The sequence below is a fragment of the Hydra vulgaris genome, chromosome 03 (assembly GCF_038396675.1).
Source record: "Hydra vulgaris chromosome 03, alternate assembly HydraT2T_AEP".
Classification (NCBI taxonomy): Eukaryota; Metazoa; Cnidaria; class Hydrozoa; order Anthoathecata; family Hydridae; genus Hydra; species Hydra vulgaris.
The window spans coordinates 5,049,971-5,176,889 of NC_088922.1; the positions used below are offsets into that span (position 1 = coordinate 5,049,971).

The 126,919-nt window shown below is 27.2% G+C and overlaps 1 protein-coding gene and 2 long non-coding RNA genes across 3 annotated transcripts; 2 read left to right on the forward strand and 1 right to left on the reverse strand.

The window, feature by feature from the left end:
* The first annotated feature begins 12,829 nt into the window (after window positions 1-12,829).
* On the forward strand, window positions 12,830-14,859 carry LOC136077634 (uncharacterized). Its single transcript, XR_010637139.1, has 3 exons — window positions 12,830-13,676; window positions 13,757-13,982; window positions 14,714-14,859. It is a non-coding gene; the product is annotated as an uncharacterized LOC136077634 (long non-coding RNA).
* A 21,167-nt stretch (window positions 14,860-36,026) lies between these two features.
* Window positions 36,027-38,975, forward strand: LOC136077635 (uncharacterized). Its single transcript, XR_010637140.1, has 3 exons — window positions 36,027-36,981; window positions 37,900-38,027; window positions 38,270-38,975. It is a non-coding gene; the product is annotated as an uncharacterized LOC136077635 (long non-coding RNA).
* A 20,579-nt stretch (window positions 38,976-59,554) lies between these two features.
* LOC100204641 (tyrosine--tRNA ligase, cytoplasmic) lies at window positions 59,555-115,994 on the reverse strand. The gene is made up of 20 exons (XM_065792115.1): window positions 115,481-115,994; window positions 100,115-100,261; window positions 94,224-94,325; window positions 88,811-88,884; window positions 88,153-88,198; window positions 87,731-87,814; window positions 82,076-82,156; window positions 81,665-81,716; window positions 81,357-81,397; window positions 81,014-81,070; window positions 76,842-76,935; window positions 76,673-76,758; window positions 73,297-73,347; window positions 72,888-72,972; window positions 65,210-65,289; window positions 64,954-65,110; window positions 64,126-64,168; window positions 63,950-64,050; window positions 59,894-59,943; window positions 59,555-59,760 (listed from the first exon to the last, which is right to left on the reverse strand). The coding sequence occupies exons 1-20, from the start codon at window positions 115,691-115,693 to the stop codon at window positions 59,653-59,655; spliced, it is 1,752 nt and encodes a 583-aa protein (XP_065648187.1). The 5' UTR covers window positions 115,694-115,994; the 3' UTR covers window positions 59,555-59,652.
* Window positions 115,995-126,919: the final 10,925 nt, after the last annotated feature.

The following is a 126,919-nucleotide window of genomic DNA, read 5'->3' on the forward strand; positions in this document are numbered from 1 at the left end:
CCGTGTGTAGCTAAGACCTAAGGTGTACAACGATATAAAAATTTTCACCACATCAATTCACAATTTTTTTGTAATTTAATTTTTTTCAGATCATGTGCGCTCTTTTTCAAAAACAGACTTTTTTTAAAAATGCAAGAAACACAATCAAAATCAAAAAAGTCCTCGTTTATTGGATTTTATTTTACAAAGATTATGTGCTACTGATGTATCTGATGTATCTGAGGTAACAAGAGATAAAGAGATGTTAAAAGTTTCATGTACGGCATTAAAATTCTTAACAAAACGGTCTGCAGCACATATGATGACGGGTCGTTTTTTAAACTAAAAAAAGAAGTACTTAGAAGGAGCAGATGTAAAATTTGAAATTAGTATATATCAGCGATATCTTTTTTTATCATCTAGAGAAAATCAAGAACGGCCTAAAAAACTTTTACAAACTCGTCCTTTATAACCAAAGTACGGAAGGGTAGAATTTAAAAAGCGAACTTAAATTTGAAGTCATACTTCAAATTTCAAGATCTAAAATTAGACTTAATCGTATGAAAAAAGCGAACTTAAACTCAAGCTATACTTTGAAATCGGCGGTTTAATAATAAAATATATATATATATATTTAATATATATATATATATATATATATATATATATATATATATATATATATATATATATATATATATATATATATATATATATATATATATATATATAATATATATATATATATATATATATATATTTTCTTTTTTTCTTTCTCTGTTTTAATATAATATAAAATTTTTCAACTTCGTAATATAAAATTTCAATAAATAAAATAAGTAAAACAGATAGGGGCTCAAAGAAAATGAGGATGACAGTACGTTATCGCAATCTTTTCATAGAGCCCCTATAACAAGATTTCAAAAAAATATCGTAATATGTTACAGTATGCGTAATAAAATTTCAATAAAATATCGTAATAAAACGCGTAATTCGCTAATAAAATTGATAAGCAACCAACAAAAGTGGAAATAAAACAAAAACAGATTTATGAGAAATTATTCAAAGTATCATTAAACTTTTAAAGTTTTAAACTTGTTATTAAAGCTTATGGGAGAGATATTGTGATTATAACGATACATGAAAATTAAATGCTGGTAGATATTTATTTCGAACACATTCATCATTTTCATATCTTTCAAGGGCTTAGCTTGTTCACGCCTATTTTTTGGGTAAATGATTCTGCAGGCACGTTTTTGTAGACTATAAATTTTTTTAATCTTTGCCGCTTGAGTACTTGCCCATGAAATGTTTGCATAGCCGATGAAGCTATGAATTAGCCCAAAGTAGATTAATTTAAGACTATTTTTATTGACGTAGGAGCGAACTCGATACATCAAACCTATTATTTTGGTGATTTTTGACTGGATATATATTATACGTGGAAGCCAGGATAATTTTTCATCAACAATGATTCCTAAGAATCTTATATTGGATTGCTTATTTACTAGTTTATCATTTAGAGATAGGTTAGGCAACTTGAGAGGAAGATTTTCTTCTTGTGTTTTTTTGTGAAATAGTATATACTTTGTTTTCTCAGCGTTAAGTGAGAGTTTGTTTGCCTTAAACCAGTTGTTTACTTTACACAGTTCAATATTCATGTCTGCATATAATTTCTTGATATCATTGTTGGTGAGAAATAAGTTTGTGTCATCTGCAAACATGACCGAATTCATTTTTAAAGATGCATGACAAAAGTCATTTATATATATTAGAAAAAGAAGTGGACCAAGAATTGATCCTTGCAGGACTCCACATAAGACATTTAATACAGATTGGACTTTATTTACATATTGTTTTCTATTTGTAAGATAGCTTTTAATCCAATAAAAAGTTTTATTTATTATTCCGTAATGCCTTAATTTATCTAAGAGAATGCAATGGTCCACTGTATCGAATGCTTTTGATAAATCAAGAAACACTCCTAAAGTAAATTTATTATTTAAAACCATTAGTTATTTGATTTACTATTTCAATGATTGCATGCTCTGTAGAGAGATTTTTTTGAAAGCCAAACTGATTTGGGTAAAAAAAATTGTTTTTAATGAAGTAATCATAGATTCTATTATAAACTACACATTCGAAGGGTTTTGAAAATACAGAAAGTATTGATATAGGCCTGTAGTTTGTAATGTCAGAATGATCATTACATTTGCATAATGGAATTACTTTTGCCAATTTAAGTACATCCGGAAATATCCCAGAATTTAAAGAGGGCTTAAGTATATGAATCAGGGGTCTATTAAGACTGTGTTTGTTTGCAATAACTATATCACTAGGTATCTCATCAAATCCTGGAGCCTTTTTTTTTTTTAAGGAGGCAAAGGCTGCCTCTAATTCTTCATAGCCTAATTCATAATCAAGCATGGTAACGTTATTCGTGGTTTTAAGATAAGTTTTAAATGATACAGATGTTGGTGCAATTTTATTTACAAGATTTGGACCAATATTTGTAAAATATTTATTGAATTCTTCTGAAATTAGTTTTTGACAAAATATATCGTTATTTTCAATCACACTTCGTTTAGGAAGAGAAGGTGAAATTAGTTTTTCTCTTCCCATTATGAGATTAATGATGGACCATGTTTTTTTGCTATCAATTTGCATTTGTTAATTTGATTACTGTAATATTATATATATATATATATATATATATATATATATATATATATATATATATATATATATATATATATATATATATATATATATATATATATATATATATATATATATATATATGTATATATATATATATGTATATACAATTTCAGTACATTTAACCAGTACATAAATGTGTGTGTGTCGGCGATAATATTGCAAAATAGCGGCGTATCTTTAGTTATTTTCATTTTAAAAAAAATCTACTTTTAATAGGAGTTAAAATTCATTCATTTTTATCAAATTGTTAACTTATTATCAAAGATAAAATAAACACTTTGAACATTTTTAAAAGCGTTTTATATATTTCAACTTTTATTTAGTATTTACATATTATTTATAAGTTATTTACTTTTAAATAAAAATATATACAAAAATATTTTTAAGTTTTAAAAAACGTATTTAAAAAACATTTCAGTAAAGATCTATCTACATATCGTCGTTATACAAGGGAAATGCATTAAGTCGAAAAACATAATTTTGAGATAATGAACAAATAAGTTTTTGCGTAATAGTTAAAATAATAAGTTTTTGTGTATTAGTTGAAATAAAAAATCTCAATAAATCATAAATAATTGATTTATTAAATTTGTGTGGTATACCGTAAAAACCTCTAATTCCGGATGGTTTAGGACTTAAATTGTCATAACTAGCTCAATATAAAGAATTTTGAAATAATTTTTTTGAATAAATAAACTTCATAACAAGACAAATCAAACGATATAAAAAATATTATTTTTGCAATATAAATCTTTTATTTTATTTTTAAAAAATATTGTTTTTACCCGGAATTAGGTGTTTACGTCCCTAATTCCAGATGCGTATAAAAATACAGAAAAACACATACACAAATAATACTAACATTAAAATAATTATTTTAATCCATTAAAAAAATGAAATTGTTTAATAAAAAAAGAATATATATTATTTTATACACATTCGTTACAAATAAATTCCATGGTTGGACGATAATCAAAGACACATTCAATGCATGACCAGTTTGAACACTGCTCACACTCAAGCCATTGGTTATCTAAGATATTTGTCCAATTAATTTCGCAAGAATAACATAGAAGATCATCAGATACTAAAATGTTATTTGAAGCTTGAGGAAAATAAGAGTCTTCTAATTGATTCTTTGTCTTTATACCTTTTTTACCTGGTATTTTAGACGACTGACGTTGTCTCAACTTTTTTTTTTTCTTCTCTTTTCTGTGCATTTTTCGCTTTTTGAGTGGCAGTGGAAATCTTTTTTTGTTCTCTAGTAAATTTCTTTGCAGCTTGTTCATCTAATTTTTGTTTTTTTGATGCTTTTTCAGCTTCATCGTGAGCTATGGCATCCGCCGAAGTCATATTATAATTAGCTGGTCGCTTTATTCTCTCACTTTTTTCAACTCTTTTATTTAGAGTTGGTGTCAATTGATCTCGAAGTATATCTAACACTGATTTGTTTATATCTTTGCCTACTTGTTGAACAGAATTATTTAAAGTAGCAAAGCTTTTAAGCAAAAATTCACGATTTGACATTCTTGACGATGTGTTAGGTGTATTGGTAGCATTTCCCATAACTAATGGACTAGATACTGTTGAAGAATCAAATAAATTTTCAATATTGTTGTTTTCGACAGCTTGAAACACAGCACCAATGGAATTTTTTTTAGAAGAAATTTGCGAACGATCGAGTGGAAATATACCAGTATTTTTAAAACCACTCCGTGCATTTTCAGGTTTAAACCCACCATTTTGGATGAGATCCTTAAACATGGCCGGAAAATGTCGATTAGTCAGGCTTTGAAAGTAATTTTTAGTCAAACAACATTCGACAATTCTCTTCCAAGCGCCTTTTACTGTTTTAAAAACGCCAACATCTAGTGGCTGTAAAAAATGGCTGGTATGAGCCGGCAAACGCCAAAGTAAAATAGAATTTTCTAAAGCTTTTTTTTCAACTCTAAGCTCATATGTGAAGCACGGCCATCAAGTATTAGAACTTTAAATCCTGAAAGTTTGTTTGCGTGAGGCAAAAAAACTGTTTTAAACCACGACAAAAAATGTTCGGATTCCATCCAGCCTGAACTACTATTGTTGTAATAAACATTCTGGACACCGCCTTTGCACCAGTCTTTCATAACATGTTTGTTTTTATAAATTATTTGATGAGGTAAATAATTACCGAATGCGTCACAATAAGTCAAGATTGTCGTCATTTGCTTTTCATTCGATGGTGCTAGCTTTTTAGGGTTTTTTGTTCCTTTTGTACAAATAATTTTGACTTTGCCTTGATCAAATTGCAAACCAGACTCATCACAGTTAAATATTTGAAACGGCTTATCGCCTAAATTATGTTCATTATATGCTACTGCTAATTGCTCAAACCAATTGTCAATTATAGCTGGTTGTGTGGCCACAGCTCTAATAGTTTGCATACCGCTTACTTTTCTTGGGCAAATTTCTTGACGATACTTATTCATGAAACCGGAGTAAAATTCATGAAACCGGAGTACCATTTTCTAGTCGGTTTGCCGTCTTTGAATAGACTACGTTGGTTTGATTCTTTTAAATAGTTTTCAACAACAATAAACACGTCTTTTCTATTCAAGCCGAAGCCTATCTCACTCATAAATTTTAATAAATCAACAATAATAGCTTTAGTGATGTTGCTCATCTTTCTTGGCGCTCCTCGATTATTAGATGATCCTTTTGTTTTGTCAAAAAGTGTAGATTTTGCCACATTATAACACTTAGCAGCTTGTACGTATGACATTTTTTTTTCAGTAATAGCTTGAATAGCTAGCTGGATTCGACTCTCTTGCTCTTCTTTTTGTTTAAAATTATCCATATTCTTTAATACAGTAATACAATTAACACAAATGCGTTAACTTTATGGATGCTAAAAAAAATAGCTGTATCTGGATTAGTGTCAATTATTTTTTTCCTGGTGGCTGATTTATTTTTTATTACTTTCATGAACATAATATATTATATTATGTGCATGAAAGTGATAAAAAATAAAATAGCTAATTATAATTAACTCTATCCGGGACTCAAAAGTGTATTTTCTTATTGCTGCTGGCTAATTTGTTTATTATTTTTTTTAGGTACATAAAATAATAATTACCTCTATCCGGAATTAGGCGTCTTTTTCTTTTGGCTGGTTACAAATTTGTTTTTCATTTTTTTCAATTATTTCAAAAGGTAATTTAATTTTTTTTTTGGCTAAAATAATCAGCATAAAATTCTGCACAAAACAGTGTTTTTACTTTTTTAATTTTTTTGTTGCAAGTCAAAGTTATTTTTTTCCTTTTTTTTGTTTTTTTAGTTATGAGAGATTTCAAATTGAAATCTTTCATGATTGCATTAGTTAATATAATTTTTTTTTTTATATTTTTCGATTTATCTGGTAAAGACGTTTATTAATTAAAAAAAATTATTCATAAATTCATTATATTAAGGGAGTTATGAAACCTTTTATTAAAACCATCCGGAATTAGGTTACATCCGGAATTATGGGTTTTTACGGTATAGAAAACTTGTGTTCAACTATTTTAACATCAAAAACAAACAAAAAAAAACAAAAAATTAGGTTAAGCTACCGGGAAGTGTGTTTTAAAACTGCATATTTATGGTCAATTTTTCGTAACTAATTTTTACCCTAACCACAGAAAAGTTAGCAATTTACGAGCTTTGCTATTTAATCATGGCAGAGTCAATATCCTCAAGAACTAGAAAAAGGAGTGGATCAAAGCTTTCGGAATATATAGGTTCTGGAAAAGATATTTTTGTATCGGAGTTACCAACACTAAGAGATCTTCTTAGATATGGTCTGTTTTTGCAAGAAAGAAACAATAGAAACAAAAGAAATTATCCGATAAAATCTTTAATGAACGATGTTTACTCAAAGTTAATTAGTAAATGGATCCACGCCAATGCTTTATTTGTATATCCTGTAATACATATTGAACATTATATTACTGCAACATTGGTGAATGATTGGAATGCAGCCAACTTGGTTGCTAGGGGAAAAGCAAGCGTAAAGGATAAAGATAGATTTGCAGTCTCTTTCTATAGAGTTTAATACTCAATGCAGGTCTAGCATTATTGATTGCATTTTTTTTTGATGGCAGAATTGATAATATAAATGTTCAATTAGTAGTCGAAGGTTCGTCTAAATATTATCCTGTTACAATCAAAAAGGATCATTATACAGTATGTCAAGAGCCCGGAGGAAGATATCTTTTCCATTTCACACCTGAAAAGGCACAAAAACATGTGAAACACGCTGAAGTATTTCCTCAAAATATATATGAATTTTTGAAAAATAATGGTACCAATAAAAGCTTAAAAGCGATTGGTGGTGATTCTACTAGTGTTAACACAGGATGGTCAGGCGGAGCAATACATTGGCTGGAAGTGAAATTAGGAAGAATGCTAAACTGACTGGTTTGCGCACTCCATACAAATGAACTTCCTTTGCCTAATCTAAAAACTACTCTTGATAGAGAGACTCTGAGCAGCAACAAATGGAGAGGCAGTATTGGAAAATTATTAAATGACGCAACTGCTCTGGAAATTAATCCATCCTTTGAAAAAATTGATGTCGGATATCCGCTTATTACTCTAAAGGACGAAGTAATAAAAAATTTATCCTCCGATCAGTTTTATGGATATAAAATAGTCTCTGCTATTAGAAGTGTAGGAATACCCGCAGACTTGGCTTTACTTAAAATTGAGCCACTTAATCATTCCAGATGGTTGACAGCTGCCAACAGACTTTGTAGAGTTTGAGTCTCAAAACATGAGTTAGAAGGCAAGAATTTAAAAAACTTAAAATTAATAATTGAGTTCATTGTTGGAGTTTACATGCCTATGTGGTTTAAAATTAAAGTCGAACACTGGTTTACTGAAGGACCGAGACATATTCTTTACCAGCTTAACCTTCTGAAACATCAATCAAGTGGAGTACTATAAATTTTTATGCCAACCGTTCGATATTCAGCGTGGTATGCTTTCTCTGAGTCCATCATACAGACCATGCTCTACTCGGAGAATGTAGAGGAAAGAAAGACCGCTATAGAGTTAATTGTAAAAATCAAAGGTCCTGGTAATGAAAAACTTCAAACTGGTGATAAAAATGTAAGAGCTAGAATAACTCCAGAAATAAAACCAGATGCAACAACGTTTATACAGCTAATCGACTGGAATATCTCATATGAGCCTATTCTTACTTGTGATATGACAACAGAAGAAGTAAAACAGATAATATTTCAGCCTATGAATGTTCCGAATTGGCCTTGTCACGGGCAGTCAATTAAAAGACGAGTTTAACAGGTAACATAAGCAGCAATCAAAGTTTATTCTCATGAAAAAAGAAATGGTTTTATAAGAGGACAGGACTTATCAAGACAATTGATGTCTAATAATTGATCAAAGAAAGATTTGATTTTAATGACAAAAATAAAAGAAATGTAACTTTTATTTTGTTAAAAAAATTATAATTTAAAATTAAAAAGTCTTTTTTTATTAAATTAATAACTAAATGATAGATAAATGATTATAAACGGAAACTATTATAAGCGTTTAAATAGTAATAATAAAAAAAATAATTAAAAAAAAAAATTTAAGCCGACAAAAATATACAACCACAAGTAAATATCTACTATTCTTGAAAGAAATTTTCCGGAAATTGAGGTGAATCCCTAATCACGATTCCCAATAGCTTAATCATATTTGATGTTTAAATCTAAGCTTTTTTAGTTAAATTATATATAAATAAAAGTTTTTGGAATACAGAGTTTTCAATCCGGAAGAAAAAAATAGTATGACACACACTATACAACAGCATTGTAAAGTTTCGCGCATGCGCATAGAGTTTATTGCGTTTTATGTATTTTTTGGACCGATAAAAAACTTTATTGCATCCTTTTGTATGAAGCTATGGCTGGCCGTGGAGGAATTGATCTAGTAAGTGCTTTAACGTGTTTACTTCTGAAAATCATGGATGACCTTGACATAAATAGGTTCATACTTTGGTTCATGTATACCACAAAACCGTAATAGTTTCATGTCATCAGCTTTGCGTAAATTTATTATTTGATACTAACAAATAAATGTAATTAAGCAGAAGTTCTACGAGCATGGTCACTCCAGCATTCAAAAATACGATAACAGTCATTGTCAAATTGAAAAGTCTCTCTCTCCTGCAGAAATATTTCACTTGGACTAGTTTCCATTAAAAATGTAAACCGTAAAAAACCATTTTCTGTTTACCAAATACATTTAGTTGCTGTAAAGAATTTTTCTTTTGTTGCTGGATTGCCAAGTTATAAGTTAGTGCCTTATACAAGAGTTAAAAATCTTGTTTATCGAAATGGACTACCATACCATGTTTTTTTATAACCTCGTTTCCAGATAATTATTTACAAGCTCGTATAAATAAGTCTGTCAAGCGAGCAGCATCAAACATGATTCCAAAACCATTAGACAACTATGCCAATGCCTACGTTTTACAAAGCATTAATAAAGTGAACATTTACAAAGCATTAGTAAAGTCAGCATTTTTATATATGACTTTCTCTGTTATTTACTTTTGAATTGATATATAACACATATAACTATTATTATTTTAAAACCTTCATAAAATGCTTTGTTTAGCTTATTATTTATAGTAATTTTTAATAAAAATTTAAACTATTTTACTGGATACACAGGTATAAGAAAAAAAAGTCAAGTTCATCTTGCATGGTGTTTGTAATCAGATTAGTTTAATCGTTGAGTTAATATCTGTAATACTTAAATAATTGAAAGAAAACTTTAAAATGCTATTTCTTAAATAAATTTTTTTTAGCATATCTCTTTCCTATACCCTATATATATTACTCTTTCTTAACATTTAGCAAAATTTTCTAAATCAGACGTCTTATGCTTTTCATAGCCAGCGCGAACAGGTATCAAATAAAATTGTAAGAACAGTGATGTAGTTTGAGGGTCTGAGGTACCCCCAAAATAAATAACCCTTATTAGGGCTCAAAAAAACTTTTATTTTTAGGCAAAAACAAAAAATCTTCTTTTATTTTAAAAAGAGTTCCCATAGATTTGCTGGGCCCCCACCAACCCTAAATTAGGAGCGTGGTGGTACCTAACAACTGCACTGCGTAAGAAGAATGGCTAGAACAAAATTTTATCAATTTTTAACGTCGTTGTTAAAAAACGTAACTAATATTTTATATACAAGATGTAACAAAGTAACATTTTTGTATTTTACAAAATGCCAAAGTTATTTTGTTTTATTTCCAAAATAAGGGCTTAAGAGTAATTTTTATAAGTTTTTTTTTATCTAAAACAGAACAACGGAACAATCTTACATTTAAAGATAAACTTTAACTTCTAAATAATTCAATTTAGCAGCAAACAAACTTTAACTTTGACATTCTCTCAGTTTGCAAAAACATGGACTTATAACAAGATAATTTTAACGACGCGACTTGTTAGATTAAAAAACATGGACTTATAACAAGATAATTTTAACGACTTGTTAGATTAAAAAAATGCATATTCTTTTAATATTCTAATTGTGTGTAATAATTAGAACAATTATCTTCACCAACCATTGTAATGCTAATCCTTTAAAAGGATTACATATATAATCACACGATTCACTGATTATTTATCATTATTAATATACTTAGATTTACTAACTTATCATTATCAATATTTATTAAAACTGCAGACATATTTACTTTTTGATCTTAATTTCATCAGTATCCAAATGACAGTCATTGTGCAACTATTGCAAGTCATCAGACATATTCTAAAAATATGCTACAAAATAATATAAAAACTAAAAATATCATAATTACTATAAATATCATTTAAGAATATTGTTTTGGTCTACTAACTTGGAACTTTGAAAAATCATCAAATTTTTTAGACTAGAGGATTTGTTATTTAATAATTTTCTCATTTGAATAATCTAAATATTAATACGCTAATGAATATTAATACGTCTAATGTTCGTGTTGTTAATGTCGGTTCTGTATTCTGTAAAATACACCATTTCTTAGTTTTTAAGTAGTTTCTAGACTTTTGAATGCGCGGTTATATATTCCATGCGGTCTTTCGAGTAAGGTCAGCTAGCAAATTAGAGCTGATATATTATTATTTTCGAAAAGAATTGATGTTGTTCATTGTTTAAAATAAAAATTTAAATAACCGTTTGTTTGTTGTTGGTTGTTTTTATTTTTCTAATTTTTATAGCCTGTTTTTATTTTTTAGAAGAAGTTAGAAATAAAATGTCTGGTAAAATAGTTTTTTTAGTACTATCTAAACATGAATACTGTAATTTATCTAATCTTCTAAATATGAATACTGTAATTTAATAGTGTTAGTGTTGTTTCACTTTCTTTTTTAATAAAGAACTTTCTAGGCTTTTCTAAAAGCGTTTCTTTACTCCACGCGGTCTTTCAACCAAGGTCTTCCAGCCGATTAGAGCTGATAAATTTTTAATTTCAAGAGGAACTGATGTTGTTCATTGTTTAAAAACTAAAATTTGTTTGTTGTTCGTTGTTTTTATTTTTCTGTTTTTTTTTAGAAGAAGTTAAAACTAAAATGACTGGTAAAAAATTTTTAGTACAATGTTTCTTTTTTAGTAAAGTGTTTTAGTTTTGTCTTCAGTCTTTTTAGATCAATTTAAGCAAGTATTTTTCATTTTTTAGAGCAGTTAAAAGGAGCTGAAGGCCATTTTAGTAAGTATATAGTGTATAGTAGTTTACTTATAGTTTATATTAGTAACATAGTTATATTAGTTTATTTATAGTTTATATTAGTTTATATAGTATATAGTAGTTTATTTATAGTTTATATTAGTTCAACTTTATTTATCGTTTATATTAGTAAGTTTATTTATAGATTATAGATTAGGATTAATGAGAATACAAATTTTTTTTCAGACAGGCTAGCTGACAGCGACTTAAGTAAGTTTTATCATTTAGATTTTATTTGAGTACAAATGTAGCATTAGCAATTTTATTGTATATAATTTTATCTCAATTTTTTTTTTTAGACAGACAGGTAGAACTCAGTAAGGACTTAGATTTTGTAGATTTAAAAACTTCTTTTGAATATTCTTTTAAAGCATTGAATATGTTTTAAATATTTTAATAAATTTTGTCATTTAGGTGTGGTAGCATCATCAGTTGGTGCAAATAGTAATGTCTTTTATTTTATTTTACAGCAAATAGTAATGTCTTTTAATTTATTTTAAAAAGAATTAATAAATATTGTTTATTTAAACATAATCATCAGGATAAAATAGATAAGATAGATAAAATAGCTTTTTTATTTAATATTTTTTTATTTAGTTATAACTTCAGTTGCACCTTACTTGAATTACATATGTTACTTAGCTTTTCAAGCAATAAATATTGTTTATTTCAACATTATCGTCAAGATTATATAAAAAAAACTTTTTATTTGATAATTTATTTTAATTGCTTCTGGATCAACTTTAAATAATGGTAACTCATTAATTCATATTTTATTATAGATAAATGTAGATAAAAAAATGTAAGTTGGAAATTTTTGTAGATTTAAAAGCAGTAAGCTTTTTTCTAAAGGTTCTTACTATTTTTGGATTAAATCCAATATCACTACATTTGTTCTATGTTTATATAATGTACTTTAATAATTTTTGTCATTTGAAAAAAAATATATCTATGTTAAATTACACCAGGTTGTCGAAAATAGTTATAGTTTAATGATAATGTTGTAGACTGTTAGAGCAGATTAGAGATCTTTGATCTATTTAATCTATTTAATAACCTACTACCAAAGGGAAAATTTACTATCAGTTGTTTGTTTGTTTTTCTGTTTAGTTGACAACAATGAAGAGAGAGGTAGTATGTTTAAAAGGATTTTTTTTTTTTTATAAAGTAACTAAAATGTTTTTTAAAATATTGTTGTTGACTTAAAAGTAAAACAGTAGGTTTTTATAATTTTATACAATAAGCCCAAGAACTTAGGTAATACTTAAAATTATATTGTCAATAATAGAGAAAAAATTTAAAATTCTCACTAAGACAGCTTCTTATTATTTTACATCAAGTTAGTTTAATTAAAATTTATTTTCTTTAGTTGATCAAGAAAGAGCTAATAAAGGTATTAGTTATATTAGTTTAGTGAATTTATTTTTAAAAAGTTAAGTAGATATTTTAACGTCTATACATTTAAGTGGTTTTATTGTTTAGACACAGAATTGAAGAGTGAAATAAGTCAGTGTTTTTGCTATTAGATAATTGTTAATAGGAATTTGTTTATTTTTACTGTAACTGGAATTTTAAAACTTCAAGTACTTAAGCTTTATTTTCTTTTTTCTTTTAGAAGAGTTGGAAAAAAAACTAAGTATAAATTATGTGATTAGTATAGTTAAATAAAGCATTTATATCTGTACACTCAGTGGTCCAAGTCAGTTGTCACATTTTAGAAATTGTCCAGGAGAGAGTAAATAGTAAAATAATTAGTCTTTATTGGCATTTTTTTTCTTGATGGTTAAATTTATGTTTTATTTAATTTGTCTCATTTAATTTGTCTTGAGGCACATGAAATATAATTTTGACAAAAATAAAAAGTTAAATAAAAAAGTGAAAAATCATTTCTGAACTACAGACGTTTTTCCTTTGAACATTGTGGGGACACTAGACCCTCTATATTGATCAAACTTTGTTTCACATTGTTGCAGGAAAACATCTTTAGTCTTTATACCTATGCAGATACTGAAAAACTAAAAAGGTCTCATACATAACTCATTTTCACAAAAAACTGGATAACCGACCTTTGTCTTCTGAGGTACAGATATTAAAATTTAAAGTTTATTTTAGTTTTTTGGTTTAGTTTATAGTTAATTTTAGTTTAGTTTTTATTAGTTTTAGCTTCAGTTATCTTTTTTCTTACTTTAGACAACTTCATGGAAGAAATGAGGGGAATAGGTAAAAAAAATTATAGTTATATATTTATTTATATGTAAATATAATTCTATCAATTATTCTGAGGTATATTTTGTCTTTAGTGTCTGGTAGAAGCATAACTGGTAGGGCTGTGTTTTAAATTTTATATATTTTTTACGGAGAAATATGTGCAATAGGTGAAAGAATTATTTAATATAAATATGACATTTTTAAACTGTTTGCATTTTACTCATATTTTTATTAAAATTAAATTTCTCACAAGTTTAACTCTTTTTAATTTACTTTTTTTTAATTTATTTTTAGCATCCTCTTCATCCTGTGAAAATGGTGAGGTTATGCTTTATATTTTGATTAAAAAAAATTGTAAATATTTTTAAATTTTGTTATATCCTTCTATTTGTACTTTTAGAGTCGTTAACATTTGAGGAATACCAAAGATATCGCCTTCAACACCCAGGGCCTCTCTCGGAGAGGTCCTTCAATAAGTGGCAAAGTAATGGCGGTATGGATGAGCCATCCTTCAAATGGAGGGCTCATCCATACCGGGGTGTTGGGAGACACCGAAGAAAAAACAGCCACCAAAAGGTCGTAAATGTTTTCTATCAGTGAAGATATTTATAACTTTTTTGTTGCCGTTTTTTCTTCAGTGACTTATTTTTATTTTTTTTAATTTTGTAATTTTTTTTTTTTAATTTGTAATTTCTTTTTATTATATATTGTTGTATATTTGGTTTGCTTTTGTCTTTTTTAATTGAAATTTTATTTGTTTTTCACCAATTAAACTTAAATATAGTTAAATTGATTCACTACCCAATCATCATAATATGATGCTACATTCTATTTGTTAAAAATAATTAATTGGTAGTTTAATTTATTGAAAACACTGCTTTTAAAATTTACTATAAGCCAAGACTATTTAGCTATATAAATGCAATTCATTTACATCTAATTGATTTTTTATCTTTAATGTTTTTAGTTTGGCTGTTTGAAGCATTTGTTTTTTTGCTTTTTAATTAAAATATTAAATCTATTGTTATGTCTTTTAAATTTAACTAAAGTTTACTAAAAGCCAACGTGAAATAACGTCGTAAAACAACACCGACAAGTTGCATCATGACAGCAGTTTAAGTATGACAACAGGCTACCGAAAAGCAGGAAATTGTATTCCAGTTGTTTTTTTTTGTTTTGTTTTTCTTTTATGTCTACTTATCTGTTACAATTTTTATTTTAAGTTTGTCATACGACGTATTAATGCAATATAAAAAATCAAAGTTTACATATTTTTTACAATTTGTTATACACATGTTTAATTGTAAATCAACTTTCTTTTGTTTGAAGCGTATTTGTACTCAATTGCTTAGTTATTTATAATAAATTTATTTAGTCGTGTGCATTTATCGCTTTAAAGACAATTTCCTTTTTTAAAGAAACATGTATCAAGGAGATACCAAAAATTAATAACTCATAAATAATTTACGTTCACTTTATATTAATCTTATTAATTAAAGTTCATGTTATAAAAAATATAACAAGAATTTACCTTTAATCTTTCGTCAATTTAAGGCATGATGAAGTGTTATTATTTTGTGTCAGTAACTAAAAACGTACTGTGTTGAACTTAGTAATGTCTAGGAAAATGGTTCTGCCATACACTGATATGACCTATGTCGGTTGTAAATTACTCAAATAACGTTAAATAATTGAAAAATTAAATTATTTTAATTTTGCAGATGGCTTAATTTTTTAAGTTGAAGGTTTTTTTCTTACATGGTATTAGTTAAGGTTTCGCAACTTTAACCGACCGTAACCCGTATTACGGGTTGCTTTCTGCTAGTATATATTATTAAACTTAATGATTATTTTACAGGGTTTATGCGAAATATAAAACATTTTTTAAAAAAATATAAAACATTTCTTAAGAAAATATAAAACATTTTTTAAGAAAATATAAAACGTTTTTTAAGAAAATATTAAACAATTTTTAAGAAAATATAAAACAGTTTTTAAGAAAATATAAAGCATTTTTTAAGAAAATGTTAAACGTTTTTTAAGAATTTATAAAACATTTTTTTAGAGAATACAAAACAAATTGTAAGAAAATTAAAAACAAATTTATAAAATTATAAAACATTAAAAATATATATAAAAAATAATTTTTAAGAAAATATAAAACATTTTAGTTATTTAAGAGTGCATACGGAAACGGCCTTATAGAAGTATAATTAGCTTTAAGACAACTAAAGTATTCATCGATCGGGTTCAATTGCGGTGAATAAGGTGGGAAAAAGTAAACTGAAACATTGGATTGGCCGAGCAAATCGATTACATCTCTTTGACGATGAAATGCACAATTATCCAATACTAGCACAGAATGAGGATTCCTTTGGAAATACGGTCTTAAATTTTTGGTTATAAAATCACAAATAATATTGCCATTATAGGCACCATCCACTATCTTAAAGCTTAGAATACCATTCACTGTTATTAGCGGCCATTAGACTTACATTCTTTCCACGATTTGCTGGCACTGTAACAAAACATTTTGTATTCTTTACAGAATAGCCATATTGCTTAGAAGTATGTAAGTTAAAGCCTGTTTTATCTAGAAATACTAAGTTATTGTCAGGAATCGAATTAATAGTCCTGCAAAAACTTTGTCTTAAATCAACGTTTTGCGGCGAGTTCCTTTCTTTTAGTACTAATGTAAGTCGTTTTCTAGTGAACTCCATCGACTTCAAATTCTTAGATATTGTTGGAATAGATGCATTAATGTTCCTTTCGATGAGAATGTTTTTCAATGATGCTAAAGTATGAGATGGATCATGCTCAATTAACAATCGAATTTCAGATTTAAGTGTCTCGTCATAAGAGCTGCGCCTTCCTTTTTTTACTGATGTGATTTCATCATCGCTAAGTCCTTTACTGATTTTATCAGAAATAGAACGTGTTGCAGAAACTGTTATTTCAACTTCTTCCGCTATTTCTTTTAACTTCATTTCTTTTAGAATTGACTTTCTTATGGTTTTTACAATATCCTTTGTAATAAGTGTTCTTTTTTTCCTTTCTCTCTAATTTTCCATTTATCAATTAAAACAACAAAATAAAGCTTGAATAATATATTTTAATTATAAACATAGTAATGCATGATTACATATGTATCGCATTTAAAAAGTTTTCTCTGGTTAAAAAAAAGCATTTGTTTAATATGGATATAGTAATTTTTCTATTTTTCATTGTACTAAATGTAAACTTAAAACTATAACGAACATTACTCGCCATATTAAATCTTTTAAATTTGGAATAAAAGTATTATATCTTGTAAACATAAAACTTTTATTCCATACTTATAAGTCTGATTCCAAACTTTAAGGTATGATAAAAAGTTTGATAATAGACTCGAAAAATTATACTTTCAAGGCACTTACAATGAACAACTAATTTACTACCACCGTCCTTTTTTTTTATTTTTTATAGTTCTTTTCTTTGTCATGAATAAACCTCATAAACTCCAAAGTGTTATGGGAGTAATTGTGTAATTAAATGTGTAATTATTTTCTTAAAAAATGTTTTATATTTTCTTAAAAACTGTTTTATATTTTCTTAAAAAAAGTTTTATATTTTTTTTAAAAAAGCTTTATATTTTGCATTAACCCTGTAGGTAACTTTTTACTGATTCCTAATGATTACAACAAAGAACTTTTAATGATTACAACAAGGATTTTAGTGTTGCAAAGACGGAATTGAAGTAAAAGGATATAGGATAGAGGGTATAGGAGCTAGAGTAAATTTTATTGTTTGTACAGTTTGTCAGCAATGGGTTCATAAGAGATGTATTTGTATAAAATTTTTATTGTTGGCGTAGAAAATATACTTTTAGTCAACAAATATAAATGAATAAAAAATGTGGAAAAAAATGAAATAGTGAAGACAAGATAGTGTGTGATGATAAGTCTATTATGATGATAAATCTATTATTTATATATATTGGAAATACAATTAAATAGTGTAGCAATCAGCTGGTGCAGCAGAAGAAACCTCATGGGGAAAAAAAGGTTAACCTAGGCCAAGTTCATAGAATTATCTCCAATATATAATATATAATATATAATATATGATATATGATATATATATAAATTATGTTAGTGTATTTTACAAATAGAGTGCTCCATGTTAATCAGTGCAAATTAGTAAAAACTCTTATCTAGTTTTTATTCTTATCTAGTTTTAATTCTATTTATTATTTTAATAAATATTTCTTATGTTTAAAAAGTCTCTGCTGACAAGAGCGTAACAAGCGAAATACCCAAAACAATTCAACTCAATTCATTTATTACATTGAATTACAAATAACCAAAAAAAAATTGAAATATGAGTATTTGTACTGAAGGAGTTTAAGTTTCAGAGTTAGCAAAAAATTAAAAGCAGCCCGGCCATTTTAAATCTGAAATTTTATCCAGTAATTTACTGCTCTCTTTCATGAACATTAGCTGCTACATTTTGCTAACACTTAAATTTCTTCTCCTTACAGTGCAAATGTTCCCTGCACTTGAAAACACTCTTTCAGAAGAAGCAGATGAGGCTGGGATAAACGAGAAACTGCCTAGCAAGCCTCGCAAGCATAGGGTATTCGCCTGCATTAATCCTCCAAAAGTCCAAAATGTCCACTGTTTTTTCGACTTGTAAATTATCAAGGTATTTGTCTACCTCCTTTATAACGTTTTCTTTTGCCGCTGGCCCTCCTCCTTTGTGCGTATATGTTGCTCCATACCTTCGTGTGTTGTGATAGTCCATAAAAATGCTTCAAACAACTTCAAAATTCTAATGATGGTTTTGACTTGGCTAATCTCAGAATTGTCTGGCATCAATTTTTTCAATTCTAAGTCAGATGTGTTACCATTAGGCCCAACTATTTGCTCCATGGCTGGAAGAAGCGCAATTATTGATTCCAGCTGGGGTAAGTCTGAATTCCAGCGCGTTGCACAGTTCTGTACCGACTTAGTTGTTGTCATTCTAAGTACCTTTGCTTAGTTGACAAGATCAATTGTTCTCTTTCCTAAGTTGTGAAAATAGTTTACCAAACCCGTCATCTTTTTGTTACTTTGTGGTTGCTGTGGTTTAGATGGTCTAATTAGTGATTGCGATTCAGAATCGTCAAAATTAAACTCAAAAGAGTCATTAGCCCTCATTCTATCTGCATCTTTTTTTTCCAATTATGTCAACAGATTTGCATATTTTCCTTTGAGGTATTTGCGCAAAATACTTGTACATCCATGCGTTGCTGTAAATTCTTAATGATACTCTTTGCAGGTGGCTTTGTCGTCATTGGCCTTAGTGAAAAATTACCATATTTTTGATGGTTTGGTAACCTGAAAAGAAAGGAGAAAAGTTTATAAAAAGAAAATAAAAAAGTAACTATTACCTGAATTTTTTAAATTTATTTCGGGTAGTTCCGATGATCGCGTATTAAAATCAGGTGGCGTATTAAACATGCTACTAAATTTAACTACCCGACTAGTAAAAAAAGAAAAGACCTTAACATAAAAAAAAATAAAGATATGAATAAAATAAGAAGTTAAAAGGAGGCCTTAAAACTTTTACGGACTTTTCTTTTTTTTATAAAATATGCATAAATAAAAATATAAACACTCACACACACACACACACACACACACACACACACACACACACACGCACACACACACACACACACACACACACACATATATATATATATATATATATATATATATATATATATATATATATATATATATATATATATATATATATATATATATATATAACTTCATAGGAAGGATTTAAAATAGTCATAATTAAATTAATAAAAAGAAGACCTTAAAATAGTCATAAAAAAATATATAAACTATTTGACATATTTTACAGAAATGTTATGAAAAAAAGTACGAGATTACTAATTATATTACCCAACTAGCGAGTAGTTCCGAAATACGGGTAGTTCCGATGACCGGGTAACAAAAGCGGATAGCCCATTAAATAAAATGGTAAATAATTAAAAAAAAAGAAATTTTTACTTTTATATTTAAGAGGTGATAGCACAATGTAAAAAAAAAAAACTGTTTAGAATTCAGTATAATTCCACCTATTACATATAAGTATCAATTTTTAGCTAATTAAAAATTATTACTTTCATGGAGTAGGTGGAATTAATACTTAGATGGAGTATTAGTTCCCCCCACTCCATGTAAGTATTAATTTTTAATTAGTTAAAAATTATTACTTACATGGAGTGGAAGGAACAAATAAATAGAAACAAAAGTGATATTAAAAGAATTCAAATGAAGTTAAATTTAAAAAAACGCAATAAAAAAACAATAACAACAACAACAAAAAATAAGAATGAAAATACTCGATTGCGCGAAAATTTCAGTTTGAGGATCGGGTAATTTTATTACCCAAATTATCGAGTTATTTCATTACCCGATATATCCGATTATCGGGTAATTTTATTACCCGATTTTCGAGTACTTCAACGGGTAATATTCGTATAGTTTAAATCGGGTAATACCCGACCCGAAGGCTTGGATATCAGGTAGCTAAAGTTATTAAAATTACCTGTTTATGGTTTGGTACCCGCGGGTATTCGGGTTGGGTTTTCGCTCCGCACTTATTTGCTTTAAACGGCACAACTCAACAATTTAATACATCAATAAACAGTCCTTTAATACTTTTTTTTTTCCAGTCATATTGGAAATACTTGTTGAAAAAAAAAGACATATTGGAAATACTTGATAAAAAATAAATCAAACGTAATCCCTTTGCGGACTTAATTAACTGGAACAAGACTTTATTTTTGTTGAATGATTGTATTTGCGTTAAAAATTAAATGAACACGTCAATCTCAAACATTACCTTGTTCTATAAAATCTGCACTATATATCATTAAACTCTATTCCAGCCGAACATTCAAGAATAAAAGCAATTTTTTATGAGGTACATAAATTGCTCGTGTCTCAAGTTTTGTGATTTCATTGAATCAAAAGTCATAACAATTTTTTCTTTTATCATTTTAATTCTAGCAACCGATGGAATCCTTTAAAGTTATCAGTTTTGATTGCAACTAAAAATAAATGACGATTCTAAGCCTTCACTATTGTTGAAATTGATCACAAGTGTTATAGAATCTTGCAGCTGAAGTTCTGTATACTATCTTTTGTTAAAAATGACCAAAGACAACCATTCATCTTCATCAATACTTTCATATTCTTTAAAGTATAAGTTAACTTCAATGGCGTGGTTTTTTAAACCAAACTTTTTTATACTTTTTTAGTTTTTTGCTATTAGGTGTTGATGTCAATATTTTAGAGTTTTCATCTGATTCTGTTGAACATATTATTAATGAAGATATGTTATTTTGCAACAGTAAATCAGCTGCTGCTTTAAATTTTATACAATGTCTCTTGGCCAAGGTTGTTTTCTTACGCTTTTTCCCTCATTTTGATGTTTTCGCAACAAACTTAGATTATATACCTTACTTTTTTCAACTTTCACATTCAATAATATTGCAACACTCTTAATATGGTAGTAACAAGTTTTAACGTAAACTTTGTGACCTTATTGAATTGCTTTGCACTTAGGTAAAAAGAGTTTTACGTCTTCTATTAAGTTTAAATAACATTTTTTTCCAATTTTTTATTGGCACATATTTGTAATTGCTTTCTTTCTGTCAATTATTATCGGTGCATTTTTTCCTAACTTTTCAAGATTTAATAAACAATTTACAAACATCTGCCAAAACATTGTGTGTATTATTTATAATTTTCCTTCGTGGAATAAAAAAACGAAGGAATTATTGGACTTTTTTCATAGTCAATACTTCTCATTACTACATTTGTAATATAAAAATTGCCCAATTTGAACGTTGCAGATTTACTTGTAATATAAATAAAATTAACTTTACTTTAGAGATTATTCTTTATTAACAATTAAAAAAAAAAACAATTAAAAAAATCTTACTTCTTCCTTCAATCTTCTTTCTCCAGTTTTATGTAGCTTTTTGTTTTCTTTCAAGTCAGCTAACCCGATTTGATGTGGACCGGTAGTCCCTATTTTAGCTCTTTGCCCAAGTATAGAAACTCTTTCTTTGGAATCTTTTTCTTCCTTTCGCACGTGCAATTAATGCGGGCTTCATCGTTACATTCTGACGAGCAGTTTTTTTCTTGACAAGTAATAATTTGGCAATTACAATTCAGTATATCAAACAACTTGTCAAGGTTTGCCACAAATCTATCTTTATCCTTTACGCTTGCTTTTCCCCTAGCAACCAAGTTGGCTGCATTCCAATCATTCACCAATGTTGCAGTAATATAATGTTCAATAGGTATTACAGGATGTAAAAATAAAGCATTGGCGTGGATCCATTTACTAATTAACTTTGAATAAGTTTTCTAGTTCTTGAGGATATTGACTCTGCCATGAATAAATAGCAAAGCTCGTAATTTGCTAACTTTTTGCGTAAATACTTTTTTAATAATACTTTTTAACATATAACATATTAATTATTAGTTTGACAATTTATATATCGGAAACTTTATATAGTTTTGATATTACATAGAATTCAAATTAAGTAGGTGTAAATAATTACTTGCGTTTAAAAATGCGCGGACGCAAAACAGTATCTATGGTTAGGGTCAAAGCTAATTACGAAAATTTGACCATAAATATGCATTTTCAAAACACACTTCCCGGTAGCTTAACCTAATTTTTTTGTTGTTTTTATGTTTTAATTGTTACAATAGTTGAACACAAGTTTTCTATATACCGGGTTTTTGTAAAAACGTTTTTTTAAAAAAATCATAAAGTATGACACACCCTATTGTGAAGCATGAATGGTAATGATTAGAATGGTTCCGGGTAATTCCTGGCTTTTCTGAGGGAAGACTCTAAAGTTAAATGAAATCATCAAGTTATCCTAACCAGCCCCACTCTCCCCTATGCTATCATAGAAGCAGTGGTTGCCTATGATGGCATACTTGCGCTTTTTTTTTAAATAGGAATAGTTTATAAAAAAAAACAAAATTTATTATCCTGAAGACCAATGATAAAAGTTTTTGATATGTATCCATATCAAAACTTTTATCATTGTTTTTCAAATTTTGATTGGATTGGTAGATTTCTTATCCACATTATAAAAAGCAAAATGACAATTGTATTTTTCTTTCAAGTATTTCAAAAAAATATACTCAACTTATTAAATTGATAAGATGAGGTAAATAAAGCCAAAAAACACAATCCATTTGTAAATCAATATAACTCTTAACATTTAATGAACAAAAAGATAAGCCAAAATACGTTGAACATCTTTTAGCTTTACGTAGGACGTCTACTAGCTTTATTTATTTTTTAAAATATCAAATATGAAAAAATTATTGTAAGAAATACGCACTTAAGAAACAGACCTTACTTAAAGTATCATCATTTAATCTACTCCTCAAAGGACTGCATATATAACCAGCAGCTGAGAAAGCTCGCTCGGGCTCTTCGCTTGTTGGTGGTATGGTCATCAAGTAACTATGCGCTATATCTAAAAACTTGCCTCTTACTCCGTTACTTTCATAGACATACATTTCCTGCTTCAATAATTTATCAATCTAAATTTGGTATCAACTTTATATTTTCTGTCAAGCTTTTCTTAATTTTCTGTATTTGATTTTCTAACTCTTTTTTCAGCGATTGAATTGTTGGAGTAAGTATTTGGGAATTGTTAACAGAATCTACAGCTTCATTTTCTTCGAGTTCATTTTCTTCTTCTTCATTTATTTCAATTGTATAAACTTTTATCAACATTTTTTTACTTCTTGACGCATAACGGTTCTTTTTATCATTGAAAACGTATTTTCATTTTTTTTAAGTTCTCGTTCATATTTTTTAGGATTTTATAAGTAAACTAGTAGTCCATTTAAATTCTTATTACGACGTTGCGTAAACCTCTCACGAAGTGCCGCGGCTAAATCTATGCTCAAAATTGATGATTGCTTTTGTAATTTACCTAACATAAATTAAAAAGTTGTATCCGCAGTGACAAGCTTCGAGTCTTTTCCTGAATAATATTTCGAGACCAGGTTTTAGTGGTGCCAGACAAGTAATTAAGTCATTGATTTGGGACTTCTTGGGTGAAACGAATTTTTGACCCAACATCAATTAAGGCTTTTTCAATACACACTTTTAGTCTATGAAATCTTTCTAACATATCGAACATACTGTTCAACCTAGTTTTACAATCAAGAATCAACTTAAGCTTTTTCCCGTGTTCTTGTAGGATATACTTCTGTAAATATGTATCATTTTTGACAGGAGAGTTTTTAAATATTTTCTCAACCTTTCTCACTTTTATCATGAGATCTTTGTAATTGCTAACCAATTCATCAGATGGTCGGTCCAAAATTAATGCCAAACCATATTCTTTATTTACAACTTCATCATCATCGGTGTTACCATATTCATCTTCTTCTTCACAATTTTCATATGTAGTAAACAATTCTTTGACTTCTCTTTTGTTTTCCATGTATTCCATTACCATAACATAGTTGTTGATAGCAAGACATCATTTTACCAACTTTCACACTTGCTCCATTAGTGTTCATGGCTTTTTGGAGGTCAATATCAAAGCTATTTAGCCTTCCTGAAACTAACTTGACGCAAAATTCTGCATTACACGATCCATGGATTCGAATCAATCCAAGATTAAAGTTTTTCGCCTCCATATGTACATTTAAGTTTAAGTATCTCTGACCATTTTCTGATGTCCATTCGTCAAGCGTTATTGAAAACTTTTGATTTTGCTTTTTTAGTGATATGAATTTTTGCATTAAATCGGCTTTTACAGAATCTGAGAATTTAATTACTATCGAATTTATAGTATTAGGTGAAGTAGGGAGCTGGAAACCACTCTTTGAAAACAAATAACACAAATCTGAAGATGTGCAAAAACTATTAAATGTAAAGCCATCTTTAGCAACCATGTGCGATACCACTTTTTCCATGGAAATTTCTTTTACGAAAAACGTGTCAATTGTTCTGACCTTTTTCAATCCAATTACTTCTTCGTCTTCGCAGTCGTTGTATATTTTTGGCTCTAGTTCAACTGATTCATGCTGTTTTGAAGCTGAAGCTCCGTCTTGTTGTAAAACGTTTGATTTTAAATCGGTGCCATGTTTAGTTTTTAAATGGATTAATAACCTTTTAGTTGATCTTTGACAAACTTTTAAAATACAAAAATAACATGCACTTCGCATTTTCTTCTTTATCACTTTTTTTAAAATAATTCCATACAATTTTAATTTGCTGTTGGTGCTTTTGTTTTAAAATCTTGATGTAAATAATTTTTAAAGTCTGCAAATGCAAAGCATTTTAGTGAAGCTGCACCGAGCAGTGAACGCCTTGTCGTTAGTGTCAAGTGTGATGTGTAGACAGTATCAGTGATGGAGCAGAATTATTCGTTTTATATGTAGTTATCATGTGGTATGTATTATTAGGGTGATCAACATAAAACTATCGAGATAAGTGTATCATGAACGTCTAGTATAGTATGGATTTGTGCCTTATGGTACAGTATGAACACAAGAAGACCTCCAGCTTTCGCCCGAGACCGGCATCCCAAAAGAAGTTCTCTGGGTCTACACCAGGGTATCTTGTCAAGGTATCCCATTGTGTTATCTCAAAAGGACTATTCTTAGAGTATCCTGTCAGGACGATTGCCACAGACTTCTGAATTGACACTGGGACCTGAGGACACTTAGTGGGGCTCAGTACAACTTGCATACAATTGTAAGTCACTTTTTTGAAATGAGTGTCGATAAGTGCAATGCTTTGTCGCAATATAACGAGGGTCAGTAAGAGTTGTGAACTGTTTTGAGTCTTATAGATGTGTATATAATGTAGACAGTCAATGCTGTGTACTTGTGTGTCTCTACTGTAATAAAATGTCTTGATGGTATGAGTTGTTAGTATAAAATTGGTTGAAAGTCATTAAAACTGGTGTAACGTAAGCTAGACGTGAATACTCTAAGTCCAACAACATGTATTTTAAAATAACAGACTATTGCAACTAGATAATCTGGAAAATTTAAACAGAATTACACCAATATAGTAACACGAACTTGTATATATATTTTACAACTAATAATCTGTATATATATATTTTACAACTAATAATCTAAGATTATATGGAATTTTGTATAAGTTATAAGAGTAACTGTGAAAATTTCATGTGACTGTAACGTTAACAGGAGTATCTGAAGTGGAGAAGAATTATTCGTTTTATAAAACAGGTAGCAGTTAGCCTCTTGTCAATTAAACAAACTGTATTTATACAGTACGTATACTGACTGTAGTTATACTGTATGATTTTTTTATATTTATAGCTAAGAAAAATATTTTAATAGCTGTAGATATATACATATTAGAAGTAAAAATAAAAATGTTGACAAACTTAGACAGTTTCTGATAAATTGGTATTACTTATTTAATAAATGATCGTTTCTCAGACAGTTTATAAAACATTTCAAGCAATCCTGACTCAGTATCGTCGTATCTGCATATAGTATATAAGTTTCTCAGTATACACTTCATTGTGCATTGTATGACTAGTAAATTTTTAAATGGATTTGTTTCGCAAATACATTAAACACTTTTAATTTGATATCTTTTTTGTTTAAAAGAATTGACTTTTTTTGTTTAAAAGCAATAATTTCAAAATCCCGCAAATCCCGCGGATCCCGCAGTAGTTTTTGCGGGATCTCGCATGCGCTAAATTAATGCAGGATCCCGCGGGATTGTGGGATTTCGCTATACGGGTTTGCAATCCTTAGATTGAACAATTCAATATATCATGCAACCGTAATAAAAGTTTCATATGTTTTTAATATAAATAAAATAGAGCAACATAGTGCAAAACAATTCAAAAATTTTAAAATCTCATTTTTTTCAAATGTTGGAGATAGAACAAGATAATTTTAACGTCGCAAAGTGTTGACCAAAACTTACTAAATTTTATAGTATAATAAAATATTAACATAAAGTAATCTGTAAAATTTAACACTAACAGTTTAACTTGAAATTTTTTACAGTTCATATTGAAACGAAATACTAGTTCAATCAAGAGGTGCTCAAAGAAGTAGTTTTAACAACAATTTAAAAGCTTTTAATTTGCGAGACAACCACGAATACATATGATACATGGTTAAAAATTATTTCATATGTTTTCTAATAAAAATGTTATTTTAATGGTTGATTTATTTAAAATAATCAAATGAAATTAAATAATTTATCTTTTATATGTTAAACAATTTAAAAGTAGTTTTGCAATATTAACGTTTGTTCTCTTGGTAAACCATAGCCAAAGTCCGGCGGGTTTCTATATGGAATAATTAAAGTTTTAAAGTAGGGAATTTTGTTGAGCCAATACATAACACCCAGCAGGCTAACCCATATGAGCTCTAGATAGAAACCACGGTTAAAAGTAAGCAAGATCTTAGAAAAAAATCCCAAAAGGGTCCAATTTAACGACCCAAACAGTACTTATATCAAAATTGGCTTGCAATGTTTTAGTAAAACTTTATGAAGTCATATAATGGTGACTAAGCTCATTTTTTTTAGAAAATTTGTTTTATATAAGTAAAGTGCTTCTGTAGCTATGAGAAAGTTTGATCAAAGTATCAATTCAGTTTTGATTATTTTGTGTTTCCATGTCATATGGTAAGATATAAAAGTAGAACCTTGGAATATGGGTAGTACATAACAGCTACATAATTTGCTTGTTATTATTCTATAATAACACAAAGCTTTGAACTAAATAGTTAAATTTTACTTACTCTGTAAAGATTCTATTATATTTTACGAATTTGTAAGGATTAAAGAACAAAAAAATTGAATAAAAAAAATAAATAAATAAAATAAAAATAAAAAACTTCTATATAATGCTATAAAAATAGTTTGTGCAACATATAAGTCTGGCGGAAATAAAAGATGCAGGATGTCTTCGTTAAGCTGCCGAGCTAAGTATTAGCTGAATAAACAAATGAACAGCTAAAATGGACAAAACGCTACTAACTGTTTGAGTTACTTAGGTTGATTAGTGAAGCAGGAGTCACCATTAAATGGTTTATGAATCTAGCGTTAACGCTGAGTTGCGCTAGAAAGTGTACTGAACTTCGTAAAGTGTAACTTTACTGCTGGTTGTGAAACTAAATGCTGTTCATATATATATATATATATATATATATATATATATATATATATATATATATATATATATATATATATATAAATATATATATATAAATATATATATATATATATATATATATATATATTAAAACATATATATATATTTTTTTTTTTTTTAATTTTTTACGTGCCTCAAAAAGACCTAACGGTCTTGTCACAGAGCACCACAGAAGAGCATTTAACTTGAAAATTCACGCAACCAATGGCGCGAAATATAATGAGAAAGTTCTATGAGATTTAATATTTATATAGACATCTTTGTTAGAAAAAAATTATTTCTAATATATGATCTAAAGGTGGAAGAATATTCAAATATATTTTGAGATATTCAAAAAACTTTTTTTCCCCCAAATTCTTTGCAGTAATAAAAATATTAATAAAAAAAAAATGCTCAAGTATATTCAAGTAAACCTTTTTGTTATTATTATTATTATTGTTATTATTATTGTTGTTATTATTTTTATTATTATTGTTATTATTATTGTATTAATATTATTGTTATTGTTGTCATTATAATTTTTTATTATTACTGTATTGTTATTACTGTATACATTGTTATAACTGTATACATACTTATATTGTTATTACTGTATACATTGTTATAACTGTATACATACTTATATTGTTATTACTGTATACATTGTTATAACTGTATACATACTTATATTGTTATTACTGTATACATACTTATATTGTTATTACTGTATACATTGTTATAACTGTATACATACTTATATTGTTATTACTGTATACATACTTATATTGTTATTACTGTATACATTGTTATAACTGTATACATACTTATATTGTTATTACTGTATACATTGTTATAACTGTATACATACTTATATTGTTATTACTGTATACATTGTTATAACTGTATACATACTTATATTGTTATTACTGTATACATTGTTATAACTGTATACATACTTATATTGTTATTACTGTATACATTGTTATAACTGTATACATACTTATATTGTTATTACTGTATACATTGTTATTACTGTATACATACTTATATTGTTATTACTGTATACATTGTTATAACTGTATACATACTTATATTGTTATTACTGTATACATTGTTATAACTGTATACATACTTATATTGTTATTACTGTATACATTGTTATAACTGTATACATACTTATATTGTTATTACTGTATACATTGTTATAACTGTATACATACTTATATTGTTATTACTGTATACATTGTTATAACTGTATACATACTTATATTGTTATTACTGTATACATTGTTATAACTGTATACATACTTATATTGTTATTACTGTATACATTGTTATAACTGTATACATACTTATATTGTTATTACTGTATACATTGTTATAACTGTATACATACTTATATTGTTATTACTGTATACATTGTTATAACTGTATACATACTTATATTGTTATTACTGTATACATTGTTATAACTGTATACATACTTATATTGTTATTACTGTATACATTGTTATAACTGTATACATACTTATATTGTTATTACTGTATACATTGTTATAACTGAATACATACTTATATTGTTATTACTGTATACATACTTATTATAAATAAGACTAGAATTTATGTTAATTTTTTTATACTTTCATTATCAAAATATTTCACTTTTAATTTAATAATTGTTAAACAAACAAAAAATATGGATTACGGCTCACAACAGGAACACATTAAAGCTTTTGATAAGTATCCAATCACTAGGTAGCAATTATTAACACTAAAAATTCACAGTTGTTATTATCTATGCTTAAAGTAATCTTATTTTTTAAATAAGATTAAAAAAACTGATTTTTATTTATCTTAGATATGTTACTTGAGAATAAGAACATAATCGAAAACAAAGCTGTTATAATAGTCAACATAAAAAATAATAATCCATTTTTTATTTTTTTTTATAATTACAATAATTCATTTTTTCCATTTTTTAGAGGTAGAATTATCTTGTTTTATCTCCACGGTTTCGAGTTTTGAGATAAAACTTTTCAAAAAACAAAAACTTTGGGAGACGGCATATTAAGAGATTTTTATTACTGATGTTTTCTCCGCAAGTTTTTTTTATTATAACTTTAAAAAGTGGAGATAAAGCAAAATATTTCTAACCTTGTAATTTATCGCCCTCCTCAAACAAACAAATAAAAAAGATTGTTTTTAACAACCCTATTACCAAAGTTGTATGCAAGGTTTTCTGACCCAAACAAAGCTTTTATATCACTCAACATTTTTCACGAAACTATTTTTCAAAACTAAAATTTCTCAAGCAAAGTTATATGTTGCATAGCACAATATATACCAATAAAGATATGTTATAAAATGGTCTTAAAGTTTATTGATCTACAAATACTCTTATAACAGTTTATATTTAAAATATGTTTAAAAAATCCTAATAATAAAATTTTTTGTCTAAATTTTTTTAGTTTTCACTTTATATTTAAAAACTCTTTTATGTTTTATATATTTTCTACATAACTTATTATAAGTAAATATTACAAATACTTGATATTATCTATGCGATATAATAGCGAACATCAATATAAGATGCTATCACTGATCTCTATAATATGTCATATCTCTATTATAGAGATCAGTGGATGCTATACAAATGCTAAATAGTTTGTATTCAAGCATTTATACTTAATATACACACGCATTTAAGTTAAAGGTATATTTAAACATAACGTATAACTTTTAATGACTGCACTTATCAAGTTGAAATATTGCTTAAAGAAAGTTAATTAAAAATCAACTGTCGTATAGCTCTAGTTTGTAGTTTAAATACTTAATATGTTTTAAAATATTATAGCATACAGTGGATGCAGCACTTTTTGATATTTGAAATAACTTCTTGAAACTTAAAACATTATATGTTTATACTTAAGTTAAATAGAGATGCGGTGCTTAAAATTGTGATGATTGGAGCCTGGGAAAAAAAATCATAAATTTCTAATTAAAGCTGCCCCGAACGTGAGAGCATCAGTTTGAAGCATTTTTTTTTTTACTATTCTTTATTAATTTTACGTTCATCAATAAATTTTAAACTTCATACAATTTAATATTAGTAATAATATTTTAGCGTTCAAAAACTATTACTGAATAAAGTTTAAACCATCCCTCAATTTGTGGAGTCACAAATTTTAGAGTTTAAAATATTCTTGCTATCCTTATTCATGTAACTTGCAATCTTTTAAGTTGTGTGTCAATCGTTATCTTACTCTACAAACTTCATTTTTTCTCTTCCAGTAGCTTTCAACTCTAATAGTGGTTGCTTGCAGCCTTGTTGGAAGCAAAGATATTGAAAAAAAAAATTTGGACACCAAGATTGTTGAATAAAATTTACCGTAACTTTTTGCAATAGATCCTTATTCGATATAAGAATAAAAATATAAATGTTTGGAGTTTGTTCTCTGCCTGGAAGTTCTCAAAATCAAAAAAATATGTATGGGCCTCTGGCATTTTATTTAATACTCATTTTGAGTTAATTAAAAAAATGGTATTTAAAAATATAAAGTGGCATTTTAAATATTGTTTTCAAAAAAGATAAATATATCTTTTCAACTTACTGTATTTCATTGTCACCTTAACTGTCACAAAGTATAATTCCGTTGTTGTAAACGGCGTCGTTTACAACTATAGATAAATGACTGTAATTGATAAAAGTTGTTTCAATTAGCTTGTAATTATATTAATAACAATATTTTAAGTTTGAGTATGACAGCGTTTGAAAACATTAAATAATGGAACCAAGTTGTAAATATTTCATTCAAAGTCAAAAAAATAATTTACCTCGTTAAATTAGTAATTAAATGAACTTTTTATTAACTAATTTATTTAAATAAGTAATTTACCACGATAAAAACTAACATTAAAGAAAACTCTTACCTTAAGCAAACATGATAAAAGTTTTATATATGATAAAATCTTTATTTATTCTTTTTTGATTTTATTCTTTATTTTATTTTACTTGCTAATATAATTTGCATCTTATGTAACAGGTAATATTTTTTCTCTGTTTCAAGAAAATTGAATCAAAAACGTGCTCTACTATATTTACAGAAGTTGGGTGTAATTTCGTAACATTGACTTTAAAAGTTATTGTCAAAAGCATGTTTATACGCCTAGATAACCTTTTCTATTCAATAATTTTTTGTATTATATGAACACATTAACTTATTGGAACTGTGATTTGAGTTCTGGCTAAGAACCGAGAGGATCGTGGTTTGATGCCAACCCAATAAACAACAATGGTAAGGAAGGAGACATGAACTTCCTAATTTAATGCTCCTCCGCGGTGCTCTGAGATAAGACATATTGGTCTTTTTGGAGCACCTTAATAGCTAAACAAAATAATAATAAAAACTCCATATTTTTAACTAAAAAAACTTCTTTTTCCATACACAAATATTTACATTTCATTTTTCATACGAATTTAATTAGAAAAATTTAAAAGTATGAGAAAAAAAATTATCGGGGCAAGACTCTAAAAGTATAAATTTAATTTGATGCATAATGGTTTCATACATTTAATGCTTTACAAGTTATATCAAAAATAAAATAAAAAATTATTTAACAATTTTAAAACAATAACATCTTTAAAGCTCAAAATATAAAACATAAAAGAGACCATTTTCAAAGATATCATTTTTAGTTTGGTAGATTTCCAACTCTTAAGCAAAGATCAAACCCACGAAAAATTTTAACGCATTCCAGTTCAAATTGACAGTTTTTAAAGTCGCACCTTTTTTCAATGGGGTCTTGTAACCTACAAGTTCTAAATACATTTTGTTGAATATTACAGTTTGCGTCACATACTTGCCACAAAAGGTGAAAGAATATTCCACACAAAAAGTATTTCACTAAATAGAAACAAAAAATAGTTCAAATATTAGTTCAAATATTATACATACATACATACATGCATATATATATATATATATATATATATATATATATATATATATATATATATATATATATATATATATTTTTTTTTTTTTTTTGTTTTTAAACATCTTCGCTTCCAACAAGGCTGCAAGCAGCCACTTATTAAAGTTGGAAGTTACTGTAAGAGAAAAGATGAAGATTGTAGAGCAAGATAACGATTGACGGACGATTTAAAAGATTGCAAATTATATGAATCAGGAAAGCAAGATGAAGGAAGCGAATTCCAAAGAGTTGATGTTCGAGGAAAAAAACTAGACGAATAAGCGTTTTTGGAGCACTTAGGAACAGTCACAGAAAAAGGATGACACTTAATTGAATGACGAGTAACACGAGAATGAATTTTAGTAGATGGCACAAGAGACGCTAGCTCTTTAGAGCAGTGCCCATTATAGTATTTGTAGAAAAGAGAAAGAGAAGCAACATTACGACGATGTGATAATGGTTGAAGGTTGGCTGCAAGAGCAGGTCCAACTATGTTTACAATGCGTTTTTGCACCTTGTCTAAAAGAGAAAGGGCATCATTAGAAGATCCGCCCCAGATATGGCAACAGTATTCCATACAAGGCCGGATTTGAGATTTATAGAGGTAGAGAATAGAATCCAGAGTAAGAAAGTGGCGAGCTCGATAAAGAGATGCAACCTTAGCAGATGCTAATTTTGCAACCGATTTGATATATGGTTTCCAAGAAAGATTGGAAGTAAGAGTTAATCCTAGAAGACGAAGAGTAGGTGACTCATCGAGTACATCACCATTCATAAATATAGGAAGATCTAAATTATTGCGATAACGATTGGCTGAAAAAAATTGAGTTTTATCTGAATTAAAGTTCACCAGCCACTGTGAGCCCCATGCTGTAGCATAAGTGAGATATATATATATATATATTATATATATATATGCAACTATGTATTGTGCCATCTTAAATAAAAAATTTAAGTAATTTAATGAACAAAAAATAACTAATAATAGCAAATAACAATAAATAATAAATAAATAATAGTAAAAAAATTAACAACATAAAAAAGTTAAAAAAAGAGCAGTTTATGAAAATAATTAGGATAATTTTGAATTGTGCTAATTAAAAAAAAGTTAATTGTCAAGAATTTCAAAATTTATGTCATTAAAAAAAATTAATTTGTGCGAGTTGTTATTTCCAAAAATATGTAGTTATTATTGTAAAAAATATGTAGAAATCGTTACTTCAAAAAATATGTAGGATATGTTATTTTAAAAAATATGCAGGAGTCGTTATTTAAAAAAATATGTTATTAAAAAAATATGTAGAAGATGTTCTTTCAGAAAATATGTAGGAATTGTTTTTCAAAGAACATGGAGGAGTTGTTTATAAAAAAGATTTGCTAATACTTACAATGCATGACTTTTACCAAATTTATGGTTTTAAAAGTATCGAATAAACTTTTATAATCAAATTTATGTGGTAATCACTATATTATATTTATTTAGAATAAAAAACTTTTATATAGGTCAATCAGTTTAAAAAGGTTTTTCTAAAGAATGTGAATTTAATTATGCGGATATTACGTTTGATATGATATAATGGTTGAAAACTTCCTTTTTCCTTTTTAAAGCAATTTTCATATTGTATTTTGTTTTTATTCTTTAAATTTTTAGTGTTTTTGCTAACTATTACAATCTTTAGATCATTTTAAATGTTTTTAATGATTTATTTATCTATAAAGTAAAACCTATAAACAATATATGTAAACGAGGAATTAATTATTAAATTGTTAAAAAACATGCAAAAAATTACAACTTTTTTCATGTTTAACGGTATTTTTAGTTAGTATGTTTAATGGTTTTATTTTTACGTTTTGAGAGATTTTGAAAATTATATCTAAAAAAATGCACGTGCACTATAATTTAAACCTTTTTGGGGTTATTTTTTCTAGGTTATCTAATTTTGTGTGATCTAATTTCGAGAATTTATAAGTTTCATAGTATAATTTCTCAACGTTCAAAAATTATGACAATATACAATTTGCAACCCCCTCAAATTGAGGGACGGGGGGAGTTAAACTCTATATGGTCATATTTTTTGAACGCTAAAATATTTTATTATGAAATTTTAAATTTATCGATGAATATAAGTCTAGTTGAAAATAGTTTAAAAAATATTTCATCAACTTGTTGCTCTCACGTTTGGGGCAGGAGGGAGGCTAAAATTTTGGGGCTTACTTGTTCACAGGCTCCATTCATCGATATTTTATGCAATGCATCCTTATTTGACATAAGTATAAACATATAAATGTTTGGAGTTTGCTCCATGTCTGAAAGCTAGATATCTTGAAAACTAAAAAATGCTGGCGCCACCCCTGTATATTGCTGTGGTTATTAGGATTTTTGTGTTTAACACAATGGAATTTCAAATGCAAGTAGTAACATAAACATATCCTATAAGTTGCTGCAAGCATGGTATTGCAGTTATATAAAAAAAAACAGCCAAAATTTTTATTAAATTGGAAAGGTTTCCTTACTTAAACAGCAATAAAAGCATAAATTTCAAAAGTAGTACTTTATTTAGTGATTTTCAGTTAACAAAATAAAAGAATGTCTTAATATTTGCAGCTTTCGTACTAATTTTATTTGAAAGCTTTGATTTCAGTTGCTAGGGTAACTATAATCTGATAATAAGTTTTGAATGAATAGTTTAAACTGACACTGTCGAGATAAAATAATTTTTAATTTTTGTTAATTTTACTCTGAATTTTTTTAAAAGAAGCAAGTTGTTCCAATTAAGGTATCAAAGTATTACAGATTAGGAATATGCCTTGATCTGAATAAAATGATGCCTTTATAAAACCAAAATTATTTTCAATGACAGTGCAATTTATTAAGTCAAAACATGGTTAAAGGTTTAAAGGGTTGCCTGTTTGTATTATTCAGTTCATAAATGTTTTTATAGTTGAGCCATTTTTGGTAAAAGATTTATTCCTTTGGTGTTCCAATTTCGGCAACATATATACATGGTTCATAACATAGAAATTATATAATTTAGGCCCTTAATAAAGTCTGCAAAAGATAAAAATCTTTAATCAATGAGTCATTTAAAGGTAAGGATTAATGCAATCATACAAGTGTGGCAACAAAAAACATCATAAACAGTTTTATTGATGTAGGCTACTTACATCAATGAAACTGTTTATTATGTTTTTGTTGCCAAGTTGTTGTTGTCAAGTCATTATGATGATTAGACAACAGCAGAAGATTATTATACAGCGTTACAATATAAAAATGATCTTAGTAAATGAAAATTGTCAGTATTACAAGTTAATGTTAATAAAACATTGTTATCAAGCTATCAAGAATCTCAGTTTGTATTATTCAAACAGTATTTTGAAGAGTATATAAAACTATGTAGATATTTTGACATTTGAAAAGGTGTTGAGAAATTATATAGTGGTATTATATTTGTATCAAATCATTTATTCTTTTAGTCTGGCAGACAATTGCCTAATAAATGAGTAAATCTTAAAAAGCCAAAAGTAAGAGAAGACAGACAACTAATCAATCTTATCTTATGTAATTTAAAACAGGATTAGCTGGATTAGCCACCTGCTATCTGATATTCACCACCCTTTACAGATAACTTTGGTAATGGATAAAGTTAAAGAACTGTCTGTATTAAAAATGAAATCGTTTTTACAACCATCTTAGCCAATATCGAAAGATAAACTTACTATATCTGATGTGACATTAACATTGCCCATGTGAATAGTTTCTATTCATATCTTCATTTATATTGTTTGCGTTGGCTCTACCTGTAGAAAGCAAATTTAGATTTTCTCATGCTCAAAGTTCATTACTGTATAAATACTTCATTAAAGGTGACCAGACCAGTAAGAAAACGAGTCCATATCAGATTGAGAAGTTACTTTGTAATAATTTGATAACTAATATGTTACTGCGCAACAGATTAAGTTTCTGTTTTGGGACAAAAGTTCAAAGAAGGATTTTTGAAAGAACCAGTCAAAACATAAATGTAAAACAATGAAATCAATTAGCCTATAAACAACGAAGAACAGACACAACTTTGTTGAAATTGTGTTGCAAAACGGAAAAGCGTAACGCAAGTAAATTTTATCAAGTATATATATATATATATATATATATATATATATATATATATATATATATATATATATATATATATATATATATATATATATATATATATATATATATACATATATATATATATATATAACGTTAAAAGTTAACTTAGTCAGTAGCGTTTATTTAAAAGTAACGGAGTTGTAATTAAATTTAATTTGAAACCACGTTAAAATCATTAAAAGTCTAAATATCTTTGAGTTAAACAAAATTGTTATAAAAAAAAGTCGTCAATAAAATTTAAATATGTTGCTTATAAAAAATGTTTACTTATTTTAAAAACATTCATAACACAACAATATTGTCTTATTATTATTATTATTATTATTATTGTTATTATTGTTATTATTGTTATTATTGTTATTATTATTACTATTATTGTTATTATTACAAGAAAATCCGGACCCGTAAAGCGGGTCATGATAGGTCTGATTCACACCTCTCATTTATTTTTTATTCGTTTTCAATAGGTTGCAGAAAATAGTAGAAAGTAATGATCTTAGCTTCATAGAGGTCTAATTTAACGTTTCCTTTTGCGCTGCTCAAGTATTTTATACATGTAGCATAAAATTGATATATATAAAAGTTGAACTAAACCTTTTGGTTCTGTTAAGATCAAAAACTTTGTTTCCATGTGCGTGTGTGTTTTTTTTTAACTATAAGCTTTGAGAGTTTGTTCTATTTGATTACTTATCATTATTTTATTTTAAAATGCGACAGCAATTAAAAAAAAAACATAACCAAATTACAGGTAAAATAAAAAAGTGTATAAAACTAGTAGTTTATACAATTAGTCTGAAGTTTGATATAAATTTTTTTCAAGAATATCTTTTTCTATCAAGTTTTTAATTATGGTTCTTTGTTCTTTTATACCCCAGAATTCTCGTATGTAAAATGCGAACAGCGTAACGTTTCTTAACAAGGCCTGCAGCTATAAATAACGGTGACAATGAAATTGTTACAGTAACAAGATGATGAAAATGAATTTGGATTGGCAATACAAGAGGTGAATGTTATAATATAATAACCCAGCTTGCATGCGTCGTCCGGGGGACGTCTGGACGTCCTGGAGATGTCTTACGGACACCCTACAGACAACGCATGCCCACTGGGAATATAATAATGTAATATATTATAACATTATTTAAAATATAATACTGACATAGTTAACTGAAATAAATAGAAAACGCTCTGATTTAGGACTTTGATGCGTGAATTGTTTTATTATCAGTGCATTTTCTTATTCAGGTGCAATTTATTATCGATGAGCTAAATGGAAAACTGCGTTAACATAATGACTGGGAAAGTATTGTGCATTTATAAGTGAAACACTGTTTTATTCAAATTCAATTTATTAATTTGTTTTACTAATCAAAATGCTGAGAGAAGCGTTAGTGTTTTGTGCATGGTATACGTGGCAGCATATGACAAAAATTGTTTCAAATGGCCAGATAGAGAAAAGATTCTTATTAAATAAGAAGATGAAATTTTTTATGTTAAACTGTGCCACCTATTCCAATAACCCCAAGACCATATTTTATTGGACTCGGATGCGACTTTGTTAACGTTAACCTTATTTTGAATAGAATGTTTTAACGTTAACGTTATTTTGAATAAAACATTTTTTTCTTTTTTTTTTAATTTTGTTATTTAGGTGCTCCAAGATGACCTAACGGTCTTGTCACAGAGCGTTAGGTCATCTTGTAAATGCAAAGTGCATTTAAATAGGAAGTTCACGCCTCTTTTCTTACTGTGACGTGAAAGTATGTCCGGAGTTCGTTTCGAACCTCGAACTCCTGCCTCTAAAGCAAGCGCTCTAACCACTGCGTCACGGCCGCCTAAACCGCTTTTCATAGCAAATAATTATAATAATTTTATGTGTAAGTCATTTGACCAATTATGCACTAGTTTTAATAAAATGTTGTAAAGTATTCATAGTAATATCATATGTAAAAACAGAGTTATAAAACTATATTTAGTATACAATATATGAATGATTATATATTGTAATTGTAAATATTATGAAAACAAAAATCAGATTTATTTTGTTTTGATTGACTTTTCAAGAAAGTTAATTGAGATCGCACTTAATTTTTTCTGTATATGGCAATTTTTTTTGTGTGGCAATATACACTTTTATAAACATATTTCAAGTTAATGTCTTTTTCAAATCTTTTTGATTCAATGTTTAGATTAGTCTAAAATTGAAACACTTTATATTTAAAAAATTATATAGGAAAAAATTATTTATTATGAAATTTAAATATACGGCTGGGGCCAGTAGAAGACAAATTTAGTCTTATCGCGCGATAAGACTGAATTTGTCTTCTTCTTGCCCCAAAGAAGCTCGGCGATCGCCAAGCCCCTTTAAAATCTGAATATAAATAAAAAATTACGTTACGTCGCACAGTGGAGCAGAATAGCTTTAAAACTGGACAAAATTAATTTTTTTTTTTTTGCTATGGATTATTAAGTTAAATAATTATTTTAAGGACACTTGTTAGACATAGGAAAAGTTACTCCAAAGTTTTTTAAACAATTATTTACAATTGTCAGATGTTTTTAATGTATTTTCGAGTAATTTCGAGTAAAGTTTTTTAAAAAACCATTAAGTGGTAATATAAAAAAGAAAAAAATCAAAAGTTTGCTTGAAATAATAATTTTAAAACGTATTCTAATCAATTCACTAAAATAAATTAGTAATTCGAATTTAATGTAAAAAGTCACTCAAAAAAAGTTACTCAAAAACTCGCTTATATTTGCTCAAAAAATCTTACAAAAAAAAAAAGAACCTCATTAGTTCAAGCGTTCATGACCGGGTTTCGTTATCTGGTTTCCACAGATGTAATTGACACACTTTTAATAATTTACACAAAAGGCCTCGATAAGTGCAAAAAAAAATGTTTTTCAATTTGTAAACATCACCAATTAAAAAAAATGAAACTGTATCTAAGTGAGGACATAAACAAAAAGCGTATATATATATAAAAAAAAAAAAAAAATTTTTTTTAATGCACATTTTTTTAAGACCTATTTATGTATATTTTAAGCACTTTATAATTATTTATTTATTACCAAAAAATAGCTGCAAACCTAAGATTAAAAAATCCCTGGAAAAAATTCGGAACTTTAAGCAAACTTCAGCTTAAACACTATAAAAACAAAGAAGTACTAATAACTTGCGCAAAAGAGTTATTTTTTAAACAAAAGAATTGAGCTAGATTATGAATTTTAGGTCAGTCCTACCCTGAAAAAAAACACGTGAATAAGATGGACCAGAGACTCTTTTATACATTACCGCCAAAAAATGTTTCATAACGTCTTTTTTCATTTTCGCCAAATGTCCAGTTTAGAAGCATTTAAAAATTGTCAAATTTTGAAGTGCTTCAAAATGTTTTTATTGTCAAATGTCCAGTTTTGAAGTAAAAGATGTGATTTAACGACGCCCACTGTGCGTCGTTAAATTACACTTTTTCGTTACATCATGATGTAATATATGCGAAAAATAGATATATAAATACAAATTTAAAAAGACTTTTTTAGTATTATTATTACTTTAAACTTTTTTTCATTAAGATTTCAAGTTTTAAATAAATAAAAAAAGAAGATAAAACATAAACAACAAAAAAAGGAATGTTTGGAACCAGTATTATGAACAATATTTATATACTATAATGTATACTTCATATAAAATAAATTTTTTAGAAACTTTATACAAAACATAAAATTATAGTATAAAAAATGAATGTAATAAATAAGAAATATATAAATACTGACTTATTTACACATCTAAACACACATTTTATAAAACATATTATTGTTACAATAGTTTATATTTGAGATGTATAAAGTTTCAGATCACGATCAAGAAATAATATGATCAAGAATGTAGTTAAAAAAACAACAACATGCGATTACTTTTATTTAAAGATTTCAGAAGAAGTCTAGCTCGTTGTCAATTATCAAAAGTTTTTGTTTATGCTTACTTTTATATTGATCAAGGGAAGAAATAGTTTTTAATTCATTGTTCATTAGCGTGTTTCATAATTTAGGTTCTCTGACTGTGATTGAGAACTTAGTAGCAGAATAATTTATTTTCGGTTGAATGTAATTGTTATTCGAAAACCGAGTTGGGTATAAATGATTTACTTTTTTTGAAAAATGAGTTAAATAAGATGGGTGTCATTTTATTATCAACTTTAAACATAAATATAAGAATATGATCTAGATTAAGTTAAAATAAGTTGAGTATTTTAATTTTATTAAAAAGAAATTTAGAGTGTGAGAAGCGATCCACATTTCTAATAATTCTTACAACGTGTTTTTGTTTAATTACCAACTTATTATTTTTAGATACATTAGTGCTGCACTAAATTAGGCTAACGCTGCGTAATTTAGATAGCAATGAATAAAAAAAAAGTAAACGAATTTCAAAGAGGTTTGGTTTAAGAACTGTTTGGCTTTGTATAAGAGGTCGACACGATTTGATATTTTATTTTTGACTATACGTATGTGCTCTTCCATATTTTCATCTAAAACTACACCTAGAAACGACAAAGAATGCTCTTTCTTGACATAAGAATTTTTTAAAAAAAGGTTAGGAAGTTTTGAGGGAATATCTTCTTTTTCATGAAGACGATCAAAGAAAATATATTCGATGTAAATCATTCGCTACCTTTTTTTTACTGTTGCAAACAAAAACTTAACATCTTTATTAGAATAAAATACGTTAATATTGTTGACAAACAAAATTGAATTTAAGATATTTGAGAATTTACTCTAGTTGTTCATATAAATGAGATAAAAAAGCGGTCCAAGAATTTATCCTTGGGAGACGCCACATGTAATTGCCATTAAATACGTTTTTTTACCATCATATAAAGTGCAATTTGGTAATTCTAACGCCAGGTCAGGTTATCCGTCTACTGGCATCACGTAACCCAGTTCAATCTGCTTCGCGTGTTGCTGTCTTGTAGGATCGCCTTTTTAGACAAAGGCCAATTCAACTTAAATACTCCTTGTCTAGAAACTCTTGGTTGAGTCAAGGCTAGAGATGGTGTTTCAATAAAAATACTCATCTTGGGCAGACATTAAATGCACCCGGCTAATGTCTTGTAGAGGGCCTCCTGGTAAAGGTTAAGGGGTAAACAGATTCTATCTGTTGACGAGCTTCGCACCCATTCATCACCTATTAGGCATGCATATATGCATTTATAATACATTGTTTCCAGTTTAGGATGTTGAATACTGAATCTTCTTGACATAGGTTTGGCCTGTGTCTCCGTTTTTATAAATAGGCAACTCATTGTATTATCTCCTATTGAGGGTACACCTCTAAAATTTAGTTTTATGGTTCTGAGGCCTACTGGTAGTCAGGTTTCAAGAAATTTGTGGTAGCTCTCAGAGAGGCTAATTCCATCAACAGCTGTAAAGTATTAGAGTACTTAGAGTGCCATGTTGTGCATGGATGATGTTCCGATTTGTACTTTTGGTGTGTATTGTCGAAGCCACATTTGGAGCCCTTTGTTATGGCTTAGGGTTTAATAATAGTAATGAGGCAAATACTTGGACTATTAAATAGTGCACTGAGTACTATATGCGTTTTGAGTCAGGTTTTTTAACTAATTTAAAAATAATTTAAGTACCAAAAACTATGAAATCCAAAAAACAATCGTCATTACCAAGTTCTCTAAATCTATAATTCACTAATATTCGTGGTCTTGGAAATAACTTTTCTTCTGTTCAGTCTTATCTCTTGCTTATAGTCTAAAGTTCACCAGACCTACTTGCTCTTTGTGAGACTAAATTGGGTTCAGCTGTCTTATCTTTGTGATCTAAGTGTTGATGGTTATCTTCCTTTAATTTCTAAAAACTCCAATAGCCACATGCTTGGCCTGGGCATTTACTTTCAAAAGAATTCAACCATTTTTTAGAGAAAGGTTTTAATCTACTTACTATTCTTTTATGAGCTTTCGTTTATCTCCTTTCTCTTTTTCTATATTGCTCTCCTTCATCTTAAGAATGTACTCTTTTCCATGTTATTTCAGATCAAATTGACCAAGCCCTTTCTCTTTATCCTTCAGCCAATATCATTGTTGTTGGTAACTTTAATGCTCATCACACTGAATGGCTTGGCTCATGTGTCAGTTAATCTGCAATCCTACAACTTTCGCTTTCCAGACAATCCGAATCATTTACCTACTTTACTTGACTTATGTTTTGTTTCTGATCCTAATCAGTGCTCAATTTCTCCTCATTCACCCTAAGGTGCTTCTAATCACTGTTTGATCTCTTTAAAACTGCTATCTCATTATTCTTCTTTATAAGAATCTTACTATAGATCCGCAAGCCGCCGCCATTAGCCGCTAGCCGTCGCCAAGCACTGCTCTATTTTTAGCCAGCTGTGAAAAATGCCTTCGCGAGCCATGAAAATAAGTCGCCATAGCCAGCCGTTAAAATCATAGTTATTTAATTGATTTAAATCTTTAAATTAGTTTATGTCCAATTTTTTTTTAATTTTATCAATATAAAACGTAATATAGTTTTTGATTTAACCATGGAATTCCATGAGTCTCGTGTTAATATTACCTTAATTTTCGCGCTATAAAAAAAAGTCTCTTGCAGTCCAAAAATAAAAAATAGTAGTCAATGTTTATCATAAAAAAAAAGAAAAGTTGTCATCTGCGCAATTTAAATTTTAAAATGAAAAGAAACAATCATTCTAAAGGTCTGAATTATCATTATTGTTTTTGTATTATATATATATATATATATATATATATATATATATATATATATATATATATATATATATATATATATATATATATATATATATATATATATATATATATATATATATATATATATATATACAGTTCGTGAACGAGTAAATAAATTTGTTTCCATTGAAAAAAAACTGGAACAATTTGCTTGCTCAAGGATCTGAGATGGATTCCTGTGTCCAACAGCAAATCTAGGGCTGCTACATCCAAAGCATGGGACTTCATGGTTCAACTAAACTTGAAAGATTCAAGAAACCAAATTAATCAAAATTATTTATTTAGTAATCAGTTGTACTGCAGATACTGTTTCGAAGAGCAATCACGTGTTGATGAAGGTCGATTATCAAAGGTATATGTTACTTCAACAATGACATCTTCTGGTAACCATCTAAACTATGCTGTTTTTAAACATGGAAAGACTTTTGAGCAACCAGTTAGTTCTAAAATTACTAATTGGGTCCGCACTGTACAAAATAATAAACCAGCACTGTACAAAATAATAAACCAGCACAAAGTCAATTTGAATTCAACAGAGATCTTTGTCTGTAAATATGTTTAGATCTTAAGCCATTTAGTTTAGTTGAAAGATCTGGGTTTAAAAGTTTTTGTTCAAAAAATACAGCGTTTCAGCCTCCATCATCTGACTGTATAGTGTTGTGTTGTGCATGATTGGAGATTTAAAATTTTCACAATGGCTGTTCAGCCAGTGGAGTCGCACACTTCTGAGCAACTTTATCGACTTGCTAAAACTGTTTTAAAAGAATTTTTACCTTAAGATAAGCATTTTTTATTATTTAACACAACTGATGGTGCAGCTAATATGAAAAAATTATCAAAGCTATTAGGCCATGAATGTATAACATGCACCGCACATGGAATTCATCTGCTTTTAACCTCGGATAGCTTATACTGTATTATACTTCTATATATGTCATTATTATACTATAAATATATATATATATATATATATATATATATATATATATATATATATATATATATATATATATATATATATATATATATATATATATATATATATATATATATATATATATATACATCTGCATAGCAATAATAAATTAAATTAGTAAAAACACTTATCTAATTTTTGATTACTTCAACACTGTGTTTCACCATCAGTAGGTTCATCAGGATTCTTCCTGATGAACCTACTGATGGTGAAACACAGTGTTGAAGTAATCAAAAATTAGATTAGTGTTTTTACTAATTTATATATATATATATATATATATATATATATATATATATATAATAGCCAGATAAGCAGCCAAAAAAATCAGGCGGCTAGCCAGCCACAAAAATGTAGGCTAGCCTCTCATGCCATCAGCTAGCCGGTCAGAATTTTTTTTAGCCAGCCATGAAAGTAAAATACCGTGGCTAGGAGGTCTATCTTACTATCATAGTACCTCTTACAACTACCTTGCTGCTGACTGGGACTCTTTTCATGATTTTCTTCGTGATGGCCCATGGGGAGAAAACTTTCGTCTTTCTGCTGACAAATGTGCTTCTTGTATAACATTTTGGATTTAGGCTGGCAAGTAATCTTTTCTTCGCTCTCAATGATTCCGAATCAAGTCTCACTCTTCTCCATTGATATCCTCTCACTGTGCTGCGGCAATTTCCAATCGTAACTATTACTTTCTTATTTATCAGCAAAACGATTTTCCAGAAAACAGATGTCTGTTTACGATTACTAAATTAAGGCTCTCGTGACTTCTAGAAAATCCTTAACAGTATCAATAATAAGGGCAAATCTGTTATTCTACCACTCTTGTATAGCTCATTTTTTGTCACCTCACCTAAATACAAAGCTAAATTGTTTGCAGAGAACTTCTCATCAATATCATCTCTTGATTCCACTAGTTGTGCTCTGCCTGATGTAGCCGAAAAACAGTTTGATCTATTGCTTGATGTTCTTATCACTCCAGTCTCTGTATCTAAAGTGATTTCCTACTTAGACGTTTCCACAGTTTGTGGTCCGTACAAAATACCTGCTATAATCTTGCAAAAGTGTTCTCCGGAGCTGTCATTTATACTTTTAAAACTATTCAACATGTGCTTATTAAAGCCTTGTTTTCCATCCTGCTAGAAAGCAGCATCTATAATCCCTATTTTCAACAATTCTTGAGTGCGATCTGATTTGTCTAACTACCGTGCAATTAGTCTTCTTACAATCATAAGCGCAATATGAGTCTTTAATTAGCAAACACTTCTCGTTCTACTGTTGATTTGTTAACCGTAATAACCAATAGGTTTTATCGTTTATTGAATAGATGTGAAGAGGTCAAGATAATTGATCTTAACATTTCTAAAGCTTTTTATAAGGTTTAGCATGTTGGTCTTCTCCATAAGTTTTCTTCTTATAGTGTATCAATATCAAGTAACATCTTTAAGATTATGTAATCCATTTTGACAAATCGTAGTATAAAGGTTGTCCTCAATGGACAGCACTCTTCTTCATATCCTCCAACTTCAGGCGTTCCTTTGCTCTTTTTAGTTTACATTAGAGTCAGAAATTCTTACATCTAAGGTGGAATTGTTCGCTGATGATACTACCATGTATTCTTGTCTTAAAAAAAAACCAACACTCTATAATTGTTTGGAGGGTATTTGAGCTTTAAAAGGATCTCACTTCTGCTACAGCATGAGACTTTCAGCGGTTGGTGAACTTTACCTCAGATAAAACTCAATTTTTTTCAGCTAATTGTTATCGCAATAACCTAGATCTTTTTATATTTTCGTATGGGTTTATGTATAATGCTATTTCTGATTTTGACAAGGTGCAAAAACGCATTGTAAACAAAGTCAGACCTGCTTTTTCAGCCAACTTTCAACCATTGTCACATCGTTGTAACGTTGTTTCGCCTTCTCTTTTCTATAAATACTATAATGGGCGCTGCTCTAAAGAGCGTCTCTTGTGCCATCTACAAAAGTTCATTCTCGTTACTTCTAATTCAATCAAGTCTCATCATTTTACTGTGACAGTTCCTAAGTGCTCTGAAAATTCTTATTCGTCTTTTCCTAAAACATCAGTTCTTTTGAATTCGCTCCCTTTATCTTGTTTTCCTGATTCATATAATTTACAACCTTTTAAGTCGTCTGCTAATCGTTATCTATAAACCTATATCTATAAATTGCTCTATAAACCAAGAAAAAAAAATTTTAAACCAAGCTAAGTTAGAATTCGATATTAAAATGATATTAAAATGATATTAAAATCTACGGTATCAAACGCTTTTCTTAGATCAAAAAAGACATCGAAATTAAATTTTTTTCTTATCAAAAGCCTCAAATATTTTATATACCAAATTAATGGTTGCGTGATTGGTTAAATGACTAGATTTAAACCCAAATTGTTTATTGTAAAAAATGCTATTAACATTTAAGAAAGAATACAGTCTGTTATATATAAGACGCTCCAAAATCTTGAAATAACAGTTAAGAACTGAGGTTGGTCTGTAGATGGACATACCAGAAGGATCACCTGATTTAAAAATTGGTGTAACCTTTGCACTCTTTACGTTTTCAGGAAATGCTCCATGTTTCAGAGATAAATTAGAAATGTGTAAAAGTGGATTGTTATATATTTTATTGATTTCATTATGTCATAATGTAATGTTATGATGTCTTAACATTTCTGCTGATATTATCTAAACTTTTGTTAGGTTTTAACAAAGATACTGAATTTAATAGTTCTTCCTCAGTAAAATCATGATTAGGCATAAGTATGATTAGAAGCTAATAGTATGATTAGAAGCTAACTTGAGATGGTTTAATTTCATCGGTTAAATTTTTACCAACATTACCAAAAAATTTATTAAGTGTTACTGCTGCCGTAGATTTATTAACAATTGATTTATTATTTAATTTGAAAGTTTTTGGAAGAGCCAAATTCTGTCCAAATTTTTCTTGTCAAATTTTTTTTGTCTCTTCCATAATCTTGTAAACTTTTTATTATTTGCTCTATGTAGTAATTAGTTTTTGAGCGTTCCAAAAATGAAATAAACATTTATAACTTTTATAGTTTGTTTCATTTTTTAGTGACTTTTTTATTTATTTGTAATATAATCGCTGTTTTCTTTTTAAAGATTTAATGATTCCCTTTGTTATTCAAGGGCGTAAAATGGTTTTATTATTTTCAAAACCTTTGGAAATGCTTTATTATAATGTTTAAGAAATTTAGCTAAAAAGATAATTTTGCTAAGAATATAAGTTTTATTCGTTTATTTGAAATTTTGAATTGCTTTTAATATTTTTATCATGACACCATGTTTTGCTAAAGCAAATAGTATGAAAACTAATTTTGATTTTATATAAAAACTGCTCTATTGATTCAAAATTATTTAGAATACTTCTAATATTAATATGGAGAATAGAAAATGAGTTATCATTCATTCCTTCAGTGAATTCACTTTTTGAGTTTGAGTTATAATATAATGGGTTAATATTATCAATTAGTTCTTCATTACATTAAAAATTAATATCAGAATCCGACTTTTTGGTTTAAAAGTATTTCAAATGTTCTAAACTCAAAATCTGATCTGTAGTTTCCTCAACCATTTTAAATCAGAGTAAATAAAATTACATTGAAAATTCAAATGGTACTTGATTTCTTAAATTTCTTTATAATTAATGTCGTATATAACAATACAATACTTGCCATTGTTCCCGTGCTATTTCATTCTTGAAATAATCAAGTAATTTGATCTTAAAAGTTTTTGGCTTGTTCGTATTAAGCTTACCTGCCCTATGTGTTTCTTCTACTTAAATAAAAAGAGCACATAGGACAGGTATATAGGAAAGGGACATAGGACAGGTAAGCTTAATTTTAAACTTAATTAAGATGTAACAATGTTAATAAAAATTATTAAAAAATCTAAAAAATCTTCATTAAAAGAAGTGAAAATTTTAACTCCTTTTACATTTAAATAATTTTCTAATAAGTTTATTTTCTTTAAATTCCGAATCCTCCAAACTTTCCGACTCGTTTTTAGTAGTTGCATTCGTTTTAAACGAATCCTTTAGAACCTAAATAATTTTTATAAGGTCTATTAGGATTTTTTGACTAGGAAGACACCGAAAATCTTTTGATTTTTGTTTTTTCATTTTTCTGGTAAAACTTATGGCTAGCAGTTATAAACAAGTTATGGTAAAACTTATGGCTAGGAGTTATAAACAATTTATGGTAAAACTTATGAATAGCAGTTATAAACAAGTTTTTTTTTTTTTTTTTTTTTTTATAGTTTATTTCGTCATTTTCATAATAAGTTATTTACAAAATATTTTTAGTTAAGATATGGAGCAGACAGAAGACAAAAGTCTTATCATCTAGCCCCGTTGTATCGTTTACACTATCATAAAACTATCATAAATTTTTACAATATCAATAAAATAATATAAATACTTTTAAATAAACATTTTACATTTTTTTATACATAAAAAAAAATATTTATACATTCATAAAAATAAAAAAAAAAGAAACAAATACAAATTTAGATAAATAAGCAAAAAAAAAATATATGTTTTACTTTTAATCAAACGAAAGAAAAGTTAAGAATTGAAAAAGAAGATATAAAAATAAATTAGAATTTGAGATATGTTATAATCAAGTAACTGTTTTTTAAAAATAACTTTGAAAGTTTGAAGCGAAATTAAAGTTTTACTTTCAATTGGAAGGAATGAGTTCCACAAATGTGGCCCTCGGTATGCTATTGAGAAATTTGACTGTTTTAATAAGGTTTTTGGTACCTGATAGTTATGCAATGAATGCTTTGTTTGATATTTATAATTTATAATAACAAAAAGGTCGTCAAAAATATTTGGCAGCATACGATATTTAAATCTAAACATGAATAAAAGAATACTGTAGATATTTAATTGATAAACATTAAGCATTCCAAGCTTTTTAAGCAGTGGATTGGCACTGGTGTAATTATTAGCATTTAATATTAGGCGGCTTGCTTGTTTTTGTTTATTTAAGATACGCTTTAATGTTGATGGATAAATGCTGGCCCACGCAATATTACAATAACTGATATAGCTATGGATAAACGAAAAGTAGATAAGTTTAAAGCAGTTTTTATCCAATTTTTTTTATCAAAGAGTATTGGAATTATGTACAAGACATATTGTCTTGTACATAGTTCCAATACTCTTTGAAATTTTATTTTCTATTAAATTAATGTGGTCTTTCCAACTTATTTGTTCGTCAAGTAAAACGCCTAAAAATTTAATGCAGAATGTCCGTTGTAAATTAGTTTTTTCTATTGAAATATTTGGGAGTTTTAGGGGCAAAGTTTCAGATTTGGAGGATTTAGAAAAAAGAATATATTTGCTTTTAGTTTTATTTAGAGAGAGTTTGTTGGCTTTCAACCATTCATTGAGGTTGTCAAGCTCACGATTCATAGTGATAAAGATTGACTCTATGTTTGAGTGGGAATAAAAAACCTGAGTGTCGTCAGCAAAAAGATTGAAATTTAATAAAAATTCATCAAATTCATCAAATCCTTCTATCGAAACTCAAAAGTTATGGTATAGAAAATACTAACTTGTCCTGGTTCGAGAGTTATTTGACTAATAGGAAGCAGTATATAGTTTATGATGAAGGAAAAACTAATTATGAGACAATTACATGTGGTGTTCCTCAAGGATCAATTTTAGGGCCACTTCTATTTCTTGTTTATATAAACGATTTAAATAAATTTTCTAATATTTTAAATACAATTTTATTTGCAGATGATACCAGCTTGTTTTATTCCAATAAAGATATCAATATATTATTCCAAACATTAAACAAAGAACTAGACAAACACTCAATGGTTTAAATCAAACAAGCTATCTCTAAATATTACTAAAACAAAATACACTTTATTCCATCGCCTACATAAAAAATTAGATATTCCCTTAGAACTTCCGGACCTTTTTATTGACAATCAATTAATAAAGAGAGAGCAATCAATAAAGTTTTTAGGCGTGTTTCTAGACAAAAATGTAACTTGGAGGGAACATATAGGTGTAGTTGAAGGTAAAATATCAAAAAATTTAGGTATAATGTACAAAGCAAAGCAGTTATTACGTCGATCTTGTTTAAAAAACATTTACTTTTCTTTTATTCATTGCCACTTAAGTTATGCGAACATTGCTTGGTGTAGCACTAACGCGACGAAAATAAAAAAATTGCTTAGCAAACAAAAACAGGCTCAAAGGATAATTTCAAACGTAGATCGCTTCTCACACACACAAACACTATTTAATGAACTCAATATCCTAAATGTATATAAACTAAACCTTTATCAAGTTCTTATTTTCATGTTCAAACTTGATAAAAATATATTACCAATCTTATTTTATTCAATTTTTGAAAAAATAAATCACATATACCCTACTAGATTTTCAAAATACAACTACATTCAATCCAAAACTTATTATTCCGCTACTAAATTCTCTATTGTAAACCGAGGACCAAAGTTGTGAAACATAATATTAAATAATGAAATGAAAACTAATTATTCTCTAAACCAATTCAAAACAAAACTTAAGCAATTACTTTTGTTAACTGAAAATGAATTAAATTTTTTCTAATAAAACTTCTTTATATTAGAAATCAATAATTAATAGTTAATTAATTAATTAATTTAGATTATTAATACATAATTAATCAATAATTGTTCATATATTTTTATCATTTTAAATGATAGTCTTCTTTTTGAGAAATTTATTTTTTATTTTTGCGTTATTTATTAGTCTTTTACTTTTATTTTATACTGTTTATTTGCTTTTACTTAATTGGCAATGAAAAGTATTATAAATATAATTAAATAAGTTAAACTATAAAATGCTCTACCAATAAAATGTTTTTATATAAAATCATATCTTCTTATTTTTTCAAACCAATTCTTAAATGTTATTTTTGTCATTTAATATTTTAATAAATTTTGTTTCTTTTATTTTACAAAGCAATTGTTATATCTTATTTTTTGAAAAACTATAAATTTTAAACGATATGCGATATATTTAAATTTTCTTTTATAATATATATCAGAGATATATACATTGAAACTATATTTTATTGTCAAACTATATTTTGTCTAGTAATGACGCATTTTTTGGGGCTTAATGATAAGACTAAATTTGTCTTCTTTTAGCCCCGGTCATGTAATTATTTTTTTATAAGTTACGACTGTGTATTTTTTTTTATCGGCAAAGTGTAAATTAAAAAAAAAAAATTAAAAAAAAAAAAAAAAAAAAACCACCCATAAAATCTTTAATACACTAGAAGATAAGTAAATATCGTTTATATAGATAATAAATAATAAAGCCCCTAGAATAGATCCCTGTGGAACTCCGCAAAAAAATTTTTCTAGTTTCGTACAGGTTTTGTCATAAGATACACATTGTTTGCGATTATTGCGATAGGAAAAAAACCATTTATAATTATTATTTTTGACACCATAATTTCTGAGTTTGTAAAGAAGAATAGTATGGTCCACAGTATCGAAGACCTTTGAGAGGTCAATAAAAACCCCAAGAGTATATTGGTTGTTTTCAAATCCGTTTAAAATTTCTTTAACTAATTTAATTACTGCATGTTCTGTCGAGTGCCCTTTTCTAAATCCGTACTGAGTATTATTAGGCAATTTATGTTTTATAAAATAATTGTATAGCCTATTATGCATTATTCTCTATAGAATTTTAGAAACACATGGAAGTATTGAGATAGGTCTATAATTAGATAATTTAGAAATATCACCGTCTTTAAAAATTGGAATTTTCTTTAAAAGTTATGGTAAGTTATGGCTAGCAGTTATAAACGAGTTGGGAAAACTTGTTAAAATAAAAAATATTCCAGCCATAACTTCTCAAAGTATAATATTAAGCAAAATAAACGTATTTACTAAAATTCCTCCAATTTTCAAAGTAACACCAAGGCCGAGCGATAAATATTTAGAGCAAAATACTTTGCATTTCTGATATACAGTATCGGACAAAACGAGTGGAACCAAATAATGCTAATTTAGTTTCTTTATATAAAAGTGCTGCATTTTTTCAATTTAGAGAAATAACTATGTAACTGTTTAGAGACAAAGTTCTTCAAATTTTATTCATCACAAAGTTCATTATTTGTACACGAAAATTAATAAATTAATCAAAAGTATTAAAAAAAGTTGATTTCCTTCTGGAAAAAACAAGTGCAACTCGACAAAATGTTGACCAAGCAGTATTTCGCTATCAACATTTCGTGGAGAATCCTTTGTTGTCGATCACAGCCTTGCATCTTCGAGGCATAGATTCGATCAGGTGATCAATGAAACTTTGTGGAATCGCTGCCCAGGCCTTTTGGATTTGTTCAAACAGTTGCTCCTTATTACGAACACCTTCACGATTAATTCTGCTGTTAACAATCTCCCACAGGTTTGCGATAGGGTTGAGATCCGGAGACTGAGGCAACCATTCCATCACCGATAGGTGGTTGTCTTGAAACCACTGCTTGACTACTTTTGCAGTGTGTTTTGGATCGTTGTTTTGCTGAAAAACCCATTTTATTGGCATATTCCATTCAGCATGAGGTAACATAACATCTTTCAGGATATTTTTATACATAAAACGGTCCATTATTCCATCGTTTCGATGTATTGGACCTAGACCGTTAGCAGAAAAACACCCCCAGATCATTACATTGCCTCCACCATGCTTCACGGTCTTATGGCAGTAACGTAAATCGAGGCGTTTTTCGGCCGGTCGACGTACACGGCAAATGCCATCGCTCCCAATGATGTTGAACTTCGATTCATCATTAAACAGGACAGTTTGCCATTTCTGCACATTCCAGTCAATATGAGATGTTGCAAACAGGAGTCTTTTCTTCTGGTTTTTTAGTGAAATCAGCGGTTTCTTTACAGGGCTCACATTTTTGCACTTGAAGTCATAAAAATAATAAAAATAAATAATCACGCTTCTCAAGGCTTACCGTGTTACATTTACCTTGTGATGATATAATAATGCTCTGTGGAACACATCGTCTTGGTTGGTTGTGGACTGTATTGATGTAATGAAACATTTGCTGTATTTCACTTCTTGTATTGATGTTCTTCGATAAAACACTTTGATAAAACTCACTTCGATAAACTGTCATGATAATACTGACTGATTGACTTCCATATACTGACTGAGTTACATGTCGATTTACATGTCTCTTATATATTAAAATAAACATGTGTGAACCTGTTCTGGAAGATTCTAGATGCTTCTTTTCGATGCTTCTGGAAGCTTCTGGATGAGTCGCGATGCTTCTGAATGTTTCTGGATATTTCTGGATGCTTCTTCTGGAAACTTCCGGAAGCTTTTGCATGCTTCTGGAAACTTCTGGATACTTCCTTTAATTATTAAAAAACTTCTGTGACGTTGACACGGACCAGACTTAAGAAAATGAAACAAACCAAAAAAGTTACACTTGTTTTGTCCGCTGCAAAATGGCACTTGTCAACGAAATTCTGCCTGTGTTCTGTCACCTGTCAGCTGATTGCTCATGTCATGGCATGCTATGACTCCAGACTCCTGAACTGTTTGCTGTGGTAGTATAGTTCGTTTCGTTTTTAAGACATGTAAAATTATGAACACTTTTTAGCATTGTTCGATGTTGGTTGCAAATGTTTTGTCCAATACTGTATATTTTTTTTCTTTTTCTGTTTACATTTGCCATAAAATAAATACTATATTTTACAAGAATAAAAAAACAAGGTTTCTGAAAAAAGATCAAATGATCTAATCATCAGAACCTTTACAAATTTAAAAACAAAATAGTACAATAAATTATGTTATAAAAACTGAAAATATAAGTCCAAAGAACGGCCCTAAAAATAAATCTAAAATAACAAATTCATTATAATAATCACGTGTCCGTAAAAATAATTTTCACAAATCTGTTATAAAGTTCCATAATAATAAATTTTATAGTTCTGTTATAAATTAAAGAAAATAAATCTATTAATATAAATATTACTATATAAACTCATAAGTCAAGTTTATATTTCAAATTAATAGTAACTTAAAATGTCATCCACAGCAAGAATAAAATCTTTTAATTCATTTTTAAAAACAGAAAACGGATAAAAGGATCAAAATTAGGTAGAACTGTTTTATTCCAAAGATAAGGTGCTCCATAATTAATACAGAATTTATTAAGTTTTGTTCTACAAAATGGTGCATTTAGCAAATCTTTATTTCTTAGTGAGTATTTATTAGTTAGTTTTAATGTAAAAAGGTTGTTAAAAATAGGTGGGGAGAAATTGTTTGTAAAACATAAAACATTAAAGACGTTAAGTTTGTAGACACTAAGTATTTTCATTTAATCAAAGAAAGATTTTGAATGTGAAGAGCGATCCACATAAATAATTACGCAAAATGCATGTTTCTGTCGGCGATATAGACGTTGTAGTTTACTTTTTTCGGTACTACTCCATGCAATATTTGCGTAATTTATATAGCTGTGTATAAATGAGTAAAATAGATGTGTAAGGTTTTTTTGTTTTAGTAAGATCGGGGTTATACAAAATGCCAGTATTTTTAGATGCGAGACATACCCCCCCCCGACCCTAAATATATATACATACAGCGACTAAGGAAAGCACCCTACTATAAACAACCAGTTTTATAAATACTCGTTCTGAATTTTATCCCGACCAGTTATTTAGTCTAATTTCAAAAGAAAGTACAGTTGAGTAGAAAGTTACTTGCTTGGGTGGTTCGTTCCAGTATTTTACTGGTTTATTAGATAGTTGGTTGTGTCTGGGAAGACAGTTAGGAACATATTCACGCCTTATTTTAAGATGGCGATCACGTGACAAGGAGTTAATAATTTTTAGTTGATATATATCATTAATTATATAAAACTAAAGTGTTTGATTATGAAACTGAGGCGCGGAAACTCAAGTGATGGTATATTTAGTCTTTTATTCTCGTAGTATTGACGCAGGTCTATGTTGAACAGATTCAACCAAAGCTACGTCAGTTTTTAAATACGAGGCCAAAACAGACACTGCATATTTAAGGTGACTTAAGGTTTAACTTTTATTTAATAATGGAAAATTTTCGGAGCTTTCAAGAGTAAACATAGATTTGAATTGAGAGTTCAGAAGTTCAAGTATATCGGTAAGTGTTTTTTGAAGCATTTTGTAGAGAACAAACTTTATCTTTATTGCTTATGTTGATATGTTTTTATTTCTTTATTGTTTATGTTGTTATTGTTTTATCTATTGTTTATGTTGTTATGAACTTTATCTTTATTGTTTATATTGTGACTTAAAAGAACTGAAATTTTATAAAAATTTCAAAAATAATAATCATATTTTACATAAACATCTCTTAAAACATTGACAAAAAAAAAAAAAGCCCGTGAAAATTGATTTTTTTAATTATGTTAAAAAACGGCAGTTTTTACGCATTAAGGGGGAAGCCCCCCCTAAACAGAAAAATTAAACATTTTAAACAAAATCAAGAACATAAAAACATCAATATAATATGAATAAAAAAAATCCTTGAAAAAAAATACAAAATGGTTTTTGGTTGCCATAGTAACCACAAAAAACACCTAAAAATGGGCAAAAAATGCATTCACACTGGCCGTAAAAACTAAATAACCGTGCAAGATCTCTTAAAAACCTTTTACCAAATGCTTCACAAAAGGTCAAAGGGTGTTTTAATAGCGGCATTTTCCTTTAACTAAAAATCTGAGTGATGTGTGCACATTTAAAGATGGCGAAAATATTTTTTATTAAAAATAATAAAAATAAAAAAATCTAAACCTCGATTTAAAAAACTGTTTGTATTAAAACATAGCTTATAATCATAGAAACAACTCCAGAAAATTTCATCAAAATTGGTTAAACGGTTCTTGAGATAGAACGGCCGGCGTGTGAAAAAATACTATTTTGAGAAAACGCGAAAAGAAAAAAAAATTAGCACATAAAACTTTAAAACTTTAGGTAAAACACAAGCTATAGTTAAAATATCTAATAAAAAATATTAGAAAACTCCTGCTTCATACAACTTCCCTTCTTTTTCTTTTTCTTTATCATTTTAATTATGTTTTTTTCCACGAATAATTTTTCGTCGCAACTTGTTTTTAGCAATATTCCTGTATTTGGAACGCGACAGTCGTTTATAGTTTAAATTTTTACAACCTTTAAGAGTATATGCTCCTGGAATTATGTCCAAAGATTCATAGACTAAAATCGAGGCTTTTCGACCAATGTTAAAGTTAGCCACTGCATCATAAACTCCGAATTCTAATTGGCTGAATGATACAAATTTTGTTTTAGGTAAACGCTCCCAGATAGTTCCATTAAAACTTTCGTTGGTATTTTGTGTCTTACCATGTAAGCAATTTTCCAAATAATCGTCAGCACTGAGTTCTGCAAAGATTGGTTTGATTTTATAAACAATGTCTATTGGTAAACCTGGTTCAGGTTTATAAGTATTTGTACCATTGGCTTTATCTGAATTATATTTGCACCAACTATCAGCTCCGACTGGGCAATGCGGAAAATGTAGATTATTCTCCTTGTTGGAGGCAACATGATAAAGTGATGCCAGAGTACCAGCTTTCATAGATGCTAAATCCCCTACATTAGCTCTAATTGCAATACCAAAATAACTTTGCAACCGATCAATTGTGGCATCTGTTAATTTACCTCTACCACCAAGGTTTTTAGTTTATTTTTTCAACTTTCTTAATCTTGTACCTATACGTTTTTGATAATGTCCAACACACTCAAGTTTTTTTACTTCCAAACCAGGGTAGACATTCATAACATTTAAATAGCTCTTACTGTCCCCATCACCTAAATATTTTAAGTAGCGAAGCTTGCGATCTATAATAGAACGTTCAAATATTTTTTTCATACTAACTGGCTCCATACCCCCAGCAGACCCTTTGTAATTATATGCACACTTATGCACGTTTCTCCACTCAGCAAAATGTAAAGGTTCACTTTTCTTTTTTGGTTCCATTAAAATACAAGCTTTACAAACTCTACTCATTGGTTCTACGTCCAAAACTTTTCCACTATTAATAGATATTGCAGTCATTACACCATTATATGATGAAAAACCTCGTCGTTGCCATGTCCCATCACATGAAACACCAGTATCAACAGTATTGGAATCGTGTCTAATTTCTGCAGCAGCATCACACATAGTTTCTATTGCTACTTTTTTCACAACTTTAGAAATTGTTTTAGCAAGCTTGTCATAGTTATTTCTTGTCATTGGCGGAGGAATATTCATTAAAGAAGTGAATTTTTCAAGTCCTGCGTGACCATGTCCCAACGACCGCATGGTGTAAACAACTCGCTTATTTACGTCGTACCCCTGCTTACCACTTTTTTTTGAAGTACAAAATTTTTTACGAAATAAACAATTTGAACATTTAAAAACTAAAAAAGAGGCGAGTCCATGTCGATCTTTCAAGTTATCAGACAACACAAGTGAGTCTTCATTGAAGCACATTGGACAAATGAGTTCTTTAAAAATAACAGATAACACTTCTATATCTATAATTCTATATCCAGACAGTAGAGTATTACAAGAAGATTCGACTACATCAATTTGTCGTATTTTTGAATGTGATGGGATATTTACAATATTATCAGAAGCTTCATTTTTATTTTCATCACTCAGACAGTCAATCACAGTGTCATTATTAAATAAAATATTTACAATTTGATTAGATTCTTTATTTACACTATCAACAACAACTTCTTCATGAATTAATGACTTTTTAACTGGAAAAAAACTACACCTTTTCCTACCAAGTTTAGTTCGACTTTTTACTCTACAACTTTTTGGCATTCTTGTTAAATTAAATAACTTTAATCTGAGTCTGTTTTTGTCTCCTAATCTCGCTTACTTTTGCATAGCTGAACAAGAAGTATAATAGAATGTAGCATCCTAACTCAAGTTACGCATTTTAAAACAGCTTTTTTTTTGTTGTTGTTGAAATTACGACAAAAAAATTACACTTTTGATATATCGAAACATCAACTCACCATTAAAAAAACTGAAATTTCTGCACTTTAGAATAGTTTTTATCAAAAACAAATTACATAAATGAAATCTATGGTAATATTTATGTCTAAAAAAGGTCAAACAATTTTTTTGTTTTTTTTATGATTTTAGGGGGAGTTTCCCCCTTAAAAAGTAAACTAAAAATCTAAATACAAAATAATTATCTTTAAAATTTCGCTTGAGTCACAATATGAGAATTTTTTTCTATAATATTAGAGACCTGTCTCATGTTTAAGGGTCAAAATGGGGCACTTTTCTGTAAAGCATTTTTATATTTTACAACTGCTTCTGATTTCATACATGGATTGGCAAATAAGTTCGGATTATGACAAAATTCACACTTTTGTTTACTTTCACCCCGGCCTTATATATATATATATATATATATATATATATATATATATATATATATATATATATATATATATATATATATATATATATATATATATATATATATACTGCGCTTTTCAATCTAAATTTAATTTAAATACGCATTTTCATCATAAATTAAAAAGCTGTATAAACCACAAGTTTTTTAAGGTTGTTTTGAATCGCCAACATGAGGTGATATCAAGTGAAAAAAATCCTTAGATTAGATTAAAACAATACTTTTTTATTTTGTAGTTTAGGTTGAGGAGTTAGACAAAAATAAGAATTATTTTGTTCCAAATAGCCGACGTAAACATTTTTTTTCCCTTCCTTTTATCATATTAAAATAAATATATATTGAAAATAAAAAATGTGATGTTTAAGATTCTAACTTATTTCAGCGTTATTTAATGTCGCTGTTACAACACCTCGTTCGGTTTGCATTACGCAACCATCGTATTCTGCAACGAACTCATCGGAAACTTGTAATTTAGTCTAAAAACGAATTTAAATTAAAACAAATAAGAAAAAAAGAATAATTAATAGAATTATAATTAAAGAAATTGATTTCAATTTATTTAATTTATTTCAATTAATTGGAAAACTAAAGATAATAATACAAATTCACCTTTATTGTTTCAAATATTTTTTTTTTGGGATTGAGTTGATCATCAGGTTCTAAAAACAAATAAATAAATAGCAAATTTTAAATAGGCCAAAGCAAATAAATTTAAAAATTTTATTTTATGTTTTGATACTTTAATTCGCCCTGATGCGTTACTTAGTTTACCGCCCTGATGCGTTATTTAGTTTGCCGCCCTGATGCGTTATTTAGTTTACCGCCCTGATGCGTTATTTAGTTTACCGCCCTGATGCGTTATTTAGTTCCAATTTATACGTTATTCTAGCATAACGTTTCGATGCACAAATTCTTACTACGGTTTCACACTTATAAATGTACATTTTGAAAAATTGTTTTTTATTTTAAAGTATTTTTATTTTTAACAGTTAAAATTTTTTAATAAAGTATTTATAATTTGTGTTTGATTAAGTACAGCTCAAAATTTTCCACAACTGTTTTAGTATTACTAAAACTTTAAAACGGAAATTATTTTTTGTTTTCACAAAAAATTTTCAGAATTTTTTAAATTTTAATGTAAAGTAGTTTTCATGGTTTACAATCAAGAGTGTTTTTCATTTTGTTCTAATCGTTTACATTTTTACGTTCACGTCAAAATATACAACTAATGAAGCAGATAAATATTAGATGTAAAATCTGTTATGATGAAGTTTAACGAAGCTCGATTTTCATACTGAAAATTGTGCTCAAGTATACTGTGTTTTAAAAAAAGTTCAAATTTTGTCATAAACCCAGTTTTCACAATATCTTCAGCTAGAAGAGGTTAAATGAAAGAATTCGAATATACTTTATTAATAACCAACAAAACACTAAATATAGAGACATTTTTCTTCAGATCAAAAAAAGGGACAAATAAATAATAACTAACCTGGCACTTTTGATTTTCTAAAGTTATTCCTACAACTCTGGTGCGATCAAACTATTTACTGTTATCTTTTTTCTAAAGTTGCTAGTCTTAATACAAGTGGACTGAGGATTTGATAAACCGAGGATTAGATAAAGCTTTCCCATTAAAAGACACCCAGTGATAGCAAAAAAATTTTTAACTGCCTCTTGACTCAATTTAATTGTTACAACATATCCATGTCCTTGCTATTAAACCTTTAGAAACAATTCTCAAAGTAAAGCAATGCATGGGAAATATAGGACATCTGGAATGATTACATCTAATTCGATTGTTACAAAGCATTATATATTATTTGATATCTTATATATTTTTGATATCTTATATATTATTTGATATCATTTAATGTCTAAACAATTTTTTATAATGAGCTTAAAATACGAATAGATACAACCATTGTAAAAAATTACCATAAGAATAAGTAAACATTTACTTCTTCAATAAAAAAAAAGATTCTTGTTATAGCTATTCCAGGCCTTCCAATGATTACATGAAAAACTCAATCACAAAATTATTATAAGATATATATAAAAAAACAACTGTGAATGCATAATGCAAAAATGTGCCATATGTCCAGGTATTCTCCAACGATTAATAATAAATAAAATGGCTTGGGAATAAAAAGGCGGGTAGGAATTTTTGTCCAGATCTAATTAATGTGTGGGAATTTTTATATTTATCAGTAAACTTATATTTTTTAATTTTGAAGGCAGATTTACTCCAGTTATTTTTTAGTTTTGATATTTATAAATGGAGGAGGGTCTTGGTAAGCTTGGAGTGGTTGGATGGGAAAATGTTAGGAGAATTAGTAAATTTATTTTACAGCTTTATTTTACATTTTATACTTTGCCAAACATGACAACATCATAACAAAATAAAGAATAATTTCCTTTACAATAATTGCATTAAACTGATAAAGAACTATTAGTTTTTAGTACTGGATGAAGTATAAAGTTAAATGTTTCAAAAATCTTTCTAAACCAGATATTTACAATAGAACTTACTGAGTACTCTACTTAACATCTTATTATATATACTTCGGATTATTATTTATTACTAATCTCTCAAGAAAACTATATATAAAATCCATTGTAAAGTGAAAAAGTTGCAGTGCTTACTTTGCAATGGAATGTCTGGAAACCATTCCCAATTCCATTCTCTCTCAAAATCTCTTATTTGTTCTTATATGAAAACTGTTTTTATATTTGGGCTGGTACTTCTAATGAGACACTCAAGCTTTTTAGACCAAGTCCAAAATCATATAATTGATGAAGCTTAAACTTCTGTCCCATTGTGGTAAGGTTGAATCTCTTTTCTAAAAATATGTGGTTGCATGGTTGCTACTCAAGCAACGATGTTAGAAGTTACATCCTTTTACTGAAACATTCTTTTACTGTGTGTTGCTTGTCTAAGTTTTCAAGTTGTTTACTTTGTTTTGAATGTTTTTTGTAATCTGTTTAGTTACGTTATTCTTTACTGCATTTTATTTTGCCCTTATTTTTTTTCTTTCTTTCCCAATTAAAATAGTGGTTGTCTAAAGCATCGTTGAGATTGAATTTATTGAAAAAAGATATTGAAAGAACAAAACAAAAAACAATCAAACAACATCAACAACAACAAAAAACCCAACAACAATACATAGCAACAGAATTAAATAAACCAACAGAGTGGAAAAATTAATGTTACTAATGTAACTGATTTTATTCAAATTTTGTGAAATAATCTTTATCTTGGCAAAGTGTTGAAAAGTTCCCAGCAAAGTTAAGTGCAGTGCAACTCAGCAATTTTAACAATGACTCCATTACTACATAGTAAATTTTTTTTGCTCTTTAAAATATCATCTTTTAAGAATCCACTAATGGCATTAAATTGTAAAATTATTTTCCATATTCCACCATCTGAAAATTTTAGGGTTAATATTTACAGCATTTCCAAAGAAAAGTTTTTAGGTATAAATAAACACATATAGCACAGTAACTGTAGTGATAGAGCACTTGCTTGATAAGCGAGAAGTTCTAAGTTTCATCCCCATCATGTTCCTGGTAATACTGTAAACCTGATTTGAAAATAAGGAAAACTTAGTCCTTATCTGAAAAACATGAAAATACTTAGTCAAAGTTTTTTTATTATAATACTAACACTAAGAGGCTTACCATCCAACATTTATGAGTTTCTTCTATCTATAACTAAATTGGGGGCTTTATATCTGAGTTTTCATATGCTAGATAAGAGCTAACTAACCTGCTCACTACTATATAGTTTTGTAAATTTTTCTATTATGTTTTCCAATAGTCATTTTAAAAATCTTAGTAATTTAGGAAGTAATAAATTAGTTAAGAAAAAAGTGGAAGCAAACCTATATTCATTTTTAGAAATTTTTATTTTTACTTCAGGTTATTTTTAAATCACACTTTATAGTTTGTTACTATAGATAACAAATTAAAAACGAAAGAATAAAAATCTATTTTATTTTTTGACTTATTTTCTTAAATTATAAAACATAAAAAAAATGAGAGATTTGAAATAATTCAAAATTTTGAAATAACAGTAAATTCAAGCATAACAACAACACAGAGTGGCCAGCCAAAAATCAATTCAAAATTCCAAGATATTTCCAAAACTTTTCAAAGAAAAGTTTGAGTTTTTTAAGGATATATTGATCTTTTCTTGACAAGAAAAAAACAAAATATGTAGATCTTAATAAAAATGACAGTAACATTAAACAATTATTTTTTTTTGGCATTACAATGCATCAATGTTTGTTGCAAAATTCCTGTTTAAACAAAGAAGTTAGTTTTTTCTGGTTTTTGATAAAGTGAGATTATAACAAATAAAATGAAAAACGGTAACTTTTAAATATCTTTCTTTAAATTAACTATTAATCAATTTATCCATATAAAACAAAAATAAAAACAAAAAAAAAATTAAAAAAAAAACAACAAAAAAAAACTTTACAACAATTCTTTGTTCCGCATTTAATATTTAATGAGTGCAGAACAAATTTTCATGAAAGTTTCTCATGAAAATTTTTGTTGAGTAACTCAAAACTTCATTAACGGTTTTTTTAAAAAAAATTTCAAAACTCATATGCTCTTTTTTTTTAATAATTTAAAAATGTTTATCTACTTAATTCAACTTACTGCCGTGTTCTAAGTGAGAAAATCCATCAAAGTAAACACAATCACCAGGTTGACATTCATTTGGAGGTTGCAACAGAACGACCTGTCGATTTCCATCCATACTAAAAAGCATTTTTCAAACTTTTTTAAACCACTTCTTCTAAATTAAAAAAAGTAACATAAAATATCTTACTAACTTAGTTTTTGATGCAGCAAGAAGCATTCCCTCAGATTTTACTCCTGTAAAATAAAAAACAAACAAACTGCTAAACAAACTACAAGTATAATAAAAATTATTTTGAAACAAAAGAAAAAAATTTTTGATAAAAAAACAAAATATAATAAATACAATTAAATAAATTAAGTTAAAATATTTTTGTTAAAAAGGCATAAAATTGAGATTATTTTATAACAATGAGCAACTGTTATAAGTTTGAAAAAGTGTTACTATATATGCAACCAGCAGAGTGAGAATCCCATCCTGCAGTTTAAAAATGAAAAGGCCTGCAGATGTTGCCAGATTCAAAATAGTGCCAGAAATCATTTAATCTACTGAACAACATTACAATAATAACACAACAAGAACAACATGATACAAAAAAACATCATCAAAAAAAAGAAAAAACAAGTATAACCAGATGTACAAAAGCTTTAAGAAATTATCTATATTATCTATATATAAAAAATCTATATTATAGGAAAGCTTCCATTATAACAGACAGCAATTTAAACTTTTTTGTTTACTTTTAGGGTCTACTATATTACAGTTATGCAAAAACTTAAAATAACAATACAAAAACCTATTGTAATCCTTTTAGAGATAAATAAATAAAAAAGATAAATAAACTATTGTTTATTTATCTTATTTTATTAATAACTTGAGTTTTTTAGTTCATTGACATCTAATAAAGTTTTTTTTTTCCAAATCATGAGACTAACCAAAACTTAATATTGATAATCGCTATAAAAAAAAAATTGAGAAATAGTTATAAAAAAAAATTAAAAGGAAATAAACTTTACTAGACCTCTCATATTTGCTGGCTTTAAGTTACAAAGCACAACACAAAGTTTATTATTAAGTTCTTCTGCCTTTATGTAAGCCTTTAAACCACTAACAATTTGACGAGGCTTGTCTTCACCTAAGTCTATTTCCTCTATGTACAAGGAATCTCCATCTGGGTGCTAAAAAATATAAAAAGTATAAAATAATTGGTTTGGTAAACAAATTAATTATCAGATATTATTTGATGTAATTTGTACTTTTGATACAGTTTGACTTACTGGTTTTACAGAAAGCACTTTGCCAACACGTAGATCTAATCTTGCAGGATTAATGGGTCGACTATCATTACCTTTGACATCTTTAACAAAACATCTTAAATCTTAAACAATCTTAACATTTTAAACAAAATCTTAAAATCATCTTAAACAATCTTAAACAAAATCATCTTAAACAAAATGTTATTATGACAAAATGTAATCATGTTAAAATGATATCTTAAACAAAAATATTAATGAAATTAATAAATGTAGTCGTAATTTTATTAAAAAAAATTATCTTTGCATAACTATCTAACTCTTTCTCGGGAGTGTACATACATTAACTTTTATAGCCATAAACATTCTTAAAACAATATTACTGAAAAATATATGACAGCACTTCCTTAATGTGTTCTATATAATTAAGTAACACTGGATTTAAAAAATGCTTGAACAAAAAATCTTTAGGTGTTGCTACAAAACCTTGAACATTTAATGGTTCACTAATATTAATAAAAAAAAGTTTTTTAAAAGCATGTCTTGCTTATAAAATTTATTTCATGTATATAAATTATACAAAAATTTTAAACTAATAAACAACCTGTCAAAACTAAAACCCTCGGTCAACTTATATACACTTCTGTGAACCTATTAGCCAAATCAGTCAATGTATTACACTCTTGTGAGCAATAAATAAGAGATAACTCAGACAATAGAAGAAAAAAATAAAAATCAAGGTAATAAAATAAAATAATAAAAACAGTATAAAAAAATAAAAAAAATAAAAAAACAAACATTTTTTATAGTTTTTAATTTATTCAAAAAATAAAAAAGATTTTATTCAATTTCTGTGGTTTTTTAAAAAACAATGTAGACTGTTTTCTAAACTTTTTAAATGGTTTTTTAATAAAGGGTAACATGTCATATTGTTAGACTTCTTAAGTCTAACAATATGACATAAATCTATTAATAAAAATATTAACTCAAATCGCAAATTAAGCAGTTTGCAGTATACAAAGTCAAAGTTAGCTGGCAAGCAATTTCATGCTTTAATCCGGAATATTATTCACTTTCTTTTGTTAATAATTGTGCTGGTACATACTGTTTACTACATAGCGAGACTGTCAAAGCAACAAACTTTTGAAAATTTTAAAGTGTGTTCAATTCGCCATTAGGCAAAAAATGACAAGGCATGGTTCCAAGAATATACAATAACTGATCTAGCCTCCTGGCAGGGGTATTCAAAAAATTTAACCTTTATAAATATTTTTAAGAATTTTTGCCAATTTAAGTATGGTTAGTAACAGTTGTCATAACTATGTATAAATATGTTTCAACAACAATCAAAACAAAAGATAGGAGTAACGATAATACTTTGTTTACTTTTTGTAATGGTTTTCGAAGTTTTCTCTAAAGAGTTCAGAGTTTATCTTCCATGAAAGCTATTCTATGCAGATGACTTATGCTTGATTGCAGATACAGAAGAATTAAAACTTCAGTTAAGAGAGTTGGAATATAAGCAAAAAGATTTAGGATAAACATGATCGTGGATGTGTATATTATAGCTTTAGTGGTATAAATAATTTTAAACCTTTAGGGAATACTTTTGCAAAGAGAATTCTAAGATTCAATTTTTAGAATTTTACAAAAAAATTTATATTTATTTCACACCAACTTTCATAGATAGTAGTTATTCATTTCAAATCTACTCTCATAGATTGTGATTATTTATAAATTGCTCTCAGTTTACAAAACATAAAAAGTTTTAAAAATTTGAAAAGTCCAATTTTTTTAAATCTTACAAAATGCATAATACACTAATATAATATTACTAGCTGACTGAATTAGTACAAATATGGGTCTTTGTAAATCTATTCCACACCAGCCTTTTTTATAATTTTTTCTTATATATATATAAATATATATATATATATCCTAGCTTTACAGACCTGTAAAATACGGTTTTTTACCAAATCTACCATTTCTATACTTATCTATTCCACACTGATCATTTCTATACCTGTCTCTTATCTACTTCAATATTTTTTAATAAAATAATTCATTTAAAAAAATTGTTTTAAAAGCAAAAAAATTAACATGCGCACCTTTTTTGCATAGGTAGAGCTTACAAGGGATTTAAAATTAGGTTTGTTTTTCTCCTAAATGTATATCATTGATAGCTCAGTGGTTTAATGCATTGTCACCAGTGTCGTTTCTGGGGGGTTTAAGACCTCCCCTTAGTGTAATAAAATTTTGAAATTTTTTCAATCTTGTTTATATATTAATAGCACAAAAATAATAATATAGCAAAAAAGATTTCTAATTGTTGAGATATTCTTTAAAGTTTCTTATTTTATAGATTTATTATACACCAGTGTACAAAATCTGTCTGCAAATTCAGCATATGCTTTAGACGTTTATTCTTACAGAAATTTGTACATAACGTATACAAATGGCAGAACTAAGAAGAACTTAAACTTTTTAAAGGATAGATGCAGCCTTAGCTATAAAACACTGATCTAAAAGTTAAGTCGAAAAAAATTTTGCGCAGTGACGTCAGTTTGTGGCAAATAAAAAACTTTAATATATAAAGTTTGCTTTTGCATTTATCTTACATTTTTGATTAACTTTAATTATGATGCATAAAGTTACATGAAAAGATATGAAACTGGTATATATTGGTACATATTGGTACATATTGTTTCTAAGATAAAAGTTTGCATTTATTACAATAGTAATAAAAATAAAATAAAAAAAATAAAATTAAGTTTAAAAAAAATTATTTAGTTAAATAAAATAATATTAGTTAAATAAATATAATAATATTAGTAAAAATTAATTAGTTAAATAAAATAAATTAAAAAATAAAATTAGTTTTAAAAAAAATAAAATAGTAATTACTATGTGTAGTTTTTACAAGAATATAACCCATAAAATGATATTTTATATACTTTTATAAAAGGAATTATTCTAAAAAAATCTAAATAAAACCTTATTTCTGTTTTTTTCCCCTAGTTTTTTGCCGCAAATTGACGTCACATATGCCAAAATTGTGGCTTCAATGATATACGAGAAAGCCGCATCTATCATATTTAATAGTCTAAGAAGATGACATAATTTTAGCAGTCAGAAATTATCCTAAGAGAGGCAAATCTAAAATCCAAATTTTCCACTTGGACAAGACAACATGTTTCATGTTTTTTTCAATCTTGTCAATTTTTTAAAAATACGATAACATAAATAAAAAAAATTCAAAACAAAACAGCTTGAGCAAACAAGACTTGTAATTATTAGAAACGTTTTCTAATATTACACATGATTCAGTATAAAATGTTATTAAATATGATTTTTTACAGTTGCATTTAATATATGCATTTATATGTATTGTTTATATTTAAGCACAACTTTATTCCTATGCAATAAGACTGTGCTTATTTAGAAAACCTGTTTGATAAGTGTTGACTAATTGTAATTGGTATAAGAATTTATAAAACAATTTATTTTCTATTACATACATGAATTCAATAGATCAGTGGTTTAATAAGCTGTTATCGGTGTAGTTTTGCAGGGATTTAAATCTGCCCCTTAACACAATATATTTTTTAATTTTTATCATCTGGCCATATATATATATATATATATATATATATATATATATATATATATATATATATATATATATATATATATATATATATACATATATACATATATACATACATATATATATATATATATATATATATACATATATATATATATATACATACATATATATATATATATATATATATATATATATATATATATATATATATATATATATATATATATATATATATATATATATATATATATATATATATATATTTAAGCAAAAAAGTAAATATAGCTGAAAGAACTTTTAATTATTGAAATAAAATTTTTTCTGTATTAAGATTCCGACCATAATTTAATTTCAGACCATCCGCAACTTATTAAGACTAATTACCTAAGCACATTAAGAACATAATTATATCATTCATAACACATGCGCAACAAAATTCTTCTGGTGTTTGAGACTTTTTTGAAAATCCTTCCTTTTGTTAGTGTATAATATCTTTACATGTGCTATGTATATAATATTTAAAAATTATTAAAAGTGTTTTGTTTTGTATTTTTAAAAAATCATATAAAGATTCAAAAAAAATAAAGTTGTAAGTAGTAGGATTCAAACCAAGGCTTCTTCGATCAGAAGCTCTGCATGCTAACTACATGGTCAAGCTTGTACGCTGACATGAAAATGTTAAAACTATATAATAAATAAAAGACTTTAAAAAAAGAAAAGAAATTCTATAGACCTATGGAAATATATTCTAATATTATTCTAAAGAGATGTTGCTGCAACGCAATTTTCAAGTGAAAGTAAAACTGTAAAACATGATGTTTTAGTTTTAATATTACATTATTTGAAGTTTACACAAGTTAGATATTTGCATACACTTTCATTGACTTTTTCTTTTAAACAAATGTGCTGTGACTCTTACTCTCCATTGCCTTGGTTGCAATGGCTCCCAAGGGTTCCATGTCAACACGCTCGAAAGGGCATTACTTCTAACAGCACTACTATTATGTTTGACAATAATATATAGAGATAATAACTAATCCTAATATAATTGTTTAATTGGTTATAACATGATGTATGAAGTTTTGAAAACCTTTTCAAGAGTCATTAATTTGTCAACTTTTAAGATTTATTTTTTTAAGATTTATTTAAGTAATAAAATAGTTATGATGAAAAATATGAAACTAACAAAAAAATTTAAAAGTATAATTAAAAGAGAAAGTAATAAAAAATAATTACAAATCATACAATATGTTTTGTAACTTGAAATTATGCAAAAACTGTGTCTATATAAACAATTGCAAATCATACAATATGTTTTGTAACTTGAAATTATGCAAAAACTGTGTCTATATAAATAATTACAAATCATACAATATGTTTTGTAACTTGAAATTATGCAAAAACTGTGTCTATATAAATAATTACAAATCATACAATATGTTTTGTAACTTGAAATTATGCAAAAACTGTGTCTATATAAATAATTACAAATCATACAATATGTTTTGTAACTTGAAATTATGCAAAAACTGTGTCTATATAAATAATTACAAATCATACAATATGTTTTGTAACTTGAAATTATGCAAAAACTGTGTCTATATAAATAATTACAAATCATACAATATGTTTTGTAACTTGAAATTATGCAAAAACTGTGTCTATATAAATAATTACAAATCATACAATATGTTTTGTAACTTGAAATTATGCAAAAACTGTGTCTATATAAATAATTACAAATCATACAATATGTTTTGTAACTTGAAATTATGCAAAAACTGTGTCTATATAAATAATTACAAATCATACAATATGTTTTGTAACTTGAAATTATGCAAAAACTGTGTCTATATAAATCTAAAAGAAAACTGACAATATTTATTGAGTGCACTCAAAAAAATAGATTATAATAATGAAAAGGCTTCAAGAAGAGATTTTGCATCTTGAAAAATTGAATAAAGTTTTCACAAATATTTTATTGCCTGATTTGTTTAATTTTGATTAAATTTAACTTGAGCCACCTTCTCAAAAAAAAAAAAAAAACGAATAACTTTGAAAGTTTAATTTGCAAGGTTGTAAAATAAAAAACCTAATAAAAAAATCAAATAACAACAAACAAAAAGATGGAAAGTAAAAACTTAAAAACATCAAATTACAACAAACAAAAAATTCATCAAGACTTCAAAAGTAAAAAAAAAGAAAAAGTCAATTAATTATTGCTTGAGGTCAAATTCACTTTTTGAAAATGGAAAAAAACATTGATAACATTGGTTTAGATGATCTAATTAGAGCTGAACAAATTGCATCATCAGTCGTTGCCCTGAAATTAAAGATCACTTCATGGTACAATGAAATTTCACTTCATGGTACCATGAAAAAAGAGCCAATTTACTGGTGGTAAACAATTTTCAGTAATTTTAGGTAACAGATTTCATTAATAAACCCTAAGTTGTTAAGTATGTTTTTAATATTAAATTTAAAAAAATTATTTATTCATGATAAATCAGTTATTAAGTGAACCGACTCTTTAATTTGTTTAGGACAGTCAAAACATGGATTTCATTGGCAAGTACTCTTAAAAGCCAAACCATGGTCATTGATCAGCTCAATAACAACCTTTTTGACATAAAAAACAAAAAACAAACAAACATTCATTGCAAAAAATTTGATGAGCTAATCAAGTATATTCCGCTTGAAAACAGATTATCTCATTGATGATGGTTAAGGATTGTTTTTGAAAATATATCCTGGTCTAATTTACACTGATGAAACATTACTCAAGAATACTATATAATATAGCTACAGGAGTTTTTCATAGAAATCTTAAAAATTGATGAAAAAAAGATGATTAGAAATCATGTGGAGAGATAGAATCAGAAAATCTTGACGAGGTATTACATACGACATGATTGTGTTATTTTCTTTCTTTAACTTTCAGTTAAAGAAAGAAAATAACACAAGATCCTGTATATTAAAAATTGTGTTGTGAAAAATGTCTGACCTGTGCAGGAAGCAAGAACACTATAATGAAAAATATCTATGATGTGTTATTATTTGAAACATAATTCAGAGGTTAGGATAATATATGAATCACTGATATGAATCACTGAATTTAAAGGAAGCATCTGTAGAAATCTAATGAAATACTTTTTTCAGTCACAATGTTCTATAGCAATCTTCATTGTCAACCTTTTGTAACAGAAAACCTTTTACTTAAAGTATCTACAAATGAAAGAGAAAATTTTTTTTTCTAATATTCATCCAGTATTGGCTTTTATACAATATTGTAATTTAATTTAAATATTAAAGTAATCAACAAGAAAACAAACAAAAAGATTTATTCTTTTTTGTTTGTTGTGTGTGTGTGCGTGCGTGTGTGTATACACACACTGTGGACCATCAATTAAAACTCATCAGAAACAAATGATCAAATTAATAAAACTTGAATTTATACCAAAAATTAAATTACAGGTCGTATATGTCTTAAATGTCTTTCCTCTTAGAATGTACAAACTGTATAAACAATATATTGCCTTAACAGAGGGTGAATGGAATATGTGTGTGTGTGTATATATATATATATATATATATATATATATACTATATATATATATATATATATATATATACATATATATATATATATATATATATATATATATATATATATATATATATATATATATGTATTTACAAACATACATATACAATGTATATGTATGTAAAAAACATATATATGTATATTATACATATATATGTTTTTTAATTTGATGGGTATGAACTTTCAAAAACTTTAGTTTATTCAATTAACTCTTTAAAACTTATTTTAAATAATAAATTTTGAATTATTTATTGAACTTTTAAGGTTTTAACTTTTTAAACTAAACCAAGAGTTTTTTTTTGGCTTTTTCTTATTGCTATTTATCAAAAATTATAAAAAAGTTTATAAAAAATTTAATATTGAAATACTGTTTATATGCCTATCCTGTGTAAATGTTCATGAATAATGATGATAATAATAATAAATATAATAATAATAATTATTACTATCATTATTATTATTATGATAACAACTATGCTATATCTTACTCTCTTTGACAGGTTTTGGATAAGCAAGATCAGAAAGTTTTTTCATTTCAGGATCATCAAACACCTTTCGAATAGGTGCAAGCAGCTATATTTAGTAAAAAAAAATCAGAAGTAATACAAAGTAGTATTTTAAAAATAGATTAAAGATATATGTAGATTTAGTATTATAGCAATATTTATTTAGAATTTTTTTATATTATAATAAATATATTATTAACTATAATACTACAATGTATTTAGATTTAAATATAACTGGTTTGAAAAGTTTCAAAATCCCCCCCCCCCGCCTTCCTTCAAAATTGAAATAACTTATTATGAAAATATATAAATAATTAAGAAAAATTTTACATTACAAAATTATTTATGCCTTATTTTAAATTATTATTGTTTCTATTAATAAAAAAATTACCTCATTTAGAAAATTTGTGACAGATGCTTTTAAATCTCCAGGATGTAATTTCTATAATAAAAATGATTTAACTAATGCACAGATTTACTAATTGAAAAAAATAGAGATTGACATGGGTGACATTAATATAAAAACTGACAAATTTATGTGTGAGCAAGTATCTATGCACAACATTATGCCAGAAATGTAAAGAAGAAAGTATGTGCTAAAACCACAACTGAGATCAATAAGATTGTGAACTTAAATATGTATCCATAAGATTTTAGGCCAAGTCTGGATCAAGGTGTTTAGATTACTGGTTCATAATGTTTTTAAATCTTGCCCAAAAACAAGGTTATGACTTTTGTTAATTAAGGTCTGTTAGCTATGCCTTTTATTGGGGCCTAAAAATGCTTTTTATTGGTGCCTTGGTTTAAAACCTAGATTAAAACTGTAACTATAATGTAAAATATTGAAATAGAATAATTCTTAAGACAATTTAAAAAGTATAATTTAATTCAATTTACAAAAGTTATAAGAATAGAAATTTTAGGTTTTGAAACAATTTGTTGTTGTTTTTGCCCAAATTTCAAATACAACATTACTGACTTCAACAAATGATTAAATCAATGTATGAGAAAACATACCTTTATCAACTTTTTAACTACTAATAATTGAGTTTAAGTATTTTTGTTTCTGTAATATTTAAAAGAAATGTTGCAGAAGATAGTACAAGTTATGAAGGCAACAGACCAAAACACTAGACTATAGATAATAATAGCAATAAAGCGCTTTTACAATTAATGTACTTAAGCATGTTAAGGTACAACATGTAATACCATTAGTTCTATTTGCTTAGTTTTGCAAGCACAAGTAAACCTGTTCCTTCTATTTCGAATTATTTAACAACATAATACCCAAGTTTTTTTTCACAATCACTTGATGAAATAAGGTGGATCAAACCATTTTTGGTTGATAGTATGTTGTTTTATTGATAGTATGTAATTGATTGTATGTAATTTTAATTGATGGTTGATAGTATGTAATTTTAATTGCTTTTGCCAATATGCATCACTTTACATTTTGCATGTAATCTACTCCCCTTTTTAAAAATCATTCCATTCACACCATCCACACCTACATTTTTGAATGGTACCATTAATTTTTCCTGCATTTCTACCTCAATGATCTCTATATCACCTAAAATTACGTTTGTAAGGTTCAGAAAATTTTTATTATAGTCATGACTTTATTTAATAATAAGTATATTTTTTTTATTCAAAATTCATGTAACATTTTGTATATATATGTCAGGGATGCGGAGTCCCAAAAGGACTCCGGCTTTATATCTCTACTTTTTCCAAGATTGTAGTGTCCAGAAACTTTAAACATGATTGTTGACTTATGATCTGCTATAGGAAAAAGTTCATAAGATTTAATGACTTGAAACTTATTGTTTTTAAGCCCGGAGTCCTTGCCACCATTATACCTAAGGACTTCGGGTTCAAAAAACGATTGTTCCTCTAACCTAAAAGTCTTAATTTTTTTTCTATTAGTAGTCCATAAACTTATTTATATTTTTAGAGCTCCTGGATACCAAAACCTAGCATAAAGTAATCTGTTTGTGACTTTCAAATCCAGAGTTCTTTTTGGGACTCCGCATCCCTGATATATGCATATATAAACATCATTATGATCAATATGGCCATCATAATCATCATCATCATCATCTTCTCTTTCAGCAAATACTACACCATATAAATACTAAAGTTTATATAAATATGAAAGGATATTGTATGCCAGCATCTAAATAAATAGCAAACATATATGTTTATATCCATAATATGTATGCATAAAGCGCACCTCAGAAGCTTTTATTCCTTCTCGACTAAAAGTTTGGAAGCTTTCATTCCTACTCTTCAATTTAAAGTCAAACCTCATTCTACTCCATACTTTTTGTATAATTTCGTACATGAACAGGGTTTGTGTACTGGTTGGAACACTTTGAGCCGTAATAGCCTGAGAGAAGTAAGGAAGATTTAGCTAGTAAGATTAAGTGTTAGTATAGATTATTAAAATTGGACAGATGTCTAGTAAAAAATTAAAGCTTATGTAGAAGAAGTAGGTACACATATTCCGTTAATAATTGAGAGAAGGTTATAACCACAACTAACTAGCCTCCTTGTCTGTAGCGGCATTTTCAGCCTTGGGAAGGTGAACTAACATATAAAAAATAACAACAAATTAAACCTGCTTTATCTGCCAAGCTATCGTCTCTATTGCAATAAACCAAAACTCATTCTTGCTTGTTTCTTATTCAACAAGTTGCATCCTTTTTCCTGTATCTGTCCCTTCATGCTATAAAAACTTTTAATCCAGTTTTTTTCCTTACACATAAAAAAACCTTATAACTATTAGCTATCTTCATGTTTTTCTTTTATAGAAAACCTACAACTTTTCAAGTCTTCGGTTAATCATTTCCTAATATTTTACTTACTCTCTATTTTAAAGTAACTCATAACTTAATAGTGGTTGCTTGCAATCTTTTTGGAAAAAAATTAGAGTTTGAAAATGTATAAATATATGTCAGTATTTAATAAATAGTAAATGTAACCATAAAGTTATAATATATAAAGCTTTATAAATTTTTTTCTAGCCCCGGCTAATAACCCCTGCTAAATCTTATAGTTTAGCTGGGACCGGGTTTGAAAAAAGTCTCATTAATTGCCAGGGTTAGGACCCTAGTCATTTACAAATGAAAAGCTGTTGTAAACAAACTATAAATTAGATTTAAGACATGTTTAGGTATAAAGAATATCCAGTCAATGTGGCTGTAGCAGATTAAACATTCATACTGCTGGTTATACTAAAGGTTGGTGTATCCATAAAATTCAATCAGGAATGTTGATTACATATGTACTACATAGTCCACAGGCTACGTGCTTAATACATAGCTATTAAACAGAATGCTACTACATTACTTGCTATGTAGGTACTACATAGCTACCGAATGTCTCCTGGCCCGCAACATAGCTACTTTATATAAGATATAATATTCAATATTTTAAATAAATTTAATTAAAATGTATCAAGCCTTAGTAATAAACTTTAGTGATATAAAATCAAAATTTGTAAAATAAAAAAAACAATTTAAACAATTTAAATAATAATTTCAAATTAAATATATTACCTGATTTTTGCGATATCAAACCAAAAATTTAAAACAATTTAATTTGATGTCAGTGAACTAATATCATAACTAAGCGCATTAAATTAGACTTTATATATATAGCCAATTACACGTTAGAGATTCTATTTTAACCAATTACATTAGTTATAATCATTGTACTAAGCTTATTAAATAGTAGCTAATATTAAGATTCTAGTATGAACCAACCTTTTCACTGAATGCTTCTTCAAGCTGAATATAGGTAGAAAAATCAAGGTTTCCACCATTTTCTTCAGACCGAAATATTTGAAATACTAAAGAATTGAAAACACCACAGATGCTTTTAAAGAAAATCAAAAGTTTATAAATAAAGTAAAATTGCAAAAATAAAATTTACAAGAAATTCCTTTATGCTCCATAACTGGGAATAGAACAAATTTGCAGAATGCTAATACACCATTTTCAGTGATATTACCTTCCTCGCAAAATGCCTAAAAATTTTCAAATTTTAGATTATTTAACATAAATGCATTAAATTGTTAATATTTTAATGCTAAAGTTAACATTCCATGTTTTTTGCCAATTAAATTATTATTACTGCATATATATTTGCTCAATTATGTAAATTATGTAATTATTTAAATGTTACTGAAACTGTTGGTAATTTAACAAAATGAATTAGGGTGATAATATATTAAGGTAATATCATAGATAAATATTTATTTGTGACCACAGGGCATGGTTACAGATATATATATTTTTAAATCTTTTAAAAGTTTTTATTGCACACCTTTCAACATATTTTCAGAACATGGTTTGCTATTTTGCACCTGACAAAATGGATCAATTATAACATTAAGTTCATTTTAGTGGTAAGTGAGGAACAGTAAGTTATATCATTTTAGTGGTAAGTGAGGAACATTAAGTTAATAAATATATTTTTATTTTCAATATTAAAGGTTCAAGGTAAAAATAATATTATAACTTTTTTATGTATAACAAAGCTTGATTAAATTTACATAATAAAACTAAGGAAGTTAATTTAAAGAACATAATGGGGTCAAATACATAAACAGGGATACAAAGTACTATTAATTTTAGAGACTCTGGGGTCAAAAAATAGGGACTCCTTGGACTTCAAACTTTTAAAAAAAAACTTTTTGAGTCAATTAACCAGAGTTTTTAGGGATGAAATAGTTCCTGAAATACTAGAGTAGACTGTAAAATTTCAATTATGCTGTAAAAAAATGATTCATTTTTGATTACATTTTTATTAATCAAAAAAGAACTATTTCTTTAAGGTTGAAGGTATTTCTACTAATATAATTTTATATAACAAACTTGTTAACTTTAGGTGAATATGCATTTGATTACCATGCTTCATTTGTTTCTCCGCATATCGACCTTCTCTTATTTTATACCTCTCCTAAAATAACATAACCAGTTAAATAACCCACAAAAAAAAAGTTGTAAAATCGTTTTTATAACGTTTTTATAACTTGTAAACTAATAGTGTATTTAAACCAAAATGTCATAACACGTTTTTATTTAAATTAAATGATAAGTAGCGACTCAAAAAATACTATGAATTTTATTTAGACAACGTGCTCAGACAAATAATAGACTTTGTTTGCTAAACTTGTCAAATGATACATTTTAACTGTGTTTAAAAAGACTTTTAAAAATAATTTATTAGTAAACCCATATCTGTTAGTTTAAACAATAAAACTAAGAAACCGCATTAGAAAATTTTTTTTTAATTTTAAAATCAATGCAGGTATTGAACCTTAGACTTCTTGGTTTTGAGCCAGAACTCAAATCACTGTGCTGCTGCTGTAATAATGGCTAAAAAAGTACTTAAATAAAAAACAATTTTACCAATTAAATATTTACAGACATAACTTTGATGCATATGCTATACAACTTATGCTGATGCTATGTTGGTATAGATTTACAAAGAAATGAATAGTCACTGCTGGTGGTAATGACATGGATTCTGGTGGTTGAGATAATAAAAACTTGGGTTGAGATGATGGTGTTCTAAATGTATTAACAAATTGTAATTTTGACTAAATAATTTTACTGATGTCAAATGGAAACTAGAATTTTAATGGAAATTAGAATCTTACACCATATTGTTAATTAAAAACATCTGTATTAGAGTTTATACTATTATAGATTTAATAACAATTGATTTAAAATTTATTTGAAGAATTTATAGAGATTTAATAAGTTTTACCAAAGTACACAATTAGTATATTTCATTCAACCCCTTAGTTCATTGTTTCCATTTTTAACTCATAGCTTTTTATTTCTTGATTGGCATAAAAAGTTATACAAAGATATCTATACAGATAGCAAATATTATTTTCATTTAGTATTTATTATTTAAAAATTTAAAAAAAAAAATTACTCTTTTTTATTAAAATTGGATATAATTTTATTCTGATAAAAAGCTTACAACAACAAGTCCCAAAGAATAAATTTTGCCATAACAATTTCATTATATCCTTAACTTCATTATTTTAACAAATGTTTCCTTCATTTGGATACTTGACTTTAACTTGACTTTGGTGCTAGTGCATAAGACTTATTTTGATGCTGTGTTGGTGTAGATTTAGAAGGCAATGGCTGATTAAGAATAATATATTAAAAATATTTTTTTTGAGTGATTTTTGATGATTAGAGGAATAGGATTGGTTGATATGTGATGCATTGATTTGTAAATTTATTATGCATTTACAGTTAATTTTAAAGCTCTTAAATTTTAAATCTTTTATTTTAGTTGTATGTATCTTTATCAATTTTTGAGAAGAGAAAATGTGTGCTTTGACGTGTTTGAGAAAATGTGTGCTTTGACGTGCAAATAATTTTTTAGTGATATTTAGATTTGTAGCATTATTCTTTTACTGTTATATTATTCTTAGGGTAATAAATGAAACTAAAGTCAAGCAACAAAACAGGTTCTTAGTAAAAAAAAATTAGTAAAATAAAAAGTTATATTTAATAATCTATTCAATATTTTTATTAGCCAGTAATTTAAACCTCATTATTTAAGCTAGAACTATAAGATGTTTTTGAATTATGTTTTTAAAAATGTTTACAAAATATTTTACATTTTTATCTTTTTGATTTTATGTTTTCATTTGCAATGAACTTAAATTTTATTTAAAAAAGAAAAAAAATGAAACAAAGGAAAGTATTTAAAGGTTTTTTATCAAGTTATTTAGAAAAGGTTTATTTTTTATTTTATTTTTTTAAAACAGGAAAAGAAGAGAAAAAAAAAGTGTAACAGAACAAACAAAAAAAGATGACAACCAAGCAAAATTTTTTATGAAATCTTTTATCAATAAACATTTCATTAATACAATCAGGGATTATCCAGGCAATATTTTAAAAACCGGAAATTATTTACTAAAAATATTCTGAAAAAAACCTGAAAATGTTTTAAAGAAATGACCAGAAAAAATCCTGAAATATATGTTGTGTTTGTAAAAAAATTAATTATTTGTATGCGTGTACAAATAATGTGCATATAATACAAACATCCTTTGCACACTAAAAGTTGTTTCAATACTCTAATTTTTCAAACAAGTTTTATAGAATAAGTTCATCAATGCGTACATAAATTAACTGTTATAGCAGTAGTCACAGTGGAGTGTACCTACATTGACTGACTAAAATAGGAAAAAGCGAATTGGAGTGAACATACATTGCCTGAGAGTTTAGGATATGGTAGGCATTTTTTTATGCAAATGAAAAGTATTTCAATATTTATTTACACATGATATTTAGACTATTAAGATATCCAGAAAAAATTATATCTTTAAAGAAATATCCGGAATTCTGGAAATATTTGGAAAAAGTGTACAATAAAAAGCATGTTAGCCATGCTAAACAGCTGAAACAGTGCTGGTGCTGACTTGTGTACCTTATTGTACTTTTTCCTTATATCTCTATTAATCAATCTGAAAAGAATTATTCGATATTTTATTTTAACAAATCTAAACAGAAAACTTTTTTAACACCTTAAACTCTTTAATTTTTTTTCAGTTAACATTTAATTAAAAGGTTAGGTCAGATTAAACAACTGAAAAAACTGAATGACAGCATAATTTAAAAAAAAAATTTATTTATAAAAAGTATTATAGTACAGTTCACTTCACCCCAATAAGTAAAATATAACTTTATGGTGTGGGTAGAAGGCTGTGCATGCAATTGCACGCTGTTCCTAGGAAGGCTTGAACATTATATATATGTTTTATAATATTTATTTAAAAGTTGTGCTAAAGAAGGCATAACTTATAATCAGAAATATAATTTCTGAATTGAATTTTGTAATGATTTTAGTAAGCTTAAGTTTATTTTTTTTATAAAATAAGAACTTTTTTTTTATCACCAAGCATTTTAACTAAAAAAAAAACCTGTTATAAAATATATCAATTATAAAGTTTAAACTCATTTTAAACTCCTTTTCATATATTTAAAAGAATTTTCAAAATTTTTTTATAAATTTATCACAAAAATGATATTTTTGTTTAAACATTTCTATTAAAAAAAAGTACATACCTTTGAAATTTTTTTTTTAATGAGTTTTTCGTCATCAAGTAAATCAATTTTTGAATCCTAAATCAAAAATCGAACATGAAAATAGATAAAAAATGGGACAACAGTGTTACAATATTAAATCGAATGTAAAATTTGAAAACAGATGGGATAACTGTGGGAACACAACATTGAATTAAATATGAAAATACATAAAAGATAGAATAACTGGTGCACAACTGTGAGATAACAACAAAAATTTAAATCAAAATTTTTTGTTAAACACAGCCAAATCTTTGCTTTTAAAACTGAAAATCGCATTAATTCAAAAACTGAAAATGGCTTAAATAATTGAAAAGTTGCTTACTTCTTCAGATGAGCTCATCTTGCCACCAGTCAATCCAGGTACTGAAAATATATAAATGAAAATTAATTTTGACAAAGACATACTTCACAAAAAATTGCATAATAAAACGACAATTAATGACAAAACATGACACATTAATGACAAACAGCAAGACTAATAATGACAAATCAATGAGTAATGACAAATAACAATAATAATAAATTTTTGAACGTAAAATAAATTAAATGATAAATTTTTTTTATTTATTATTAAATTTATTTTACATTAAAAAAATTCCATTCGATTTAAAAAAAATAAATAAAAAATACCCATTGGATTCATTAAATGAATTCTTTTTTTATAGCCAAGCATAGGAAGATACTAAATTTAAACATAATTTTTGTATAGCTAAAATAGCAAAAAGGTAATATTATATGATAATGAACTTCTTATAAGATTATAAAATCTTTTAAGATTTTTATAAGATAATAAAAAAAATATATAAATAAATATAATAAATAACTCGATAAAATTCTATAAAATATAGTAAATAGTTATAAGATTATAAAATAGATTCATAAATAAATAAAATAAATCTTATAAGATTATAAAATCTTCATCGGTATATCCGTTATCAAATTATCTTCATTATTATAATATTATTCAATACAATCTTTTGATTCAAAATAATTTAATATTATTTGATTTTAAATGATGCCATGTTTTAAATAAAAACTAACCTTCTCAGCAAAAGTAAAAATCTTTCTTTGATCAACTCCTCCAAACTGTGCATCCACATTCAAGTATTCTTCATCAAGAGCCTATGATTAAATACAAAACTATAGAACAATTTTTGAAGCATAAATCAACCACACTATGTAAAAATTCAGCATTTTCAACCAAAAGTAAAATTCTATTAGAGCTGTAAATACAACCATTAAAAAATGATTTTGTTTATTGAAAACTACATTGATGCTTTTTTTTAAGTGACCCTAGTCACTTAAAAAAAATTATAAACAGAAAATTTCCAACAAAAAAATAATATCTATTAACATTTCTTTTATAATCCATGCATTACATTTACCAATAAATTTTCCACAAGCTCAAATAAAACTTTTGTTTGAGTTTGTTTGATTTGTATCCTTAATATTCTAGCACATACTTTGTCATGAAGTCAGATAAAACTTCTTTGTTTATTTGTGTCACCCATCAAGTTTTTTTTTAAAGTCATTTATAATAAAATATAAATCTTCATTAAAGTTTATTTTAATATAAAGTGCATCATTACTAGTTGTAGTTTCCTTTTAAAAATCTAGCCACTAAGTTTATTTATTGGTCCAGTAATGATAGCAGTATTATTAGCAAAACGCCTTCTTTAAACTATTATGTTTGCAAAACACACCAAGCGATTCAGCGGCAAGAAGGAATTCTGTAGCACTAGCAACAGAAAATGTCCAATGGATCCAATAATAGACTATTGATTTTTCATCTTTTGAAGTAAAGTGAAGCAATGTTCAGATTCAATCCGTTTTTTGAGCTTCCTTGAGATAAGTTTATTATCTTACTTGTTCAAGTTGCTCAATTGACTTTGCCATCAACCTCAAAGGTAAACTAGTTCTTTTGTTGTTTAACAATCTATTATTTATATATTATTATTTGATCTCCTTTTTTTTGTGTTGAGATTTTTGATTTTTGATTTTATTTAAGACTTTATGACTTTTGTAAAATTTTTCTGTTTTAATTAATACACTTAGATATATAATAGATTATTAATAGATAGATTTACCACAGTACTAAAGTATATATTTAGTATAATAAATAAGTTCGTTTAAAAAGTTTGATAATATTTCAAGTTATTTTATCTTACAAAAAAATATATATATATATATAATTATTTTTAAAAATAACACGATGTTTTTTATTCTTGACATGTTTCGTCAAATTTATTTACATTTTCAAAAGATTATTTTACAATAATAAAAAACCCTGAAATATATATTAAAAAATAGAAGTCTTTATAGAGAAATATAAACGGACAAAAAATTATACATATGTATAATTTTTTGTCTGTTAATATTTCTCTATAAAGACTTCTATTTTTTAATATACATTTCAGAGTTTTTTATTATTGTAAAATAATCTTTTGAAAATGTAAATAAATTTTACGAAACATGTCAAGAATAAAAAACATCGTGTTATTTTTAAAAATAATTACTTATTTTATGCTATTACGACGTTTAACAAATATATATATATATATTTTCTTGTTTTTTTTAAACATCTTCACTTCCAACAAGGCTGGAGGCAACCACTAATTAGAGTTGGAAATTACTGGAAGAGAAAAGATGAAGATTGTAGAGCAAGTTAACAATTGACAGACGACTTAAAGGATTGCAAATTATATGAATCAGGAAAGCAAGATGAAGGAAGCGAATTCCAAATAACTGATGTTTGAGGAAAAAAACTAGAGGAATAAGAGTTTTTGGAGTATTTGTTTATTATCATGATAAGAATAAATGGTAGTATCATCAACGAATAATGCCACCTTGATGTGAGAATATCTGAAAGATCGTTAATGTAAATTAAAAAGGGTATAGGGCCAAGGATAGAGCCTTGAGGAACCCTTGAAGTTACAGAATAATAAGAAGAGTGCTATCCATTGAGGACACCTTTTATACTACGATTGGAGCAGAAGGATTCAATAATCTTAAAGATGTTACCAGATACACCATAAGAAAAAAAGCTAATAGAGAAGACTAGCATGCCAAACTTTATCAGCGATGACCTTAACCTCTCCACCTTTATCTACTGCACGATAAAACCTATTGGTTATTACTGTTAGCAAATCAGCTGTAGAACGAGAAGATCGAAATCCATATTGTTTTCCAGCAGGCTGGAAAACAAGACTCTGATAAGCACTTGTTGAATAGTTTTGAAAGTATAGACGACAGCTCTGGAGAACACATCTGAACAGACTGAAATAGGTATGTAGTCCGGACCACATGCTGTAGAAGTATTACAAATGTCAAGCAATGGATCAACCTGTTTGTTGGCTATATCAGGTAAAACACAGCTAGTGGATTTAAGAGATGATATTGATGAAAAGTTCTTAGCAAACAATTCAGCTTTGTCTTTAGGTGAGGTGACAAAATCTGAACAATACAAGAGATGTAGAATAACAGATTTGCCCTTATCATAGACACTGTTTAAAATGCAGAAAAGTTACTTTGAGGACCACAAATACTAGTGAATGATAGATTCAGAGAACTTAGTGACAATTGTTTTGTGAATTTTATAGTTTTTGGTACTTTAGTCATTTTGGTTAAAGAACTTGACTTAAAGCACAGACTCAAAGTACTCAGTATACTATTTAATAGTCCAAGCAATTGTCTCAATAGTATTAATAAACCCTAAGCAAAGTAATAAAAGGCTCCAAATGTGGCCTTGACAATGTACAATAAAAGTACAAATAGGGACATCATCTATGCACAACATAGCACTTTTAGTACTCTGATATTTTAAAAGTGTTGATGGAATCAGCCTCTTTGAGAGCTACCACAGACTTTGAGAAATCTGACTACCAGGCAGTCTCAGAACCATAAAACTGAGTTTTAAAGCTGTACTCTCATTAGGAGATAATAGAATGAGTTACCTAGGCATAAAAACAGAGACAGAAACAAAACCAATGCATTGAATCAAAAATATAGCTTTTAACATCCTTAACTGGAAACAATTTATTATAAATACATCTGTGCCAGCCTAATAGATGAAGAAGGGGTGCGGGGCTGGTAAATAGGTAGAATCTGTTTACCCCTTAAGTTTTTGGCATAGGAGGCCAAAAACTTCTACAAGGCAATAGCTGGATACATTTGACATCTACCCAAAATGAGTATTTTTATTGAAACACCATCTCTAGCCTTTACTCAAAGAAGAGCTCCCAAGGCAGAGGGTGTTTTAAGTCGGAGTTGGCTTCTCCTAGCATTAGCCTAAAAAAGTGTATCCTAAAAGGCAGCAGGACATGAAGCAGGTTGTACTGGGTTAAATGTTACCAGTAGCAGGATTTATTATGGAAATATAGGTTAGAAAATTATCAAAGAACTATATAATTTCTTTATTCTTAATCTAATTCTAAATAATTAATTATTATTAATATTATTAAGGTTTTTTTTAAGGTTATCAAAGGACTTTAAAGGAGGTTTTTTTTTAAAAGGGTATTTAAGGTTCTTAAGGAGGAGTGGAAACCCTCTAATAAGGTCAGATCCATGTGCTAAAGATGGAATGTTAGGCTTACCTTTGTTAATGACACTCATGATTTGAATTAAGTGAATACAAATTTCAATATCTGGTAATGCTTCTGATCTTAAAATTTATAGTTTTTAAAAAATCGTAATCTTTGTTTTATCACAAAACTAAATAGTTATTGTTCAATAAATAAGATATACACTGATCTTGAAATTATAATATAAAATCTCATAATAAAACCATATTATTATTATTAAAAATCATAGCTTAAACTTGATATTTTAATTCATTTGATAAATCATTAGATAAAAAGAGAAAATAAAAAAGCATATAGTACAATGCAATATTAAAAATACTACAACCCCCATTCATAATAGTGTTAAAAAATGGTGATAAAATATTTTAAATAAAAGAAATCACAACCACTTTTAAATCTTATCAAATAATTTCTGATAAATCAAATAATTGTAACTCTCTAATGCAGATTTGTATAAAATTAAAGATAGAAGAGTATAATGACAATGAAAAATAAAGAATAAATTTGTTTCTAAGCAAAGTGGCCTTGTATTTCAAGGTTTGTGTTTGAAGTTATAGAACCAAGAGAGGGTTGTAACAACAATTAAAGTAGTTTCCTTGACTGTACTAACCTTCATGGTCTAAGGGAGGTGAACTAATATAAAATTAAAAAAAAAAGAAAAAAGGACAGCCGCCAACAAAACTAAGATATGAGATGAAACAGCCAAATTCAATTTAGTCTCACAAAGAACAAGAAGTCTAGTGAATTTTAAAAGGTAAGACGAAAAGTTACTTTAAAGACCACAAGTAATTATTAAATAAGGAAACACAGGTTTACATCTAAGTTAGCCTATAAAATGAAATAAGGGTACGAGGCCAACAGCATGCAAACCCTAAGCTTTGACAAGGAGGCCTTCTAAAAGAGAGTAGCCAGATGTAGTTAACAAGCAAGGCAGAGGATAATAACGAGCAAGAGATAATTTAGAGGAAAGGGGTATCTTAAGTTAAGTTCTCTTAGTTTTTGCCTTGAAAATGGAACTTTTCTCTCTCTCTCTCTCTCTCTCTCTCTATATATATATATATATATATATATATATATATATATATATATATATATATATATATATATATATATTATATATATAATTTTTTTTTATGTGGGAGGATGGGTATATTGGCCTTGATCTCCCCCTTCCCTCTCCCTCGCTACCGCCCATATATATATATATATATATATATATATATATATATATATATATATATATATATATATATATATATATATATATATATATATATATATATGGGCGGTAGCGAGGGAGAGGGAAGGGGGAGATCAAGGCCAATATACCCACCCTCCCACATAAAAAAAAAATTCAATATCAAGTACATATCAAGCCAACTAAATATTTTAGTTAAAAATTGTAGGTGATTATTTCGGTTTATTTTTCATAAACTTTTCATCAATATTTTTGAATAAATAATAAAAATCACAAGCAAAAATTCCTAAAATTAGTCATGAACTGGGTATTTAATTTTTCATGAAAAGCTACTAATCTAATTTTCAATTTAATAATCAATCTAAAGATATACAAGCCAATACATTAAATTAAAAACCATAATATAAAAAGTTTCAAAAACAAAAGTATTCTAAAAACAACACAAATATAGTTTTAATACAGTATACTTTGCAATAAATATAATTTCCTTAGTTTAAGACAGAAGTTGAAATTGAAGAAAAAAATTTTATTTTATGCTAATTTCAAACATAAATAACTTATGCAAATATACAATAATAAAAAATTATTACTATTTCAAATTAAACTCTATACTATAACATTAAAAAAAAAAAAATCTATACATATGTGCATATAGTTATAAATTTATACACAAATGAAAAAATGTTGTATTTTTGCAAGAAATTATTCATCAATTTTTAGTCGCTCTTAGATACGGTTTTTGACTTTTCTTTCAAGAAAAAATACGAAACCTATATATTTTTGAATAGCCTGGATAATGTTGTGTTTAAAAATAATAATAATAATAAAAATTACAAATTTTTTTTTTTTTTAAATTTTGGCCAAAAATCAAGTTTTTCTGTGCAATGACCTGTAAATACAGAAAATTAAAAAAGTTACCTGCAGACCAGGATATAGTAGCCCACTCAGAGCAGGATGCTGAACTTGCTTAACAACTTCACAACCAGCTTTCTTGCAATCATGCTTAAAATTAATAAAATCATACAAATCAAATCATACAATTGTTACACTAAAAATGTTTAGTGTAATAAATGTTTATTTAAAAAAAAAAAAAAAAAAGTTAAAATTGACTGTTAGTTTTGTATTAACAATACAAAAATAACAGTCAGTTACATCAATCAATGAAACTAAAATTAAAATGCAACCATTAGGATGTGTTAGCATAATAAAGCTGTGTTTTAGAGAAAAATGTTTTTCATTTTTCTTATGCTTTTCTAAAAGTTCTACACTTAAAAATGCAAAAAGTAAACATTGGTAATTGTAAAAATAAATAATTTGAGTTAGTTGAAAACTAATTTTACCTCAGTTGCTATTGTTGAGAGTTTGAAAACATCAAGAACATACTCCCTGCCAGATATATAAGTAATAAAACAAGATACATAGATGATAATGCATTCAAAAAAAAAATCAATGAAAATCACAATAATCCAGATTATACATTTTAGGAAAACATCATAACCTACCATTTTAAGAAAACATCATAACCTACCATTTTAAGAAAACATCATACCCTACCATTTTAAGAAAACATCATTATCTACCATTAATTATTAAAATAACATGAATTTTATATAAAAAATTCTAGAAAAAAAAACACTTTTAATTATATAATTATTTTAATTTTTCATTATCTAACGATTCAACTTCAATCTTTTCTCAAATCATTTTCTTCATCTCAGCCTATAATCTACTAACTAACAAACACCTAAAACAAAATCGATTCTGAATGCCTTTTATTTCCCGAACTCTCTAGAGTAACAAACCAAATAAGCATAAGGAGATAACTAATCAAGAACAAACAAAGCCATGTAAACAAAAAAAAAAACATAAGTATTATTATACCAAAAAAAAAAAAATTATACTTAATTAGTGTTTCAAAAATCAATATATGATGATTGATAGAAACAAAAATAGATTTTAAATTAAAATATGGTAAATACATTTGTAAATATTTTTTACCTTGATAATTGGTAATCAGTTCCTTTAACAAACTTCAGTTTTTCTAATGGAACATTTATTGACAGAAGCATAGCCTAAATAACATTACATGGCAATAATAATATGGCATATTAGTTTTCTATTAAAATAAAAAAAAATTTGTTAAAACACTAAATCCTGTCGCATTTATAGTAATTTATTTTTTTGCTGTTTATATATTATCAGGCAAAAATAATATATTTTTTAAACCATCACAACTATTAATTTTTAAAACCATCACAAATCATATTATTATAACTATTAATATAACTTTAAAATTCATTTAAGTAGTATTTAAAAAAAATATTAACAAGACAATAGATTTATAAGATAAAAGTAAATTTTTAACCAAAAAGCTTTTAAAATGCAACAGTTTCATTAACAATATTTTTGAATCATATAAGTCCATAACCATAACTTGCTTTATAAACTATAAAAAACATAAAAGCAAAGTTAGCCAACACCAGGTGAAAACTTTAAAAAAAAAGAAAAACTAATAAATTTTACTACCATGAAGTAACCATCATCAAATCATGTAGTAACCAACATCAAACTATGTAGTAACCAACATCAAATCATGTAGCAACAAACATCAAACCATGATGGATAAAAGCAATGTTAGCCAACACCAGGTGAAAACTCTTAAAACAAGAAAACTAATAAATTTTACGACCATGAAGTAACCAACATCAAATTATTTAGTAACAAACATCAAACCATGTAGTAACCAAAATCAAATCATGTAGTAATCAACATCAAATCAAGTAGTAACCAACATCAAATCATGTAGTAACCAGCACCTAACCATGTAGTAACCAACATCAAATCATGTACTAACCAACATCAAACCATATAGTAACCAACAAAAGCTAGATTTTAACAGTCATATATATAGTTTAGTTTGAATTTTCAACAATGCACCTCTTGATGTTAGAAGTAGAAATAGGTCCTTATTCTTGACCCTAGTGCATCATACTCTTGCCACCTAAGCAACCAAGGTCAAGAATAGTGAACAATAATGCATATGCACACTTCTGTGCGTTTCAAAATTTAGTAGCATTTGAGTTCAATTGCATGCCTTAACACAAATTTAGACATGCACCTTTTACACCTTTACACAAATTTAAACATGCACCTTTAAACAACTAACACAAATTTAGACATTCACCTTTCACATGTTTGAAACTAACTAATGCACAAAAGATTTTTAAAAAAAGTCAAGAGACAGAAAGAGGTTTGTGAAGTTTAAAACTTTATCAAAAAATGATCAGGGGTATTAATGCAAATTAAAAGTATTCTGTTCAGAATATAAAAAAAAAACTAGTGTTCCCAAGACAACAATCTACGAAGCAAAAAAAAAAAAAGAAAAAGAAATATGGCAACAAGGCATTCAGAAATTCTCTAAAAGAATCCAATAGCAATTCAACAAAAGCCAAAAATGCAGTTGATATCTTTTATGAGAAAAGGTTCAAGAAAATCACAAGTGCATTACCATGGACAATAAAACCTGATGCAAACTTGACATTTTGATGCTCCCAGGTTAGCAATTTTATATAATTTTAAAAGGAACAAAGCCTGACATTTTGCTAAAAAAAATCGAAACCAATATATTTAACAAGAAAGTTATGGTTTGGTATTGAATTCTATAGAAAACTTGTGGTATATTTTGAACAGAAAAATTGGTGACCGAGCATAAAGACGCAAAAAAGACTTGAAAGAAGCTATAAAGAGCGCAAGGGAAAATATAACAATGGAAGATACTCAAAAGTTGACTATCAAGGCCTTCAAGGCCAAAGGAGGCCCCACTCGATACTAATTTCCATGAAATTTGATCAATTTGACATTATTTTTGAACTGTACGATTATTTTTTTTACAGTCAATTTATTGCATCATTAGATCAATTCTGTAAAATTCAATAGGTATGAAAAGCAATTAATTCACCAATACACAAATTTAATCTTAAAACAATACTTGATAAGATATCTAAAAGAAAATTTCAAATATTTTAACAGAAAACTCATTTTTTTGATACAATCGTTAAAACTATAATTTTTTTTCAAGTGTATGACTATTTTATTTGCATACCATATATATATATATATATATATATATATATATATATATATATATATATATATATATATATATATATATATATATATATATATTGTATTGTAAATTATTTGAATCAGGAAAGCAAGATGAAGGAAGCGAATTCCAAAGAACCAATGTTCGAGGAAAAAAAATAGAGGAATTTTTAGAGCAATTAGGAACAGTCACAGAAAAAGGATGAGACTTAATTGAATGACGAATGACACGAGAATGAATTTTAGTAGATAGCACAAGAGACGATAACTCTTAAGCACAGTGCCCATTATAGTATTTGTAGAAAAGAGATAGAGAAGCAACATTACAATGTGATAATGCTTGGAGGTTGGCTGCCTAAAAGGGAAAGGGCGTCATTAGAAGATCCGCCCCAGATATGGCAACAGTATTTCATACAAAGCTGATATTGAGATTTATAGAGATAGAAAATAGAAACTAGAGTAAGAAAGTGTTGGGCTTGATAAAGAGATGCAACCTTAGCAGATTCTAATTTTGCAATTTATTTGATATATATTTTCCAAGAAAGATCGAAAGTAAGAGTTAATCTAAGAAGATGAAGGGTAGATGACTCATCGAGTAAATTACAGTTCATAAATATAGAAAGATCTAAATTATTACGATAACGATTGGCTGAAAAAATTGAGTTTTATCTTAACTAAAGTTCTCCAGCCACTGTGAGCCCCATGCTGTAGCAGAAGTGAGATCTTTTTCAAGCTCAAATACCCCCTCCAAGTAATCAGAGTGTTGACTTCTTATCATGACAAAAATAAATAGTAGTTTCGCAAAAAAATCCACTTTAGATGTGTGAATATCTGGAATTAAAAAGTGTATAGGGCCAAGAATTTAACCTTGAGGAACCACTGCAGTTACAGAATAAGAAGAGTGCTGTCTATCAAGGACAACTTTTATACTATGATTGGAAAGGAAGGATTCAATAATCTTAAAGATGTTACCAGATACACTGTAAGAAAAATACTTATGGAGAAGACAAGCATGCCAAACTTTATCAAAAGCTTTAGAAATGTCAAGAGCAATGGCCTTAACCTCTCCACCTTTATCTAATGCATGATAAAACCTATCTGGTGTTACTGTTAGCAAATCAGCTGAAGAAGGAGAAGAGAGAAATCCATATTGATGATCAGAAAGTAATTTATTAGATTCAAGATGTGAGATTAAGTATTAATTAAAGATTCAAAAACCCTGCTTATGATAGGAAAAAGACTAATGGGTCGGTAGTTAGACGAGTCAGATCACTCTCCAAAATTTTTGAAAACAGGGAGAACAGATGGCGCTTTGTGGCATGCCGGAAAACAATACTCTGATAAGCACTTTTTAAATAGTTTTAAAAGTATGGATGACAGCTGCGGAAAACACTTCTGCAAGACTACAACAGGTATGCTGTCTGGACCACAAGCTGTAAAAGAGTCAAAGCATGAAATCACTTTTGATACAGAAGCTGGAGTGAATCGAATGTCAAGTAATTGATCAACCTGTTTGGCAGCTAAATCAGGTAGAATGCAACTAGTAGAATCAAAAGATGATTTGATGAAAAGTTCTTAGCAAATAATTCAGCTTAGTCTTTAGGTGAGGGGACAAAGTCAGAACCGTACAAGAGAGGTGGAACTATAGATTTGTCTTTATTATTGATACTATTAAAGATTCTCCAGAACTCACAAGAGCCTAATTTTTGTGATGAAATACGAGATTTCATGACCTAAGAATAGCGGGGTTTGGCATTAGACAAAACCTTTTTACAATGATTTCTAGCAGTAACAAACAGATATCTGCCTTCTGGAGGGAATAAGATTCCATGCCTGCCTGAATCTACGAAGTTATGTAAGAAGCACATTTATCAGCAGGAAGAGGAAAATTTTCTACCCAAAGGCCATCACAAAGAAAATCATGGAAAGAGTCCCAGTCAGCTTAAAGGTAGTTGTAAGAGGTACGATGATTAAGGGATTCAGATGATGAAGAACAATGAGATTATAGTTTTAGAGAGATCAAACTGCGATTAGAAGCACATAAGGGTGAATGTGGAGAAACTAAGCACTGACTAGGATCAGAAACAAGACATAATTCGAGTAGAGAAGTTAAATGATTCGGGTTGTCTGGAAAGCTAATTGACTAAAGCTAGAAAATCAAACTGACACTAGAGCCAAGCCATTCAGTATGATGAGCATTAAAATCACCAACAACAACAATATTGGCTGATGGATAAAGAGAGAGGGCTTGGTCAAGTTGATCAGAAATAACATCAAAAAGAGTGCAGTCTTGAGATGAAGGAGAGTGATATAAAACAAAGAGAAAGGCAATACAGTGAAGTGGTGCTAAATGAAAGCACATAAAAGAATAGTCTATGGATTCAAACCTTCCTGACAAATGGGATAATTCTTACAACGGTAAATGTAAGGCCAAGCATGTAACTATTGGAGTCTTAACGAATTAAAGGAAGATAACCAACAACACTAAGATCATAAATGAGACAGCTGAATTCAAATTAGTCTCACAAAGAGCAACTAAGTCCGGTGAACATTGCAAGAGATAAGACTCAACAGAAGAAAAGTTACTTCGGAGACCACTAATATTAGTGAATGATATATATATATATATATATATATATATATATATATATATATATATATATATATATATATATATATATATATATATATATATATATATATATATATATATCTACAGTGCTATAACTAGTGGGTCGGAGCCCCCTTATTTCCCTTAAAAACCTCTATGAATTTTCAAAAACCTACTAATTCTGCTGCTTTGTCCCCCACCCACCCAATTGGTTGTGTGGCATAGCCTAGCCAAAGTTCTGTATATTTACTTTAATAACAATTTAAAACTTATTGAAATATATTTTATAAGTTTTTATTATTTTATAAGTTTTAATATATTTTAAAATTTTATTCAAAAGTAAAATTTATACAATGCTTAATAAAATATTTATTTGAAATTTTTTTCTGAGGTTTTTCAGTTTTTATTCATTATTTTAATTTTTTTTTTTTAAAACATTTTGTGTACAAAATACATGATTTTTAGGTAAAGTAAATTATTTTATAATTTTAGATTTAATTCTAAAATATTGAATACATTTTTTGTCAACCTTTGTATGGATTTGAATGTCATTTCTTATTTCATTAAAAAAAAAAATCTAAAAATCTAAAAATGTAAAAGTATACATAAAAATGAATTTAATTGAACTTTTATATATTTTTTTAATTTCATGTAAAAAAAGTAAATACATTGTGACAAGGAAATCCAAAAACATACCTTAATAACAGCTTGATAATATTCAGTTCTAAGCTTTAAAAGTTCCCATGGAGCTTTTAAATTATCAAGATAAGCATGAAGATCTGCGAACAATATGGTAACCTTCAAAGTAAAATAATGATGACACTTTAAATATCACAAAAGTTATGTAAAGCAAATAAATTATTTATTAATTTCAAACGACTAGTAATTTAATAATTTAAAGTATTTTAACTAAATACTTAAGTAATTTAACTAATAATTTAACTGGTTACCTGTTTTTACAGGTTAACACTATGACTTCATAATTTATTTTGAAATACTTATTATTTTTAAAATATTTACTTTTTATAATTTTTTTTAAATAATATAAACTAATAAGAAAACCAAACAAAAAAACTTTAAAATTTTTTATGTTTGAGGAAAGTTTTAGAAAACCTAATATATTAACTTGCTTTTAAGGTTGAGAACAATTGGTGAACAAAACAAAGCTTGATAACAATTGCTAAAACTATAAAAAATTAAATTGCATAAAACCTATTAAGCATCACATAATTAAAAAAAAACTGTTCAAATATGGTAATGAACAATAAAAAAATTTCAATACATTAACATTTCGTACAATAATTTGATTTATGCCAAATACCAAATTTTAATGATTTTTAATCTAAAACTTTTGTTTAGATTTGGGGGCAGCTCAAATTGGAATATGAACTGCTTTACATAATTTACATTATGTAATCAGCCAATGGTTTAACCATTGGCCGATTAATCGGCTGATGACATCGGTGATTAATCGGCATTGGTTAATAAGCCAAACCAAGCTGGTACATAGGCAAACCTTATATATGCAAATTGCATACTTAAGATTAAGATATAACCTTTACATACATACATTAAACCCTATCATTAGCCTTAATCGGCCTTAGCCAATAGCACATTACTAATATATATATATATATATATATATATATATATATATATATATATATATATATATATATATATATATATATATATATATATATATGTATATATATGTATATATATGTATATATATATATACATATATATACATATATATATACATATATATATACATATATATATATACATATATATATATTTATATGTATATATATATATGTATATATATATATATATATATATATATATATATATATATATATATATATGTATTTATATATAAATGTGTGTGTGTGTATATATATATATATATATATATATATATATATATATATATATATATATATATATATATATATATATATATATATATATATATATATATATATATATATGATCCTCTTGTACATTTTTAAAAGCAGAAACAACTTTGTAAATGACTATTGTCTATAAAGTAATATTTTTAAAGATTAATTTTAAATTTTATTTAAAAATTTGCAAATCTCATATCACATCAAATCTCAAAAGAATTTGAGAACTTTATTAATTTTGGCTAATAAAATAAAATCAACCAAATAAAGTCATAGCAAATATTTCAAAAAATAAAAAACTACATTATAAGAATTTACTTTTTTTTTTAACTTTTTTATATTAACATAGATATTCATATTTTTGTTTATCAAATGTTATAATATAATATTTATCATTAAATAAATATTATTGTGTAAACTTGAAATAAATTTTTTGTTTTAAGAAATGTATTAAATAAATGTGTTTTAAAACATTATTGGCGATAAGTAAAAAAACTTATTTTAACCAACAGTTTGATAGCTTTTAGATGAGCAACTCTATTGAGTAGCCAAATTTAGTCAAATAAACTTAGTTTTTCAAAAGTACCACCTCAGATTTTGAAAAACCTTTTTGGTGTAATATTTTATGACATACTTTTAGTATATTTTAGTTTTGAAGAAAACTAAAAAACTATGAAAGTTATTTTATATTGCAAATAAGTGAAAATAAAAAGTAAAACAAAGCTGAAAGAAGAAATGTAAATCCTTTATCTCTGATTTACATAACTCATTATATTGTCATAATCAATATTTGCAAGACTGTAGTCTTAATGGATAGATTTATTTTGAAATTGAGGGTATTAGTGATACTTATTTAACATATAATTTTGTTAACTGGAACACAACACTGACTTGATCATGCATAATTAATTCATTTAGATTTAATTTGTTCCTATACATGAACTTTACATTAACATCTTGGTTTTCATTAAAATTCTCAAGCATAATCCCTATGTACCATTCAACATAGTAAAAGCTTGCAATGTATTTAGCGCGTTGAAAATTTGAAGGATCTTTTTTTATCAAGTTAATATTATTTAGCCAATGGGTACCTTATACAGTATTGCTAGAGATTCTCTGTAAAAACAATTTATCTCTATCTATACAAAACTTTGATAGCTTCTACCTGCTTTGATAAAGTGGCGGTGAAAAAGATCATACAAAGTGACAAGTGCAGTTTGGTTAGTTGATACTCATCGTTTGTATGCCATCTGATTGTCAAAATTAAAACCATTATTTTCCAACAGATTTTCCAAATAAGTCATCAAATTTACTCTACCAGGGTAGTTGGAACATAGATAAAAAATTCGGTTTTGACTACCAATATTACAAAACACATACTTTCATCAAGTCTTTGTAATATATTAAACAGCCTTTAGATGCAGCACATATCAACTTGGCATATTGATGATAAGAACATACACAAACTGAATGACTTCCACTAATGCCAATTGTGATGCATCACTTTTTTCACATAACTTGCTAAATCTAACTTTGTGATAAGGAAGGTAAGGAGATAGGAATGTAAAGAAAATTAAAAGATTTTTTATATACTATTTATTCCCGACTTTTATCACTCAGTATATTAAGAAAATACTTTTTTGCACAGGAAATACTAATATTTTTAAAAATTTGTTTTTCAAATGTTTTTGCTAAACTTTACTGTTTCTTTCTTTTATTTAATTTCTTGCGTCATTACAAAGTTTTTTAATCAACTGATATATTTTACAAATAAATAGAAATTTATTTTCTAATTTTCTTATTATATAAGTATTGAGAAAAAACATCAAATATAGCTAAAATATTTTTAAAAGCAAAAAAATGTGAAAACAAATAAACACAAGAAAAAAAATTCTCATAATTTTAGCATATAGAGCAGACTAGTTTCTTAATTATACCGACTGATAAAAAGCGTTAATAAATTGCATAAAACTTTTATTTGCTGTAAAATTGATATGAAAAAGAAGTTTTTTTCATTAACTTGTATAAAATTCGAATTCTCGAATTATATTAAATTTGGTAGCTAATAATAAAAACCACCCTGAAAAAAAGAATACAAGTTGTATAAAAATTTCATAAAAAAATTTTTTCTTTTGAACTTTCTTTTATTAATAATTAAATTTTCTAGTTTATTTAATCAAAATATGATATTTCGTTATAATTTTGTTTCCTTTTTTTAATATTGGTTTAGTTTCTCAGTAGATAAGTTAAGCTTTTTGCCAAGAATTATTAAAATGCTTTAAAAGTTCAATGATGCAAACTGCAGAAAACGTTTTGCAAGTTTTTCACTTAACCAACTATTAGGAGTTAATGTTAGTTACTAAAAATGTCCTTCCTTCAAATTTATTTTCACCTTTTTTAAAAATGACTACTTCATTACAGTTTACTGTAATAATTTTATTTTAGTTATGCTATTAGGTTTGTCATACTTTTGCACTTTTTATGATACTACATCTTTTGGATTATATTCAATGTTGATGATATTAGGTTTGCTGAAGACTCCTGTCTTGACAAAAAGTCATCTCTTTTCAATCGCTTAGAACAGACATTTTGAATCTGATCTCACTTCTGTAATAGATTAGGGCTCGCAGTGGCTTGTAAATTTTAACTCCAACAAAACTCAAAGTTATTTACTGCAAACAACTATTGTAATACTGTCAGCATTCCTATATTAAAGAATTGTAACCCTCTCACTGATTTCTCTTCTTTACATCTTCTTGCATTATCATTTACTACTGACCTTTTATGAAAATCATATATACAATCGATTGCTAAATTAGCATCCGCTAAGGTTGCTTCTCTTTATCATGCTCGCCATTTTCTTACTCCTGATTCTATACTCTACCTTTACAAATCTCTTATTTATTCCTGAATGGAAAACTGTTGTCATATTAGGGCTGGTTCTTCTAATGGTGCTCTTTCTCTTCTAGACAAAATCCAAAACAGATTGTAAACATAGTTAGAGCTGCTCTATCTGCTAAGCTTAAGCATCTTTTCTATTCTTGTAAAGTTGCACCTCTTCCTCTTTTCTACAAATACTATCATGGACACAGATCAAAGGAGCCATGATCTCTAGTTCCATTAACTAAAACTCATTTGACTCATCATTTAGCAAATTTTTTTACTGTGTCTGTCTCTGCATGCTCTAAGAACTTTTATTCGTCTAGTTTCTTTCGCTGCACTTAAACTTTTTTTGTAACTCTCTCCCATCTTCAGGTTTTCCTAACTCATATAACCTTCAACTTTTTTTTTTTGTCTTTTGTCAACCAGTTCCTTGCCTTATGTCAACCGGTTCCTTGTCTTCTGTCAACCGGTTCCTTGCTCTATAACTTTATTCTTTTTTTCTAGTAACTTCTAACTTAATAGTGGTTGCTTGCAGCTTTGTTGGGAGTGAATCAAGAAAATAAAAAACTCTTTTTAGTATTAAAAAGGAGTAAAAAAAAAAATCCCAAGTCTAAATGAATATATATCTAAATGTCTACAACTGTCTAAAATACAATCAACACATTTCTTTATAACTACATAACATAAATAAACAAAAGTTTTTAAGTTTTTGGTTCCTACAATATAAGATACTAAAATACTAAAATCCAGAAAATAATGCAGAGCTATATTTTATTTTAGTTAATATTTTATTAAAAACTTGTGATTGAAGTGTTTTACACTAAAATTATAACCAAGTGTAAATTATATCATTATAATTATACTATATGCATAAAATAAAACAAATACATATTCCAAAATCGTGTAAATAAATTGAATTAAGATACTGATTATATCATTTAATGGAAAACTTTTTTTTTAAAAGTGATGTTTTATCAGGCTGCTGCTAGTATTAAATTACCTTTAAATTCATAAATTTGATTTTTTAACACAGGTTGCCTTTTGCAATTGCCTGTGTGTAGTTATTGAACTGTAGAACATAAAAGTTTCCAAAGTTTTTTGTAATATTGCGTTATTTAGCAACTTAGAGGTACAACTACTCAAAAATTGTTAAAAATCAGTCAAAAACAATTGCAAAAATAAATTATTTGGGTAAAGTGGTAATCACCTGAACTTTTGTACAGTTGAACAAAAGTTCAGGTGATAGGCAATATGTGGTTTTCCTGTTGGAGCTGTTCCCCAATATAAGCGCAACGGTCTTTCAGATATAATTGCTTGCATTCTATCCACACCAATAACTTTCTATAAAAATTACCTTTTTTATTTAAAAAGTAATGGTCTGTCAGAAATCAAAAAAGTTTGTTGTAAACACCAGAAACTCAAATTTTTCAGATTTTGGTCAATATTGAATCTATCATAACATTTGAAAGGTTTAGTTAAATCCAGCTATAACTTTCAGGATTGCATTTTTTTCAAAAAATATGTTATTTTAAAATATTTGAAACAAATTTAAGGTGGTATGATGGGGGTTATTAAGTTAGTCAATATGGAATGACCCTATTATATTAATTTGTTCAAGACTTCAAGTTCAAGACATTTTAACTTAAATAGTAAATTTGATATGATAACAACTTCACTTTTTTATTTTAATATTATACTTTGTTTTCTTAAAACTTCTTTTTATGAATACCATATTTACTGTATAGTAAACTAATTATCTAATTTCCAAAAAATATATATATATTATTAAACCTCGCATCCTGATTTGAGAAAATCTGCAATTTTTATCATAGGCACAAAATAGGCAATATGTGGTTTTCCTGTTGTAGCTGTTCCCCAATATAAACGCAATGGTCTTTCAGATATAATTGCTTGCATTCTATCCACACCAATAACTTCCTATAAAAAAATATTTTCTAATATATTTACTTAAACTGCTAGAAAATTATTAAACCATAAAATTAAAATAAAACTTAAAAACAAATAAATTTATGTTCAATGCATTATTTATTATATTATAATTAAATTACTGTAAGGTTTAAATATAAAAGTTAAAAGAGTCAAACAAAAAAAAAAGTCCTCAGTTTCTGAACTTGGGCAGCATCCAACTCTGGCCCAAATACGTTCAACACTGTCAAAAAGGGTCTAGAATAGCCCCTGATATATGAGAATATATCAGATCTATCTAGATATATCTAATATATCAGATATATTAAGAATAGCCCCTGATATATCAGCCCTTGGAATTAGCAAGGATGAGGTCGGCAATATTTTGCCAACCTGAACCTGTTAAAGGTCAGCAAAAAAATTTTACACAAAGGTTTTACCATAAAACATAAAAAGAGATTAGCAATTTTTGCCGACCTCAAACACTTATAGGTCAGCAGTTAGGTAGGAATTTGGATTCTGAGGCTTGTTTTTAAATTAAAATATTTGTATACACAATTTTAAATACTCAACATTGATACAACTGCTATTGGTGCTTTTTTTTTAGAACCTTAAAGTTAATATTTTCTTGGTATTTGATTTCAAAGTTTCTTATTTTATTTTGTGAAAATGTATATATTTCATGTTTTAAAGTTATTTTTATTTGTTTTTTTATAAAGAGTTTAAAATTCTAAGTAAACTGCTTATCATAGTACCATTTTCTTTGAAAAATTGAAATAAAAAGCATTTCTCAAAAATTGTATTTATTTTTTGAAAGTTTTCTTTTCAGAGTTAAAAAAATTAAAAAGTATATATAATTTTGACTGAGCTTTACTAATATCCTTTAAAATTATCGTTTGGCTCTAATTTGGGTCCAAGTATTTGTTTACCATTTCTGATTTCATGAAAAAGTATACTCGATTTAAAATTGTTTTTAATTTTAATAAATACCCATCGGGTTCAGCATCAGCATCAGTGCCTTTTCCTATCCATCTGTATCGGTATCAGCATTGGCCACAATTGTGCAACCGAGACATCAATTATATATACAGGGCTCAATTTAACAGTCGAACATCGGACATTGTCTGGCTAAAACCTCAGATTGTCCGATCAATTTACAAAGTAATCGCCATTTTGACTAATGGGAATTAAACTCTACAAAATAAAGCTTGACCAGTAATGGCAAAAAAAACGTTAAGCCAAACTTAAACTAGAAAATTAATTGAAAATCTAAAGAATAAGCAAAAAACAATTCCAAACGAAAAAGATAGTAAAAGATATATTTTCTTTAAAATAAAGCTAAAATAACTCAGTTAAAATTACTTTTTGTTAGGTTTTTAATTGTATTTGAAAAAAATTACTTTAAAGCTTATCTTTTAAAACATAAAATTAAAGTTACCCAAAACGCTTTTACAAATTACTTCTACTGATTGTCTTAAACAATTAAATGAACAAATTTTATTTAAATTATTGAAGAGTGAATTTAATTATTGAAAAGAAAAAAGAAATAATGCTTTTAAGATATATAAACATTATTTTCAAAACATTGCCAAAACAAAAAAAGTAATCTTATTAAAATTGCAATTTTTAATCATTTCATGCTTTAATAAGTCAAATTAAACAACTCTTTGTAAAAATGGAAACAAAAATGATAATAAATAAAGCAATTAAATTATGGGATTGTTGCAATGGGAAGATTTAATTTAAATCCATAATTTCAAGTAACTTAAAAAAATTATTTTTTAAAAGATTTTTAGAAAAACATGGAAAATAGTTTCAATTGTTTATATTGATCATTAAAAATACATACCTACTAAAATAAAATTTAAATATAATATTTAATTTACATATAATGCGTTTATTTTAAACGATCATTATAATTAATGTTTGATTATTATTTAAAGCCTTCACGTTAAATAAAAACTTTGAAAAAGATCAATCATTAAAAGTTATTTATAACGTAACAGACTTTTATTTGCATTTAAATTGTTAACACATCAAAACAGCGTTGTCAAAACGTAAAGAGAAAAAAATAATAAACATTGTCAGTTACAAAATGAAAATTAAGTCTAAAAAAACATACTTTATTAAATTAAAACTATGTTATAAAAAACAAAAATCTGCGATGAAATATTTGAAATAATATGGGAAGAAACTACAACTTCAGTAGACTAACTTTTTTTTTTTTTTTTTTGTTAATTCACCTCCTCAAGGCCGAGAAGGCCACTACAGACAAGGAGACTACTTATTTGTGGTATAACCCTCTCTCAACTCTATAACACCGAAATACCAACCTTGACGAACTTGGCCGCCGCGCGGAGAAACGAGTTGAGCGCGGTACTGCCAGGGACGTGGTGGGGATCAAACACGGAACCTCTCGATTATAAAGCTAGCTCTACCACGACAATATAACATATATATATATATATATATATATATATATATATATATATATATATATATATATATATATATATATATATATATATATATATTATATATATATATAATATATATATATATATAATATATGATGTATATATATATAATATATGATATATATATATATAAATATATACAAATATATATATATACATACATATATATAAATACATATATATATATATATATATATATATATATATATATATATATATATATATATATATATATATATATATATAATATAATATAATATATATATAAATGTATAAATATGTATAAATACAAATATATACATACATACATATATATAAATACATATATATATATATATATATATATATATATATATATATATATATATATACATATATATATATATATATATATATATATATATATATATATATATATAATATAATATATATATAATACAATATATATATAATATAATATATATATAAATATAATATATATATAATATATATATATATATATATATATATATATATATATATATATATATATATATATATATATATATATATATATATATATATATATATATATATATATATATATATATATATATATATATATATATATATATATATATACAGCTGTGGCCAAAAATTAAAGACCACTCCTTTTTTTTTTCAAAAATTATTTTTAACCTTAGTATAATTTTATTTTGGAAAAAGGTATCAAAAAAAGAAAAACATTTTTAGAAAGAATTTTTAATGTATTTTATATTTATTATAAAAGAATTTATAATTTTTTTACAAAATAATGTTAAAAAATTAAAAAACTGACTAGTAAAAAATATAAATGGGAAAAAAAATTGGACAAAATTTTAAGACCAGTTACAAAAATATTTCAAAAAGCAATAAAAAAATAACTTAGAAACGTCTTGTTCCTCCATTTGTTTTCAAGCACTCTTGTACTCAATCTGGCATTGAATTCATTAAAGTTTTGATTACTTCATCAGGCACATTTTTCAAATGATGAGAGATAGAAGATTTCAAATTTTCCAAATTGTAAAGTTGTTCTTTACCAAGCTTGTGATCAAGCCATGACCATAAATTCTCTATTGGATTCAAGTCTGGAATTTTATTAGAATTGAACCAATCGCTAACAACATTCGCTTTATGACACGGCGCATTATCTTGCTGGAAAATAAACCCATCTTGCAACTGCCATAAATCAATGCTAGGAATAAGCGAGTTTTCCAAAATTTCGATGTACCTTTCTTTGTTGAGTCTACCATCGAATAAATGAAAAACGCCAACTCCACAGGCACTCATACAGACCCAAATGCCTATTGAACCACTGCCTTGTTTTGTTCGTTTCAAAATGCATGATTCATCGAACCGTTCGCTTGGAAGTCTACGCAACATTACGCAATCAATTCTGTTGTCTACCTCAACATTCATTTCATCACTAAAGACCACACGGCTCCACTGATCTGTTGACCAATTTTTATGTAGTTTGCACCACTCTTTCCTGGCAAATTTTTGTTTTTTATTTAAGCATGGTTTTTTTGCAGCAGCACGCCATAAATAATTTAAATTGTGGAGGACCCTTCGCACAGTTCTAGGGCTTGCTTTCAGACCATTTGACAGTGTCCATTTTGTAGACAAGTCTGTAGATGATGCTTGTCTGTTTTCTTTCATTAATCTCACTAACGAACGAACAACACGGTCATTTGAAATTTTATTGCGTCCAGTCATATGACGATCATTATTTGACCGGATCTCTTTGTATCGTTGAATTATGTTAATAATGCAAGAGTGAGACCTTCTGAGCTTTTCTGCTATTTGCCTGATGCTATAGCCTTCTTCTTTTGATACAAGAGCCGGGTATCTGTCTTTTTCTTCGATCTTTGCATGCATTTTTGCAATATTTTTATATCCTTATTGCAATTCAAAAAACAAATGTTTATTTGATGTCGAAACTCAGGTTACGACATCTTATTTTATACCCAACGTAATAAGCAATTAGGACAGTTAAAAAAAATAATGGATTACTATTTTTAATAAGTGCAAATTAAAGATTTGAAAGCGGTCGTTTTTTTATTTAAAGAAGATTTATAAGTACTCATCAGTTTTTTAATAAGTTAAGCGCTATTTAATTAGAATTAGATTTAAAAAATTATACCACTTTAATCCGTATGTTTTAATTAACAAGATATTAAAAAAAATTTAATATGTCAATTAGAATCTTCTTAATTTGAATTTAAAGAATAAGAAACCAACTAAAAAATGAGTGGTCTTTAATTTTTGGCCACCGCTGTATATATATACATATATATATATATATATATATATATATATATATATATATATATATATATATATATATATATATATATATATATATATATATATATATATATATATATATATATATATAATATAATATATACATATATATAAATATATTAGTAGAAAATCGCTTAATAAAAATTTTTTCCATTTAACACTGTGTTTCATAAACAAAGATTCATCAGAAATGAATGATCAAATTAATAAAACTTCAATTTATACCAAAAATTAAATTACAGGAAGTTGCAAATGTCTTAACTACTGTAAATTTTCACACATTTGTCGAATTTACTGACACTATTATAAAAAGAATTCTTTAGAAATGATTACTTATGCTATTTTTTTAAACGTTTTTTTAAAAAGGGTAGTTAATGTAAATATTATTTGAACTCATTTATTTTTATAGTTTTTTAGGAGAAACTTATTTTCGTGCCTACATTTAGAAATGAATTCCGATCTTTTGTTTAATAAGCATTCTTGATTTGCATGTGTAATTATTTCAAATTTTTCTTGTAGGCATAGTATGCATTTTATGGAAATATTGTTATATGCAGGCGTTGTTTTAAGGATAGACCAATTCAGTATAAAATCATCAATATTTTTTTCTTTTAATTCCCATATATATTTTGACAGCATGGTGTCTTTTGAATACTTTTAATTCTTGAAAGATTGCTTATGATTGGCAAAACGTTTTTTCCATTCACCCTCTGTTATGCCAATATATTGTTTATCAGGTACATTCTTAGAGGAAACAACATGTTTATATACCACATTTTTTGATAAACAACTTCCACTCATTGAACAATTGATTTTTTGTTTACAATTACAATTTTCTGTAGTTTTTTCATTTAGGATTTCTTTTTCGTTTAACAAAGCCTTATTGTGACCTTTTATAATTCTTTCCATATATTTTGTGCCACTCTAGCTAACTTTAATTGTATTTCGATTAAAAATTTTATGTAATTTATTAGATCGCGGGAAATGCTTATCGACCAATTTTTAAAACACTTTTCCTATGTTAGTAGAAACATTTTTGCTATATGGGGGGTTGAACCAAATTACATTTCTAGTTCTATTTCGTTTTTTTGTATTCTTTTTTTCAGGGTCAAATTTTAGTTCAAAATTTTCAAAACCACTTTTTTTAGGGGCATCTTTAAATATTCGTTTAGAGGATATGAATACATTTTCATTTGAGGAGTTTTGGTTTAGTCTGTTATTAATTGAAATTGGGATTTGTTTTAAAACTCGGGGTGGATGGTTAGAGTTAATATTAATATATAATAGTTCATCGTTTGGTTAAACGAGACATCAAGAAAATTCACAATTTTTAAATTTATGTTTATTTCGATTCGAAAGCCAATATTTTTTTAAATTTTAATAATATCTTTTCTAATTTTGTCGAGCTGTGGACCAGATTTTCTACGCATTACTATTAAACCATCGTCGCGATAAAGGCCTAAATCTTTTATATTGATTATTTTATTTAACAAATCTAAAATATATAGTCCAACAAATTCACAAATTTCTGCTCCGTCATAACTGCCCATTGTTACATCAAAGCAGTCATGTATGTTTTTCTTTTTCTAAGTTTTCTTATTAAAATAAAGTAAGGTTTTTCTTTTGTTTTATTATAGGGATTGTGTCATCAGGAATAACTGTGTGGCTTTTTGCAAATTCAATAGTCTTATCTAAAATATCTGCGGTTATTGAGGGGTAAAAATCATTAATGTCAAATTGAATAAATGTACAGTCATTTTTATTTTCGATTATGGAGAACCAATTTTTAACATCAGTGGTATTTTTCTACTGTTGCAAATTTAATTTATTTCTAAGAATATTATTAATTTTGTCCAATTTAATTTTGCTTACATGTCCAATCTCACTTTTCGAGGGAACAAATAACCTACAAGGAAGTTTGTTTTGAAAATTTGGTTTATGGTCTTTTAGTGTTACGAAAGCTTGGGCAGGGGCCCAAGAACTAGTAATATTGTCACGTAAAATTTTTTCATAGTTTTCTGTTGTGTAAGTTAGTAAAGTTGAGTTGGTAAATATTATTTGTTTTATCAGCAAAAACCAAAATATTAGGGTTTGATTTAATTTTTTTAACATCTAACTTTAATTCTGTTTGAAATTCGTTTTTTATAGGGCAAAACTTTATTGTTTTAATTAAATGTAATAGGTCATTTTCAAAATTTTCCAAATCAGGAATAAAAGGTGGGGTATTTTTTGTTTTAAATCCATAATTATCATTATTTTTAAATGTATCATCTGTTTTTGTATTTGGTTTTAAGAAAAAATTGGCTTTCCAACGAATTCTTTTAATAAAATGCTCAACTTTTTCAATCAAAGAAATAGTATATCTTTTTCATCTAGTATAGGTATATTTTTCAACGAGTAAGTGAAATTATATGTATTATATATATATGGAAACTAATAATTTCAGAAAATATATATTATATATATATGGAAACTAATAATTTCACTTACTCGTTGAAAAATATACCTATACTAGATGAAAAAAGTTATACTATTTCTTTGATTGAAAAAACTGAGCATTTTATTAAAAGAATTCGTTGGAAATGATTTTACACTGAATAGGTCAAAAATTAAAAGAATTCGATGGATGATTTTATACTGAATTGGTCTATCCTTAAAACAGTGCCTGCATATAACAATATTTCCAAAAAATGCATACTACGCCTACAAGAAAAACTTGAAATAATTACACATGCAAATCAAGAATGCTTATTAAACAAAAGATCGGAATTCATTTCTAAATGTAGGCACGAAAATAAGTTTCTCCTAAAAAACTATAAAAATAAATGAGTTCAAATAATATTTACATTAACTACCCTTTTTAAAAAAACGTTTAAAAAAATAGCATAAGTAATCATTTCTAAAGAATTCTTTTTGTAATAGTGTCAGTAAATTCGACAAATGTGTGAAAATTTACAGTAGTTAAGACATTTGCAACTTCCTGTAATTTAATTTTTGGTATAAATTGAAGTTTTATTAATTTGATCATTCATTTCTGATGAATTTTTGTTGATGAAACACAGTGTTAAATGGAAAAAATTTTTGTTAAGCGATTTTCTACTAATATATAATTGCTGTGTTCTTTTAAGAACATTGAGGACTCTACTGTGTAGAATACTTTTTAAAGTTGTTTAAATATATATAAATATATATATATATATATGTATATATATATATATACTTATACAAATATATACATACATATATATATATATATATATATATATATAATATATATATATATATATATATATATATATATATAACTCCTAACTGTAGGTAGTGATATAGTGGTAAAGCGCTTGCTTTATAAGCAAGAGGTTCCGAGTTCGATCCCACACCACGTCCCTGGTAGTACCGCACTCAACTTGTTTCTCCACGCAGCGGCCTTGTTCGTCAAGGTTTGTGTTTCGGAGTTATAGAGTTGAGAGAGGATTATAACCACTATTAAGAATTTTTTTTTTATTACTTGATAAACCAAACCCTCAGTCGATGTACCAACACTCCCTTGCAAGTCAGGCTATAAGATAGTCGATGTAGCAACACTTTATGTATGTATTATGTACACGCACTTTATGTACACATGATTTAGGATATGCACATGTAATATTTAAGTAAGTCTTTAGGTTTTCTTACGTGCTGTAATAAATGAAGTAAACAACATTTTAAAAAGTATACACTATTTGTTACAAAAGTTTGAATGGCAGTTTTATTAAATATACTTTTTATTTACAAATACAATAAATTTAACTAAATAAAAAAAAAAGAAGAAAGTTAATTGAGAAGCATTAGTAAGTAATATACAAGAAAAAAAAAAAAAAAGAGAAAAAAAAAAAATTTGGTGTTCTTAATACATAGTGATAAACAATAAAACATAGAAACAAAAACATAAAAAAAAAAAAGATTAAAAAAGAAATATTTTTATTTATTATGTCGCAATTATTTAAAACTGTTTATTATTTTTCCCAATGCTTTTATTAACTCCTCGTCTTTGTTTGTCTTTGAGCATCAAATCTTGCAATCAATTTTTGAGTCACTTACTGATGATAGATTCACATCAAATTTTGCATACATACTCTTGGTTGATGACAATACAATATTCAATAATTAGTTTTACAATAAGTCAATTAATTTAGTTAATTTTAATTAACTTTATTTTTTGTATGAAAAAAAGAACTTTTAGAATAAGTATATTGTTTTATAACTTATATGCCCATTTAGCTTATTTGGATAAGGCGTTGACTTCATAAACAAAATGTCTGTGGTTTCTCGCCACTTTCCGATTTTTTTTGTTTTTTTACACATGCATACAGATGAATGTTAATAAAATAAAATAGTAATATCAGAAAAATTGATTGCAAAATTTGTGCTTTAATAACATATAAAAGCATTGGGTTTTATTCATTCATTTTTAATTTTACTTGTGTTTTGATATAAAAACTACAGCAACAATCAGTAATTTAATATATTTATCAATTGCTTTACTGTCTAAACAAAATTAAAAAGAGAACTTATTATTTTTAAAATTTTTTTTAAATGTTAATAAGCAAAGCACTTTAATTGTCATTTAGCTAAACAATGTTTAAACTAACTTGGTGCCACTTTTAGCAGGGTAATATCTATTTTGTTTTCATATGTGCTTGATTTAATTTTGATATATAGTTGAATTCGATTTGTGATTTTATTGCTTTAGAAATGTAGCCTATATAACAAATTAGCTGAACTTGAAAGAAATAATCAATGTCTGTATAAGTCAGGTTACATGGGCAAAAATAATACTCATAATACAAACTTTTTTTTATAAAAGTTTAATATATTATTGTTTTTTTATTTACCTATGATATGAAAACATTAAAAATTTACATTACATAGTTCAACATAGTTGGCAAACTTTGTCATTTTTACAAGCTAAATGTATATATATATATATATATATAATATATATATATATATATATATATATATATATATATATATATATATATATATATAATATATATATATAATATATATATATATATATATATATATATATATATATATATATATATATATATATATATATATATAATATATATATATACAGGGCTTGTGATGAAGCGAGCGCGATCGCGCTCCGCTCGTAAAATGCGCTCGTAAACGGTATTTTCAAACGTTCTAGGCGCGATAAACAACGCTCGTTCAGCTTATAACGAGCGTATAAAATAACGCTCGTCCAATAGTTCGGGATTATTTTTTTATTTTCATAAAATATTTAAAAAAGATTTTTTATTAAAGATATACTATTATCAAAGCACTAATATAAAATATAAAAAGCACTACGTCGTTCTCTTTTGCACTAACGTAATGAATGAGCAGTTTGAAGTCGTTAATAGTCACTAATTTCTATTATGGAATGTGCACGTGGAAACACAATGTGAATACAAAAATGCGCAAATGGAATAGAAATAGAATAAGAATAGAAAATTAGAAAACCACTATAAGAAAATTAAAACTTTATTTTTAATCTATTTAGAGTATTTTTAATCTTGTGAAAATATCAAGTAAGATTTATTTGATTTATTGTTTGTAATATTCCACACATCGTTTATAATAAAAATAAATATTAATAATAGAGTAATTTTTAAAATTAGTTTTTGTTTATAGTATAGGTTTTTTTATTAACTATTATTTATTTTAACTCAAATTTAAAACGATTCTGTTGTTTAGAATGTTCGCAATCGCATTCGAAAAGGAAACAAAGTAATAACGCCAACATTTATTAAATGGAAAGTTATTATTCTAATTTATTATTATTTCAAATTATTCTTGTGTTATTTTTTTAAGGTTAAAAAAACGTAATTTAAAAAAGAAATTTTAGAAAAAAATTAAATAATTAATTTGAATAAAAAATATCAAAAAATATAAAAACCATTAACCGTTAATAAAGTTTACCGCGTAACATTTTAAAATGCATATATCAAAACAACGAATCAAAACACTAAATTATACTTCAATACTAAATCAATAAGAAGTTGCGTTTTTGTTTGATATTATTTTTTTATTTATATAAATAGTTAAAAATAAAATCGCGATCTGACAATATACAAGAAGTTTGGAAGTATAAAAATCTACTTCGTTGAAGTAGTTTCATGAGTGTGATACTAATTCAAACATTTTTTGACGAAAGAATTATGTAACAAATAAAAAAAGATATAAAAAAATAAAAAGCTTTTTATGAGCATCGCCTTCAGCAATTTTCATGATCGCGCTCGCCGACGTTATTTCAAGCGCACATAATCACGCTCAATGAAAACATTTTCTAATTTTACGAGCGCGATTTAACACGCTAGACGATTTTCTTCATCACAAGCCCTGTATATATATATATATATATATATATATATATATATATATATATATATATATATATATATATATATATATATATATATATATGTATGTATATATATATATATATATATATATATATATATATATATATATATATATATATATATATATATATATATATATATATATGTATATATATATATATATATATATATATATATGTATATATATATGTATATATATATATACATATATATATACATATATATATACATATATATATACATATATATATATATATATATATATATATATATATATATATATATATATATATATATATATATATATATATATATATATATATATATATATATATATATCAGGCCTTCCCAGGAGAGGCGTGCGGTCGGTCGCTTTGAGTGACCACGCATATATATATATATTTTTTGAGAGTTTGGCCACGGTTTTTTAGCATATATTAATGACGCATTTTTAAAAAGGCGCTGAAAAAACCTAACTAAATTGTCGTATTATTTTATTATTTTTATTCATAACTTATTCCTATTATTAATATAAAAATATGAACATAAAAATGAAATATATATATATATATATATATATATATATATATATATATATTTATACTTATTTAAAAAATTTTTTTTTTTATTATTACAATTTTTTTTTTTTATGTCTAGTAAACATTAAAAAAAAATTTATTTGTTTATATTTATTTTTTATTTATTTATATTATAATTATTTATAATATATTTTTAGGTGTTGATTTTTTCAGCAACGATATTTGAGACAAGTCGAAAAAATAAACAGAAAATGTGACCGAAAACTTTTTTAATTTATTTTGAAAAATATGCTCTGCCGACGCGGGATGCGAACCCGGGTCTCCGCGGCGCTGTGTAATGTCTTAACCGAATGAGCTAATCGTTCATATCCTTATCAAGAACCTTGTAGATAATAATTTTTATAGAACTTAGAAGTTATTTTTTATAAAAAGACATACTTATGCGAAAAAAATTAAAATTAGAAAAAAAAATATGTAAAATAAAAATAAAAAAATTTTGTTATAAGAAAAAAAAATTCAAAAAAAATATATATATATATTATTTTTATGTTATTATTTCCTTATTAATGAAAAGAATAAATTATTAATAAAATTACAAAATAATACAACGAATTTAATTTGATTTTTTCAGCGCATTTTTAAAAATGCGTTTTTAATATTTGATAAAAAAGCGTGGCCGAGTTATCCAAAAAAAAAAAAATATCCGTGTTCACTCAAGGCGTGCGACCGCACGCCTCTCCTGGGAAGGCCTGTATATATATATATATATATACTAAATATATATATATATATACTAAATATGTATATATATATATATTAAATATATATATATATATATGTATATATATATATATATATATATATATATATTATTTTAAAACATCAAGAACTATGTTAAGAACTATGTTAACTATGTTAAGAACTATGTTAACTATGTTAAGAACTATGTTTTGGACGCCATTTTTAAAATTTAAAAATCAAAAGAAGCCATTCAACCGCTGACGTCAATAGTAACAATTTTATATAAACTATAACGATTAAAAATTATTGTAACATTTTACAAGCTGATGATGCTGGTATCTATAACCCAGCGAAAATTTCTTATAAAATAATATTATTTGTATTGAGAGAAACTGTATTTCTTGATGTTTTAAAATAATATATAATATACTCTCATACAAGATGTCATCTTTCAAAAAATATATATATATATATATATATATATATATATATATATATATATATATATATATATATATATATATATATATATATATATATATATATACTAAATATGTATATATATATTAAATATATATATATACTAAATATATATATATACTAAATATATATATATATATATATATATATATATATATATATATATATATATATATATATATATATATATATATATATATATATACTAAATATATATATATATATACTAAATATGTATATATATATCAAATATATATATATACTAAATATATATATATATATATTCTTCGCATCCTTGATATATATATATATATATATATATATATATATATATATATATATATATTCTTCGCATCCTTGATATGATATGATATGATATGATATGATATGATATGATATATATATATATATATATATATATATATATATATATATATATATTAAATATGCATATATATATTAAATATATATATACTAAATATATATATATATATATACATATATATATATATATATATATATATATATATATATTTATACATATATATATATATTTATATATATATATATATATATTTATATATATATATATATATTTATATATATATATGTATGTATATATATATATATATATATATATATATATATATATATATATATATATATATATATATATATATATATATATGCATTGAATGTGCAATATTTATTATAATATAATTTAGTTGTATCTTTATACTTTTTAATAAATGGTAAATAATAAAATTAATCTCTACATTATGATATAAATAATGGAAAATAAAAAACAAAAACATTTTAATCGAAACCAAAAAGCAAAAACTTTTTTAATTACCAATAGTCATTCGGTATTATTGTCCCTATAATAATTATTGTTCCTATAATAATTATTGTTCCCATAATAATTATAAGTTTCTCAGACATGATAATAAGTTAAATGATTAACATTTTAAAAAGAATTTTGATTTTGTTATTGTTAAGCTATTCTAAGTTTTTAGTAGTTGCTGGAGATTTGAAAGCTTTAACCAATTCTTATAAAATGAGAACTCTTACATAATAAGAAAAACTCCAAGCCAAAATGAAATATTTACATATTTTTAAGGGTTTAACTTTTATTGATAAAATGTATTATAAATTGTTTTAAGTTATTTGTAACTAAGTATTTGTATTAAATTTAAAGTTTGTATAATTTTATACTTAAAAAAATCAAAAGCACATGCTACTTGAAAACATAAATAAATCTTCGCTAGTCACAACGAAATTGCTTGAAAATTTTAGGGTTTCTATCTTGCAATATCTAAAACATTTAGCTTAATAGTCGCTGAACTTTTATCAAAAGAAATATTTGATACTTAGGGGCTTTTTTGTATTTATTCTAGTTTTTTAGGGGCTTAAACTTTAAATACAAATTTAAGAAATAAATAAAATATTTACATATTCTTAAGGATTTAGCTTTTATTGATAAAAAGTTATTTATAACTAAATATTTGTACTAAATGTAAAGAATAGAAGTTTGTATAATTTTATACTTAAATAAATCAAAAGTACAAATAAACATTCTATAACATGTTCTCTTTTCGACTGACCTTGTTTTAAGGTACTTCCGTAAATTTTACTAGTTTAAAAAAATCAATGTCTCTTTAGATATATAGATAATAAAAATACAAAAAGCAAATAAAAAGAAATCTACGGGTTTTCATTATGCTTATATGCTATTATACATTTTAAATTTACAACAAAAGCTAAAATATATATATCTGTTTTTGTTGTCATGAAAATAAATATATGATCAATAACATTAATATCATCAAAGAAGATACTTCACAGTATTTTTAATATACTTTTTGTTGCGATTTTCAAGATTTGTAACTTTTTACATTTATTAGAACCAATATGAATTAATAACAAAAAAATTTATCTGGGACCTTAAACCTTATTTGTTTTTAACTATTTGTGACTGTTTCTCACCATTGTATATATATGCAGTTATTAAAGTAAAATTGATTGATTAATTAGTATTCACATTCACTAGACATAAAAATTTATTAGGAAAAAATATAAATAAAAAACTATATATTTTAAAATATCATGTGCACCAAATAACAGCTACAGAAAATGCTCTATGCTCTAAATACTATGCTCGTAAAAAAAAACCTGGTAAACAAACTATGTTGAAGTTAGGATAAGGTCACCATATACTGGTCACCTTATCATACAACACTAAAAACATAATACCTGGAGATTTCTTGTAATAATTTTAAGATTTTCATCAGCTTTTTTCTTTAAATCTTTACTGCTATCTTCTGAAGGGTGTACACACTCATCGGTCATTTTTATATATTTTGATAACTCACAATATAATCTTGGTATAATTTGATAATTATTGCTTTGCTTGCTTCTATGAATTAATAGCTTTGTTAGAAAATTGCGACCAATATTTAATGACATATAAGTTAAAACAATTTTGCAAAAGAAACATAACAGTTATTTATTTTGATTGTTCTTGGAAGAAATTGTGACTAAAATCTACGTCAGCACTTACACTTGTTAATTCTATAATTTACTTATAACGTAAAATTTATCGTAAATTTATCGTTATCGTTTTAGACGAAAAGACCGAACAATGAAACTACAAGTATACACTCAAACCTCTTTTTGTGCGGTAGATAGGGACCGCATAAAAGAAAACGCATAAAAAAAATCACATAAAACTTCATTAGTACCTTTAAAAAATAGTTTTCGAAACAATATTAAAAACATTTTTTTTATGCGGTTAAATAAGGACTGCATAAAAAAACTCTTTGCATTGCTACACAAAAATTCAATTCAACTATTATATAAAAAATATTTAACCCTTTAACTACCGCTTAATAAATTGTGCCGACTATTTCCGGCGCTTGAAAATAAAATAATGCCATGCCGGAATATTCCGGCAGCGTTACATAGACTTTCTTATAATGTTGGTTTTATTATTTGTTATTGCCTGTTCCCTCATTGGTATTACTATTATATTATTCACGGATGTTTTTTAAAGAAAAGTCTGCCGGATATTTCCGGCTACCGAAATTATTTTTATAACACTTAGCCGGAATAATACGGCTTTATATTGCGGCTATATTTTATTACGTTTTCAAAAATGGCATTCAATAAAAAAGTTTAGCCTTTGTAAGAGGTAATAAATTACTTTAGTAGTTTGGATTGTGACGATAACGACGAGGACATTGGAGAAGATATTAGTGATGGTTCTCACGATGAGATTGAATCAAATATTAGCAATTTTAATGAAGTTGTACTAATGTTGAAGACATTGATGAAGATCGTGCTAATGTAGATGTAGACAACGAGAGTATCAAAGAAATGGAAGTTAAAACTCCTATAGATTATCATATATTAAATAAAAATCAAGTCAGCAACGTTAATGTTGATATTTCTGACTCTAGACCAATATAATATAACCAATTATTTGTTACTGATGATTTATTACATCATTTGGTTGTTCAAACTAATCTTTTTGCTTAACAGTTTATTGAAATGCGCAGAAATATACCAAAACATTCCTATGTTCGTTTTTGGAACACAACAACTCTTTCTGAAATGAAAAAGTTAATAGGTTTGATTTTGATTATGGGTTTATTTCATAAACCTGCTACACATTTTTATTGGTCAACTGATAAAATATTTCAAACACCTGTGTTTAATACAGTTATGTCTCATAATCGCTTTAATTTACTATTAAAGTTTTTTCATATAAATCATAACCGAAATTTACCAAACCCTAGTGATCCAAATCGAGATTATACAAGTTACGACCAATTATAGAGAAACTTTTTGAAAAATTTCTAATTGTTTATACCCCAAATCAATGTATTGAAGTAGACGAGTCATTGTTACTATGGAAAGGTAGACTGCTCAAAAAATAATTTCCTCTTAATAGAGCCAGATTTGGAATTAAACTACTTTGCCTATGTGAAGACTCTGGATACATGTACCGTTTCAGAATACAGATATTCAACTACCAGAAGAATGTAAAAGCTTTAATACTACTGAAAAAATTGTTGTATACATGATGTTGCCACTTCTGAATAAAGGCTATACTATTTGGATGGACAATTGGTATTCTTCATGTAGGCTTTTCCACTTTCTGCACCACTATGGAGCAACAGCATGTGGAACAATTTGATCAAATCGCACTCCACTAGTTTTAAAAAATGCAAATGTTCTGAATAATGAAACTACTGCATTTTTCTTTCACCCACTTCTATGTTTAAAGTACAAAGATAAAAAAGATGTTTATATGCTTAGTAGTCAACATGATAAAACTGTATCTCCAGTAAAAAAACGTAGAGGAAGACCTCCTTTCTTAGTAAACCCAAAACCAAGATGTATTGTAGACAGGGATGCGGAGTCCCAAAAAGGACTCCGGATTTAAAAGTCGTAAAAAGATTACTTTATCCTAGTTTTTGGTATCCAGGAGCTCTAAAAATATAAATAATTTTATGGACTACTAATAGGAAAAAAGCTAAGACGTTTAGGTTAGAGGAACAATCATATTTTTTAGCCCGGAGTCCTTAAGTATAATGGCGGCAAGGACTCCAGGACTCCGGGCTTAAAAACAACAAGTTTCAAGTCTTTAAATCTCATGAATTTTTTTCTTGTCGCAGATCATAAGTCAACAAACATGTTTAGAGCTTCTAGGCACCACAGACTTGGAAAAAGTAGAGATATATAGCCGGAGTCCTTTTGGTACTCCGCATTCCTGATTGTAGAGTACAACTATAATATGGGTTCAGTTGACAAAAACGATCAAATGTTAAAAACTTTTTCAATTGCCAAAAAAAGTATGAAATGGTATAAAAAATTAACATTTCATTTGCTGCACATTGCTTTGTTAAATAGTTACATCTTATACAAGAAAAACACTTAACTTTTAAAGTTTTAACATGATGTTGCTGCATCTTTGGTATTTGATGGTAACAATTCAGTTGATTTAATGAGAGGAAGAGACAATGGGGATGCTCCATCAAGACTTAAAGATAGACATTTTCCTGACACCTTAGTTCCTACAGCAACTTGGAAAAAGCCACAGGCAAAATGCCATGTATGTTCTAGAAAAGGTGTTCGAATAGATGTCAAGAACATTTGCCCTTTATGTCTAGGCAAACCAGGTCTTTGTGCGTCACCATGTTTTAAATTATGGCATACTGAAATAAAGTATAGAGATTAACTAAGAAACATCATTCATGTTAACTAGGAATTAACAAGGAATAAACTAGGAATCATCATTCATAAGTATGGAGATCAACTAGGAAACATTCATCTATTTGGCTGGCGCAGATGTATTTTTAATACATTGTTTCCAGTTTAGGATGTTAAATGCTGGATCTTCCTGACTCAATGCATGGGTTTTGCTTGTGTCTCTGTTTTTATGACTAGGCAACTCATTCTATTATCTCCTAATGAGGGTACAGCTCTAAAACTCAGTTTTATGGTTCTGAGGCCGGCTGGTAGTCAGGTTTCTCGAACTCTGTGGTAGCTCTCAGAGAGGCTGATTCCATCAACAGCTGAAAAAAATCAAAGTATTAACGGTGCCATGTTGCGCATTGATGCTGTACCTGTTTGTACTTTTGGTGTGCATTGTGGAGGGGCTACATTTGGGGCCCTTTGTTACGGCTTAGGGTTTATTAGTAGTAATGAGGCAATTGCTTGGGCTATTAAACGGTTTTCTGAGTACTATATATGCTTTGAGTCAAGTTTTTCAATCAAATTTAAAAATGAATAAAGTACCAAAAACTATAAAACACAAAAAACCATCATCATCACCAAGTTCTCTAAACCTATCATTCACTAATATTCGTGGTCTTCGAAGTAACTTTTCTTCTGTTGAGTCTTATCACTTGTAAAGTTCACCAGACTTACTTTGTCTTTGTGAGACTAATTTGAGTTCGGCTGTCTCATCTTGTGATCTTAATGTTGATGGTTATCTTCCTCTAATTCGTAAAGACTCCAATAGTAGCATGCTTAGCCTCGGCATTTACATTTGTAAGAATTCATCCATTTGTCGTGAAACTAGGTTTGACTCCTCAGACTATTCTTTCATGTGCTTTCGTTTAGCACCACTTCACTCTATTGCCTTTCTCTTTGTTCTATATCGCTCTCCTTCATCTCAAGTCTGCACTCTTTTTGACTTTATTTCTGATCATATTGACTAAGCCCTCTCTCTTTATCCATCAGCAAATATAGTTGTTGTCGGTGACTTTAATGCTCACCACTCTGAATGGCTTGGCTCTTGTGTCAGTGACTCTGCAGGCATTAAAGCCCACAACGTTTGCCTTTCTCAACCCCTAACTCAAATAGTCAACTTTCCAACTCGCTTTCCTGACAACCCGAATCATCTACATTCTCTACTCGACTTATGTCTTGTTTCTGATCTTAGCCAGTGCTCAGTTTCTACACATTCACCCTTAGGTTCTTCTGATCACAGTTTGATCTCTCTAAAACTAATATCTCATTCTTCTTTATCACCTAAATCCTCCTATTATCAAACCTCTTACAACTACAGTAAAGCTGACTGGGATTCTTTCCGTGATTTTCTTCGTGATGGCCTTTGGGTAGAAATCTTTCGTCTTCCTGTTGACAAATGTGCTTCTTACATAACTTCGTGGATTCAGGCTGGCATGGAATCTTTTGTTCCCTCTTGACGATTCCAGGTCAAGCCTCAATTTTCTCCATGGTTTTCCTCACACTGTGCTTCTGCGATTGCCAATCGAAACCGTTACTTCCATATTTATCAGCAGAATAATTCTTCAGAAAACAGACGTCTGTTTATTACTGCTAGAAACAATTGTAAAAAGGTTTTGTCGCCAAAACCCCTATTCTCAGGTCATGAAATCTCGTATTAGGCTCTCGTGACTTCTGGAGAATCTTTAATAGTATCAATAATAAGGGAAAATCAATAATTCCACCTCTCTTGTATGGTTCAGACTTTGTCACCTCACCTAAAGAGGTGACAAAGACAAAGACAATGCCGAATTGTTTGCTAAAAGCTTTTCATCAATATCATCTCTTGATTCCACTAGTTGCGTTTTACCTGATATTGCCAACAAACACGTTGATCCATTGCTTGACATTCATATCACTCCAGCATCTGTATCTAAAGTGATTTCCTGTCTAGACTCTTCTACAGCTTGTGGCCCGGACAACATACCTGTTATTGTCTTGCAGAAGTGTTCTCCGGAGCTGTCGTCTGTACTCTCAAAACTATTCAACAAGTGCTTATCAGAGTCTTGTTTTCCAGCCTGCTGGAAAGCAGCATCTGTTATCTCTATCTTCAAAAATTCTGGAGAGCGATCTGATTCGTCTAACTACCGTCCCATAAGTCTTCTTTCTATCATTAGCAAGGTTTTTGAATCTTTAATTAAAAAACACCTAATTTCTCATCTTGAATCTAATAAATTACTTTCTGACCATCAATATGGATTTCGGTCTTCTCGTTCTTCAGCTGATTTGCTAACAGTAATAACTGACAGGTTTTATCGTGCATTAGATGAAGGTGGAGAGGTTAAGGCCATCGCTCTTGACATTTCAAATGCTTTTGATAAAGTTTGGCATGCTGGTCTTCTCCATAAGCTTTTTTCTTGTGGTGTATCCGGCAACATCTTTAAGATCATTGAATCCTTCCTTTCCAATCGTAGCATAAAAGTTGTCCTCGATGGATAACACTCTTCTTCTTATTCTGTAACTTCAGTGGTTCCTCAAGGTTCTATCCTTGGCCCTATACTCTTTTTAATTTACATTAACGATCTTCCAGATATTCTCACATCTAAGGTGGAATTGTTTGCTGATGACACTACCATTTATTCTTGTCGTGATAAGTAACCAACATCCTCTGATTGCTTGGAGAGGGCATTTGAGCTTGAAAAGGATCTCACTTCTGCTACAGCATGGAGCTCACAGTAGCTGGTGAACTTTAATTCAGATAAAACTCAATTTTTTCAGCCAATCGTTATCGCAATAACTTAGATCTTCCTATATTTATGAACGGTGATGTACTCGATGAGTCACCTTCATCTTCGAGGATTACCTCTTACTTCCAATCTTTCTTGGAAACCATATATCAAATCATTTGCAAAATTAGCATCTGCTAAGGTTGCATCTCTTTATCGAGCTCGTCACTTTCTTACTCTGGATTCTATTCTCTATCTCTATAAATCTCAAATCCGGCCTTGTATGGAATACCGTTTCTATATCAGGGGCGGATCTTCTAATGATGCCCTTTCTCTTTTAGACAAAACAAAAATGCAAAAATGCATTGTAAACATAGTTGGATCTGCTCTTGCAGCCAACTTCCAACCAATATCACATCGTCGTAATGTTGCTTCTCTTTCTGTTTTCTACAAATACTATAATGGACACTGCTCTAAAGAGCTAGCGTCTCTTGTGCCATCTACTAAAATTCATTCTCGTATTACTCGTCATTCAATTAAGTGGCATCTTTTTCTGTGACTGTTCCTAAGTGCTCCAAAAACGCTTATTTGTCTAGTTTTTTTCCTCGAACATTAGTTCTTTGGAATTCGCTTCCTTCATCTTGCTTTCCTGATTCATATAATTTGCAATCTTTTAAGTCGTCAGTCAATCGTTATCTTGCTCTACAATCTCTATCTTTTCTCTTTCAGTAATTTCCAACTTAATTAGTGGTTGCTTGCAGCCTTGTTGGAAGCGAAGATGTTAAAAAAAAAAAAAAAAAAAAAAAAAACTAGCTTTTCATACTAATAATAAATATCTTGAAGCAGTGTTCTTATATTATGTTAAATTTTTAACTGTAAAAATTGTGTTCTGTTTTTAAATTGTAAATAACTTAAGAAATAAAATATTTTAAGTTAGTTGTTATCATTTAGTTGAACTAATTAATTTTATATAACTATGTAACTTTATGATATTATATAATAAAAAATACCAAATGTCTTTTCTTATTTTATTATATTTGCAAGTTCAACCTTTTTTTACATAAAAATAATACAGTCATGTTATTTTGCTAAAAAAAGAAATCTTAAAAACAGTATTTTTTTTAATACGTAAACTGAACTGCCTATTTTAAAATAGTTTTCGCATTATTATTTCAGTTATTTTACGGAATTTCTGAAAAATGATACTAATTTTACGGAAGATTTAACCGGTAATTTTAATGGTATAAATATTTTTTTTTTTCGGCCGCTTTTGGTAGTTAAAGGGTTAAAAGTTAACGATGTAATGCAATTTGTGGTTGCATGTTCATAACAGTAACTATATAATGACGTATGTACATACTTATTACACATTTTAATCGTTGAGATTAAAATTATTGCGCCTTTCAAAAATTAAATTATATAAGATCGTACAAAAAATTCGCAAAAAACAAAACCCGCAAATAAAGTATCGCATAAAAAAGGACCGCATAATAAGAAGTTTGAGTGTAGTCAATGATGGATCCAGTAATTTTTGTGTAGCGGAAGGAGGGGAAGGGAGGGAATGTTGATATATTTTCGTAATTTGTACCACATTTGCGTCTCCTAAAAATAAAAAAGTAGGTTCTCAATTTCTAAGATAATTTAGGACCTTCAGGTTCTGGTGGTTGAGGGGGAGGAGGAGTGGGGGAGGGACGTTTTATGCATACCCCTCATCTCCTCCCTGGATCCGTCACTGAGCATACTGACACAAGCAAAATTGTTCATATTAAAATATTGAAATATAGCATTACAACATTGGGATCTTAGGGTTTAGGGATTGTTTTACTAATGTTTAGCCTCTTCTAAGTGACATGAATGTTTTTAGTATATAGGGGAGACCGGGGCTAGTTGGCTCGGTTTTTACTCTATGAGCTCTGTAGCCCTAACAGTACATTTTTTTAAAAATATTAAAGTGTAGTCTTAAAGAGTATGGATTAGGGTATTTTATAAAATTTGCATTCATTTACAAAAAAAACTTCTTGGGGCCTCTCCGGACCCTCGAAAAAAAAAAGTTTGCGCCAACTTACCCCACCACGGGGTAAATTAGCGCAAACTATAAAAATGATTATTAATGCACTATTAAGTGCAAAATTAATAGAAATTTTTTTAAAATTAATTTTTTCAACAATTTTATCCCAAAATTTAGTTTTACTTTTAGCTGGTACCAAATATTAGTCCGTATAAAAGCCAAACAGTAGCCCACCTTTTATCTGTGGAAAAAAAAAACTAAAAAAAATTTTTTTTTAATTTTTTTGTAAGAATAAATATTTTCAATATTGTTAAAAATTAAAAAAAATAATAATAATAATTTTATAAAAATAAATATTTTTTTCCATAGTAAATGCTATGAGCCAACTTACCCCGTGAAAAATTTGTCAACTTACCCCGAAAGCTTTTTTTTTAATAAACAGTCTATAGATCTTGAAAAACGGCAGGTTTGAAAAAAAAGTCTGACTGGATATAGTAAACTAATTGTGACTGGAACTTTTACAATAATTTTTTTTTCATACGACTAACTATTTTCTTTGTAAAGTAAAAAGGAAGCGATGTTCTAAAAGTTACGTTTTTGTCCAAAAAACGCATAAATTTCAATATCTCTTATGCGCATGCGCGAATCCTGACAATACTACAGTGAATGATGAAATAGTTAATAAGGAAGTTTCTGAGTAATTTTTGTCACTTTTTGATGAAAGGCTCTAAAGATAAACGCAGTTCGTCAACTTACACCTGCGGCCAACTAGCCCCGGTCTCCCCTACGAGCTGAATATTTTCAATGTTTTTGTTTTCTGTATAAATGTAAAACAGTTCATCTCCTAAATCTTTTCAAAATTTATTTATTTTAAAATAAAAGAATAAATACATTTTAAAAAATGATAAAGCTATCTGAATGCCTGCTTACCATACAAATTTTGAAAGTTTTGCATTTTGTTTCGTGGAACTTTTTTCTGGAATAAAATATTTTCAAAAAATTTTGATATTTTTAAGAAACGCATACATTAAAAATGTGTATGTACCTTAACCCTAAACCTAACCATGTATACATTATAGCCAGAGGCGGTTTTACGGGTGTGTGCGTGGGGGTTTACAGCTCTACCCCCAACCCCACCCTCGAGGAGGTGGTTTTCAAGTTATAGTCGGTTTTTTTACAAACTTAGTCGGCTAGTCGGATATTTGACACAATTCATTTTTTTTTTTCGAAGCCAATCGGTACTTTTTGAGGATTCACCCCCTCCCCCTCATTTTATTTGTAGACTCGCCTCTGATTATAGCCCTGACTTAGGTCATTGAGCCACTTTCTTGATCAATGACCTAAGACCTAAGAAACGAAGACTTGGCCCTTGGCTTCTTGATGGGCCACTTTCTTCCACATAGGCCACTTTCTTGATGGTATATGCACAAAACAGCATCACTACATATTACACTCCTGACGGAAGTTAATTGAGGATTCTCTTGCGAGAGTTCTAGAGAGAGACTAACTTCCATCGACTTCAAAAAATGGAAAAGTTTAATTTTAACTACTCGTTAAAAAAAATTCCAATACAAGACGGAAGTAGCTACAAACTAAATCGATTTGAAAAAATAGAAAGCTTTATAAAAAGAATACGCTGAAAAACATATTTCCATATGAATAAAACCGAAACAAGTAGAGGAGAAAATTTTGGTTTAAAAACGAAAAAAACATCACCACAGTTTATTTAACTTAGTGAAATCAATTAAGTTTAAGAAATCCCAAAGCCAATTACAAAAAAATTAATGAACGAAGCACAGTGACTCAGGACGTTCAAAAAACGGCAAAAATTAAATAAAATTTGACATAAATAGTAAATAAATAATGTTATATATCAAAATAATATTTTTTGGGTCAAAGATTTCAAGTTTGTTGATAAAAAAAATTTTTACGCGCAGCTTCAACTCGTAAAATGCGTGTATGCGCGGTATACGTGTACAAAAATTTTTTTTCTTTAAGTTTTGGAATCTTCAAAACAAACACATTATCTTGATATATTACTCTACTTGATATTTAAAAAAAAAGGTTTTTAAAGGATATTGGTACATACAGAAAAAAAACTATATTTTGTTACATTTATTTTATTATTTACATTACAACTAATTTAATAACTTCGTCTGGTAACGGTTTTCCTTGATAGCTCTAATATTTTCTAAATCTAATTCTTGATACTTTTGGATCTAATCTTACTAGAAGGTAGTGCATCTGATTCATCGTTGTGTTTAACCTTGATATTTTTGCCGTGTGCTTAAGTCTAGAATTTCTTATCTGGATATTTGAACTCTCCAATGCATCTTCTGAATATACCCCGATTAGCAAAGATAATTTATGTGATATAGAAGAACTATGCAGTAGCAGTTTATGTAAATTAGGAGGCATAAGATACCAGTCGTACAAACTCACTATACGTTTAGCTGTTACAGTGCAGTATAAATCTAATTCATTGATATTAATAGGATATCCACAAGATATGGTTATCAGAATATTATGCAATCTTTCAATTATATCACAACCAACTTTATTAAATTCAGAAAAAACTTCACTATTTTTAAATGCTCTTCTGGCAGTATTGCCGTCATTGGTATTTCCAGACCCAGTTTTAGGTATGTCAACATATAGGCTTAACCGTTCTCTGAAGAGTACCTGAATCTCTTTTTTTTTAAGTCTACAGATAATTTTTTTCTCAATTGTTTTTGGCTTATAGTTTTTAATTTCAATTTTATAACTCAAATGAAGAATAAATTCCAAGCATTTTATCCAGTAATGCAAAGCTAAAATTCCGAGTCCAAAGGCTGACTCATTCTCAGTTTTTGCTTTTAATAAATCAATACTGCTCATTTCGTTGGGTTTAGCATTGCACACATTGCAGGATTGAGTTGATTTTGTCTCTGTAAGTGCGTTAAATAATTTATTATCAAACATTGTAAGATCAACTCTATAGCTGGTATTAAAGGTCACCTTTCTTCCTGCAATATCAAAAACTTTGCAAAACGTCTTTAATTTATTTATTTGATTTTTTATACCTGATTCTTCTTCTCTGGATAAAATTGGACTCTCTTTTTTATATTGGAGATGAAGAGGCCTACAAAAGTGACAACTTGAAGGATTTCCATTTTTCCAAATTTCGCCATCTTCTATTTTGAGCAATAGAGGCACAAAAGCTGTAAAAGATTTATTCACTTTTGAGTTTTATACTTGTGTTGCTTGTCTCGTATTTCTGTTTATAAACACTTTGGTTTGATGCTCCATCAAAACCAATCTTTCCCAGTGGGCACAGTACGTTTTTAAAATGTTCTTTGGACGTTTTTATTAGGTTTACACTTTATAAAAACGTCTAAAAAACGTTTTAAAAACGTACCGTGCCCACTGGGTTCATATATAAAACTCCAAATATTCCTTGACCGAAATTAGGCATATCAATCATTTCAGTTATTCTACTAACCGTGTGAGTAGAATAACTGAAATGAGTAGAATATATGATATCTAACATGAAGAGTATTTACACTGAGAATATACACTTTGCAAAAATTTCAGAAAAATGTATATTCTCATAATAGCGTTTCAATTTTTCCTCGAAAATATTGTGCAAGGTAGGATAAATATGTACATTGTGTACAAGAGCTGAGTTTTTGATCATTTGATATTGTTGATTGCTGAGATCAACGTTCATTTTTAACGCAAGAG

Coding starts and splice junctions, on each gene's coding strand:
- LOC100204641 (XM_065792115.1), bottom strand. CDS start 115,693: ATGTCATTAAATATTGGTCGCAATTTTCTAACAAAGCTATTAATTCAT. Junction 100,262..115,480: donor TTATTACAAGAAATCTCCAG/GTATTATGTTTT, acceptor ATTTTTTTATAG/GAAGTTATTGGTGTGGATAG. Junction 72,973..73,296: donor TCACAAATTTTCTAAATGAG/GTAATTTTTTTA, acceptor TACTAAATATAG/CTGCTTGCACCTATTCGAAA.